Source organism: Cryptomeria japonica, chromosome 9, assembly GCF_030272615.1.
Source record: "Cryptomeria japonica chromosome 9, Sugi_1.0, whole genome shotgun sequence".
In the NCBI taxonomy this organism is placed as follows: domain Eukaryota; kingdom Viridiplantae; phylum Streptophyta; class Pinopsida; order Cupressales; family Cupressaceae; genus Cryptomeria; species Cryptomeria japonica.
Genome location: NC_081413.1, coordinates 124,702,147 through 124,846,325, shown reverse-complemented (window position 1 = coordinate 124,846,325; position 144,179 = coordinate 124,702,147). Strand labels below are relative to the sequence as shown.

Genomic DNA, 144,179 nt, shown 5'->3' with positions numbered 1-144,179 from the left:
CATGAAGGTTTTTAATGCCAATTCCTCTTTCTTCTTTAGGTTTGTATATCTTGTCCCAGGATATGAGTGATATTTTACGATTGTCATTAGCACCTTGCCAAAAGAAAGTCCTGAGATGCTTATTGATCTCTGCAAGTTTAGAAGAAGATAAATGTTGACAGGAGAGCCGGTAAATGGGCATAGCTGACAAGACCGATCTAACCAAGGTTGCTCTACCTGCAGATGAGAGCCATTTTCCTTTCCAAGTGTTAATCCTAGACTTGATTTTATCCACCAAGTTGTCCCATAATTTTGAGGGTCTTCAACCCTTGTCAAGGGGAATGCCTAGGTATTTGCGAGGAAGAGTTCCTTCACTAATCTCCAGGACATTGCTAATCACTTTCCCTAAGGAGGGGTCTATGTTGAACATAAAAACTGCAGACTTGGCCAGATTCACCTCTTGACCCGAGGCTAGCATATAGGAATTAAGGATGCCTTTGAAGGCGCTCGCTTCCCTTACACTTCCCTACCCAAAAAGCATTGTGTCATCGACAAATTGCTGGTGGGTAAAGGGAGGGAGGCCACTGGTAATGGGGATTCCTTGGATGCCTCCTTCCTCTTTGGCCTTAGAGATGGATCTACCTAGGGCTTCAACCATGATGATGAAGAGGAAGGGGGACATAGGATCTCCTTGCCTGAGCCCTCTTAAGCTGCTGAAGAAACCTTCCGGGGAACCATTAACCAAGACCGAGAATTTGGGGGTGGATATACATTCAAAGATTAGGTTGATCCAGGATTTGGAAAATCCAAAGGCCTCCAAACATTTGTATAGGAAGCACCAATCAACTTTGTCGTAAGCTTTGCTTATGTCTAATTTGACTAGCATACTTGGGGCCCTGTTGAGCTGGACTGAATGAATGGCCTCTTGGGCTATAATAACCTCATCATAGATTGATCTATCTACTACGAATCCAGTTTGTTCTTCACTAATGATAATGGGGAGAAGATTCTGGAGTCTAGCTGCTAGGGTTTTGGTTAAGAGTTTGTACAGAGTGTTGCAAAGGGCTATTGGTCTGAAGTCATTAAAGCTTTTAGGATTCTCTTTTTTGGGGATGAGAGCTAAGAAGGTATTGTTGATTTCTTTGAGAATATTACCAGAGTTCCTAATACCTTCTAAGGCGTCCGTGATCTCTATCCCCATAAAACCCCAACATTTTTGGAAAAAGCTAGTGGGAAAGCCATTCGGGCCCGGGGCTTTGTTGGGATTCATCTTCATAAGGACAGATTTAACCTCCTCCTCAGAGAATTTCTTTGATAGGATTTTGTTGTGGTCATTGTTAATGAGTTTTGGAAGATTCTTGATAATATTGAGTTGGCCTCTGAGGTTGGAGCCTTCAATATTGTTTAAGATTTTATCAAAAAACCTTGCTGCCTCGGAGGCAACATCATCTGGTTCAGACAGGATGGAACACTGGCAATTATTAATTTTAGAAATCCGATTGACCCATTGCCTCTGCTTAGTACTATTGTGGAAAAACTTAGTATTTTAGTCCCCATCACTCAACCAAGTCTCCCTCGATTTTTGTTTCCAAAAGATCTCTTCATTTGAGAGTGTCTTTTCATACTCATAGAGTAGATCCTTTTCTTTGAGGAAGAGATGTTCATTCATCCCCTTCTCAAGAACCTCAATGTTAACATTCTTAAGATCATTTTCTATTAGGATGTTTTTATCGAAAATATTTCCAAAATTAGTCTTGTTCCATTCTAAGAGCTTCCTTTTGATAAGCTTTAATTTGCTTGTGATAATAAACATCTTCGAACCAGAGAAAACAGAGCTTCTCCACTAGTTCTCAATTAAGTTAAAAAAGTTATCATCTCTGAACCACATGCTCTCAAATTTGAAGGGACATTTTTTAGGGGAGTGGTTAGATAATAAGATTAGTTGGAGTGGGAAATGGTCAGATCCTGCTAAAGGGAGAGGTTTTGCATTCAAGGTGAAGTTAAGCTCTGAGAGCCCTCCATGGATAAAGAACCTATCTAGTTTCTTAGCAATATTACAGAAACCAACTCTTATGTTGTTCCAGGTGAAGGCATTATCTGCCGTCTAGATTTCCAACAAGGAGTTCCTATTGATCTAGTGATTGCAATCTACAGCCACTGGAGGAAGTTTGTTGCTACCTCCTCTTTTGTCTGCTACCTTAGTGATAGCATTGAAATCTCCCCCAATGATGCATACATCATTTGGGAACTTCTGAGGAAAGACTCCAATTCCACCCACACACTAGCCTTATCCCTATTTTGGATAGGACCGTAAACGTTAATCAATTTGAATCTTAGGTTATTTTTATAACTTACTACTTCTCCTCCCATCCAATTTTGCTTAATCTCTAAAGGTGTAAACGAGATGAATCTAGAGTCCCAAATGATGGCTAAGCCCCCTGAGGCCCCTGTTGCAGGGGAGTGCTATAGCTATCTAATGCCTAGTTTTTTCTCAAAAAGGACTATCTCAGAGGAGTTCATTTTGCTTTCTTGGATTAACATAATATCTGGTTTAGAATCAGAGATGCAACGCTTTAAGATGCGTTGTTTGTTAGGGGCATTCAGACCCCTAACATTCCAAGTTATGTTTTCATGGCTCTGTGGGGAGGAACTTCCCCTCCCCTGCATTAAAAAGGGTAGATATTTTAGACTGACCCTTGGCTTCTCCATCCTTTGATCTTAGTTCAGCAAGGGATCTCCTACCTCTTCTCTTACTGTGTTTAGCATAGTCAGGAGAGTCTTTGCTTCTATCAAAGCTGAGAATGCCTAGAATATTTGGGTTATCATTTTCTAAGTTATCTAATGCTACAAAGAGTTCATCTGTTTCTAAGTCGACTCTAGTAACATCCACTAGATTTTTGACAAGGAGATCCCTTTGTCTTTCCAACTCCTCATCATCACAGATTTCATCAACCAATAGGTCCATGAGGTCATTTACTACTTCTTCCCCTACAAATTTTTTAATGATTTTAACTTCCCTAGCCACTCGATCATGCTCAGATTCTACAATTGGACCAGCCTTCAGAGATGGAGGGCAAACCTCTGCCTCCTCAAAGCCATCCATACTTGATACTAGAGAGATTGGTTGACCCTGTAAGGATGCCAATCCTGGATCCGGGGAAAGCCTATCCAACTCTGCTGATTTCTCAGAGGCAATTAGTTTTATTAAGGGGGAGACCCCAAGGGACTCAGGCTCTCTGGTGGAATGAGAGACCTAGATGATGACATATTTGTCAGGCCGAGCTGCTCTTTCTGGGGGATAACCTCATTGATTTCACCATCTTCCAGATCTCGATCCCCCATAAGAGAGTCAGCTATAGGTGAATTTATAGTTAGTAGTGAAGGAAGAGGGGAGTGAAAGGGCTTGAGAAGGGAGCTATGAGGATATAAGTTTGAGGTAAGATGATTAGGGTTAAGATCAATCTTATAGCTCTCTAGGGTAAAACCCCCTCCTTCCACGAATCTGAATGGAGCGCCATTAGACTTGAGCAACGATACAGGGAAAGGTTTCTCAGAGAGGATCTTCCTTGGCATAGAATCTTCGAAAGGACCATTATAAAAGGGTAATTCTAGGGTTAAACAAGATTTGTCACATTTCAGAGTTATAGGCTCTAAAGATTTAATGTTAATATTCACATTAACGATTAAGAGCTAGTTGAAGAAGCTTAGGGCTGATTTTTTTACTTCTACAAATTTACCTATTTTGTTGCCTATTATTCTTAAAAAGTCATTATTGTGCAATTCTCCAGGGAATTTATCAAGTGAAATTGCTCTATTAACCATGCAAGAATTGAATTGAGATGGAAGAAAGAGAGGTTGCCATTTCCAGCAAACAAACCCTAGACCTTTAAATTTTAATATATCCTCATTAAGTAATGAATTTCTAAGATTCTAATTACCACATTCAATAGCTAAGAAATTATCAGGAAGGATGTCAATTTTTACCTGTTTATTGAAGGAAGATGACACACAGTTAGCAATTTGTTCCAACAGGATTCCCCAGCCTTTCCATCGAGCAAAGATCATTCTATCGCTGCAGTGCATTTGATACCTAACCTAGGTATAATTATCAATTTCAATGACCAACCTGTTAGGAGAAGCTGGGGAATTTGAAGGTAGATCTGACATAGGGTGCTTAATTTTCTTAGAATTGTGACAGCCAGAGGTTTCCATATCCTCTGATAATTTGCCCAGGGATTTTCATGGAGGAATGTAGCGAGCAGAGGAACTCTTTGGTTGGTTAGGTTTTACAAAACCCTCCTCCCGATAATGATTGGAAATCCTTTTGAGGTTGTTTGGTTGCCCTAATGCCCTTTTGCGGCTAACCAAATGCCAATCCTGATCCCAGCCCTTGTAAAGAGGAGGGGGAGCCCTAATCGCATTAACCAAAGAGTATTTTGTTTTTGCAAAGAAGGCCTCTTGATCGCGAGTCCATGAAATGACCCTACCAAGATCTTCAGTCCCAGAGTTATTAGCCAAAACAACGAATCGATTAGCATAACCTCTATAATTTCCCCGTGGCAGATAACAACACTCAAAAGAAGATGTTGATGCATTGCATCTCTTTTTTCGCACGCAGAGACATATTTTTTCGCACGCAATCCTCAATAGTATTTTCATATCGGTAATGGACCGAAGCCAACAAGGTGTACATACCCTACCCCCTTGTGGGATTTGAACTTGTGACCTCTCTTTTAAGAGCACAAGTTCTCCACCACTAGGTCAACTCAGGTTGTACCCACTATTCTTGAATATTAAATAGCTTAATAGTCAATGATAAATTTTTACAATGAAAATATGACAACTATTTATTAATTTTAAATTAGATGAGATGTCAAATTGTCTATAGATATTTGATTGTTAAATAACTCGATGTTTAAGTAGAGTTAGCATTTTCAATCCATAACAAATTATTTGCATGTGAGAAAACGCATTATACATAGCCAATTAAAATACCAATTTTACATGCAAGTAAAATTATAAATTTCATGTAATTAAAGACATAAAGTGCAATCAATGATAATTATAATGCTAATCAAGATAATTTATAAAATGGGGTGAAGAAGAAACATGATATAACCAATAACATTTATAAATTAACTAAAAATAAATAAATACCTTTAACCAACAAGATCATTAAGATAAATTTAATAGAAACATGAATTGTAATAATATTTAAACTATAATTATTAGCTAACAAAAGATATAAAATGAAGTAGAGCAAAAAGCTATTCCACTATTTATGATACTGTGTGATGAAATTTTATTCAATTTTGTATGACTCATATAATCCTTGAAATTTCCAGAATTAAATTCATTGAAATTGTCATATTGCAAATATGGTTTTCACTTGGTTGTGTTTCTCGTTCAATCATACAACAAAAGAATGGTGAGATGGGGAAACTTTAAGTTTTATATTTTCTTGTAAATATGTGTCATTTGTTTAATATCCACTTTAGGTTGTTGGCATTTTTGATGATGTTGTGATTGTCATTGATGGACACGCACCTGTTTTGTGATCACTTTCTTTATGTATGAGTTATGTTCAACTGGTAATTGTTCCAACCGGTATTATGTATTATAGTCTTTTGACTATCAATGTTTTGCAGAAGGTGTTCACCAGTCACAAACTGACTGAAGACCCAAAGCGGTATGAAGACCTCAAGCGGTTCGAGGATCTCAAAGCGGTACGAAGGAACAAAGTGGTAGTTAACATTTTTCTAGTCTTCATTTTGACAACCGGTAATCAATAAAATGTATGAACCAGTATTACTCTGTGATGAGTTGCCAACTGATATTTTTGTCATGAGTTATCATCCACCGACACTTTGGTGGTGATTTTGTGTCGTGTTACCAAATGTGTCTAGATGCATTGAACCTAGGAACTTGTAATGTAATCCTATTGGACCGACATGAAATCAGACTCCTTTATAAGGACATCATGTCTAGGGTTTTAGAGATGGATGAGGGTTCTGTATGTGCGATTATAGAAGAGAAGATTAGGTTTGTGTGAAGAAATAGAGTGTGGAGATATTGAAGATTGAAGTAATGCTAAATGTGCATTAACAACGAGCTATCAAGGATCTAACCAAGCATACTGTGCTAGTATCTAGATCATCTACTTATTGATTACTCATATCTTCGACAAGTCTGAAACACTTAATCGGGTAGGCCCATCAAAGCCTTTGTAAATCCTCTAACAAGGTGGCTCACAACTTTGAATCTGAAATCCTCTCACAAGGTAGTCTTTAACAGGACTTATCTCCTAATAGAGATCTAGATTCCTATCAAGATCTGTTCTAGTGAAGAACATTGTATGACCTTAACCGGTCTGGTTTCTATTCTGCAGATAGTTACTTGTGAGTTTCTACTCACCGTGGTTTTTCCCATTTGGGTTTCCATGTCAAAACATCTTGTGTTATGGTGATTATGCTCTTGTGGGTGAATGCTTTATTTGTTGTTTGGTTTGCATTTGTCTTAACCGGTTTGTTAGTAAATTTGTTATACTGGTTAAGTGCCAAACTGTTTAAGAGTTTGAGTTCAATATTTTTTGGTGTTCACCCCCCTCTTAGTATTCATCAGTTGGTATCAGAGCCAACCTTTCTATAAGTCTAACCACTTGGAAGGAGATATGGGGGAATACACTATGAGGGAAATTACTCATCGACTCACTCAAACTGAGAAAGCCTATGATGAACTCAAAGTCAAATATAAAAGCCTCTTTGGAAAAAAGAAGAGAGCATGCTGAGAAACTGATGGAGCTCACTGAAAATAGTTCTTCTGATGAAGCAGACATGGAGGCCCTAGTTGAAGAAGTTGAAAAACTGAATGAATCTAATGCTAACCTGAGAAGGGAACTGGAAGGACTAACTATCAGAATGTGTTAAGAGCTTGAGAACCAAAGGAAAGGTGAAGATCTGGTAAAAGACAAATATCATGAGATCTCCAAGCTGAAGCAAGAAATCAGTGCCCTTACCACTCATCTCCAAGAGAGTAAAGTGGAAAAAGAAGAAATGCAAGGTGAACTAAACATGGCTATTTCTGAGAATGCAACCTTGAAGGAATCCAATGCTTCTATTACCAAAGAACTCACTGAGACAAAGGAGATACTTGCCAAATTCAATAAGAGTACTGCTAAGCTAGAGACAAAGCTTGAATCAACAAAACCTGTAAAGAATACTACTGGACTTGGTTTCTCCAGTTATGAGGAAGGTGAGACCTCTAGAACAAAAGATGTAGCATCAAAAAAGAAACCGACATCAAAGGATAAAGGTAAGCAAAAGTTTAAACCTATTTTCTCTAATTGTCTCAAAGAAGGACATACTGCTAATGTGTGTAGAAATAAGGCCTACAATAACTTTCCTTGTTTTCTAAACAATAAGCCTAGATCCAATAGATTCAATGGAAACTGTTATGCATGCAACAAGTTTGGGCATAGAGCATTTGAATGCAGGTATGTTATGCACAACACTGGGAGATATCCTCAAAGGACTCAAGGAGTTTTTCCTGAATCCTCTGTGATCCAGAATCCAAACCGGTATAATGCCTATGACCATCAGTCAGGTAATGGTGGCTATCAAGCGACAACCGGTTGGAGAGCAGCCTGTTTGATCTGTCATGGTAGCGGTCACACTGTTGCAACATGCAGAAGGAAGAATGGTAGAATGAACAATGGATCATAGAGAACACCTTGAATGGTATGCTATCATTGCAACAAAACGGGACACCCTTGTTGGCATATGCGCACTCCAATGAGACATTGTAGGTGATTGAAGGTTTTGTCATTGATGGCAACCTTATAATCCTATGGCACCGGCAAGGCATTATACCGACAAGGCATTACACCGGCAAGATAGTTCACTGGCATCAACGATCAGACTCTACACCGGCATTCAGACCACCGGCTTCGGCACAGAGAAAGGAAGTATACCGACATAAAGGCCGACATGATTTTGTTATATTATATTTTGTTTATTATTGTAAAAACTTTGTAAGCCAACTTGGCATGTTGTAAAATGACTCTTATATATAAGAGAGATCATTGTAGACATTTTGTAAGTTAAGAAAGTGATGTAAGCGAAAGGGAAAAATATTAAGGCAGACCTATTATGCGAAATATAGGTTAAAGGGTTTATGTAAGAAGCAGAGCAGCAACGGGTACTGGATCGGGCATTATATATGCTATTGTAAAGCAGTACAAGATATTGGATTTGTATAATCTACATTGTAAGTCAGTGAGACTTCCCATTGAGCAGTGAGCTCTAGGCAATTGGCCTTCCTGCATGTGCATGCCCCTCTTGTAAGTAATATTCTCTTATTGGCCAGTAAGTGGATATTGTGGGTCACAAATCCCACCAAGGTTTTTCCCACACCGGGTTTCCTCGTTAAATCCTTGTGTTATGGTGTGCTTTTCATGTGGATGTTTTAAATTCTGTTTGTTGCATTATTTCTTGCATATCGGTACACTATTATAATATGTTCTGCATGTTTTAAGATAAGAAATTATACTCACTGGTTAGATACTGATTCACCCCCCCTCTCAATATCTGTGGGATTCCTAACAATTGGTATCAGAGCTTGGTCCTCTATTTTCAGAAGCCTAACAGCTTGAGGAAGATCTTGACACCGGTAAAGATGGAAAATCTGATGAAGCAACTAGAAGGAGCTCTCTCAGACTATGATACAGAAAAATTAAAAAATATCAAACTAGAAGATGATCTAAAGGCAGCTCAGGATATCATTCAGGCACTTCAAGAGAATCTTACTATTGCAAGAAATAAGAGAAGAGAACTTTGTGAAAAAATGCAAAATGAGAATGATGAAAAAGAATCACTTAATGATCAGATAAGCAAGTTGAAACTGGAGAACATGACAACAAAGAATGAGATGCAGGATATGACTATGAGATTTTGTAAAGAAATTGAGGATAGGAAGAAAAATGAAGAAGAATTGACCAGAAGACTAAGTGATGTAGCAAATGAGAACACAAGACTTAGCTATGAAAATGATCTATTAAAGATAGATATGATGCACACTTAGAATGACTCTAATGAACTGATGAGACAGAAAGAAGTCTTAGAAAGAGAACTAGAAACTGCAAATCAACATAAAGAAAAATTCAAGAAAAGCTCAGAGGAACTTGGCACCTTGCTGAAGAATCAAAAACCTAAGGGTGACACTTCTGGAATTGGCTTTGAAGTTGGTGAAAGCTTCAGTACTGCAAATACTCAGGATCACAACAAACCAGTAAGACAATCTAATACTTATAAATTCAATGGAAAATGCTTTAACTGTAATAAGTATGGTCATAGAGCAAATGAATGTAGATCTAGAAATTATTAGAATATCAACACACCCACCAGTCAATGTTCAAAATGCAACAAATTTGGTCACAACTCTGAAAATTGCAGAATGAATGTGAGATGTTATGTTTGTGGAAGATTTGGACATTTATCTAATCAATGCAGAACACAAACCAGCATAGGTTATGGGAAAGCTATTCAGAAGAATAATGTGACTTGTTATGCATGTAACAAGATTGGACATATTGCAAAATTCTGTAGAAGTAAAGGATCACTGGCAGGCAACAAAAGTTCTAGCTTGAAAGGTAAAGAAAAAGTTGAAGAGGTTAAACAAGAATTCTCAAAACAATGGATTAGAAAAGCTGATCTAAATATTGGGAATACTCCTCCACCGATAGAACCAGTCAATGCTTCACCGGCAGGACAGAGTGATGCTTCACCAGCAGGACAAAGCAGTGCTCCACTGGCAAGAAGTTCTTCATCTAATTGAAGAAAGTTTCCTTGAGGGTTTGGCAATCTAATGACACATGTGCTATTATTCCCTTGGTTAGAGATGAGAAGTTGGAAATTACTTCTTACCGGCATACAATGTTAAGTGAATACTTAACCGACATGCATTTAATATGGTATATGGCAAAGTAACACTATAAATTTATGGTTTTGGCTCCATTTCATTTCATCGAGATTTCAAACCTACGAAGAGCGTGAAGATTCCGAGCTAAGGCATTTCGAGCAAGAGGCAAGAACACTTCAAGCAATCATCTATCCTAAAGATAGAAAAAAGGTATTTATGATCATGGCATCCACCTCTGCACTTGAATATATAGAAAACCCTACTATTGTCGAAGTTGTAAATAGACCTAGGCCCGTATTTCAATTAGTTCCCGAGGTAGCAAAGAAAGATGATACTTTAGGTGATTTTTCTCAAATTCCTAAGGGAGTTTTTTATGCTGAAGACCCCAGAATTTACATTCACTGCAACATTGAGGAACTAGGAGATGAAGAGATTAAAACCATGTTTAAATCTGTCATATGTGATGAATCCGATAATGTAAAAGATGAACATAAGATCATTGAAACCCTAGGATTTACAAAGATCCTTATCATTCCTGAATTCCCCAAGGATGTGATTAGGATAGTCTTGAGCAGGGTACATGGTGAATTTTTCTGGTTAGATGCAATTCACAAAATCACCAAGGAAGCTGTGAAAGCTGTCATAGGGTTACCAACCACCGGTAAAAGGCCAGACAAGACTAAAAAGGTCTCCAATGACCTAGTTATAAACCTAACTGGTGCAACATTCGATAGAAGGTCCTTAAGAGTCAATGATGTACAAGATACTAATGTAAGATTAATCAACATGACATTAGGATATAAAGCTACTCATGCAAATAGACTCAATTCAATTTCAAGTTTATGCATTAAGAGTGCTTATGATATGGTCATGGATAATGTGAAGATTGATATATGTGAGTGGTTGAAGGACGAATTAATTGACAACTTAGGCAAGATTAAGAAGGACAAGAAAGGAACTTTTAGGTTTGGAAATCTGCTAGTATGTCTGATGCTACATATAACCAAACAGGTTCTCGGTATAGGCTACAAAGAACTTGGATATGATATACCGGTAGGTAAATAGCTAACAGAACTATTCAACAATATGGGAGAAGATAAGGAAAACAATATCCATGATTTCTTTCAAGCACTTAAGGCCAAAATGAAGAAAAGAATCAAATTATCATAAAAGATTGTTGACAAATATAAGGATGAAATATGCTTTGTAATCAAGAAGGATGAGATCTAGATGGAAGCAGTCATCCCTAGAACAGTTTGGGTAACAGAGATGGACTACGGAACAGATGATCATATCATTGAAACTTATGCTAAAGCACTTTTGGAAGCCCCTAAAGAACCTAAGGAAGAAGTATTTGGTAGTGCATAAACTATTGAAAGCCAAATACAATCTAAGAAAAGAGTGAAAAAGGTTGAGGCAGTTGTAAGAAAAGGTTTTAGGCAAGCAAAGGAAATCAAGGATAAAGTAATGGAACAAACCAATATAACAGAGGATGAGTTAACAGCTCCACAACCTGAAACTCACCTAACACCGGTAGGCACATCTTCAGAGAATGACATGCCTACAACTTTCAAGAGAGTTTTAAGGAAAAGAGATCCCTCACCAGCAACCACACCCTCACCTAGGAGGACAAGACAAAAACAACAAGCAGTGAGATCTCCGGTAAGAAAGGCTACACCAAAGAAAAAGTTGACACCCAAAAAGAAGAGGAGAACAAAACAAAACTTGGCTCCTCTTGACATACTATTGAATGAAATTACAGAGGAAGGAAAACTAAAGAATATAGAGAAATTATATGACACTCTGACAGCTGATGAAAAAGAACAAGTAGAAAACAATGTTATATTGCATATGGACATGTATAAGAAATTTTTGATGGAAGTTGTAGATGAAGTACCAGATGAACTATTAAAAAGGCTAGAAGCAAGGAGACAAGCAGTAATAGAACTTGACAAGAAAATAAAGGTAGAAAAGCTACTTGTTGTATACCCGGTGAATTCACCCAAAGAAATTGATGATTTAATTGCTGAAGCCAATTGGTCAGTATTTTCTATTGCACACTGGCACATTGCTTTAATTGTTGGAAGAGTTAATGAGGTGACTGAGGAGACAAAAAATGCATGGGACATTTTCCTAGTGGAAAAAGAAAAACAAGAAGAATACATGAGCCACAAACCTATAAAGGTATATTAGAAAGAAAGAGACAAGGGTAAAGGTAAAGTTGGTGGACCACCCAGTATCAGGGTTAAAGACAACTTACCCCCACCTCCTTTGATTACTCCACCGGTAACAACAACAACTACAAAAGATAAACCGACAGTTCAAAGTACGGATGTAGAGGATATCAATCCTAATCCTGAAGTCTTATATACAATAGATGTTGATACACAAAAGATCAACATTGTGGTAGACAAAGATACAACTGATAAGACTGACATGGCTGGTGAGCCTCCGGTAGATGAGCAAACTGAAAACACACAAGAGAAACCGACAGATGTCAAAGAGCAACAAGTAGAAACTCAGACTCAAATTGAGACAATGCAAAAAACAGAGAAACAAACAGAGCAAAAAAGGCTCCAGAACAGGAACAACAACAGAAACAGGAACAGGTTCATGAGGAAACAGTGCCACCGACAATTGGAGAAGTAGAAAAACCATTGCTTAAGGAAATGCAAACACAAACAGACCTACCAGAGGTCAATACAAGGTTGGTTACTTCCACTGGCGGTACTCAGAATGTAGGTTCCTCATCATCAGGCTACAAATCAACTAATGTGACTGAAGTACTTTTGGATTCAATCAAAAGGATAACAGATTGTAGTTCACAGGCTTATAAAGCCATAGATGACACAATCCCAATTTTGAAGGTAATTGCTCCTAACTGTAATATAGACAATAAAGATTCTTTAGGACAACTTGATACCTTGTGTAAATATATCATAGAGAACATTGAGAAAATAAAGGAAGAGACATTGAAGGACAAAGTAGAAATTGAAAAGCAAAAATTCTTTGAAGATCAAATAAAAAAGTGTACCAGGGATTTTGACACATTTCTATCGGAACTGTGTAACTTATTGAAGGAATACAAAACTCTGTACAAAGACACCTGCAAAACAAAATTTTTGACAGTAGACATAGATAAGAAGATGAGCAAGGTACAAGATGAAATCAATAAACTTGCAGATAATTTTGTTAACTCACCTGATACATTATCAGTTTTTGAGCAAAAGATAACAAATTTTGAGGAAGAATTAATTAAATTAGAAAGAGAAAAGGAGAGAATAGTGAATAAGGCAAAGCATCTGAGATTAAAACTGAGTCCAAGATTGGACTATCTAGCATCATTGCGGAAGGAAATATCTGAGGCACTGATACAGGGACAGAAAACACCGGCAGAGCATATGCAGCATCTCACCGATACAGTTAAAAGAACAGAGACAACAATAAGAGACTGTAAAAAGTTTATGGAGAGTATAAACTTGATTTTGGCATATCTATTTCAAATTGTAACTACCCAGTTACAAGGTTGAAACTACAAACTCTACTAACATCTTGACAACCTTTGTCATTGATGCCAAAGGGGGAGTAGTGGTATGAGAAAATTCAAATATCACAGGAATCATATGCTCGGGGGGAGCACACATTTTTGGTAACATTTTTGGACTTCATATTTTTGGATACACTTTTGAAATTTCTCATGAGTGTTGCCATCAATGCCAAAGGGGGAGATTGTTGGCTTATGCACACTCCAATGAGACATTGTAGGTGATTGAAGGTTTTGTCATTGATGGCAACCTTACAATCCTATGGCACCGGTAAGGCATTATACCAGCAAGGCATTACACCGGCAAGATAGTTCACCGACATCAATGATCAGACTCTACATCGACATTCAAACCACCGACACCGGCACAGAGAAAGGAAGTATACCGGCACAAAGGCCGACAGGATTTTGTTATATTATATTTTGTTTATTATTGTAAAAACTTTGTAAGCCGATTTGGCATGTTGTAAAATGATTCTTATATATAAGAGAGATCATTGTAGACATTTTGTAAGTTAAGAAAGTGATGTAAGCGAAAGGGAAAAAATATTAAGGCAGGCCTATTATGCGAAATATAGGTTAAAGGGTTTATGTAAGAAGCAGAGCAGCAACGGGTACTGGATCAGGCATTATAGATGCTATTGTAAAGTAGTACAAGATATTGGATTTGTATAATCCACATTGTAAGTCAGTGAGACTTCCCATTGAGTAGTGAGCTCTAGGCAATTGGCCTTCCTGCATGTGCAGGCCCCTCTTGTAAGTAATATTCACTTATTGGCCAGTAAGTGGATATTGTGGGTCACAAATCTCACCGAGGTTTTTCCCACGCCGGGTTTCCTAGTTAAATCCTTGTGTTATGGTGTGCTTTTCATGTGGATGTTTTAAATTCTGTTTATTGCATTATTTCTTGCATACCAGTACACTGTTATAATATGTTCTGCATGTTTTAAGATAAGAAATTCTACTCACCGGTTAGATACTGATTCACCCCCCCTCTCAGTATCTGTGGGATTTCTAACAACCTTGCCAGAACCTGCTGAATGAGAAAGAACCTATCAGATGATATATCGGTCACTCCAAAAGGGAAGATTGATGTTGAAACCGTTCAAGTAGGAATGAATAAAACATGGAAGAAGAAATTTGAAGAAGTGTCACAGGGTGAACTAGTTTCTACACCTAGTGTGGAAGTCTTTGAACCAACAAACTGAGCTTTAGAAAATCTTAGGGGGAACAAATCGGTGAAATGTTTCAAACCCTCGATTTATATCAGTAAAAGACCTTAACTGGTATATGTTACCTGTCAATCAACAGAAGATTGGAAGTGGTAAAAGGCAAAATTAGGGTTTATGCCCTAATGGTGATGCATTTATTATGGTAGGTGAGAACTTGTTTAAAAGGATTTTTTCAACGTCAATTTCACTTATCAGTTTTTGAGCGAAGAATTTTTTCAAGTGTAGAGCGACAAAAGGCGATTCGACTTGCGATTCAGAGAGATTTCAAATCTTGCAGAAGAATCCAGAGATATTGTCAATCAATCAAGTGAAAAACACCAAGCAATAATCCAACAACCAAAGTGGTGTGTTGCGAAGCTGCTTTAGCAAACCCTAAATTTCAAAATTTTGAAGGTATTTCTCAAAATTCTTGTTTATCAGTTAATCATGGCTTCTGCATTGCACTCCAGTTCTAGTGTACCTATGGACTTAGCTGAATTCATTCAAAGAAAAATGAAATACAATGCCCTGTCCCAAATACCCACCGGAGTCATTGTCGAAGGAGATATTTCAGGGTACATCGACTGCAAATTAGAAGACCTAGGATCCCTAGCGATTCATTCCCGGCTAGATCTGTTCTATGGGGATGACAAGAAGATCAAACTAGAATTCAGCATCCTGGAAAGGAAGAAACTTCACAATGTGGTTTACTTTCTTGAAGAGTTCACGGAAGAGCACATCCGCATCATCCTGAGTAGAGTGCATGGTGACAAGATGTATCTCGAGAGGATGCATGACATTACGCCTGAAGCAATTCACATCGTCACCGGTTTCTGCAACAGTGGTTAGGTGCTAGCCCTAAGGAAGGTCATCAAGAATGAAATGACTAAGCTCACCGGTTCTCTGAGCGACCAATGGGGAATGACCGTCAACACCATAAAAAATCATTTGGTCAAGTATTCTTGTATGGTGATTGGATACCGGACGTTTTATGCCAGTAGAATAAACTTTGTCTCTACTTCTGCGGTAAATGCAGCCTACAGAATGATCAAGGAGGACGCCTCATCTGATCTATGCACTTATTTGCAAAAGCAAATTCTATTAAACTTAAAGTCCATCAAACAGGACAGTGCTCTAAGGTTCAAATTTGGACAACTTTTGGTAGGTCTATTTTTCTACTTTCAAGGCCATTTCCTGGGAGTCGGTGATATTCAATGGTCTACTGACCAACCGGTCACCAAACAAATTAGGGAAAGTCTCAAAGCGGTTGGAACCGGATAGCCTGAGGTCTTGAATAAATATTTTGATGAATTCAAGAGGAAGATGAGTCAAAGGATGAGGATATATGGGGATATTGTTAAGAAATATGAAGAGGACATCTGGTTTACCATTAAAGTAGATGAGTGCATAATGGAAGCAGTAGAACCCAGAAAGGAAGAGGTAGAACCAATGGGATATGAGGTGATGTGTGACATGTTGGATGGGTATGCTTCCACCCTAATTGCCTCTCCTTTAAATGCAAAGAAAAAGAGAACCGACACCTACTTGGAAAGGGTAACATTGGTTGAAGAACCTTTAGTGAAAAGGGAAAGGCAGTGTCGTTAGTATCAGTACCGGTTACCTCAGCTAACCCAAAAGTGACCAAGTGGTCACCTACCAAGAAGAAACCAAAAGTTGCACCCGCTAAAGTATTTGAAAGGAAGCGAAAGACCAAAAGCAACTCACTGGAGTCTGAGGATACAGAACCAGAAATGTAGCCTAAGAAGACCAGGCAAACAAGGAAGAAGGTAAAAACTACCGACAATGCACCTGCATCATCTGCACTGGTAAATATTGACGTCTCTTCTTATAAGCTAATGACACACTGTCAGAGGACTATTAAGAATATTAAAAGAAAATTGTTTAGTGATTTGAAGGAGTGTTTTGATGATTTTACCGATAGTGAGAAAGAGGAAGCAGAGCGGGAAATCATTAATTATTTGTGTGTTTATGACCGGTCACCATCAAAAATTAGATCTGAGACACCTGATTCTTTGTACAATTCTTTAGATAATAAATGGCGCATTGCCGTCGAGAGAGAACAAAAGATTAGAGAAAAGATTTTTGTAGAATACTTCCTTAATGCTTCGAACTCTGAATTGTTTGAAATCATGGACCGATACAAAGGTCTCTTCTTCATGAGAAGAAGAAGACTCTTGCTACTGGAAGGCAAAGCCTCTAAAGTGGTGAAAGACACACACTTCCATACTAAAGCCGCTGTGAAAGTGCATAAAGTTGCTCAAGAAAATAGAGAAGTTGAATAGGAAACGGAAACCGAAAAACTGGATGAGGCATTTGATGGCGAAGGAGAACCAACTACATAATAGATTGACACTATTGATGTGGATGCGTTAGATGGTGAAGATGTCACTCCGGACAAAGAGAAGGAGAAATGGGATAAAGAAAAAGTAGAGAAGCAGACGCTGGACAAGGAAAAGGCTAACAAAGAGAAAGCGGAGAAAGAGGAAGAGAAAAAGAGAAAGGAAGAGAAAAAGAAAGAGGAAGAGAAGAGGAAACAATAAGAAGAGAAGAGGAAAGAAGAGGAGAAGAGGAAAGAAAAGGAGGAAAAGAAAGAAGAGGAGAAGAGGGAAGAAGAAGAGGAAAAGAAAGAAGAGGAGAAGCGGAAAGAAGAAGAAAGAAAGAAGGAGGAAGAGAGGAAAAAGGATGAAGCAGAGCAAAGGGAGAAAGAAGAGGAAAAGAAAAGAGTGGAAGAGAAGAAGGAAGCAGAAAAGAATAAACAAGCGGAGACTCCAAAGGCAACCCGTGGTCAAGCCAAACTGGCTGACATCACCAGTCCTATTGACCTCCAATTTGCAGATGAATCGGAGCTGCTGCAAGGCATAAAGCTAGCACAAGAAAGATTGGAAACATTGAGGAGGAAAAAGGAGCAAGATGTCATTCACACTATGATTGACACCCTTACCGGTTTGATTTCGGGTACCAACCTCCCCGATACCGATTCCTCTCTGGCCAAACTAAAACTTTTATGTACAGTTGGAGAAGACCAGGTACAATGCCTGGAAGAAGTTGTTGAAGCTAATGCACAAAAGAAGCATCAAAAGGCACTAAACACTGCCTTAGTAAAGAAATTGAATGAGCTTCGGTCTCAACTTCAGAAACAACAGAAGGATATAAGAGATGCTATGGATGAGGGAAAACTACTGTTGAGCAAAATAAGCCAACCCCATCTATTTTGTGATGGTGTGCTTGCACAAAAGGATAAACTGCAATCTGATTTGCAGGCATACATGAGCAACTTTAAGATGCCATATGATTATTTCACTACATATGGGCAAACTGTTCACCGGTATCAGCTTCAGTCTGCCAGGATAGAATTGGAGATTAGCAACCGGACAAGAGATTTGCAGGAGCTTGAACTGGTTTTATTACCCAGACTGCAAATTCTTCAGAAGTGCTTTCTCAATCTAGAAGCTTTAATGGTAACTCAAGAGATGAGTACAATTGATACCATGGAAGAACAACTATCACAGATGCAGACGAAAAGTGAGGTTGCTACCTCATTACTTGAGTCATGGTCATTAGCCATGAAGACTTTTATGCAGGATTTTAAATCTGTTTTTGATAAGTTTCACTCATTATTGTCATAAACATTTACTTATTTTAATGTTAATGAGAAACAGGGGTTATTCTGCATTACTTTGTCATTGTTGGCAAAGGGGGAGTAGTATTCAAAATTTTGATGCATGTTATGTATACTTTCATGTTACCTCTTTAAGGGAGTAGTATACATTGTATTGTCTGCAAAAAGGGATAATGTATATGCGTAGGGGGAGTAATTTTGATTATGGCATATTTTTTGTAAAACACCTAGATGTAAAAAATTTCCTACGTGTTGCCATCAATGCCAAAGGGGGAGATTGTTGGCATTTTTGATGATGTTGTGATTGTCATTGATGGACACACACTTGTTTTGAGATCACTTTCTTTATGTATGAGTTATGCTCAATCGGTAATTGTTCCAACCGGTATTGTGTATTATAGTCTTTAGACTATTGGCGTTTTGCAGAAGGTGTTCACTGGTCACAAACTGACTGAAGACCCAAAGCGGTATGAAGACCTCAAGCGGTTCAAGGATCTCAAAGCGGTACGAAGGAACAAAGCGGTAGTTAACATTTTTCCAGTCTTCATTTTGACAACCGGTAATCGGTAAAATGTATGAACCTGTATTACTCTGTGATAAGTTACCAACCGGTATTTCTGTGATGAGTTATCATCCACCGACACTTTGGTGGTGATTTTGTGTCGTGTTACCAAATGTGTCTAGATGCACTGAACCTAGGAACTTGCAATGTATTCCTATTGGACCGATATGAAATCAAACTCCTTTATAAGGACATCATGTCTAGGGTTTAAAGATGGATGAGGGTTCTGTATGTGCGATTATAGAAGAGAAGATTAGGTCTATGTGAAGAAACAGAGTGTGGAGATATTGAAGACTGAAGTAATGCTAAATGTGCATTAACAATGAGCTATCAAGGATCTAACCAAGCATATTGTGCTAGTATCTAGATCATCTACTTGTTGATTAGTCATATCTTCGACAAGTTTGAAACCCTTAACCGGGTAGGCCCAACAAAGCCTTTGTAAATCCTCTAACAAGGTGGTTCACAACTATGAATCTGAAATCCTCTCACAAGGTAGTCTTTAACAAGACTTATCTCCTAACAAAGATCTAGATTCCTAACAGGATCTGTTCTGGTGAAGAACATTGTATGACCTTAACCGGTCTGGTTTCTATTATGCAGATAGTTACTTGTGAGTTTCTGCTCACCGTGGTTTTTCCCATTTGGGTTTCCATGTCAAAACATCTTGTGTTATGGTGATTATGCTCTTGTGGGTGAATGCTTTATTTGTTGTTTGGTTTGCATTTGTCTGAACTGGTTTGTTAGTAAATCTATTATACCGGTTAAGTGCTAAACTGTTTAAGAGTTTGAGTTCAGTATTTTTTGGTATACTAATTCCCCCCCCCCCTCTTAGTATTCATCATAGGTTGTCAACTAAAACTAAATATAGTGAAGAATTAGAAAAATATTTGAATTTTGTGTAATGGTGGTAAAATTAGGGTTTCACCGATTAAGATAATAAAAGTCACTAATCTTACCTAATTTACCATACATTAAAAAGAGGGAGGAAATTCAATAAATCTATCCACAATTTAATTAGGGAAAAGGGCTAAGATGTCTATTATATTTACCTATAGACTTTTTGCCCTTTTTGAGTTGAAATTGGATTTGAATTGTGAAGTTTTAGGGTGAAACAATGGATCAATGAGGCAAAACAACAATAACAAAGTGTTACAAACACAACCACATACAGAGATTTAAGAAGAAGAATAGGATTGAAACCTGATACAAAAAGTTTGGGCTAAATTGTTGGGACTGAGGTGGTAGGTCACCTTGGTCTTGTAACTCTTGGATAGGCAAGAGGGATCTTTTTCAGATCAGGAAGACGCACGAGATCCACTATCATAAGATCATGAAAAATTCTTAGGACTAGGGTGGTAGGTCACCTTGGTCCTCCGCTTTTCACTCTTGTAAAAGCTAAACATGTTCATCATCATATATTCTATTAGAATCTTCGATTGCAACTCCTAAATCAATTTCCTACACATAGAAAGTGAGGAAAAGGGTTGTGGATAGGGGTTTGCCTTGGGTCAAACCCTAGTTTAGGAATTAACCTTGAATTCAATTGAAGCATAAAATGTAAATACTGAAGTAATTGCTGGAAGATATACTTCAAATCTATAATGGTAGATAGAAGATTGATGATGCAATTCTCTTTAGATGTGGTCATGGATGTTGAATGCAATAACATGACAAACACATGGATATTAGTGACCTAATCAAACACACATGATTGCATAAAGATTGATGTTGAATTTGGTCCATGATGCTTGAAGGATATGGTGGGATGAAATTTTGCCTTGAATGCTCAAAAATGCTTGATGATGAATATTTGAAAGATGCACAAACGATGGAGTATGAGAGTGATGTTCAAATGAATTGATAGGATGTCCTTATATAGGGTCCCTAGGTAAATTACCAATTAGGCCAACCTCCAACGATCAAGTATAGCCATGGGGACCAAAATCCATCAGGGTGAGGGAATGCCTACACGTGCATTTAAAATGGGCATTGTTTAAGAACCATGGCATCATGGTACCATGGTCTAGAAAGGGGTGACACAACACCCTTGTCCTCCAAAAGAAGGACAAAAATGCACCTAAAGATGGCCTAGCCCTAGGATAGGGTCCACTCAGCAGTGTACACAAGTGACATCGGGTATGGAGCAAAAGGGGCCAAACTGGGCCTAGGGGGAATGGAGACAAGATACACTAAAGTAGGAGCACAAATAATATGAGGTATGAATTGTACTGGTTACAATTTATGACACTACATTTTTTAACACAAAAAATAATTTATAAATACAAACAAACATAAATATGTTAATATAGTTTGATTTACTGTAGTGAAGATTGTGCTGGCAAGATAATACTAATTGTACAAAAAGTAATATCAGAAAGGGAAATCAAGTTTTTTTGTCAAAACAATGAAGTAATGAATGGTGGTAACAAACAAACTATTTGAAATATTTTAGTAATGTTAGTAGATAAATTAATTCAAACAATAAACAATATATTTCATAGTTACCTTTAGACAATGAATTTCTTCCGTTGTGGAAACTTGCTTACTAGAAAAAAATATGCATATGGTGTGAAGAATGAGTAGATAAGGGGTAACATTTCTACCTTGGTCATGTGATTGATTTTTTATTCTATTTATAGTAATTCAATTGGATTTGGGTCCAAGATGGTTGTTACATGTCAACTTTTTGGCCCAAGATAGTTAAATTCACGAGTCTCATTAAGTACATATTTTCCTACCTAGTAAATTTATGATATTTCCTCCATTTCCCATGACACAAATCCTTCTTATTGTTTCTTTGATTGCAAGGTGTGAAAATATTGAATTGGGACTCGGGAAGCCATTCATTATTGTTGGGCAAGAAAAAACTAGCTAATCATATCTTTAATGTATTAAGTCCTAATTAATGTTGGGGTTAAAGGAAGTAACTTATAATATATTATCACACAATCTCAAAATATAGAAATTTAATATAAACAATAATCTATTTTTAGAAAATTAGTCCTTTAAAATTCCTAGTTGTTTAATGTGCATATGAGCATGTAGTGCTTCCCTTAGTTTGTGACACATTACAATTAGCAATCAACACTTGGTGAAATATATACTTGATGGTTTTTAGTGAGCGAGAGAAGCTGGTTTGTTTTGATGCTTATTTCTCTTATTTTTTCTATTCGGTAATATTTCTTTACTTTAGTCTAGTGGCATATATATATATATATATATATATATATATATATATATATATATATCCTAAATTTATTACCTAATATTTTAGGGGCTCTCACTCTTCGAGTGTTTATATATATATATATATATATATATATATATATATATATATATCCTAAATTTATTACCTAATATTTTAGGGGCTCTCACTCTTCGAGTGTTTATATATATATATATATATATATATATATATATATATATATATATATATATATATATATATATATATATATATATATATATATATATATATATATATATATATATATATATATATATATATATATATATATATATATATATATATATATATATATATATATATATATATATATATATATATATATATATATTGCCTAAATTTATTACCTAATATTTTAGGGGCTCTCACTCTTCGAGTGTTTATATTACTTTACAGTAGTGGTTTAGGTAATATAGAACTTGGATGAAAAAGAGGCCAATGTGGATGGTGGTGTTGCTCTCACTAGGGTTTGGCTCATTTCTCTCACCAAGGTTCAACTCAACTCATTGCTCTCACTAGGGTTCAACTTGACTCGTTGCTATAAAAAATGACAAAAGAAACTATCATTTTTGACAATTATAAAATCTTTATAAAAACAATAAATAGTGGGTTCGTTTGAAGGGGGCCTTCGAATGAATCCTTTATTTTATTAATAAAAAACTCGTTCGATAGGCCTTCGAGCAAACCCTACGTGGAGAGGGGGTTCACTCAAAGAGGAATGTTCGAGCAAACACCCAAAGGGTGTTCGAACGAAGGGTACCCTTCGAGCGAACACATTAACAATTTTTTGGGGGCAGTGAACAATTCTTACTCGTTAGAAGAATTGTAACCCACCATTGTTGGATTTTGTCACCTTCTCTTGGTGATAGACCACCACATGATAGTAACATACATATAAAGTTATTATAGAAAATTCAAAATAACTAGTACTTTAGATAATGTTTTAGATAGAAATATGAAATGAAAGTGTGGACCATAAATTTTTCATCAAATACTGACAAATATCGGAAACACACATCCTACTCGATTGATGATTGAGAATTACTAATGAGAAGAACTAATGCTGCATTAGATCGAATAGCAAGGGAAGAGTTTGACAATAATATTCATCTACTTGCAACAAATGTTAATACACATAACCAAAATAGAAGAAAAGTGTGTTCATTGAAAATATCAAATAGTTTGTAGCATTATAACAAAAAAAAAACATGAATTAAGAGGTTAGAATGATGAACTTAATGTTGAGTTATTAATTTCTGAAGATGTGAGGGTCATGTTAACCTCTAATTTATGGATAGAAGTTGATCTTGTAAATAGAGTTATATGTTATATTAAAAAATATAATAAACAAGTTTAAAAGTGCCCCATCATAACTACTCACATATGCTATGGTGAAATCTGATAATTACTTTCGAATGTCATTTGAAGATGCATCTCCAAATATGCTTCCAATTACACCAACATAAAGGGGACGTGCATCTTAACTACTTTTATGATTAGTTGCTACACTAACAATAAAAATGATTAAAGGATCAATTGTTCCCAAAATAATGATTAGAATAGGACAACGAGAAAAGGTATAATTAACATTTGTGACTATATTGTGTGTTAAATTTAGGGATGGACAGAGAATTTCGCCACTATATTCATATAATTGCTATGAAAAATGAAAACAAGAAAACAACTCTTGAAAATGAAAGTTGAGGAAGAGACACTCAATAAACTGGAACTAGAATAATGTTAGGTAAATTTGACATAATTTTTCAATCTCACACTTATTACATCTTCAATGTACTGTACATGTTGGTTTTGTATAAATACGAAATGCCTTATTACTTGTCTTTTAATATATTGTATGTTGCACATTTAAATGAGTATGAAAAGCTTCAATATTGCTCAATACATGTCGTGTGTATGCATTTCATTGAGTATGCTATGCTTTTTTATTTGTTTAAATCATTTGTTTTAGAGAAACATGAAATACAAATAGATGTTAAATTATCATTTACACATCGCACACGTGGGCAACTAAAAATGATATCTTAAATACATGTATCTAAAATATGCTAACAAAATATAAACACTTTAAAACTGATATCTCTCAACATCTTTTAAATAAACACATCTTTTAAAGAGCTACAATTCAATTAGTTGAACACAATTGATGACGATGATGGTATGTTCATAGATTATGCCATCCACCGAAGTTTATACCTTTAGAGGTATGACAGATTGGATCCCCCTTTTTATGACCGTTTAGTTGAAATACTACTATTGATTTAAATATATACCAACTCATCATATTGCATTTGTGTCACGTGGCTTCCACAATCCATGAGACTAGTGCTATTGTTTCTAGATTTGTGAGCATCAAAATTTCAAGATCACACTCTGTGATCCATCATTGTAATGTAAAAAAGCTTAAGAAGATGGACTTTGGCCTCTCTAGGGGGGATTCTATATTCTCCTATAAAAGTAGGAGTAAAATCAAGGGATCCCTTGGTGAGAGATGGTAGATAGACCCTGGTAGGGCTTCAGACCCCATGAGGGTTTCAACTATAGTGGAGGGCTCAATGGAAAATGGCCTAGGAATAGGAATGGATACTGTGGCCACTTCAGAGATACCCGCTCAGCGTTTAGAGACCATTCTTGGCCATGAAAGGGTCCAGAGACTGTGCAGCAAAGGAGGACGACAACGAGAGGATATAAATGAAATGACAAGTTTAGGAACAACGCTAGTTTCAGAGGGTATGAGGCTTTGAGCAACCAAGAGGAGGTGGATTTCAAGACGATGCAGGAGAAATTTTGGAAGCCGAACCCTTTGAGGGAAGCTGCAAAAGTTTTAGAGGTATGCCCAAACTCAACCTATAATAGAATCTTGAACATTGAAATCTCAAATGTTGAATGGGGTGAAAACATCAGCTTTCTTAATGCACACACTCTCTTCCTGAAATGGGCGGGCTCATGGTCGTCTTTGTCAAAAATCAGGGCATGGTGTGACTCTATTTGGGGGGAGGGTGTAGAACTAAAAACAATAGAAAATGGATTTTTCCTAGTGATATGCCCATCTAGTATGGATAGGGATTGGATTCTTGACAATGGACCTTTCTTTATGGATGGAAAAGGCTTTAGCATTCTCAAATGGAAGCCAAATTTCAACCCAAACGCAGAAACCATCAATAGAGTGCCATTATGGATTAAATTTCCAAGGTTGCCTCATGAATACGAGAACACACAAACCCTAAGAAAAATAGGGGAAAAACTAGGTTTTTTCATAAAAGTTGAGGAATTTATAGACCCTACGGATTTCAGTATGGTCTCACGGATATGCATTGATTGGGATTTAGTGCATCACTTACCGGACACAATAGAAATCAAATCTGGTTCAGGGATCTGGGCGTAGAAGGCGGTCCTTAAAGAAAGGATGGCATCATGCTTAGACTGCAATTCCTTTGCTCATGCTAAAGGGGATTGCAAAATTGGAGATAAAAGGAATTCTAAAGTTCATGATGGATTGGTATAGGATATAATTAGGCTTTCAGAATCCAAGGATTGGGAACAACATGGGAAACCTCGGATTGGGATGTACTGCAACAATCTAAGAAGAGTTATGGGTCCGATCTGAACACAATAGTCTCTCTTTGTTCTAGAAAAGGGTTGATTGATGATCTATTTGCATCCAAGTCATCTACAGAGCATCTAGAAACCCTAATAAACACAGTTGGATCAGTGCTCCGGATAAGGTGAAGGTTGTAGTGGGGAACAACTGGGTCCCTGCTACTCGTTTAAGTGCTCCAGATATAACCCCATCGAAGAATCATAAGCAAAATCCTGGCCATCTTGAAGAAAGGCAATGTGTCCCCACAAGATTATCAAGTTGTTACCATAGCAGATGAGGAAGAGACAATAGTCCCAAAGACTCAGATGGAGGATATGCCTATTGAACATAATGAGGTGCCTCAAGAACGGACACACTTACAAGATAACAAGCTTTCTTCTACACCTCCAATAGTTGATCAGATAGTGGAGGAAATGGTCTAAAAGGACATCCAAATCTCTCCCATCCAAAACCTAGATGCATCCTTTGAATGGGTGAAAGATAGTGGAGGTGACCTGGTTTCGTTAAACTCCAAGGGAGATCTATCTGATAATCCGGAGGGAGAGGATGACATAGGGCTTCTTGCTATAGGAGGGGTTTCAGATAGGAGAACTCTGGAAATGACTTTGGCTCAAAATGCTAAAGTAAAAAAAGAGGACCTAAATCCAACAGAGTTAGACTGGAGATTGCAGGTAATGTTGCTGGCCAAAGCAAACTCAGACTTAGATCGGGAAGGGGCGTGGTCTCTTCCCAGAAGCAATGAGGTTCCTTTTGTGGAATATCTAGGGCTGCAATGCCCTTGACAAGGTTAGACTGATTAAGAGATGCCTTGATCAATTTCGTCCGGATCTTGTTTGCTTAAAGGAAACCAAAATTAAGTCTGAAGATTTTGAAACCTTTTATAGTAGATTCAAAAAATGGAAATGTGGCTTAGTTGAAGCTCAAGGAGCCTCAGGTGGTTTAGCCATTTTATGGAATGAGTCTCTAGTGGAAGTCAACAATATGAACCAGGGACACTGGTGGAAATTGGTGCGAATTTACTCGAAGAAACTTCAGCTGCAATTGTTTTTAATCAATGTCTATGACCCAAATAGCCCCTCTTTAAAAAAACAACTGTGGAATGATATCTCAGAATGCCTCAAACGGGACACTGAAATGCCTTTCCTTATAGATGGAGACTTCAATGCCTTGATTAGACCATTTGACAAAATGGGTGGCAATGGTTGGATGAGGAAAAGTAACTTAGATTTTAGCTCTTTCATCATAGAGTCAGGATTAATAGAAATCCCTTTCAAAACTGGGGAATTCACGTGGACAAAGAGAAGAAGTGGCTTCTTAAACATCGTAGAAAGACTTGACAATTTTTTTGTAGCTGGTGACTGGACTTCTAATCCATGGACGTGTAGTGCTGATGTTCTACCATTCACAAGATCAAATCATTACCCCATTGCATCCGAATTTAGGATAAAAGAGCCCCTGATAGATGCCCCTTCAAATTTGAAGCTATGTGGCTAAGGGATAACAATTTAAGATCATTGGTGGAGATATGGTGGAAACAATCCCCCGAAAGTCCTGGTAATAAAGCTTTTATGTTCTTCAAAAAGCTTCAATTTATAAAAGAACAACTCAAAAAGTGGAATAAAGAGTCTTTCAGAAACATTTTCAATGGGAAATTGAGTTTAGAGGAAGAGTTAAAAACTCTACATGAACAAATTATTCTATAAGGCATAGATGAATCGTCCTTCTTGAAAGAGAAACAACTTAATAAGGTGTACTCTGAAGTCTTAGCAAGAGAAGAAACCTTTTGGAGACAGAAATCCCGTGAAACGTGGTTGAAGGAGGGTGATAGGAATACCAAAGTTTTCCATAACTCTACAAAGGTAAGGAGAAATTATAACAAAATCTTCTCAATACACAATATGGCGGGGGAGCTGCTAACAGACCAGGATTCCATTAACAGAGAGGCGGTGAACTTCTTCTTGAGTGCTTTCAACGAAGAGGCAATTGCAGACCAGGATCTGCATTATATCATGGACATCTTACCCACCTATGTGAAGGAGCAACATAACAAAATGTTACTCAGGGTTGTGTCGATGGAGGAAGTAAAGGCTGCAGTTTTTGACATGGGAGCAGACAAATCCCCAGGGCCAAATGGGTTCCCAACTCTTTTCTTTTAATATTTCTGGGACTTTCTGGCAAATGACCTATGGGAAGTGGTGGAGGAGTCTAGAATAGGTGGTTTCATCCTTAAGGATTTTAACAATACATTCATAGCATTGATTTCGAAAAAGGAAAACATATCTACTTTCTATGATTTTAGGCCCATCTATTTGTGCAACATGATCTATAAAGTGATCTCTAAAGTGATAGCAAATAGGCTAAAATGTATTATGGAAGAGGTTATCTCCTCGGAACAGAGTGGTTTTGCCCCCAGAAGATTGATACATGAAGGTATTATTTTGGCACATGAGGCAATTCACTCCATCTGTTTATCTAAGAAGGAGAATATGATGATAAAAGTGGATATAAGGAAAGCCTATGATGAGGTTAATAGAGATTTCCTCTTAAAAGTCCAAGAAAAAATTGGCTTTGACCCGGATTGGATAGCCTGGATAGAAAGTTGTATTAAATCCCCTCGGTTCTCAGTTCTTATCAATGGGAGCCCTCAAGGTTTCTTCTCTTCTAACAAGGGTTTAAGACAGGGGGACCCACTATCTCCTTTTCTTTTCATTATTATGGCAGAGGTGTTGGGGCATATGATCTCGAAAGATTATAGAGTTGGCCGGTGGAAGGGTATAAGGATTGCTGCAAGGGTGGATCCTCTGACTCATCTGCAATTCGCTAATGATACTTTTCTGGCTGGAGAGACCTTGTCAAGGGAGCCTCGAGTAGTAAAACATGTGATAGATAAATATGAACAAGTGTCAGGTCAAAAAGTGAACTGGCTCAAATCTGAGATTTTTTTCTTCAATACTCCACCTCTTAAACATAGGGAAGTTAGCAATATACTTGGCATGAAGCTAGGAACTTTACCAAGTAAATTTTTAGGTGTTCCCTTATTTGGAGGCGCCAATGAGTCAACAATTTGGAAAAAATTGGTAGAAAGCTGCTTCAACATATTGGAGGGATGGAAGAGTAAATGGCTGACTTTGGTAGGCATAATTTTGATGTTGAAAACAATTGTCTCTGCCATTCCCATATTCTCAATGACATGTCTAAAAATTCTCAGTAAAATCATCAATGTGATCAAACAGAAAATGAGAAAATTCTTTTGGAATGGAGTTAATGAACAAGATAAAATCCCTGTGTTGGCCTGGGAAAAAGTTTGCAGCTCGAAAGTGAAGGGTGGTGCTGGGCTTAGGAATTGGCAAATCACGAACGAGGCTTTGGGAGCTAAACTCTCTTGGAGCATTTATGCTAACCCAAATCAATTATGGGTTAAGGTTATGAGGGCCAAATATCTCGACTCAATGGAGAACCGCATAATATTCACAATCAAAAACCCTCCCAGGGGATCTGCAATTTGGAACTTCATAGTGAGTAGCAGGAAAGTTCTTACAAAACATCTTTCATGGCATATTGGTAACAGAAAATCAGCTAAATTTTGGGATGACTCTTGGGCGGCGTACCCAATTATAAAACACATGGCTGATTTTTTTGAAACAAAATTACATCTATGCAGGATCTGGGGTGACAAGGTCAGTGATTATTTGGTGACCAAACAAAGTCACCTGGGAGAAGTATGGTGTTAGAAAGACCTCTCAGACATAAGTCTATCAGATCAACAACAAGTGCTGCTAAATCAAGTTTTGGATCAGAGAAAGATTTACCTCACAAAAGGTCAGGACAGAGTAATTTGGTGTGGTTCTAAAGATGGGAACTACTCGGTTAAATTGGGCTATAGGCTTCTGAAAGGCATGGTGGGGGACAACATAACAACTAATGATTTAATTTGGCATAAGCATTGTTTACCCAAAGCAGGGGCGTTTGCATGGATGGCTCTAAAAGGGATAATTCTTACAGGTGAGAGTTGGAAAAGGCTTGGTTTGGTAGGACCGACCAAGTGCTTAATGTGTGGGGAAACTGAAGAGGATCTTGATCACCTTCTGTTACAATGCAAGATAGCACATAAATGCTGGTATATGGCGAAAGGCAAATTGTAGTGGCAAAGCCCATTGCCAAATTCACTCAAAGATGTGTTTGATAGTTGGCCAAGACAAAACAAGAAATCAACTTTCTCAAGCATATGGAACATATGCCCATCACTTTGTGATATGGGAAATCTGGAAGGAAAGAAATCATAGGATCTTCCAAGACAAGGCTGCGGATGTTAGGAGGTTGTGTAGTAGGCTTTATCAGGCAGTTGACAAAACTCTAGGGGCTGCAGCTTCTCAGATGGATTCTACGAAACACCCATTCACCATAGAGGATATAAAAATACAAAAAGCATGGCCTAATGTCAAAATAAGACATGGGGCTTGGCCTCCTAGGCTGATGAGTAAGAAATGTAACTCACCTACAAAATGGATTCCACCTTAGAAGGGGTGGATCAAAGCCAATTTTGAAGGGGCAACTCAACGTGGAGGGGGCCTGTCAGGGGTGGGAGTGGTTTTTTGAGATCACAGTGGCGACTTTGTAAAATTGGGAGCTCAACGTATCAAACATGGCACCAACAATGAGGCAAAAGCTTATGCAGCTTGGCTGGCAACTCGATGTGCTCAAAATATGGGGATTAAAAAACTACATCTGGAAGGGGACTCATTGATCATAATCCAGACCATAAAAAATGGTCAAATTAAAGCATGGTACTTGCAAAATTTTATCTCACTAATTTTAGAGGATTTGAATCACTTTGAAGAAGTCATTGTTAGCCACATTAGAGGGGAGGGTAATACAGAAGCAGACAAATTGTCTAAATGGGCTCTGTCCTTTAATCAGATTGAGGATACTTTTTTTGAAGATTTTGACAGCAAGTTGGATTTAGAATAAAATTGGCTATAATTCGAAATCTAAATGTTGACAAGACAATGTCATCTCATGCTTATAGACAACATAAGATAATCTTTGTTTCTAGAGTACATATGTGATTTGTGTGAATCACAATTTGATGGTCATTATTTCTTGCTTTGTAATGATTGGCAGTTTAAGTGTGTTACTCCTCGACTTTTTTATTTTGGTGTGCATGAATGATGGCAACGGTGGCAATGATGTGAATTTTAACGTGTGGTTCCTTACAACAAGCTCCCGATTATAATGTTTCCATCTATGGGAGCGGGTGATATCGTGATATTCATAGCGTCAAGTATTAACTATCAAGAGCCGTGACAGTAATGTGATTGATTACTCGCACGAACCGACTTTCTTTTTAAAGAAGCCAAACTTGATGCATTTCATCATTCTCTTGTTAGCTGTCTTGTGTGTTTTTTAATGTGCAGGTGTTGTTTGGCGAGAGGATGGAGGCCACGGTCACCTTCCAAACGAAGAAGCAACATAAAGCGCTATATGGGCCAGTGGAAAATCGAAGACTCAAACTATTGCTCAAATGCCCATCAGAGGAGGTGATAAGTGCGGTGCAGGGGACGCTGGGCTTCTTCTTCCAGCAAGCTACTCATCGGTGGAAATGCAATGTGGATATAGCTGTTATGATTTTGGCTTGGGGCCTGGAATTAGGGTTTGTCGAGGAGGATATTTGTTGGGTCATGAACTCTCTTTTTGAGCAAGAGCTAATATCTGGAATGGATTCCATTCTTGAATGGACAGACTCGGGATATGGTTTTGATTATGGCGAGTGCTTCGAGAGTCAAATCGCAGTGGAAGAGTTGGGGTTTGTTCCTTTTGTGCGATGGCCGAATATGGTAAACCAAAGACTATTTAAGTCATATCAGGGCGGAATGGAATTCGTTAATGGAAGCTATCAGAACATATCAGCATGCGCAGGAGAGGCAGAGGCCATGGTTTTTGAGTTTCATTCCGAGGAAACGACGAAGTGCAAGACAAAGACCAGCTCAGGTTTGATGTTTGAGCGTGTAAGGTTTTTTCTCCTCCGACTTGAATAGGAGAGATTTTACCTGCAAGTTTTTGTGTTTCTAACTCGGTCTCAAATGCAGCTTCCAGTCCTTCATGGTGTGAATCGTTAAATGTCGATATGAATATACTATTTTAGCAAGACAATTCAGTAGTTTAGGATGGTAAGCCATGGTTTTTTGCGGCCCAAGCCCTTTCAAGGGTTTAAGATATAGTCCCTTTTTACAGTATCTTTGTAATGTATAGGGGTAGGCATATCTCTTTAAAGTATGCATGTAATACTCTGGCTTAAGATAGGCCCCTTTTGTATTGTAATCTTATATTTTCATATATTAATACAAAAAATCTATATTATCGACCAAAAAAAAAAAAAGCTTAAGAAGATAAATTAGAGTGTGATCGGAAATGTTGATGCTAAAATATCTTACACAATCAAATCCAGAAACAATGACATCAGTCATCATATTACAATCTACTTATTCAAATAAAACATAGATACATATATCTATATAATCCATTTTTTTTAATTTCTTTATCCATATAATTTTTCTCTTTTCATTTCAAGAATGAAAAAAATCTAAAATTTCCCTAAATTAATTCCACATCCAATATCTACTTCGTGAGCAAAGAGTAGCCCAGTAAAGCGATGACAAATCTAACCACATCTGCCAGGAAATCGTCTGGCCTTCCACAAAAATCCCATCAAAACAGATATTTTTTTGGTGGCCAAACGTAATGAGATAGTGTGAGCAAGCAAAATCAGAAATTCGCTGGGCATGGCGAAATTGAACTGTCTGTTATGGGAAAGAGCATGCTGTCTAGGTGGAAGTGGACAACATAATAACCCCAAAATATGGGCCTGCAGGAAATTGAACCAGGTACCCACAGGCCAAAATCATCGTTCAAATCTCCTAAAACTTACGGTGGTTGCAGCGACCGAGGGCTCTGCCAAATCGAAAGAGACGGCAGACGAAAAAATCCCGTCGTGGGCGAGGCCCGATTCAGGCGAAACTCCCCCCTGGGCTCGCAATGAATTTCAGAAGGACAATGAAGCCGAGAAGCCATTTCAGATTCCCTTTTATGTCTACTTGCTTTCCTCTGCCATTGTCGCCATTGCCGCGGTAATGTAATGTAATACTCTCTCTTGAGATAACTTCCACCATTTTAAAAACAAACAAAAACTTTTAGCTACCAATTTGTTGATTATATATTCCGCTCCTTTTTAAAACCCTGCACTGAAATTTTTGGGCTTTTTCTATTCTTTACGTATGGGATGTTCATCATTGCATTTGACTGGAGCTTTAAATTGGGTGTACAATCTGGTCTGAAGGTATATGAAGGTAAATTCATTTATCAGCTATAGTAAGCCAGCCCCTAATTTGGTGTATGAGAAGCCCACAAGGGGATTGCCTTCTATTTGCCTTGTAAATAATTTGTACTCTTAGGAATAGTAGCATTCCTATTTCAAGATATTTAAGTTCGAAGTTTAAATGGAATTCAACGATATGTATCTAACTATATGATATTAAAATGTATTTAAGTGGATGAAGATGGTCACTTGTGATACACATCTCTTTAATTAGTTATATTGGATTATGTGGATAACCTCTATAATTTTTTGATGAATAGTTGCGCCTGTTTCTATTGATATTTAAAAATACATATATTTATAAAAAAATATTGGGTGGATACAAGATCACACCCTAGAGAGAAATAACAACATAATTAGCTGCATGGCAGCATGAGCAACACTAGTAGGGGGAGGCGGAGGATCCCGGTCATCCGGTTTACCCCATATGTCAGCGAGGCCAAGGGTGACATCAGGAATGAACCACCCCTCACCAACTTTATCTTCTTCAATTTGCTTATCTTTGTCTTCATTCTGTTATGGAGAAATCGCCAAGGACAACCGAGGGAACCACTTAGAAGAATTAGGTGCCGACCAATCACCACCACTAGTAGTTGACAGCCTCACTTGCACCTCCCAAAGGCCACCCAAAAGTGGCACCCGCTGGAGGAGGCAAGGCAGAGCAGTGTGTAGCTGAGCTGCTTCTATTGCCAGAGCAGCAACAAGGAGCCTGGGATTTGGGAGATCGAGAGTGCTGAGCAAAGAAACTTCAGCCTTGATAGTGGTCGCAAGGTAGATAACGACCATGAGAGGCAGAATTGTTTGGGGGCACCTTGGCAATAGTACATGGGGCATTGCCCCAATGATCAAGTAGCTTCTGAAGGTGAGCCTCCTCCAAGGCCACTTTGTTGGCCTGAACTTGAATTTGTAACAGAACATTAGAGCAAATGGTAGCTTTAGCAAAAAGCAAAACATTTGTATCAATAGATTAGTGAGCAGAAATTGCAGAATTTCTATTTTTCCACAACGAAAATAGAATCTCCACCCTGAAAGCATGCCAAATTTGAGTGGACTTGAAAGGGATGCGAGGCCAATCCCTCAAAAGGGCCATATGCTAGGAGAAAGGCTTTTGTCGAAAGGGGTGCGAAAAATCATGAATCAAATTCCAAAGGTGCTGGGCATGATGACAAATCAGAAGAGATGTTTAAATGACTCCGGTTGCCCACAAAATGGGCAATGGGGGTTTTGAATGCCCATGTGTCGGAGACGAGACCCCACAAGCAAGCCTTGGAAAAGAACACACTAGGCAAAGTGGGTGAGCTTAGGCTCAATGATCGTTGACCAGATATTATGAAGTTTGCATTGCCAAACGACAAAGGTGACTTCAAGTGCCATTGTAAATTCAAAGCAAGCACCATGGGAAGGTGCAGAGAAAGCCAACGATAACCCAAATGTGGCCTGTAATTACAAAAAACAGTATTGGGGGTCAAATGCCAATCTTTCCACTAGGGTTTGGTAGAATAAACACTAATTTTATGAATCATATCCACTGGTAAAGTTGACATAACCACATCAAATGTCTCTCGATCTGGTTAAAGTTGTTACTGAATCCGTAGGTCCTTCTAGAAATGGAGGTTCATAGTGGATCTAGAGAATAAATCTCAAGGGGTGCAAATACCTTGTGAAACTGCAAGGCAACCTAGCCACAAGGAGCCCTTGGAATTGAATAAGCGGAGACCACCAAAGGTTGTGCTATTTGAAGGAGAGTCCTTCTTTGAAACTAGAACCGATCCAAAAAAGCCAAGGCTTAACGACTTCCCAAGCCCGCCAAATGCTTTTGACAACAAAGGTGCCCTTGATCTGTATTGCTTCTTTCATAAGTAGAATGGTTTGAAAACCAATTCCCTTCCAAGTAGGCCGATTGGTCAGAAAACCAAAAGAAATGCAATGCATGAGAAGAATTTTCTAGGCTTCATTGCTAGAAATGGCTCACACAATTCATTTAACATAAAGAGCCAACCCTTGCCGCTAGGTCGAAAGGAGCCCAAGACCTCCAAAATCCTGTGGGAGACAACAAAATTACCAAGCCATGTGGTGGAAACCTTTATGGTCTTTAGAAAAGGCCTAAAGAAAATCATGGAGAAGTTTCTCAAGCTTTAGATATGAAGCCTTATAAGGAGCCCAATAGGAGGAATAGTAAACATGGGTGGCCGCAAGAATTTTGGAGCATACCTGGAATTTACCAGCCAACAAAAGCAGCTTGGTGATCCAATAGGAGAGTTTTTTCTCAATTCTTGTGAGGAACATGCTCCAAAGATCAATCAAAGAAACTTGAAAGGTGAAGGGAATGCCCAAAAATCTGAATATCTCCCCATGATCAATCCACTTCCAGCCGTAGCTGAGAAGCCAAGCAGTGTAGGAAGAATGTATTAATGGTAGCATTGGGTCTTATGCTACTGAATTGCCAAGCTAGAAGCTAGGCAAAAGGTGTCGAGGCACTTGAGAGCTTCTTTGATATTTTTCTCCTCTTCAAGAAGAGTGAGAAACAAATCATCTGCAAAGTGGCCATTAACAAGTTGATTAGATGACTTAGGGAGGGCAATTCCTCTAACCCTCCTGAAGGAGATAAAGGCCAATAAATATCCAAACCCTTCAGCAACAAGCACATACAAATACGGGACAATGGGGCATCCCTACCAGATGGAATGGTGAAGGCCAAAAGCCCGAGACAGGTGATTATTAATGGTCTTGCATGTAGAGGCATCTACAAACAACATTTTGATCGATTGAATGAAGTTGGGGCCAAATCCTAAAGCGCCAAGCATTGCAAGAATAAAAGGACACTCAATGTGGTCGTAAGCTTTGGCAAAATCAATTTAAAAAAAAATGGCTTGTTCTTTAGAGCACCTGGCCCATTCCATTCCTTTCCAGACAACAAGGATGTTATCTAGGATGAACTTGGACTTGCTAAAACCAATTTGTTTAGGGTGAACAATTTGAGGAAGCATGTGGTGGATCTTTAGAGCCAAAGCCTTGGTGATAATCTTGTAGGAGAGATTGACCAACGTGATCGACCAACAATTACATGTCTTCAAGGTCTCCTAGTTTAAGTATGAACTTAATGTTTCCTTTATTTATCAACTTGTGTAAGGATTGGTTATGAAAAGCCTAAAGATAAACCTAATGAAGATTGGAATCCACACAAGGACAAAAAGATTTGTAAAGTTTGTAGGGGAATCCATCAGACTTTGGCGCTTTGTCATCAGCCATAGATTTGACAGCGTCCTTCGTGCAATCACTCCTCCCTAGGAGTCAAGAAATATCAAGGAAGTCCAAGAAGTGCTCTTTGAGCTCCCTGATATTCTCCAAGCTTTTGTTCAGTAGGAGGAGGTCTTCATTGCTTAGGACTCTTCCACTGCATGAGAGCATGCTCTTCAAGATTGCCTCCAGGTTTTTTCATGGAGGCTCTCTGAAGCTCAAAAGTCCTTTTGTGATAACCTCTATAATTAATTATATGAGATGATGAGTAGGGTTTCATTGGGATTATGGTACCCCTCCATTATGTTGAGGTGAATATCATTGTAAGAATATGTGATGATTATGATATTATGTTTGGGTTCTTTTGGAGATATAGGGTCGAGTGGCTTTTTCTATAATGAGTATTTTACGGTTTCACCATATCTCAAGGGTTTATTCTATTTTTGCATATATTGGATGTTGGGGAATCTTGGCCATCAAACATTTCTTGTGTTGCATGAGATGTATATTTTCTTATTACAATTATTATGTGTGGATCTTTCAAGTGGCATTAGAGTTACAACTTGGGCAAAAGTGAGGACAAAACCCTAATTTTTGAATATTTGCTTATATTTTTCAAGCAGTTACAATTCTTTTTTTGGTAATTTTTCATTGAAGTTCGAAAATCATCTAAGCTACAACTCAAAAATAAAGTTTATATCATCAACATTAAGTGAGTTATTGCAATTATATGATTTTTTAATAAATTTTCTATGCCACAAAGCAATAATTTTTTTTAGATATATTTTTTACGTTTTAAGAAAGCTCATCAAATTTAGTAGAGATTTGTTATTTGCATTTTTTTTAAGGTCAATAAAAAACAAAATAATGCAATCAAAATTAGGTAAGGTAAAAATTTAGAAACCCTAGTCTCAATGGGGATTCCTAATTTCGATGGAAGTGGATATGCATTGGAATAGTGGAAGAAATATAAAAGATTTCATAACTAATTTATAATATGGACATTAGGTTTTTATTTATTCTCAGTAGGTAAAGCTAAGAGTTTGTATGAGCCATTGTGAAATGACATTTCTTTATTGGACAAACTAGAACAATTTTTATTGGTAATGAGGATATGTACAACAAGAAAAAAGAAGAAGATCAAGGACTAGAACAAGAAGATGAAGAATTGGATGACAAAGAAGAAAAAAAGAGAGGAAGGAAAAGAGGATATGAAGGATATAGGTGCACACACTTTAGCTTTAAGGAAGGAAGATTCAATCCTTTGATTTTGTGGATGCATTCAAATGGAGAAGGTTATTACTTTATAAACCCTAGCATGATCAACATGGAATTAGTCAAGAAACTACATGTACAAGCGAAGTACAACAATACTAGTTAATAGTGGGTAAGGATATTCAAAAATTTGAAAATTTGAAGCTCTTTCTATATAAACATGTTTGGCATGTAAAATTTTATGTTCTGGATATGGATGGATTGGGTATCTGTGATGTCCCCTTCTAGCTAGACATCAGATAGTCAGCAGGATTAGCCTATCAGTTGACCCTCGTAGGCTAATGGGGTTGGATAGAGGGTCCTTTGAGGCAAAGACCAAGTCAGTGAATGGGTTATTCTTCTTCTCCGGAGTTCAGTAGATTCACTTTTGGCATTGGTATGGGTTTCAGAGCTCAATTCCTCATAATTACTATTTATAGTAAGTCATGGGATGCTTGAGAGGGACCCTTACTATTTTTAGTAAGGCAATCAGATGTGCAGTGGATGCAGTTATTGACCCCCCGGTTCAGACGGGATTGAAAATTAATGAAAATTAAAGCAGTTATTAATTCTTAAATGGCCTTAATGATATTAATTATTAAAAAAGAGATATTAATTAGTCATAACTTAATGTTATAACTTGACAGTCTAGTCATCATTAAAAGGGGGCCAAATGTTTAGTTAATTGAAGGCACCAAAACCCAAGGTGGAGAAGTAATAATTATTAAAGTGAAATGTTATAACATTTTAATGAGCATTTAATGTACTTTTTGAGGAAAATCGAACTCTTCTTGGAGAGTTAAATACTTTGCCTTGGGAATTGAACAATTTATTCTATTGTGCATCTTTCAATGAATTTTCTTTGCAAGAAGAAGCCAAGGGTTTCTATCTTCAGGCAGGCATTGGAGATCGAGAATTCTTCAGTGTCGCAGCCATTCTGAGGTGGTGAAATATCTACTGAAAGTGGCCTTCAGGAGGACTTCATTCAGAGGTTCTATTTGAGCTAATTGTAAAAAAAACCAAGGGGTTTCAGGCAAATTTGAAGAAGTTTAATGTTCAGATTGGAGAGCCGAGCTAGAGCGGCTATTTGCATATTACTAGTGATATCCTTCTGGCTTTGCAGCTGTTGTCATTCAGGCCGTACTTCCCTGTGTGCTGTGCATGCTAGGGTTAGTATGATTTTGAGAAAAGAAGCAATTAAAAATCTGAAAGTTGAAATATAAGTTCGTTGGGCATCAAGGAAGAAGGGTGCTATAGTCTTGGAGGTCTATGACAGCTTGTTTAGGAGGATCGAACTAATCTCAGCTTTCTGGTCCAGTCTATTAGGTTCATCCTTAGCATTGTGATTGCTTTTTAAGACAATTTCCTTAGTAGGAGTTTCAGAATTGCTTTGGCAATCTTAGTAATGTAATTTCAGTTTTATGAAAGCATTCAAATTGAGTTTTATAGTTCCAGTATTGTGCGATTTTTCCTTTGCATTTAATATTCAATCCAAAATAAAAAAAAGCATATAATCTCCAAAACCAAAAAAAATGCAAAAACAAACAAAATAATCAGTCTTCAGCAGTTGGAGGAACTTGGGATCCTCACAGTGGTATCAGAGCGGTTTCCTGCCATCCTTTGGGTTTGAATCAGATTGTTAATGCAACCAAGTGACAGGGAAAGAAGGTATTATCAGAGGGAAGCTCGAAAAACTTGGCAACCACTGCAGGTACTTGAAGGGAAAACAGTGTCAGGATTAATTGGGACTCATCAGGAGTCATCTTCTAGGGGATATTGAACAGGTTGCAGGTATGGGTGACAGAAGAGAGAATAGTCCACCACGAGATGAAGCCAGAGAAGTGAGGGAAACCATGAGAGGGTTACAAGATGGACAACAACGTATAGTAGATACATTGCAGCAGCTCACCGCAACCATACAACAGTTGGCTAATCCTAGAAGACAAAATCATGAGTAGGAGGATAATAGGAGTGCGGTTGGGACTCCTAGAGCTCATAGGATGCCTACACACACCATTGATTGGCCTATTGCGACCCACTTTCTTGAGGAATGAACTAGAAGGAGGTGTTGGGGAAGATGATGATGCTATATTTGCTGATAATGTCATGGCAGTGCACGATAAGTGGGGTTCACTTCCCCCAGATGTAAGGGTACACATGAATTTTGACCGGTTTATGAGCCAGAGGAGAGAGCATCAGAGGGCAAGGCAAGACAGGAGACCAAGAAATCAGAACAAGGATTTGAAATATGCTACCAGTAAACTTACCCTATCACTGTTTGATGGAAGTGGGAAGGTCACAACACGGTCATGGATACATAAGTTGGACACTTCAACTTACAACCTATGACATAGGGGGATGCGATTAAAATTGCTACCTTGCATTTAGATGGAGTGGCTCATGATTGGTGGCATAATGGAATGGTTACCTTGGAGCATAACCTTATCACTTCATATCGGGAGTTTGCTGATCGGTTGGTTGATCGTTTTGATAAGAAGGATCCAAAGTCTTATTTCAGAGAACTTGCTCAGCTAAAACAAGTGGGGAGTTTGGAGAGTTATATTGGAGATTTTTAGAGGCTATCAGTTATGATTTCCAATTTTTTTGAGCAGAGATTAGTAGTGCTGTTCGTTGAGGGTCTATTGGAACCCTTGAGAGGATGGGTAAAGGATTTTGATCCACCATCACCGCAGGAAGCGATGAAGAAGGCTAGAAGCATGGAACTTGCAGCCCCGCAAAGCAAGTTCTCATCAAAGGGATCCTCTTCATCCAGGGACAGCAAGTTCTTTCCTAAGAAGAAAGGAAAATCAGATTTTAAGGGGGATCAAAAAGGGAAATCAGCAACACCATTTGACAGAGGAACCCTCAATGATTTGCGTAAGAAAAAGTTGTGTTTCTATTGCAAGGGCCCCTATGATGCAAACCATGACTGTCCTTTGAGGCCTAAGGGCAAGGCTAACCAAGTCATGGGGGCATTTTATGAGGATTCCTAATCTGAAAATTCAAACCAGCAAACTGATCACGAGGAATCCAAGCCATAAAGGTTTGAAGATGAGACTGAAAAGTTAGAAAAAATAGGTGTGTATGAAGAGGAAGTAAAATTACAGGAGGCACATCTCACTAGTGTTCAGCAGGAAGGTTCATTCAGGATGCGTGGGGTGTTAGCTGGACAAAGGGTTATAACCTTGTTCGATACAGGTTCCACGCATGATTTTATTGACGCTAGATTGGATGAGAGGCGTGGGATTCAAACTGAAGAATTTGAAGGTATAAGGGTAAGAGTAGCAGATGGTTACACTTTTAAGTGTGATAGAATGATTTCGGGACTCCCTTTGTGTGTGAATAATTATGAATTTAAGGCAGATTTTTATGTTGCAACTATGGGTGACACTGATGTGGTTTTGGGAATGAGATGGCTTCATGACTTAGGAGAGTTTACTCTTAATCTTCGAGAGATGGAGATGAAATTTAAAATAGATGGGAAGACACGTGTTGAAATCCATTAGAGACAACAGTTTCAGGATGATATCATTCAAGAGGATGGAGAGACTTATGCGCCATGACATGGTTGAGTGGGCAATAGAGTGTATGTTGATGCCGTCATAGGAGGGACAACAAAAACCAGTTTATCATCTAGATATACAGGAGTTGAGAATTGAGCATGCTTAGGTGTTCAATGAGTTACCGCTAGGTAGACCTCCAGACAGAGGGATTAAGCACATCATTGAATTGGAGGAGGGTGCAAAACCCGTGATGATTACTCCCTACAGACACCCAAAGCGGCTGAAAGATGAAATTGGAAAGACAATTAAGGAGTTGCTTGCTATGGGGCACATCAGGCCTAGCAAATCTCCTTTTGCCTCTTCGGTGGTTTTAGTGAAGAAAAAGGATGGTACCCTTCGGATGTGCATTGATTACAAGGTCCCAAATAAGAGCACAATTAAGAATAGATATCCCATCCCACGGATTGACAAGTTGATTGATGAGCTACATGGAGCTTGCTTCTTTTCGAAGATAGATTTGAGATCAAGATATCATCAGATTAGAGTCAGAGAGCAAGACATTGAGAAGACAACATTCAAGTGCCATTGTGGCCATTTCGAGTTCGTGGTTATGCCATTTGGGCTAACCAATGCTCTTGCTACATTTTAGGCTACTATGAATAGGGTATTTCAGCCTCCATTGAGGAAATTTGTACTTGTTTTCTTTGATGATATCTTGGTGTACATCAAAACATGGGAGGAGCACCTTGGCCATTTGGATACAGTGTTAGGAATTCCTGATAGGGAATCCTTGTATGCAAAAGAATCCAAATGTGACTTGGGTATGGCGAAGTTACTGTATTTAGGCCACATTATCAGTGCAGAGGGTGTGCGGATGGATCCTGATAAAACTCGCGCTATTATTGAGTGGCCTACTCTAGAAAATCTCACCCAATTCCGCAGATATTTAGGTTTGTGTGGCTTCTACCGCAGATTTGTTAGTGGATATTCATGGCATGCAACACCACTTACTGATCTGATGAAGAAAGGGGTGTTTGTTTGTACTCCTGAGGCATAGGAGTGTTTTGAGAAATTCAAACAATTGATGACTACATGTCCAGTTCTCGCATTACTTGATTTCACTAAGCCCTTTGAGCTATAGTGTGATGCCTCAGGTGAGGGCATTGGTGCAGTGCTTATGCAGGATAGGCACCCTATTGCGTTTGAATGTAGGAAGCTTAGAGGACCTGAGAGGAGCTTCAGTATCTATGACAAGGAGATGTTGGCCATCATGCATGCTTTGGCCAAGTTCAGGCAGTACCTTGTTGGCAGCAAATTCAGTATTAAAACTGATCATAACAGCCTGAGACATTTCCTAAGACAGCGAGATCTCAATGATTGTCAACAAAAGTTGGTTAGTAAGCTGTAGTCATATGATTTTGACATTGTTTATGTCAAAGGGACACAAAATGTTGTTGCTGATGCTTTATCTCGCTGCCCACATTTGAGCTCCATGGTTGAGATTTCAGAGTATTGGAGGCATTTGATTATAGCAGAGTATGCCAAAGACACTTGGGCTTCAGGCATAGTTGAGGGTTCAGTTCAGGACAACAGGTATATAGTTGTAAATGATCAAATCATTTACAAGGGAAGAATTTTCTTGACCTCAGGATCAGAGATGAAGAGTAGAGTGTTGAGGACCTTTCGCGATGTGCCTATGGCAGGACATCCTAGATATTTTAAGACTTATAAACAAGTACGAGAACGTTTCACTTGGAAAGGTCTTAAGTTAGATGTTCTGCGATATGTGAGAGAATGCCCTGTCTGTCAGCAGAACAAACAAGAGCATACCTATCTTGCAGGGTTACTTCAGCCACTTCCAATTCTTGATAGGAAGTGGGAATGTTTGTCTATGGATTTCATTACGGGCTTGCCGAAGGCCCAAGGTAGAGATTGCATATATGTCATCGTTGATCGACTCACTAAGTATGGCCATTTGTTTCCGATCACAACTACATACACAACTGCACAGGTAGCAGAGTTGTTCTTTCGTGAGATATTCAGATTACATTGCTTACCTCAGAGCATTGTCAGTGATAGGGATAGTCGGTTCATGAGTCATTTCTAGCAGGAATTATTCAGACTTTGTGGAACCGAGCTTACTTCGAGCACCAGTTACCACCTGCAGACAGATGGTCAGACGAAGATTGTAAATAAATGGGTGGAAGGATACCTCAGGAATTATATAGCTGGACAACAAAAAGCTTGGGTGAAATGGATTTATTTCTACGAGTATTGTTATAACACTACTCACCACATGTTGATTCAGATGACACCATTCATTGCGTTGTACGGATATGAGCCACCCATTTTTATTGACTTACTGCTGAGTGACAATTGAGTGCCTAGTGCTGGGAATTTGCTACTAGAGAATCAGGACATTATGAGAGCCCTTAAAGAGAATATTCAGAAGGCACAAAATTACCAGAAGCAGTATGCAGATCAGAAGAGAGTTGAGCGATCCTTTGAGGTAGGGGATAGGGTGTATCTGATACTACAACCCTATCGCCAGTCCACTCTCAGGATGAGTGTTGCAGAGAAACTAAAGCCATGCTACTATGGTCCCTTCTGGATTGTCAGACAAGCGGGTGAAGTGGCTTATGAGTTAGATTTACCGGCTGACAACAAAGTGCACAATGTTTTCCACGTGTCGCGCCTCAAGAAGGCGTTAGGACGACATGTTGTCCCTTATGCAGTTTTACCACCCTTGGATGATGAGGGGAAGTTGATTTTAGTACCTGAGGCCATCTTGGATGTTAGAGATATACAGTTACAGAGGCGAGTCATCAGGGAATATTTGATTAAGTGGAAGGATTTGCCAGTAGAGGATGCCACCTGGGAGAGTGAGGATATCTTGCAGCATCCGGAGTTGAGATTGCTTGGGGACAAGCAATTTCGGGGAGGGCGGACTGTGATGTCCCCTTCTAGCTAGACATCAAATAGTCAATAGGATTAGCCTATCAGTTGACCCTCGTAGGCTAACGGGGTTGGATAGAGGGTCCTTTTGAGGAAGAGACCAAGTCAGTGAATTGGTTATTCTTCTTCTCTAGAGTTCAGTAGATTCAGTTTTGGAATTGGTATGGGTTTCAAAGCTTAGTTCCTCATAATTACTATTTATAGGAAGTCAGGGGATGCTTGAGAGGGACCCTTACTATTTTAAGGTAGTCAGATGCGTAGTGGATGCAGTTATTGACCCCCTGGTTCAGACGGGATTGAAAAATAATGAAAATTAAAGGAGTTATTAATGTTTAAATGGCCTTAATGATATTAATTATTAAAAAAGAGATATTAATTAGTTATAACTTGAGGGTCTAGCCATCATTAAAAGGGGGCCAAATATTTAATTAATTAAAGGCCTCAAAACCTAAGGTGGAGAAGTAATAATTATTAAAGTGAAATGTTATAACATTTTAATGAGCATTTAATGTGCTTTTGAAGGAAAATCGAACTCTTCTTGGAGAGTTAAATACTTTGCCTTGGGAATTGAACAATTCATTCTATTGTGCATCTTTTCATGAATTTTCTCTGTGAGAAGAAGCCAAGGGTTTCTGTCTTATTGTCTGAAGCCAGCCATTGGAGAGCGAGAATTCTTCAGTGTCGCAGCCATTCTTAGGTGTTGAAATCTCTACTGAAAGTGGCCTTCAGGAGGACTTCATTCAGAGGTTCTATTCGAGCTAATTGTAAAAGAAACCAAGGGGTTTCAGGCAAATTTGAAGAAGTTTAATGTTCAGATTGGAGAGCCGAGTTAGAGCGGCTATTTGCATATTACTGGCGATATCCTTCTAGCTTTGCAGCTGCTGTCATTCAGGCCGTACTTCCCTGTGTGCTGTGCATGCTAGGGTTAGTACGATTTTGGGAAAAGAAGCAATTACAAATCTGAAAGTTGAAATATAAGTTCGCTGGGCATCAAGGAAGAAGGGCGCTATAGTCTTGGAGGTCTATGACAGCATATTTAGGAGGATTGAACTAATCTCAGCTTGCTGCTCCAGTCTATCAAGTTCATCCTTAGCATTGTGATTGCTTTTTAAGACCATTTCCTCAGTAGGAGTTTCAGAATTGCTTTGGCAATCTTGGTAATTTAATTTCAGTTATATGAAAGCATTCAAATTGAGTTTTATAGTTCCAGTATTGTGCAATTTTTCCTTTGCATTTAATATTCAATCCAAAATTAAAAAAAGCATATAATCTCCAAAACCAAAAATATTGCAAAAACAAACAAAATAATCAGTCTTCAGCTGTTGGAGGAACTTGGGATCCTCACAGTATCGCTCTTGGTTATCCTTGTTTAAAATCATTGGGAATAGTAAACATCAATGTGTAAAAGAAGTTCATGAAGCTTTGCTATAGGAGGAAAAAAGTTACATTACAAGATATTACACACGATTAAGTCCAAAGTAAAGTCAGGAAAGAGCAAGCTTGATAATCTATAGAAGATTGTGCTAATGAATGAGAAGAAAAACACAAGGTTAAGATGTAGAGAAAAACAACGAGACAAGCAGTTCTTCTCGCGAGCCAACAAAACTAGTGGCAAAAAAGGTGAAGAATCAGAGAAGGCTCTAGTGATAGCAAAAGGTGTAATATGTAGGCATCCACATCAATGTGAGGGGAAAGAATTATGGAGGCATGATAATATAGAGAATTGACTAGACAATCACTACAGATCTACATAGAATCAAAAGGAACAACTACAACAATCATTGACATCATAGAAGTAATGGCTATTCTTGTCAGAAAAGGCAAACTTACTCTGATAAGGAAAAACTACAACAATCAATAGCCATCACAATAGTATTGGCTATTGATGGTAAAACAAAACGTGAATCAAGAATGGGATCTAGGTACCATCAAGCTAAATCATTGTGAAGATTGATTATCGATGGTTGGATGATTGGTTAAGACATCATATTTATAATAATTTAAGATAGTCATATTATTTGGCTTCTTCTCAAATTTCAAGGATGAAACATGTTGAGGAGGAATGCCATGTTATGCACCTAAGGATATAATATATAGGAGGTGAAAATCATTGTAAGAATATTTTTTGATCATGGTATTGTGTTTGAGATCTTTTGGAGATATAGTGTGGAATGGCTTCTTCCATAAGGAGTAGTGTACGGTGTTACCCTTGTTGGCATTTGTCATTGATGTCCTTGCAGTTAGATATGTACCTGTACGAATCGAATGTTCAGTAACAAATTGTATTTAGTTGGACATTTTCAGTTAATCAAATGTTCTATCAAGAATATATTTGGAAGCAACTCTATATTCTTTGCAGAGATAATTCTTACGTTTTATCAGAGATGTATTTGGAAACAACTTTATGCTATCATACAGCACGTCATAGACAGGTCTCTGACGAAGGTGTTACAACATGGTTTATAGCAACAGAAAATCTTACACTAATATACCCTATAACTGTGTCTATATATATATATGTGATAGCATTCGGTTTTTGTCAATTACTAAACCACCTTAGTAATGGTGTTTTGTGAACATGTGTTTAGTATGGAGTTGAGAATCAAACTAACTACAATGGTTTTGATCTAAGGAAATAAATTATGTTTCTCATTTACGTGTATTACATGTATCGAGTATCAAAGTTCGAACTTGAAGTAGTTGAAAGGTAGTGTAGTATAGTTGAGAAGCAGTTGGAACTTCCTCAACTAAATACTTTGATTCGATATTCTAAGAAAGAGTTATATATGCTTGCTGAGTATTGAGACAGGATGATGAGAGATGAAACGAATATAGGTTCAGTAAAAAGAGAAAAAAAAAACGAAGTTGTTGGGAATGATATATGTCTGAAATATAATATTTGCAGACATTCTACAGACTATTGTCAAAGCGTTGATGCTGAATGAAGAGTGAGATTGGTGGCGGTTTATATGGATATACATTTTATTTGATAGTTTCTGATTTTGATAATTCTCTGTGATATTTTTAATATCAATCAAGAGGTGATTATACATGCTGGAAAAAGTCTTGTTTGCCTGCAGATCTTCTTAATCAGTATTTAGTGCAGGTCTATTGTAGAATTTGAACATCTCCTTATATAGATTTGTATCGATTATACAGTGGCAGAGGCATCTTGATTGTTTTCTGTTTGCAGCATTGCAGAGATTCAGAATTTAGATTGTCTCTGAATGTGTTTTGCAGTGACATAAAGGTTTTTGACTGTTATTCTCAGAAAATATACTCATAAATATACAGAGGCATTTTAAGATGTTTGAATCTCAGTGTTCCACGGATGTTGGGGACAGGGAGATGGGGGGACGCGGAGACGGGCTTCGGGGACGGGGGGACAAAGGGAAAACGTTTCGGGGACGTGTTTCGGGGACGGGGGGACTTGGGCCTGGGAGGGGGAAATGCGTTTCCGTGGAACATTGTGTTTGATCTATAACTCAGTTTTTGTGCTCACAAGTTCCAGATCATTCTATGTAAAAGTGTAATATTTGTCTCCAAACATGAAAGTTAGTGCTATGAACTAGAGTTGGTGCTCTTAGTTAATTGGGTTGGTGCTCAATAGAGAAGGGATTTGGTGATTCGTTGGGTTGGTGCCCTAAAAGGTTGTAAAGCATTTCAATTGTGAGGCCGGATTAGGACAGTAGATCCTCGCGGCATTTCTCACTGTGGTTTTCCCTCATAGGGTTTCCACGTAAAATCTTGTGCTTCGTGTTCTTGTTGTTGCATCTTTCTCAATTTTAGTTGTTGCATTTTAATATCTTTCAGCTTTCAGATTAAAGTTTGGTAAAAGTTTAAAAGTTGCAAAGAAAGATTAAAGCTTTTATACTACTGATTCATCCCAACCCCCCCACTCCCCCCCTCTCAGTAGTACTTCTGTGTTCTACAACCCTACCTCAAGGGTTTATTATATTTTTGCACATATTGGATGTTAGGGCATCTTGGCCCACAAACATATCTTGTGTTTTGTGAGATTTATAGTCTGCATTTTCTTATTATATTTAATACATGTGTATCATTCAATCACAGATTCAAAATCCAAAAAAACAAAAACAACAAATTAAAAATTAAAAATATAAAAAAATGGATATTAATGGTAGAGCTATACTAAAAAAATGGGAAAAGGATGTTGATTATTAAATAACTCATGATCTTTTCTGTCTTTTCCAAAAATTCGAGCAGTCTTGACTTAAAAACCCAATCGAATGTAGCAATAATGTGCTAGTTTGACTTGATATGACCTGAATACTAGTTGCTATTTACTTGTGAGTAATCTTATTCTTTTTTCTTTTTTGCTACTATGTAACCTTATTCTTTTTTCTTTTTTCTTTTTTGCTACCATGTTCCTAAATAGTTGTTATTTTGTGCACGTCACATTGGATTACTATTTATAATTAGGAAAAATTAGTACAAAATATTTAATTAGAGGGTCATGATTTAGTAAGCTCATGGTTTTGAGGTACATGATTTATGTAATACCAACTAGTGATGTCATGCAAGTTTGTCTTATAAAAGCAAGCATATGAGTAGTTGTTGAGGTTGACTTGTTGAACCTTTGGCTTTTTGGCAAAGGTTGGTGTTGTCATTTTATGACACCCTTGGTCCATCAGTGAGAACCGATCAGAGATACGATCCATGGATCATCGCTGCTCTAGTTGATCAAGGAGAAAAGTAGTGGATTTACGAAGTGTGAAGTGTTGTCTTGTCTGGAGGGAATTCCTTTCCTTTGCTTCTCTTTCCTCTTCCCCGGAACTCCGGAACCCCAAGGTTCCAAAATTCCTTTCCTCTGCTTTCTCTTTCCTCTTCCCCAGAACTTCGGAACCTCAAGGTTCCGAAGTTCCTTCCTTAGCCTCTTTTTAGTTCTCCGGAACTCCGGAACCCGAGGTTCCAAAGTTCCTTCCTTGCCTTTTCTCTTCTCCCAGGGTTCCGGAGTTCCTTCGTTAGCTTCTCCTCCTCTTCCTCTGGAATTCCGGAAGCTCGAGGTTCCAAAGTTCCTTCCTTGCCTTCTTCTCTTCTCCGGAACTTCGGAACCCGAAGGTTCAAAAGTTCCTTTCCCTTGCCTTCTTCTCTTCTCCGGAACTCTGAAGTTCCTTTTCTTTGCCTCTTTCTCTCTTCCCTGGAACCTCAAGCCTTCCTTAGTCTTCCCAACTTCCTTCTGGCTTACAACACTTCTAGATGGTGTATCAACACTCAAGGTTTTTAATGCTTCAACAACTCTTGCAACCAGTTTTCTATATAAGGTTGTTAGGCCTCATTGTAAAGGGTTCTCTCTCTGCTGGCTTGAGCTATTCTATGCTCTTTCACTTCTCTTAAATACTTGTATATTTTGCATTTCTGCAACTGTAAGTTTGGCCATTGGCCTTTGAAAGAATGAATTGAAATTATCGTTCTTGCCTTCCTTCACCTTATGCATGCTGTGTATGTTTCCTTACCTTCATCATAGGTGTATATTTTGTGGCTCTTCTTTCATATATGCTGTGTTAATTTATTTCTAAGTGTGACTTGTGGGAAATCTTCTCCCCTTTGACATTTAGCAAATTCTAACCTCCATACATGCATTGGGGTCATTCATGCAACTGAAGTTTGTGCATTTCCTGGGTATTTTGATTGATTCTTTGTGTCATCTCTGTTTGGGGAGAGAAACATTTCTTATCTTGGTGCATCACCTCCTTTCATTTTAAGCATTTCCTTCTTCCCTTATTCTCTGCAAGTTGTTAGGATAGGCTTAGGAGTAAGATTTGAAGTGTCGAGTTGGTTCAACACCTGCACTTGGATTGAGAAGGAAGCTGGCCTTCTCCGGAGATTCAACCCCCTTGCGCAAGGTCCCACACTTCGGGGTTGTTTCCATGTTTCACAAGGTTGTTGAGTTGATAGCTCAGCAAGGGTGCAAGCTTTTGTGATAACAGTTTTTGGCACGCCCGATGGGACTTACTTTTGATGTATATGCTAAGGATTCAATGCTGTTCTTAGTGTCTCAGCCTTTAGAGGCAGTCATCTTTCAAGCACTTGGCGACTTTGTTGACAAGTCCAGTTCTTGTTCATGCCACGTTCCTAACTTTGGAACCTCGAAACCCCCAGGTTCCCAAGTCATCAATTCCGGAACTTCGGAACCCCCAGGTTCCCAAGTCATCAATTCCGGAACTCCGGAACCCCTAGGTTCCAAAGTGCCTAGGTCCTCAACTCTCGAACCCTGAGGTTCCAAAGTCTCTGCTCACAAGTCCGCCCTTGTTCATGACCTGTTACAACTTTGGATTTCATGCCCAGAATTCATACAAGTGCGTCTTCTAGAGGTAGTTTCTAGTTTGAAGAACTCTCATCTTTAGGCTCTAGAAGGCGGAGAGGTAGACCTCCATTGTCACTAGTCAGGGGGGTCAGGGTTGTAAACACTCCATCTCCCAGGTCTCGTTCTACCCCTCTATTTACAAGACCATTACTGTCTAGGGCTCCCACCACTCATATCAATAGACCATTGTTTCACATGGCCAAAAATCAAGTTTTTGTTACCTTCAATGGGGGGAGTCCTCTTATTTTGATTCAATGGAATGATATACCAGTGGCTGCATTAAAGAGTATACCATACTTCATTGGTGAAACATCTACTACCCCCATTGAGCACATTCAAGACATTGCGAACATCTGCTCCGTCCATAATGTCACTCAAGATGATGTTGCTGTCAGACTCTTAGCCACATCTTTGAAAGGAAAAGCTTCGAAGTTGTATAGAGGATTGTGGTCTAGCTCCATTGACAATTGGGATGAATTGGGGGAGAGGTTGTGCAACCATTTCGAAGACAAAAGTGATCATCTATCACTTGTGGAGCAATTGACTACAATTAAGAGGGCGCCTCATGAGTTCATGGGAGATTTCAATTTCAGATTCCATAAGACATGGAATAGAACTCCTGCTTTAGTGAAGCCATCTCCAAATCATGCCTTCTTGTATTATCTTAGAGCTCTCAACAACGATATAGTTGTTATGATACAATCAATGGGTGGAGCCTCTCTATCGGGTGCATATGACATAGCCATAAGGGCAAAAAATTGTTTGATACAGGCTGGGAAGATAGCTCCAAGGCCTCCAATGCCCCTCTTCCCAGAAGCTCCTACTCAACAACCCACCTTGGTCCCTATCCCCATGGCGCCCGCAAGTTAGCTATCCACATCCTCTACATCCTCTAATGAGCTCCATGAGGTCAAGACTCTATTGCAAAGTTTTGGCAATGAGTTGGTGACACTAAAGTGGCAACAAGGCCAGCATAGCAGACCTTATCAAGCACAAAATGAGAACTATCAGCAAGGTAGGCCACCCTTTCCAGGGCAACACCAATGGTGCAACGCCAGGCCTTTGAATAGTGTAAACCCCATAGCTGCAAGCAACTCAAAAGCAATGGTTCCAATGCAAAACAACCTCACCCAAGAGCAAGATTGGTGTCAACCATGCAATCAACCACACAACCAAGGTGCATGCCAAAGTGGAGTGTTTGTCCAAGCTTTAGTGGTGCAAGATGAGCCAACCACCTCTGGCTAGCAACATAACCCAAATCAGCCTAGTGTTGGCACTCAAGCTTACTTGCAAGGAGATTCTACCTTTGTCAATTGGCAGGAGGCAGAATTCTGTAGTATGAACCAAACAAATGGCGAGTCTATGCTACAATATACAAGGTCAAAGAAGAGAGCCATGGAGGCTGCCTCACCTTCAACATCAGCCCAAGCTCCAACGCCCAATATAGCTGTCCAAGATACAAGCCAAAATACCATGCAAGGGAGCAAGAGGCAGTAGGAGGCCCAAGTCGTCCAAAGAGCAAAGGTAGACCTTGTAGCCTTAAAGGGGCCTCTAAAATCAGCTGGTGTTCCTTTCAATATAGTAGATCAGATGAAGAAGGCCAACCTCAATGTCACTATGTGGGAGGCCCTTTCCATCCCATCTCAAAGGGATTTGCTCAAGGAGGCATTGAAGGACATCAACCAGTTAGGTGATGAGGCAGCAGTCAGCAGGAAGGCAATTTCCACTAGTTTGGTACAACCCATGGAGGAGGAAGATTCAAGCAAGATCAGCAAGCCTCCCCCCTTCTATCTCTCTTTAATCATAGGAGATAATTTAGTTCACAATTGCATGATAGATTCAGGAGCTAGTAGCTCAGTCATGCCTAAGAAGGTAGCTGATCTTCTTAGCATAGAATATGAACCTGTGACTAAAGGGGTGGTCCAATTGGATGGCACTTCTATTAAGACAGTGGGGGTTGTTAAAAAATTGAAGTTAACCTTGCATGCATGCCCTGGTTGCACTGTCTTGCAAGACGTATCAATCATCGACCTCCCTGCCTTCTTTGCCATTCGCCTGTCTAGAGACTTCACCACCAAGATAGGTGGATACCTGTCTTCTGATTGGTCCCACATGCTATTTCGAACAAGGTATGGTACCAAGGTTACCATAAGGGCAGAGCCCATTGTGCAAAACCACATTGAGCCCTACACCCCCAACCCTATAAACATGAATTGCACTTTGCATGAAGAGGGGGAGGAGTGTATTGTCCGTGAGCCTGCTACTCTTTTGCAAGAGGTCCTTGATTGTTTGCTGGATGAATGGGCCAATGCTTGTTAGTTTGCTCCATTAGCTGAGACTGAAGAGACTGGGCTTGGCACCTATTGTATCCATGAAGAGGATACTCCTATCCCTAACCTCATCAAGACACAAGGAGATTCAGAGGGGTTATGGAGCATGTTTTTTGATGGTTCAAGAAACAAGAACGGTGCAGGCGCTGGTGTGATGCTTGTTTCTCCTGAGCAAGAGAAATATTTCTTCTCTTTTAGGCTTTAGTTTGGTTGCACCAATAATGTCGCTGAGTATGAAGCCTTGATCCAAGGTCTCCAACTTGCACAAAACAAAAAGATCAAATCCTTGCAAGTATTTGGAGATAGCGAATTGGTTGTTAATCATATCCAAGCTCAAAGTATAACAAAGAACAACCTACTCAAATCATACAAACACAGAGTTTGGGACTTGATTGAAGGATTCGAGGCCTTCAACATCCAGACTATTCCTAGAAGTCAAAACAAGCATGTTGATAGGCTTGCAGCGGTTGGTGCTCAGTTCAACATACCAACGCAAGTTGCAAGCGAGAAGGAACAACACATCAGGCTTGTTGTGAGGCTTGTTGTCCTAGACAATCAGGCAAATTGGCAAGTGTTCGAAAGTGATCAGCAGATTGTTAATTTTTTGCAAAATGAAGCAAAATTTTCTGCTAAAAATCAGTCTAAGCTGCAAGACCAATATGGAGATCAAATCATGTAGCTCAACTCCAACAAGTTGCCTAAAGGTCTAGTTACCTTGGAAGGCATTTTCAACTCGAATGATCAATTGAAGAAGAGGATGAACCTGACTGCAAAGAAGGGTGATTACAAGCTAGTTGTTGTTGCCAAGAGTAGGTCTCAAAACTTGGGCAAGGTATGTTCCTCAATTGAACAAGAGGCCTTTGTTGAGCTTTGTCAAAAATATGATGACATAGTTGCTTGGACCTATGAAGATTTGAAGGGTTTTGACCCTAGCTTAGCCTAGCATACTATAGAGCTAAATCCGGATGCCAAGCCAGTTAAACAAAAGCAAAGGCCAATAAACCCCAAGATTGAGCCACTAATGAGGAAGGAGTTGACCAAGCTCGTAGAAGCCAATATCATCTTCCCTATCAAGCACTCCTCCTGGGTGGCCAACCTTGTCCCTGTAAGGAAGAAGAATGGGGAAACCAGTCTATGTGTAGACTTTAGGGACGTCAATAGAGCCTCCCTCAAGGATCATTATCCCATTACCTCCATGGAGCAGATTCTCCAAAAGGTTAGTGGCTTGGAAAGATTTTCATTCTTGGATGGGTATTCAGGCTACAATCAAATTTTAGTCCAAGAATTAGACCAATACAAGACTGCATTTACTACTAAGTGGGGGACCTATGCTTATTGCAAAACGCCTTTTGGGCTAACCAATGCTGGCGCCGCATTTCAAAGAGCAATGGACATGGCTTTCAGGTGTGTATTAGCAAAGTTTGTGCTTATATACCTTGACAACATAACTGTTTATTCAAAGCATGCAGTTGACCATCTTGGTCATCTTGAGCAGGTGTTCATGAAATGCAGGGAGTATGGTGTGTCCTTGAACCCTAGCAAGTTTGTATTTGCTACTGATCAAGGAAGATTGCTAGGACACATTGTATCCAAGGAGGGATTGACCATTGATCCAGAGCGAGTGGAAGCTATTCTTTCTCTCCCACTCCCCAATCACAAGAAAGGATTGCAAAGTTTGAGGAGGTTCATTCCCAACCTTGCCACCATGGTAAAACCCCTCACCTCCATGTTGAAGAAAAAATTGGTTTTTAGTTGGGCCAAGGAGGGAAGGGCCGGTTTTGAAGAGATTAAACAAGCAATTGCTCAAGCCCCTACTCTTGTCAATCCTAACTATGAAAGGGATTTTATCCTCTATACCTTAAGAGGAGAGTCCAACATCTTTGTTGTCCTAACACAGCTGATCGATGATAATTTGGAGCAACCTATTGCTTTCTTTAGTGAGGGGTTAAAGGAATATGAGGTTAAGTATAGCTATGTAGAGAAGCAGGTCCTCACTGTTGTAAGGGCATTAAAAAAGTCCAAACACATGTTGTCTAACAACAGGATCCAACTCTTAGTTCCACATGCAAGTGTCAAGGACTTCCTTCTAAACAAGGACATCAGTGAGAGGAGGGCTGGGTGGATAACCAAGGTCATGGAATACGACATCAACATCAAGATCAAGATCACCAAGCTTGTAAGAGGCAGGGGCCTATGTGAACAACTTGTCTCATCTTCTGAGACTACTTCAAAGGTTGCCCTTGTGTTACAAGAGGATCAACCAACTAGCAACGACACTTAATTCAATTGGGTAAGTGACATGACCACCTTCTTAATGGAAGGTAGATACCTCAAGGTGCATCACCTCCTTCCATTTTAAGCATTTCTCTCTTCCCTTTTCCTCTGCAAGCTGTTAGGATAGGCCTAGGAGTAAGATTTGAAGTGTTGAGTTGGTTCAACACCTGCACTTGGATTGAGAAGGAAGCCGACCTTCTCCAGAGATTCAACCCCCTTGCGCAAGGTCCCACACTTCGGGGTTGTTTCCATGTTTCACGAGGTTATTGAGTTAATAGCTCAGCAAGGGTGCAAGCTTTTGTGATAACTTGGTTCAACACCTGCACTTGGATTGAGAAGGAAGCCGACCTTCTCCGGAGATTCAACCCCCTTGCGCAAGGTCTCACACTTCGGGGTTGTTTCTATGTTTCACGAGGTTGTTGAGTTGATAGCTCAACAAGGGTGCAAGCTTTTGTGATAACAGTTGGATTGAACATCTTTTGTAGGTTGCATATGTGGAAGCATGGATTGGGATGTGTAGCTATTTGGTTCTTATTTACTTATTTAGATGGAGGAATACAACTAGGGTGCTTGATGCTTTAGAGGTCCTTCATGGAGACTTTGTAAGTGTATTGCACTGTTGTTCTTGAGATAATACATTGAGTTGTGTGGGTGCTTTTAGAGGTTGCATTTTTCTTTTAAGAGGATTTTCCCATAGTACATTTGGTGTCATTTTGTGGTATATTTATTATTCTTTTGCATTGTGGATTTTGACTACTTGTTTTGCATTTGTTTCATTCATAAGTATTATGTGGAATTGGTACATTATTGTTGTAATTTTTTATGTAGTATTAGAGTCTGGTTGTTAGGTTGTAGGTGGAGACATCTTCTTGGTTGTTAACCCCTGCTTCGAATAGATTTTGTGCATAGTTGAATCCATAACTTTGCAAGAAAGATTGAAGGCATTTACAAGGTTTCAGATGTGCTGCAGATTTTAGGATTTCTAGCCATCCATTGAATTTGCCTCTGCTCAATGATAAATTGGCCCTATGCAATTACTACAAAAGAGATATTAGGTTGGGTATTCACCAAATACATGAGGGAGCCTATCAACCACCTATACATTGAATTCTAAAGGATCCACCAAACTTGAATATGAATCCATAGTCAACTTAAGATATAAAACCATGAAAGTAGATAGGGGCTTATAATGCATAATTTGAAATCCCTTAATAATCTTTATTGTGTACTTCCCTTGACTAAGGAAGACCTCTCTTGTACCCTACAATCCCTACCACACCTCAAGACCCAAAAAATAGTGCTTACGGGTAATGTCCTTAAATATCAAACTTAGATGCCAACTCTTCCTTGCACCATGCAATGAGCTTCACACTGCTACCTGTAAATACCAGGTTATTCACATATAGTACCAAAACTAACAAGTCAAGTTTATCAAACAAATAATAAAGGTTAGAATATGTAGTAGTTTGGTGAATCTCAAATTTAAGTACTCATCAATCTGTGAGCACTAAGAACATGGTGCTCTCTTTAGCTCGTATAAGGCCTTCCTCAACTTGCATACATGAATCTCTCAATGCACCTCAAGTACCTTAGGTTGATTGATAATTTGATACACATTTCTTACTCTATCTTGCCATTACATCTATTTCATATAAAGACAAATCAATAAGATGCACAAGACATGATTGCCTTGACAGAAGTATATCTTGCAATTGGTGCAAAGCTCTCTTTGTTGTGAACTCCCTCTCTTTGGGAGAAGCCTCGTGCAATGAAATCTAGCCTTGTACTTTACTATGCTCTCATTTGCTACATGATTCACCTTGTACAATTGCTTGGAATCATTCATCGATTTTCCTTAGGGTCTCAACACAATTTGCGAAACATTGTTTTGCATAATGGAGTGATACTCCTTTGCCATGGCATGTTATCACATTGCTTTGAATTTGCCTTCTCAAAATTGGAAGGCTTTTCGACAATGATAGAAGGCATCAATGCAACATAACTTAGAGACTTATTAGGGGGATGACTCATGTGGAAGAAGGCCTCGGTGCTCTTGTGCCTCGTGTAATGTCTAAGTAAGCCATCTAGCCTTCTGGCTATACTAGAAGGTAATGAGGTATTTGCATCTGCATTTTAAATTGGTCGAGCTGCATCTTGTATAGGTGTACTCTGTAGATTAGCACCCGGGATAGCAATCTGTTCACCCTCAACCTCCGATAGAGACTCTTGAGTTTTAGAGGATCAAGCTGTCATGTCCCCTTTCTAGAGTGGACATCGGAGACGGAGGAGTTGGCCTATCATTGGAGTCTCGTAGGCTAGCAGAGGTTGATTGGGACTCATTCAGTGCATATAGTGATTGGATTTTGGCTTTACAGGCAGTTTGGAGCCAGTTTGGAGCAGTTCCTAGATTTTAGGGGGTATCCCTAAATTTTAGGAGGTCGTGACAGTTGCCAGTCGTGAGGTTATTCATGACCTTTTAGATGGTTTCAGTTTCAAAGAGATTGGGCTTGTTTCCTAAATTTTAGGAACATCCCTAGATTTTAGGGATGAGACTACCAGTGAATCCTTGATTTCCGACTTCAGTCACAGACAGGTGACAGGATGATTTTAGGGTTTGTAATGTCAGTTGGGCATTTTGTGGCTATTTGGGTTATATTTTTAATATTTCCTAAGTTAGCGTTTAATAATTAAATAAGGCTAAGTTGTTAGCCATTTTGGAGTAATAAGGGGATTTTTGGTCTCATCTGGATGCGCATCCTATTGTGTGATAGCTCGTTGGAAAGATCTTGAAATTCTTTAAATCTTTCTCTTTGGTCTCAGGGCAATTCAGTGAGCGGATTTCTGTCTATGGGGAAAAAGGTCATTTTCTAGTAACATGACCACTTTAAAATAAGAAATTATAACATTTCCACTAGACCACGCCACTTGGAGACAATTAGGGTTCGATTTGCAATTGAGAGGGGTTATAAGGGGATAGGAGCTTCATTCTATGATTATCTTTTACACATTTTACATCTTGGATTTGAGATTTGGCTCTGGAAGAGCTTTTCAGCATCTGGGACGCCAACCCCAATGCCTTGCCTGTTTGGGACGTAGCCCCCAATACAGTGGTTTGGATTTGTTTGCAGCTATTAGCATCTTGGAGATTGTACGGCATTCTTTCTGGAGGTTCAGCAATTCTGACAGAGTTCAGCGTGGGGTTTGGGGTTTCTAACCAGTTGGGTGTACTTGGCAGCCGTACGGCTGTACCTGGCAGCCACTTTCCTTCCCACGTGCAGCACTTGGAGGGTTGGAATCTTGCCACGACTTCATTCCTAGTTATGTTACTCTTTCAGCGTCCAGGTTGGAATTATTCCTGATTGTAATCTTCCTGAAATTATTGGAAATCTTCATCTGGTCAAATATTTGATTTTATATTCAGAAATCTGCCTTGAATCGAATTTGTTTTGGCTGTATATGAACTTCATTTTCAGTACTTTGTTCATGTACTTGTACTTCATTATTTACTTGTTGAAAAATCATCAAAATACAAAAAGAATTCAACCCTTCTGCAACTTCTGTCTATTTCTGAAAGAAAATATTAATAAGCAGGAAAAATCAATTTAAATAAATAAAAATTACAGCAGATTGGTAAAAGAGATCCATTAGGGATCTTTCAGTGGTATCAGAGCTTTGATCTTGCCAGCCTGTTGGGTGAAGATCAAGAGTTCTAATTAAGATTTGAGTTTAGTTTGGTTGAAAATCAAATTGGACATCATGACAGGGTTGTTTAGAAATAAACAAGCAGGAAAAGAATTTGAACAAACACCTTCAAGGAGTTCCAGACAGTCTAAGGGTACAACTCCTTCAACAAGTACAAGGAGAAGGTCTCCTGCCAAGACATTCAATGATATAGTTATGAACAACTATGATAAGTATTGCTCTCTTCCTAAAAAGATACGTGACCACCTTTCCTTCACACAATTCATGGGTGTACCAGTTGAAGATGACTTGATGTTTTCAAGTCCACGTCATCAACCAAGAACAAAACAAGAGTCAATTGAGAGCAAGGGAAGCAAAGGAAGAGGAGCAGATATGATGTTTACCAGTGAGATTGGTAGGAAACTATTTGAAGATTTTGAGAGACATGTAGATCCAATTGGTGCCTCTTTGGTTGGTTACAACGCTGTCCCATCATTTTTGGTGGAAGATGTGAAGGAAGAGTTTGTAACTTCAAGCAATACACAAGACATTCATGAGAGGTTTGATGAGTTGTCAGATTGCCCAAAGACTGATTTTGAATCAGCAATTGATGAAGAACATGAGGTTGAAATGGACAGCGTAAGTTTGGATTCATTTGTCACACTACTTCCTCTTCTCAATTGGGAAGACCATGAGGAAAGTCGAAATTTAATGGTGTGTAGTGAATCCAAAGATTTGTCACCACAGTATGATCATAATTCTGAAGTCCATAACAGCAGTGACATAACTTATCTCCCTCAAGATATGACAGCCTTTGGTCATGAAGAGAATAGAGATTTGCATTCTACATTTGCGGGTGCTTATGGTACAAGCATGGGTTATGCTGATGCAAATAATACAACTCACCATAAGTCTGATTTTGTGTACTTTGGGGCAGCTGATATAAAACATTGCCAAAAGTTGAACGAAGATTGGTTACATAGAGCTGCCCAAGCAAAAACGCTTGCTGCCCAAGCAAGACACCACCTCCAAAGAGTCAAAGAGCGTCACAATCGGTTAGATGATGCAAGGATACAAAGAGAATCATCCATTAGATCTTTATTTCTTCCAAGGGAAGAAAAGGACAGCGAAGATATATTGAATGGAAATAGAAATCAGTTTGATTTTCTGAGTTTGATCAGCAATTTTCCTTCATCTAATGAGTCAAATTTGAAACCTTGCATTGAGAACATTCAAGTTGGGAAGACTAGGTGTGAAGTTTATGAGTTGTTAGGTGGCATTCATAGTGGACCAGCCACTGAAGGTTTATCCATGTTGCAGAACAAAAACATCTACTATTCATTTGTGGACTTGTCACCTCTTTCATATGATAGGGCAGCGATGTACTTATTAATTGGTGACTCAGTTTTCTTAGATGTGATAGTGGGCTATGAAGATCAGCGTGTAAGAGACTATATTTGGTGCATGGCTAAACAATATATTTATTTGGCATCCTCCAATGAAGACATACTAACTTGTGGAGAAATTGGGCAAGTTGCAGCCGCTGATCAAAGGTTTTGGAGAGGTTTCCATCACACTTTGCTTGTTGGAAATTGTCTTATTGATGGGTCCATTTCAACATTGAAGATTGGTGGTATTTATGGTTTCACAGTGGCTATAGAGAGACACGGTATCGACGATGCCTCTTACTATCATTGTCTCTTCATGACAGATGGATGTGGATTTAGTTTTATTTGGGATCCAGGTGTTGATTCATTTGATACAGCGTCTTATAGGGATTATAGTATGTTGCTCCAGATATTAAGATTATATGGCACTTATATCAGAGGAGAGCAGCAGGAGCAGTTTATGTCCTACAGGTGGTTTGTGTGGGATCATGGTATAGACATGTGTAGTACCTTCCTTTCGTGGATCCTACATGGGTTGCTTCACTTCAGATGTATAGATGTAGTCGTGGGTGTACAATGGTTGTTGACACTTGGACGGTATGTTCGGAATATCACGAGGATGGAGCTGGAGTTTACCCACTATCCATCTCAGTTTATCGAGCAGAGTGGGACGACAGTTGATCCACAGGTTGATTGTCATTAGATAGCTGGCGTGGATGAGTTATGTGATGTTACTCCTAGTGAGTACTTTGAGCCAGTTGATGTGGCAATTTCACCTGATTCTCTAGACAGGGTGATTGTTTCATTGCTAGTTGGTGATTACATATTTTTAGATGCCAGCTTGGACAGTGATGATTTTAGTCAGTATTATATATTGTCTAGTGAGTTGGCATTAGATCTTCCGGCACATCAGCAGCAGTGTGTGGCAGTTGTGTGTCACTTGTGTCAGATGGGGTCAGATCACAGAGGGTCTTCCATGGATTGGCATTCATTGGATATTATGACGGATGTTATGCATGTTGGTGATCACAGACACACTAGTGGTCTTGGCATTTATGGATATTTGATCTATGGAGATGATATAGTTTTCCATTGCTCACTTGAGGTATTCAGCGGGAGCTATGCTTCGCTCTGGGACCCAGACAGTGTTGATTTGACAGCACAGGTGCTTCAGCATTTTGAGGAGCCATTCCAAACCGGGGCATTGCATGTTGTTTATATCAGAGATGAGCAGCAGTTACATGCAATGATTTGTTTACATCTTATTTGGGATGGTGGAGGATTGGTGTTTCAGTTGCTTGTGGGCAAGCAACTCCGAGAGGGGAGGCTTGTCATGTCCCCTTTCTAGAGTGGACATCGGAGACGGAGGAGTTGGCCTATCATTGGAGTCTCGTAGGCTAGCAGAGGTTGATTGGGACTCATTCAGTGCATATAGTGATTGGATTTTGGCTTTACAGGCAGTTTGGAGCCAGTTTGGAGCAGTTCCTAGATTTTAGGGGGTATCCCTAAATTTTAGGAGGTCGTGACAGTTGCCAGTCGTGAGGTTATTCATGACCTTTTAGATGGTTTCAGTTTCAAAGAGATTGGGCTTGTTTCCTAAATTTTAGGAACATCCCTAGATTTTAGGGATGAGACTACCAGTGAATCCTTGATTTCCGACTTCAGTCACAGACAGGTGACAGGATGATTTTAGGGTTTGTAATGTCAGTTGGGCATTTTGTGGCTATTTGGGTTATATTTTTAATATTTCCTAAGTTAGCGTTTAATAATTAAATAAGGCTAAGTTGTTAGCCATTTTGGAGTAATAAGGGGATTTTTGGTCTCATCTGGATGCGCATCCTATTGTGTGATAGCTCGTTGGAAAGATCTTGAAATTCTTTAAATCTTTCTCTTTGGTCTCAGGGCAATTCAGTGAGCGGATTTCTGTCTATGGGGAAAAAGGTCATTTTCTAGTAACATGACCACTTTAAAATAAGAAATTATAACATTTCCACTAGACCACGCCACTTGGAGACAATTAGGGTTCGATTTGCAATTGAGAGGGGTTATAAGGGGATAGGAGCTTCATTCTATGATTATCTTTTACACATTTTACATCTTGGATTTGAGATTTGGCTCTGGAAGAGCTTTTCAGCATCTGGGACGCCAACCCCAATGCCTTGCCTGTTTGGGACGTAGCCCCCAATACAGTGGTTTGGATTTGTTTGCAGCTATTAGCATCTTGGAGATTGTACGGCATTCTTTCTGGAGGTTCAGCAATTCTGACAGAGTTCAGCGTGGGGTTTGGGGTTTCTAACCAGTTGGGTGTACTTGGCAGCCGTACGGCTGTACCTGGCAGCCACTTTCCTTCCCACGTGCAGCACTTGGAGGGTTGGAATCTTGCCACGACTTCATTCCTAGTTATGTTACTCTTTCAGCGTCCAGGTTGGAATTATTCCTGATTGTAATCTTCCTGAAATTATTGGAAATCTTCATCTGGTCAAATATTTGATTTTATATTCAGAAATCTGCCTTGAATCGAATTTGTTTTGGCTGTATATGAACTTCATTTTCAGTACTTTGTTCATGTACTTGTACTTCATTATTTACTTGTTGAAAAATCATCAAAATACAAAAAGAATTCAACCCTTCTGCAACTTCTGTCTATTTCTGAAAGAAAATATTAATAAGCAGGAAAAATCAATTTAAATAAATAAAAATTACAGCAGATTGGTAAAAGAGATCCATTAGGGATCTTTCACAAGCATCCTCATCAAACTTCAGGTCTCAACTCATTACTATCTTCCAATGTGATGAATCATAGACTTTTTAAGCTTTGGAGGACTCCTTGTATCCCTAAAACACACCCTTCAAGCTAGAGGGTTCAAGCTTTGTTCTCTTTTCATTTGGCACATGAATGTAAACATGACCCCCAAACACCTGAAAATGAGACACATTAGGTGTCCGTCAAGTGAAAGCTTCCTCTAGATTCTTGTTCCTCAACACCTTATGAGGACACCTGTTCAAATTGTAAATAAAATTGCATGCTTCTACCCAAAGAAACATGGGTAAATCTAGGTCATGGATTATGGCCTTTGCTATCTTTTAATAAATTTCCTCCTCTCTGCAATCCCATTCTATTAAGGATTGTGAGGCATAGTTAGCTCCTTCTTGATCCTTGCATCCTTGCAAGAGGCATCAAAGTCCCTGGAGCTATACATGCCTCCATTGTAAGACTTTAAATATTTTATTCTCCTACTTGTTTGATTCTGTTGGAAATGTGCCTCGAATTAACTTGACTTGTGTTCAGACTGATCGGAGTAACCTATCCCGATGGAACCCTCTTCTTGTGATCGGCTATCGGGTGAGCAAGTCCGAGATGATCCAACGACAGATTTGAGGAAGATCAACGGTGGAGTAAAATTCTAGGACTATTAGCGGCTGTCGCTATACCGAGGTTGTGAGGTGCCCGAAATGTTATCCCTTGCGACATGGCGACCAAGTGGTGGGACCTGGCAGGAGAGCGGCTAAGGCGAGTTAAAGGCCGAGCAGATCGCAGATGATCGGACGACGATCGCAGAAGATCCGACGGTGGTCGCTAGGTTGCGATGGGAAATTGCTTGTTAGACTTTCCATTGTGACCCAACGACAAAGAAGAGTTTCATTCCAGGCGGTTAGTGAGGCCGTGCTAAGGTGCAGGACATGGACTCTAGAGCCAATCAGGGGGTGCCACGTAGCGGAGCCGCATTAGTGGAGTCGCTGGTTCATCGGGAGAGAGCAATGCTTTTGTGGTCTTTCCGATGGCCGATGGAGTAGAGACTGACTACGGGTGTGCGCTCGAACTGGAGTCCAAAAGGTAAACACTTGGACACTGAAGATGGTCTTGTCGGTGTATATGAATACGAACCGACTTCCTGGTGCATGTGGGATATTGTGTTTCTCATGAATGCAGACCGACGCAGACGATTAGACTTCAAACCGTTGGTGCAGTTGCTCAGATGAATTGTCGACAATCTGATATATGAAGCCATTGAATAACTATGGTGAATGTAACTGATATTCGGGATCTGATTGTAGTGTCCAGTTCGTGAGAATCTGAGAACGAATACCTGTAGTTGCAGATTGAAACTTTATTGTAAATTCATTTACTAGAAATAAAGTGTTTCAACTGTTGGTGGTGGGTTTTTTCCCGAAAGGATTTTCCCACGTAATTCTTGGTGTTTTGTCTTTGTGTTGATTCTATGTGTTTTGTCTATGTTATTCTTAACGTTCTGTAAAAGTTTTAAACTGCATTCTTGCATGATCTTCCCTGTTAATTGACATTAGGAAGGCATTTCCGCACTGTGCTTTCCTTACAGATTCTCCACGAGCTTTTAACTCTTGGAACTTCCCAAATATCTCATCTTTGGTCTTCATGAAGTAAATCCAAGTTTTCCTAGAGGAATCATCAATAAATGAAACATAGTAAATGTTACGAGCCAATGAATATGTTAACATAGATCCACACACATTTGAATGAATCTAATCAATAATCCTTCTTGATTTGTGCCCACTACTAGGAAAAACAATCTTGGCATGCTTGCCAAGTGCACAACCCTTGTACACGCTTGTCTTCTCTATCTTGAAGTTTGGCAATCCTTGCATGATTTCCTTTAAGAGAGGTGATGCTCCATCGTGAAGGTGACCAATGTCCTAGTGTCAAAGCTTGTATAGGTGGTCACTTTTGTGCACCAAGATTCCTTGTTTAATCGGATTAACAAGCAACCTATGAAGGCATATGTCTGGCCAAAACTCAACTAGGGTCCTTGCTGCAATCTTTGATAATGACTCTTTGATTGTCAAAATTAACCATCCACCCAAGATCAGTCATGGTTTAAATCGAAAGCAATTTCTCAGTTAACCTAGGAACATATCTTCATCATGAAGCTCAAGAACATCACTTTAGGGCATGTTGAAGATGATTGGTAGAAGAGCATCACCTTCAACTGTTTCCACCAACACTTGGAGTGACGTCCTCTATTTTGCTACTTTTCATTAGAATCCCTCCATTGGAACTGGATATGTGGCATCATCTCCAAAATCCACTCATATATCTGTCTAATATCTTGAATTTTGTTTGAAGTCTTCTTATTGAAGGTCATGTGTTTTGATTCTCCATTGTCCTCATCTTGCACTACAATAGGAACGGAATTAATGAATAGGCATGACATGATGGTGAAGGTCATCTCAAGCTTTGATGAAAGCTCTTCTATTTTTGAAGCTTTTGCACTCTTTACAAACTGCTTTTGTTGCTGCTTGCCCTTCCCCTACTTCTCAAGACACCAAGAAACATTGTGGCCATTCTTGTGGCATTCGAAACAATTGATATGAGTCAAGTCTTTCTTCCCTTGTTGAGAAGAATCAAAATCATCTTCTTCTCCTTTTGATCCTTCTTGGGTCCCGTTGGTGTACTTTTTATCATATACCGAACATTAGAATAAAATGTCCCATGAAACTATCGTCTCTTGAAAAACCACTGCTCATGTTAAGATTGCGAGAAGATCATATGGGGATTACAAGGTTTCTTTTGTTAGGTCTTGATGTGTGGATAAGCTCAATGGGCGTTGTGATATGCTGGTAATACACAAAGGGACTTACACTTGGCTCATTCAATTCACAATGGAGATTTATCGTTTGGGTTTGGATCATGGACTTCAAGAAAATTAAAAGGAGATAAGGTTTAGAAATTCTAATCTATTCCTAAGAATTCAAGAGACGGTATTGAGTAGGTGACTTCAATAACAACTTTTGCTTCGCCACGCTTAGGACAACTACACAAAGTGAGTGCGATCTTCAAGGGATGTGCTTATGATTTTCATACTTATGAATAATACCAACAATTGAACAATATTACTCAAAGTTGAAGTTAAATCCTTCACAAAATAAGCTCAAACTAACTTTACACAATGAACAAAAATCATCTGTTCATCAAAAGTATGAGCGGAAATTCACCATAAATCGATACTTATCAGATCTTGCATTCTTCTAACATACATGAAATAAAATCTAAACTATGATGAGGGATAAGAACCATGTCAACTCCAAAATAAAAGAGGTAATCACCTTCAATTCGAACAATGCATTACTAATTACTTTGACAATTGTATGCAACAATTTACTTACCTCAACATGTTTTGCAACATGCTCTCATTATTTACAAATGAGGGGTGAGCTCAATTTATAATCAATGGTCAATGGCCAAGATTGATTTCCAATCGATGGTCGAGATTTAAACAACCTAACCCTTGTTAATGCATTAGTAGCTTCTGCAAGATAAGACTTTCCTAACCCTTTAATCTCCTCTATTCTGTTTTGGTTTACTCATCTATGTTATTAGATTATCTGATTTATGCTTTCCGAACTGAATATGTTTATCAGATTATAACATTGATCATGATTATGATATTGACATTGGATAAAGATTGAAGACTTGCTTAACATAGTTAAGCGTTGATCTAAATGCTATCGGGCTAGTAACCCGATAGCATATTAATGTTGATTCATTTATGAATCGGCATTAATATGCTATCGGGGTATTAACCCGATAGCATATGTAATGCTTATTGTTATTGGGATAAACATTTATTCGGGCCATTAACAAAGCATCATAACTTACACCGTTTCAACCGAGTGTTAAGTATTAAATGTTAGTTAACAAACATAACCGAAATCGGGATGTGCACCGATCAATAGGTGCCTTGATCGGTCATGTCTAAAAGACATGACCGGTCAAGACATCTATTGACTAGTCTTCTAAACATATAAAGGCCGACATGAATCATTTGGAGAAGACATATAAAAAATATTAATGATCTCTCTCCTTCTGCCCGCAACAAAACAATCAGATTATTAGACAATATAATCATATAAAATTCTCACATATATAATATGTTCTTTTATTGCAATTGAATAAAACTTTACATGGTATCAGAGCCAAGTTGATCGAACTTGAGGCTATTCAATTTTGTGAATAATTTAAGAACAAGGTTATATACTACATCACATTTCTCCAATGGCCAGCGCTATCAGATTCAAAGACAGACTCGGAGGTGGCGATGATTTTTCAGCCTGGAAGTTCAGAATCCAGATGATCTTAAAGGAGAACAAAGTGGATTCATTTGTTCAAACTAAAAATGATCAACCTGAAAATGAACCTGACAAAACAGCATGGATTGAGGGAAATGAAAAGGCCATCAAAATAATAGTTGATGGGGTGAGAAACAACATAATGCCCATCATAAGAAAACATCAGACAGCCTATAAAATGTTCAAAGCACTTGAAAGCACATTTGAGATATCAAATGCAAGTCGAACTCTGGCATTAAAACGAGAAATAAATCATATCACCATGAACAAGGGGGAGACAATCAACGCCTACTTTATGCGGATATCAATTCTATGAGATGAACTAGCAACTCTGGATTACGAGATCCAAAGCAAAGAGTTAGCACTCATTGCTCTAGATGGGTTGCTTAGTGGATGGAGTACATTCGTCCAAGGCATTAGTGCCAGGGCCAAGTATCCTAAGTTTGAAAGATTAAGGGACGATTGTCTCCAAGAAGAATCAAGATTGAACAAGATGGGAATAAAACAAAAGAACATAGACAAAGATCTTCAAGTTCTAAATGCTAACACAAATAAGACAACCAAGAAGAAGCAATTTAAGAAGAGGAAGGGTCATCAAGGCAAGAACACTTCAAAGAGAGACCTATCACATATTCAATGCTATAGGTGCGATAAGTTTAGACACTTTGTTGCAAAATGTCCAGAGAGAGCCAAACAAACCACATTTGCCAGAGTAGGAAAATCTAAAAGAGAAGATGACTCCCAGAACTATGTCCTCTACTCAACACTTACAAGCCATGCATCAAATAAGTCTAACTCCTGGGTGGTTGATAGTGGCTCATCCAGACACATTACAGGGTTTAGAGAAGTGCTAGACTCCATGACAGAGGATAATGATGAGGAAGTAACCATTGGAGATGATTCCTCACATCCAATTAGAGGAATTGGTTCCTGCACCATCAAACTGAAGACAGGCATATCATTGCAACTCGAAGGAGTGCTATATGTCCATGGCATCAAGAGAAATCTAGTCTCCATATCAGCCCTAGAAGATAACGGATACAGAGTAACCTTCATGGAGAACAAGGTGTTGGCATGGCCAAGAAATTCTTCCATCAAGAAAGCTAAAGTCATTGGTCAAAGACAAGGCTATTTGTATGAGCTGTGCATAAAGCCCAACCTAGCCCTAATTCATGAAACAACAAATGCAAATGAGGTCTGGCATAGAAGACTAGGCCACCTGAATTATAGAGCTTTATCATCTATGGGAAACCTTGTCACAGGTTTACCTAAGTTGCAGCAGTATCATTCAGAGGCATGCAATGGATGTGCCCTAGGTAAAAATATCAAGGGTGCCTTCCATAATAGTACTAGGAAGACAAGCAAAGTTTTAGAGTTAGTTCATTCTGATATATGTGGACCCATGTCCATTCCCTCTCTAAGAGGATGTTTGTATTATGTAATATTTGTTGATGACTACTCTAGGAAAACTTGGATCTACTTTCTGAAGTGTAAAGAATCAAAAGAGATCCTTAGTAGGTTTAAAGAGTTTAAATCACTGACGGAGAACTACTCAGGAAATAAAATTAAAATCTTAAGGACTGATAATGGGGTGGAATACACATCAGAATTATTTAGAGATTTTTGTAAAAACTCAGGGATTAAGAGGGAGCTAACAATACCTTATAATCCTCAACAAAATGGGGTAGCTGAGAGGAAAAATAGGACAATTGTAGAAACTGCCAAAGCCATGATTCTTGATCAGAATCTAAATATCAATCTTTGGGTAGAAGCAACTAACACTGCTGTGTATATGCAAAACAGATGTCCTCACTCACATCTTGAAAATAAAACTCCTGAGGAAGTATTTACCAAACTAAAGCCAGATATCAGCCACCTTAGGATATTTGGGTGTCCTGTCTATATACATGTACCTAAAGAGAAAAGACTAAAACTAGAACCTTCTGGAAAAAGGGGAATACTTGTAGGATATAGTGAAACATCCAAGGCCTATAGAATATATATACATGGTCAGAGAAATATTGAACTTAGTAGGGATGTAATCTTTGAAGAAGATTTAGCTTTCAAAAGAGCCCTAAGTTCAATAGAGCCTGAAATCTATATCCCCACTCCTAACATAGAAGAAGATCCTACTCCTGAGCTTCAGAGGGAGAATCTTGAGGAAACTATAGGTGAAACTCCAATCCCACCTAGAGAAAACCTCAAGAAAAGACCTCTATGGGCCACCAAGACTGTAGCAGAAGCTCAGAAATTTGTCGCTCCTTCAGGGAAAGCAAAAGACCTAATAAATTCACTAGCTATGTTGCTCTTATGAATGATCTCTCTAAAGCTGAACCAAACAATGTATCAAATGCACTTCAACATCAAGTATGGAAGGATGCCATGTCTGAAGAGTATTAGTCCATTATGAAGAATGATGTTTGGGAGATCGTTCCTAGGCCTACTAAGAAATCTGTTGTTTCATTTAAATGGCTTATTAAAATCAAACATGCTGCAGATGGCAGTATTGAAAAGCACAAGGCCAGATTTGTAGCTAGAGGGTTCTCTCAAAGGGAAGGAATAGATTATGAAGAAACCTTTGCACCTGTAGCCAGATATACCTCAGTAAGAACAGTACTAGCCATTGCAGTAGCAAAAGAGTGGAAGGCGCACCAGATGGATGTTAAGACAACATTTCTTAATGGTGAGATCTTAGAAGAAGTCTACCTAGAGCAACCTGAAGGATTTGAAATTCAGGGTGCAGAGTCTCATGTGTGTAGACTCAAGAAAGCTCTCTATGGGCTTAAACAGGCTCCCAGGGCCTGGTATGAAAGAATTGACACCTCTCTCTCTAAACTAGGCTTCTCTAAAAATGATGCAGATCCAAATCTCTACTACAAACAAAATAAAGGTGATATGTTAATATTGATTCTATATGTTGATGACTTACTAATCACAGGAGAAGATCACCTCATAGATAAATGTAAGAAAGATTTATCTAAAGAATTTGATATGAAGGACTTGGGACTCCTTCATTACTTCCTAGGTTTGAAAATATGGCAAAATTCTAAAAATATTATACTAAACCAAGGAAAGTATACCTTGGATATTTTAAAGAGATTTGGAATGCATAACTGCAGACCTATGACCTCTCCCATGGAAACAAATTTACATAAACTTAAGGAAGCATCAGCAGAGTCACAATCCACCGACCCTACTCTCTACAGACAGATGATTGGGTCCCTGATGTATCTGGTGAATACAAGGCCAGATATCTGTTATGCGGTCAATGCCTTAAGTCAGTTTATGTGTGAGCCTAAGGAAATTCACTTGATTGCAGTAAAACACATTATGAGATATTTACAAGGTACTCTAAACCTTGGTCTCAAATATGAGAAAGTCGATCTAGACCTACACGGATTTACAGACTCAGATTGGGCTGGGAGTGTGACTGACATGAAAAACACTTCAGGGTGCTGCTTCAGTTTAGGATCAACCATAATATCTTGGATCAGCAGAAAACAGTCTTCTGTAGCACAAAGTTTCACCGAGGCCGAGTACATTGCAGCTTCCATGGCTGCTCGAGAGGTAGTATGGCTTAGGAAGTTGCTTCCACTGTGACAACCAGAGCTGCATAAAACTTTCTATAAATCCAGTATTTCATGACAGATCTAAGCATATCGAGATTCCATACCATTATGTATGAGACATGGTAGACAAAAATGTGATCAAATTGGAATATGTTAGTACAGGAGATCAGACTGCAGATATTTTGACCAAACCACTTTTCAGAGTGAAGGTTGATCACTTTAGAAAAGGTTTTGGTATGATAGAAAGGTAATTTGCTTTGTAAATAAGATGTTTAATGTGTAAACTTCTTTTGTCATGTTGGGATATTCTGGGTTTCACCCCCTGTGTTCATATCTAAGAGGTGACGATCTCTTAGATTATGAACACTTGTATGCAGACATCATAAGGTGACGATCTTATGATTCTCTAAACCAGTTATCATGTTGGATCTCTGGTATGTCATGGATGTGCCATGATGGTGTTGTGATAAAACATTTGTATAAATTGTTTGTGCACATATCACAACCTGGATAAGATGAGAATCTAACCATCCTCATATGTTTATCCTTAGTATTGCGTGTTTAGGCAATACTGATATCATGTGTTCAGGTGATATCTTGTCATAATAAAATGATGAATCTTTTATATCACATGGTTAGGTGATACTCTATGTCACATGCTTAGAGTGGTGTTTTATATTTGTATCTTATGTCCTGATGGTACTTCATATCATATGTATAGATGATATATATTCTTGGAGACTGACATTATGGAAAAGAAATGTGATGCAGGGTCCTTTATCTATCTTCCAAAGCTAAGAGGGAGTGTTAATGCATTAGTAGCTTCTGCAAGGTAAGACTTTACTAACCCTTTAATCTCCTCTATTCTATTTTGGTTTACTCATCTATGTTATTAGATTATCTGATTTATGCTTTCCAAACTGAATATGTTTATCAGATTATAACATTGATCATGATTATGATATTGACATTGGATAAAGATTGACGACTTGCTTAACATAGTTAAGCGTCGATCTAAATGCTATCGAGCTAGTAACCCAATAGCATATGAAATGCTTATTGTTATCGGGATAAACATTTATTCGGGCCATTAACAAAGCATCATAACTAACACCGTTTCAACCGAGTGTTAAGTATTAAATGTTAGTTAACAAACATAACCGAAATCGGGATGTGCACCGATCAATAGGTGCCTTGATTGGTCATGTCTAAAAGACATGACCGGTCAAGACATCTATTGACCGGTCTTCTAAACATATAAAGCCCGACATGAATCATTTGGAGAAGACATATAAAAAATATTAATGATCTCTTTCCTTCTGTCTGCAACAAAACAATCAGATTATTAGATAATATAATCATATAAAATTCTCACATATATAATATGTTCTTTTATTGCAATTGAATAAAACTTTACAACCCTAATTAGGGTTTCCCAAAATAGATCAAATATCCGTTGGATGAGAGACAAGTGGCACAAGATGCTATCTTTTAGGATTGCACCCCCTTCTTTTGCTGAGAGGTAGTGTGTTCAATGAACCTGGACATGTTGACTTGAATTCCCCAATTTGTGCCGAAAAATTGCTTAAGTATGGAAATTTGTTTGGAATACTCTTCTTGCGCCTCTTTGATCTTGATTGGGAGCTTGTCTTCAATTCTTCAGGAGATGAAATCCTTCAAGAAGTCTGGAATTTCTTTCTATACTTTCGCCAAGCCTGAAGACTTCCTTTCTTGATGCCTGGAAACTCTTTCAGGTGCCTTGAATTTGGAGAAGAATTTGATTCAAGTGCTTGTGTCGTCAAATTTATTTCTTCCTGGCATGGCAGACTTGGATGAAGTCCAGCCAACCTTTGTTTATGCTTTAATCTTTCTTCCATGCCTTGGCATGCTTCGTGTCAATTTGTTTGCCCTTGGACTTGGAATGTTCTTGGACAATCATCCTTCAATTTACCTTAATCTGTTTTATGCCTTGGAAAGAGTTCGGACAATCATCTCCTTGTGTTTGGTGGATTTGGAAAAAGTTTGGACAGTCATGAGCCTTCTTGTCTTTGGCAGATTTAGAAATATGATCAGACAATTTGTTTTCCAATTTTCCTTGATCTTGATTTATGGCGATCTTGGAAGAATACATGCTATCCTTATGCTTGCTTAGCAAATTTCCTCTTGGCAAGGCGGAATTTACACATCCTTGGACATGTTTCAATTTGTGTCTTATTTAATTGGACAAGACCTTGGACATGTCTTATTCTTCAGAGAATTTTGGATGATCTTCTTTCTTGAACATGGAAGGATGGACTTTCCACATTTTTGGACAGATTTCAATTTGTGCTTTATTTGACTGGACAAATTTGGATAATTTTCTCCTTGATCACGACAAACTTGGAAGGCTTGGAATATTCTAAGACATATTGTCTTGTCTCTGTGCTTATCAAATTTGGAGGTCTGATCACCAAGCTTTACTCATTCTTTCCATGTCAAGCACTTAGAAGATCATTCTCCAAGCCTTCTTTCCTTATTATCATGCGAACCTTATTATGTTTCCCTTCAAATTTTGGCGGTCTTGAGAGAAATTACTCAGGGCAATCTACTGTTCTGTGTTCATCTTTAACTGCTGTTCTTGACTTGTTTGGACAGAATTCAAACAGTCTTGCTTAGCTTTCTCACGAATTCAAACATTTTTCTCCATGCCACAAGCAAATTTGCTCTATGCCAATCTGATTTCTGAACTTGGAGAATTCAATTTACTTGTCCTGATCGCTGTTGATGACAGAATTTGCACAGAGTTTCCTTGGCTTTCACACAAACATCTTTCTCATGCCTTAAGTGAATTTATTGTGAACATGGCGAACTTCTGAGTTTGATATGCTTGGTTTCTTATCTTCATGGCAAATTTTACTGTCTCTGATCATGTTCTGATTGCTTCTCCATGTTCTTCATGTTTGGAAGCTGCTTACTTTAGCTCATCCTTGGCGAATTCTGGGCATAGGCTTATGCTCCAACTTTGGCGGACTTGGATGATGTCTTGACGTGTATCATCTTGCAGATTTGAAAGATTTCTGAGGAGTTTATGTGCAGATTTGGATTCTTTCTCCCAAGGTAGATCCAAGGATGATTAATGGTGAACTCAAAATTTCATCAGCAAATCTTGGTGATGGCGAACTTGAACCTTTTGAATGTCCCTTTTCAAACCCTTGGACCTGCTTTATTCCTCCTTTTGAAAATGATCGAGGCAGAATTTACACCTTCAAACTGTTATCAATGGCGATTTTTGAGGAGAATATCGAACTTATTCCCTTTAAACCCTTGAATTTACTTCACTTCTGCAAAGGTAATCTGATAATATGATCAGATTTTGGCATGAATCTGATAATCTTTATGCCTGAGAGCTGCTTATTTTGATCTCCAAACCCGTAGACATGCTTGATTTCTCATTCTCATGGCAGATTCTGAAGTTGGATAATCTGATCATGCATTGAAGCTGCTGGCTTTTCTCAACTTTGGCGAATTTCGACAGAGTTTTGATGCTTCCTTCTTTGCTATACGAACTTCTCCTTGGCAAACAAAGTATTAATGAATGGGCATATTGTCTTTATAGCTTCTTAGTGATTTCTAGAAGCTTTGTGTTTTATTCTATCTTTAGGAAATTGAAACCCTTTGCCTTCTTCTAGAAGTTCGAATTTCATTACTTGGCAAATAATGATGTTTTAAATGAAATAAAACCTTGTTTTATAATTTTCTTGGAGACTTCTAGAAGCTTTATCTTATCCTCTTGCTTGCCACACAAGGAAATAAATTTAGGAAGTTTTAATGCTTTCTTCTAGAAGTTCGAATTTCTCCTTGGAGGCTTCCATCAAATTTTAGAAAGTTTTGTTTGCTTTAAATCTCCTTCTAGAAGTTCGAATTTTAGGAAGACATGTCACATTGCTTTATCGCTTTCTTTGCCAAGTCATCATCTTCAATCCTTTTGGAATGCCATGTCATCTTTCTTTGCTATGTCATCTTTCTTTGCCATGTCATATTCAATTTTGCCTAAGTGGGCCCTTTATTCTTTCTCAAACTTTAGCAAACTTTGCACATCTTCCTTGTGCCATGATTAACCTTTGCCTAGGCGTATTTGGAATGTATGATGGGCTTTGAAAATTCCTTGACATGTTTTGTTTGTGCCCTGGATGAATCTTTGCCATCTTTATTTCATGCCATAATTTTAAGGCGGACTTTGAAAGTGTTGGACATGGTGAAAATTGCATATACTTAACCATTTTCACGCCTTAGCTTCTTATTTGCTTAACCTTGAGAAGGAGTTAGTTAACTGTTGCCATGAGTTAGTTGACCCTTGGTAGGAGTTTGCCATTCGTCAGACAATTTTAGCTTGGCTATGAGGTACACTTGGAAAATTTGTTAGACAATCTTGTGTACGAATAAGCTTAACCCTAGGTAGGAGTTTGAATAACTCTTGCCATGGATATGTTAACCTTTGGTAGGAGTTTAACATTTGTCAGACAATTTTACTTGGACTATTCTCCAATGCCTTGGCAAACATTGATTATGCTAAAACATCTACCATGCTTGACATCCTTGGACGATTTTGGCTGATCATCTGCCATTCCACTTGCCTTCCTTTTGACTTGGTCGTCAGTGTTCATGCCATGTTCATACCTTGCTGGTCCATCTGAACAAAAACCCTAATCTGGATTTCCATTTTGCTTTTTGCACTTGGAGACCTTATTTTCGAAATCTGAGAACATGGGTACTGATATTATAGTTGATCTTCTAGAATAAAACCCTAATTTGGGTTTGCATTCTGCTTTTTACCCTTAAAAGATATAATTTCAAAATTTGAGAGCATGGGTAGGAATAATTTGGCATGAGGATTGAAACCCTAATTTCGGAAAAAGCAAAATTTTCAAACCCTTGCTTTTTACACTTAGAAGCAAAATTTTTCGAATCTGAAGACATGGGTAGGATCAAAACGACCTAAAGAATAAAACCCTAATCTCAGAAAAAAACAAAATTTTCGAAGCCCTGCTTTTTTATATCTAGAGGCGAGATTTTCAAATTCCGACAAAATGGGTAATAATGAAATATCTCGAGGAACAAAACCAAACCCATATGCCACTTTCAAATAAGTAGAAAAAGCAAAAAATTCTAAAAATAGGAGGTTGTCAGAAATGACCCAAAGCAATTGCGATCTTCGTCTTTCAGACCTTCTGAAAACTTTGACAACACTTAAATTCAATTCGGAGCATAAATTCTTAGTCTGGTCCAGAATGACCCCAAAACTCTAACTCCTCATTTGCAAAGAGATTGGTGATTAGTAGTTGTGACGCCAAAGCAAAACCTTAAAAAACAAAAACAAAGGGGTCCCCATTTGCAATGGGGCGATGTATGAAAAAGGTCACAATAGGTCCTCCTTGCTACCACAACAGGTCATCTTCTCAGTGAGTGCTAGGTTTGGACTCACTTTTGCTCTAGCTGAAATGGTCTCTAGTCTAGTTTCCTCTTGGATGAAATCATCCCAAAGATTCTTAAAAGTTGGAAGTTTCTCATGAGTGTAGGCTCCTTGAACAAATAGATCCAAGGATGGAGCAAATTCATTTATAGCAATGGACACCAGATCATCATTTGCCAACTTCACCTTGATAGTAGCAAGATGATCTCAAAGCTTAGTGAACTTCATAAGATAACTGGCCGTTGTGTTTGTATCACTTATGCTTGTGCCATTGTGTTTGTATAACTCATGCATGTTGCACTAAGCTTGTAGCCTAGTAACCTTGTGCCATGCTTGTGCCATTCTCTTTTACCAAATTTTACTCAACCTCATCCATTGTAACCTCGGGCTTACTTACCATGACTCAAGGGTATCACTTCCCTCAATTTTACTTAACCTCATCCATTTTGTAACCTCGGGCTTATTTGCCATTGGTCAAGGGTATCTCTTCTTTTAAATTTACTTGGTGTCATCTATTGTGTAACCTTGGGTTTACTTGTTGTGACTCAAGGGTATCTCCTTTTTTCAAATTCACATGGCCTTATTTATTTAATAACCTTGGGTGTACTTGCCACAACCTGAGGGTATCTCTTCCATTCAGTTCAGTTGACCTTATCCATTGCCCAACCTTGGGCTTACTTTCTGTGACCTAAGGGAGTCTCTTCCCTTAAATCAGCTCTTCCATTTTGTAACCTTGGTTTTGCTGGACATGACTTGTGCTTACCATTACCTGCCATGATTTGAGGGTATCTTGTCCCTTAATTATAACTTAGCATCATCTATTGTGTAACCTTGTTCATGTACCTTCATGATTCAAGGGTATCTCTTACCTTAAATTCAGTGAGCTTCATCCATTGTATAACCTTGGGCTTACTGGCCATGGCTCAAGAGTATCGCTACCACTAAAAACACAGAGTCTTATCCACCAAATAAACCTGGGATCATATATCATGTTTCAAGGATATCCCATCTCTTAAATTCACTCAGCCTCATCCATTGTGTAACCTTGGGCTCATCTCTCATGACTCAAGGGTATTTCTCTCCTTAAATTCATGTGGTTTCATCCATTAGGTACACCATGCCTTACTAGTTGTATGCAATATTTTATACAATTTCACCATTTATCATAACTATTAGGATTCAAACCTTGAGCTTTATTATGAAAGGCCTGATGCTTTTTCTACTTGATCTCATGCCATTGGAGAAAGCAATACTCTTCTTTTGTACATGATTTTTTTTTTCTGTAGGGAGTTGGAACTTAGGATTTTGTCTTAGCTTCCACACATCTGCAGTGGTGCTGAAAAATAACCATACTACAATGCGTGAGAGAAGAATTTTGACTGGGCTCATGCAGTTGGGTTCATTGGTCATTGACATGGGCAAGGGTATGTTTAATTTATGTTTTCTTCTACTTCACTTTGACTGGTTTAAAATAAATATGGCATACCTCTTAGCTTTGGGAGAGGCCCGTGCCACACAAAGTTTTGTTGCAAAGGCCTATTTATGGTGCTGTGTAGTATGAATATAAGATGAGATGACTTTTAACGTCTTTTAGATGAAGGATGTGTAGTATGAGCTCATCAAAATATGTTTTCTTTTTGCACATAATTGTTTTATGGGTGTCCTGTTTTGAGTGATTATCATGGTGTATTACTTGATGATTGCAAATATTTGCATAATCATGTCTAATATCAATGTATATTATTTTTTTTTTCATTTATCAATTTTACTGTTTAGTTCGTTTGAATTTGTTCTTAGTATCACAGCTCTTGTGAATTGAGTTGGTTCTTACTTTGGCAAGATTTATTTCTTTAGTGTTATGTGTTGTATGTGAGCTGGCTCTTTGTTTGCTTGGTTTGGTCAAACTGGTTCTTACATGTTTCTGGTTTGGTGCTGCCATGTTTATGAATGATATAAGAATTGAAGCTGTGATGACCTCTTTGCGAAAATGAGGGAAAGCTTTTGAGTACCATTTTTTTAAACAAGTAAAAATAAAAAAGGAACCTTCAGCTCCATGGACAAAGCATAAAAAACATCATCCCCAAGGACTTAGCTGAAAATCTAAAAACACCTACCTATCAGACCAGGAGTTCAAGAGGCAGGCATTTCAGAATTCTGACACAAAAAGCAAATAAGTTCATCCTTTTCATTATGGAATAACAGTTCATACATAAATTTTCCATGTCTACATATTCTAGATATCTGTAGCTATGAAAACATCTCATCTTTTGATAAGCCCTAGTATTAGGAATGGAATGGCAGAGCAATATACAGTAAAATGAATGCAAAATTAAAACCTGAAGATAACACAAAACATTGAGACACAGTTATACGTTGTTCACCCAATATGGGCTTCCCAGGGAGAATCAACCAGTCCTTCCTTTCATTTGTCCAGCAAAACAAAGGGATACAACCTAGCACATCCGCTGCAAATTCCTCTTCTTTCCATCACAATCTCCACACACAATACACAACCATAATACAATGCCATCATAAAAAGAGGATTTCCTTCTAGGGCAAGAAAAGCCAACATAACCTCTACTGTCAGATCCACGACCTAATGATGATCTATTGCCAACTTGAAAACCTGCTTTCTACTGTGGGATGTTACAAACTTACAATTACTAACTCTATATAAGGAAATATCTTGAAGGAAGACATTCAAGACACTGCCCAAATGCATCTTGATCTGTGTCACAGCTTCTTGCAAAACATCTCTGACCATAATTGCACTTGGGCCTCCAGCTAGCCAAATTGGGGCTCTCAATCTACCTGCTCTGCACTCAAGTGTTTGCTCTCTCATTATCCACTGTGCTTGTATTAAGTTACAGTTAACTGCTCACCCATCAGATCCTACTGCACCAAAACTGCTCAGCTACTATATTTGTTGGTGTTGGAAATAAGCCACACCCGGACTGACGATGGACTGGTCCAAGAGGGGCCAGTAGCTCAGTGGTAGAGCACTCCAGCAGCGTATGGAAGGTCCTAGGTTCGAGTCCTAGCTGGTCCATGTCTCAACATGGTATTAGAGCCAGGTCCAGGCTAGGAGCCCCAAGCACACGAGAGGTGTGGCTTAAGGGGGGGTGTTGGTGTTGGAAATAAGCCACACCCGGACCAACGATGGATTGGTCCAAGAGGGGCTAGTAGCTCAGTGGTAGAGCACTCCAGCAGTATATGGAAGGTCCTAGGTTCGAGTCCTAGTGTCTCAATTTGGTATCAGAGCCAGGTCCAGGCTAGGAGCCCCAAGCACACGAGAGGTGTGGCTTAAGGGGGGGTGTTGGTGTTGGAAATAAGCCACACCCGGACCGACGATGGACTGGTCCAAGAGGGGCCAGTAGCTCAGTGGTAGAGCACTCTAGCAGCGTATGGAAGGTCCTAGGTTTGAGTCCTAGCTGGTCCATGTCTCAACATGGTATCAGAGCCAGGTCCAGGCTAGGAGCCCCAAGCACACAAGAGGTATGGCTTAAGGGGGGGTGCTGGTGTTGGAAATAAGCCACACCCGGACCGACGATGGATTGGTCAGAGGGGCTAGTAGCTCAGTGGTAGAGCACTCCAGCAGCGTATGAAAGGTCCTAGGTTCGAGTCCTAGCTGGTCCATGTCTCAACAATATTCACCCCGGATTCACTTTCTAAATGGGATTTTGTCCGGAAGAACCTGTGCAGGTTCCTTTTGCCTTGGCTGCACTCAAGGTAATCTTGGGGTTCCAAGGCTCATCATTGTGTATAAACAGAATTTAAAACAGAGATATAATATTTTGTGGTGCCCTAAAAAAAATTAGACTGATTTAACAAACACTAACAATATTAAACACAAAACAAAAGAACTCCTATTACCTGTCATTCACACTCACCTAAAACTCCATTGCTATTTTTTGCTCAGGGCTGTGACTTTAGTTAGTGTTGGAACATTGCTATCTTACCATTCCTATGCCTCTACAAGTGTTAGATAGCTGCCAAGAGGATCTTCCATTTAAGGTAGATTTATTATATATTTTTAATTTTTATTTTGATCTCCACTATAGCTTTTTTTTCTTTTTCTTATATGGCTTATTAATTGTTTTTATTATTGATAGAAATTATTATAAATTTTTTAGGTAAATTTGTCTAAAATGTCAGGAATTTCTATCTCAGAGGGCCAAGGGTTGACTAGGACTGCAAAAATTGCTGCTTTAGAGATGCATTACAAATTTACAATGATTAAGGCACTTCTTCAAGGTAGGGGTGATGCTTGGTAATGGGTACTAAATGAATATAGGAGTTGGTATAATTGGGTGAAAGTCCTTTTGTTTGCGTCCCTGGTCAAGGAATCAAATTTAGTGGTGGGATGACCAAATAAGCTTTGTGATATATTCTTGCATATATCAAAGTGCGAGAATAAGTAGACAAAGTGGCTGGAATTATTTTTATCGTGGTTGCATTCATCAAAGAATCCGATTGAGCAAGTCACTTACAGGGCCATCCATTTCTTCAGTGCTGGCTACCACATATCTATTTTTAGTAACATTGTCTTTGGAAGAAAGTGATACCCCTGTTACATGCAAAAGGACAAAGGTAGCAGTCCCATTAGAATATAAATTTTAGATTGAGGCAACAGACAATGCCAATAGCTCACTGTGAGTTGTATTTATAATTTATACCAATAAAGTTTCCTAACGGTCACTTCACTATCTCTTGATCAAAGTGCAATTGCATGCTAAGATTGCAAGAAGTTCAAACAATCGACTCCAAGGTTCCTTTATGCTACGAACGTGACTCAGTTGGCTGATGTGATTGCTGGTAATCCAAGGGGCCTTACGTTTGCATCATTCTTTCACTTCTTTGTTGTGGCTGGAACTCCATCATCGGATATAGAGAATCTGTGATGCTTCTGCTTCAAATAGACTAAAATGAATTGAAAGAAAAGGGAAAAGGTTCAGAAGGATCTAAATCTATTCCTAAGGGCAGTGATAACAATGAATAGTGCTTTGGTGGACAAATTCCAAATAAACCAAGCTCTGCTTCGCCAAGATCAACTACAACTCCACAAGAACTAGTGCAATCTTCTGGGGATGCTAGAGGATTTTCAAATCGAGAAAGTACATTTGAATACCCAAAAACGGCACAATCCAAACGACTATCCACAATCGAACTTAGCACAAATTTAAGGGGCTCAGGCTAACTTTACACTGCAACTTACAATCAGCAAGATGCAAAAAGTATGAACCATGAAAATTCATTAGACACCATTACATTCTCCATTGAAATCAAAGCACTTCACTATTTCTAATCTAAGTGAGGAAGGTTAAACCATGCAAGCTTTGAAAAAATAATTTAAGTGGACACCATTAGAGAACAATGTTTCACTGTTATTATCTCAAAACTTATCGCAACAATTTCATACAAGGCTCCCTCCTCTACAAATGAGGGGGGTCACCCCTTTATATAGGCTTCAAGCTATGATAACATGCAAAACCCTAATTAGGGTTTGCCCAAAAGATTCTCCACTCAGGATGCAACAAGGTGGGAATCAACATTAAATACCCCATAAAGCCCATATACAATTAATTACAATCTTGCCGAAAATGGCACCCATAAAGCATTAATTAACCATTACATTTGAAAAGTGCCCACTATGCAATGAATGTACCCTCATGCAAAAATCGCCCATGATGCCATAAATGCACCATCATCTCCTAAACGTGATGACTGTATGCATGCAGAAGGAATCTGCCATAAATTCAACATGCAATGACTGGGTTGCCATTTGGTCAAATATTCCGGTTTTGAATACGCCACTCTGCTGCCACGTGTTCAATAGATCCTCACCATGCAAGTGGACCCCGCCGTCGTACATCCACTCCTGCACATCTAGAATTGTTGGAGAGAGAGAATTTGATTCAGGAAGAATTTTCTTGAAGTCTCTTCAACTTTCCTTGCTTGGAGAAGGGTTTCCATCAATTTTCACCATCTCCTGTTTTTTAGGAATTTTCCACAAATTAGGGTTTCAAGTTCAGGAGGGAGAGAATTCTCCTACGAATCCAAATCTATGAAAATTTTGAAATTTGGATGTGATTTGATGCCTGAGAATGGATTTTTCAAAAAATTTCTCAAGGGGAAATTTCTTATTTAGTTCAACCCTGATTCCTTCCTTGACCCTTGAAATTCTCCTTTGCCTTGGAAATTTCCATCCCGGACTTTCAAACTTAGGTGTGGAATGTGGAATTCAGCTTGGTGAAGGAATTTCATTATTTCCATGCCTTAGAAAATTTTCAACTTCCTAACTGGGTCTGAAATTTTGACTTTGATAGAGGAAATTCATCCTTCCCATGTCTTTCCTTGATACCTGGATTTTCGCTTGCCTCAGACAAATTTTCAGTTTTCCAACTTAGGCGTGGAATTCACCATGTCTTGGAATTTGATCAGTTTCCATGATTCTCCTTGACTTAGCTACTTTGGTGCTTTCCATCAGGCTGGGGCAGAAATTCCTCTTGAGGAAGGAATTCATTGTTTTGTGAATTGTCCATGGGCACACCATTTTAGCGCCTTCCCTCATGATAGGGCGCAAATTTGTCTCAGGGAAGGAATTCCTACACTTTCATAAATTTCTTGTATCTCCCATTTTGGCGCTCCTTACCTCTTTTGGGCGCTATTCTTCATGAGGCGTGGAATTTTCATTTTTTTAATCCTCTCCGTGCACACCTCATTTTGGCGCCCTCCACACTACTAGGGCGGAATTTTGCCTAGGTGATGGATTCTTGCAATTTGTCCATTTCTCCTTGCATTCCCCATTCTGGCGCCCATCCTTGGTCTAGGGCGCAAATTCGACTAGAGGAAGGATTCTTGCAATTTCTCCTTCCTTCCACCTCCATGTGAGTTTAGCGCTTTCCTTGGTTCAAGAGTGGAATTTTGACTATGTGGAGGAATTCACAACTTTTTTGTGAATCCTTGAGACCTTCCTTTTAGCACCCAAGTCCACAGTTGGCCGGAATTTCACTATGTGGAGGAATTCACAACTTTTTGTGAATCCTTGAGACCTTCTTTTTAGCGCCCAAGTCCACAGTTGGGCGGAATTTCACCACTGTGGAGGATTCATGAATTTCTAAACATTTCCTGACCTGCCTCATCTAGCACCCAATCATTTCCTTGGGCGGAATTCTTCATGCATGGAGGATTTTGATGCTTTTCACAAGTTCCAGGCTTTAAGTTATATGTCATATATATTGTCAGGATGTTTGAGAGTGGTTTCAGGTCCATAGGAATCATAATGCAAATTCTGGATTTTGGAAGATCTTTCAAATTTTCAGACTTAGTCAAATTTCAGGCCATTTTCGGATCAGGATGACATTGGTGGATTGATGTGAATTTCCAGACTTATATGATTTTGCATGCTTTCTTCTTCTGGAATAGGAGTTCCATACTTAACCATTTTTTTGATCCAACTTGTCTGCCTTCTGACTCTTTCGGATTTAGAAAAATGGTCTTCAGGAACGTTCAATCTTCAGCATCTTCAGAGATATTCAACTTTTAGTGTTTTCCTGTGAAGAATCTGCCAAAAATAGATTTTCCCAAATAGTAAGTGTTTCAAAATGTCAAGGTTTGGGCAAAATAGGTCAGGAAAGCACTTAAAATAGAAACTAAAAATAGAAATTACTAAAAATAGTAAGTTTGATTTTTGGCAAAATGACGACATTCCGGGACTCAGTAAAATCCCTAAAAAATAGGAAAGTTGCTCCGTTTTGGCTCAAATTTTACTGGGAGGTTTCTTGAAGGGTCCCAATTCCAGTCGTATGTTTAGTTTTTCCAAAACCCTAAAATCTAGGATTGAATGCAGAAACCATAAAATTGATGAAACTAATAGAATATTAAAATAATGTTAATTTTAGTATTAATGCTCAATAGTGTATATTCTATTTTAGTTAGATCGTCTTTGATCTTCTCAACAATTTCTTATTAGAAACTTGCTATTCTTGTATTATTTATGAGCGTCTTGGTCATTCTGTTAATGAATCAATTCTTTGAAATCCATTGCGTGTCTCGCACTGTTTTATGGTATCAGAGCCTGGTTCCTAAAAAATTCAAAATTTTTTCAAAGCAAAAAAAATTCAGTGTGAATTTTTTTTTTTTTTTTTTTGTTCTATTGTTTTGAAAAACAAAATCGAAGTTTTTTTTCCCTGTTCGATTTTTTTTTTGGAATTTTCTTCCACAAAATCGCGGATTTGTTTCAGCCTATTCAGATTTTTTTTTAAAACCGCGGATTTTTCGGTTAGCGCGTTTTCCAGGCGCAAGCATTTGCTGTGTATGATTTTCATCCTTGACCGCGTGACTTCGTTTCTTGTGCTTGTGCGTGCGGGTTTATTTGTGATTGCGTTTTTTTCCCGCCTGCAGATTTTTTCTGCCATTTTTGGACGGAAATCTGCATTTTCAGCTAGGGTTTTGACCCTCCAGATTCTGTCGAAATTTTTTTCTGATTGTAGATTCTTGGTGGGTTTTTCGAGGTCTCATCTGGGTCGTCGTCAAAATTTTTTGGGTGCCTCGATTTTTGAGCCCGCGGATCCAGATTTTGACAGTAGATTCCTTTTGGGTTTTTTCGCACGAATTTTTGGGTTGTCTTTGGATTTTTCTGGGTCAGCCGGGATTTTTTTTGGGAAACGTGCAAATGGCTTCTCTCACCAATTTGATGTTAGAAGGCAGTCAACGCTTTAATGGCCACAATTACAACATCTGGAAACAGCGTATGTTGACCATTTTTGAATATAGGCGTCTTGACCAGCTTGTTTTGGGAAAAGAGCTCAGTCCTGGTACACCTGGTGCAGATCAAGATAAGTTTGATGAACGCAATCGGGAGGCAGTTATGCTTCTCAAACTCTCAATGACTGATGATCAGTTACTGCAGATTCCTTCCGGCAAGACAGCTTCCGACATCTGGAAGCATCTGAAGGAATTGCATGAGACATCCGACAAGAGACGAGCATTCTTTCTAAAGAATCAGCTGTTCTCCATTATGATGGACGAACGTATGTCCTTACAGGAACACCTCATGAGGATTAAGGACATTCGAGATCAGCTCGAAGCTATTGGTCGGACTATGGAGGAAGAAGACATAGTAGTAATCACTCTGAAAAGTCTTCCGAAATCGTATGAACACTTCATTGAGACCCTCAATATTACTTCCACTAATGTTGATCTGAAGTTTTCAGAATTGTGCACCAAACTTCTACAGCAGGATCGTTGGAAACAACAGTTTGGTAGTGGTACTACATCAGCCTCCTCGGAAAATGCTTTCACAGCCCAATCCTTTCACAAGGATAAAGGCAAATTTCAGTCCTCTCAGTCTTCTCAGCAGAAAGGCTCTTCTCAGACACAGGATGGAGCTAAGAAGAAGAATGTGCAGTGCAATTACTGTCACAAGTACGGCCATATGAAGAAAGATTGCCGTCAGAGGCTTGCTTCTGAACAAAAGAAGCAGGGAGGGTCACACCAGAAGGCGCATGTTGCTGAACATTCCGAGCAGAAGGAGTCTGCCTTTTATGCCTTTATGGCTAAGAGGTCTTCAGATCATGCCTGGTCTTCTGCTTGGTACATCGACTCTGGTGCATCACGTCACTTTTCTCATCGGCGTGACTGGTTTACAGACTTCTCACCTTTCAGTGATTCCGTTGTATTTGGAGGAGGTGAGGAGTATACAGTTGTTGGCAGAGGCACTGTTCAGATTCAGTCTGGTGGCAGGACTCTCCTTTTTCTGAATGTGTACTATGTTCCTGGAATGGAACTCAATCTGCTCTCTGTCAGTCAGATTATGAGGAATTCTCCTCAGCTAGATGTGGTGTTCAGTGCTCACAAGTGTTCCACTATTGATTGGGAGACTCGTCTTACTGTTGCTGTTGGTCTAGAGGATCATGGCCTATATAGGCTTCTTGACACTGGTGATTCTCCTGAAGTGGCTCTGGTAGCTCGTGTTTCTCCTCTTAGCACTTTGTGGCATCAGAGATATGGACATCTCAACATTCAGTATCTCTCTCAGCTATCTCGGGAGGGACTTGTTTCAGGGTTACCTGATATTCAGACTCAGCATCTTGGAGTATGTGGCGCCTGTCAAGCTGGCAAACAGCATAGGGCTTCATTCACACATGGAAAGTCTTGGCACGCATCTAAGGTACTTCAATTACTTCATGCTGATATTTGTGGTCCTATGAATACATCTTCTGTTACTGGTTGCAAATACTTTTTGCTTATTGTAGATGATTTTAGTAGAAAGATGTGGGTGTACTTTCTTAAACATAAATCAGATGTATTTAGTATCTTTCAGAAGTTTAAGTCCTTTGTTGAAAAAGAGTCTGGACATAGTATCATTACTCTTAGGACAGATAACGGGGGGGAATTTTGTTCTTCTACATTCTCCAACTTCTGTGATACCCATGGCATCAAACGCCAATTGACTACACCCTACACTCCTCAGCAAAACAGTGTTGTCGAGCGTCGCAATCGTACAGTTGTTGAGATGGCTCGCTCTATGTTACAACACAGGAGTGTTCCGAATAAGTATTGGGCTGAAGCAGTGTTTACTGTTGTCTACCTACTTAACCGTTCTCCTACTCAGGCTGTTAAGGGGAAGACTCCAGAAGAGGTTTGGTCTGGTCGGAAGCCTAAGATCAGCCACTTGAAGGTTTTTGGCTTTGTTGCCTATGTTTGGATTCCAGATGCTAAGTGCTCCAAGTTGGATTCCAAAAGTCAGAAACTCATGATGACAGGATACAGTGATCACCATAAGGCCTACAGACTGATAGATATAGACATTGAACGTCTTATCTTCAGTCGTGATGTTGTATTTGATGAAGACAGAGGATTCTTTCAGTCCCCTTCTTCTGAGCAGAGTTCTGAGGATCAGCCTCACAGTGTTCTTATTCCATTAGGTTCGCCTGATGGGAGGGATGATGCAGAATCTATTTTCGATGATGCACTACTTGAGTTCCCTCCGGAGAATAATCCTCCTCCTGCTGCTCCTGTTCCTGATCCTGAGCCTCTTCCAGCTCCTCCAGATGTTCGCACTTCTACTCTCCGGCCTAAATGGTGGGCCAAGACCATTGGTGATCTCAGGGATACTGAGCTCATTGAGGGTAGAACCTCCCGTAATAAGAGCAAACAACAACATACAGTCAATTTTGCTCTCATGGCTAACATACACAGTGTTTTTGAGCCTCAGACATACTCAGAGGCTAAAGGTATACCTGAGTGGGAACAGGCTATGGAAGCTGAGTTCCAGAGTCTTCAGAAGAATCACACTTGGGCCCTTTCTGATCTTCCTTCAGGGAAGAAGCCCATTAGCTGCAAATGGGTGTACAAAGTAAAATACAAAGCTGATGGAACCCTGGACAAGTATAATGCTCGTCTTGTTGCTCGTGGGTTCTCACAGAAAGAAGGCATTGACTACGAGGAGACTTTTGCTCCTACAGCCAAAATGAGTACCATACGGCTCGTTCTTGCCTTGGCAGCCCAGTTCAGTTGGAAAGTCCATCAGATGGACGTCAAGAGTGCTTTTTTGAATGGTGACTTACAGGGAGAAGTCTACATGACGCAACCCCCAGGATTCAAGGTTGCTGGTCAAGAACAGAAGGTCTGTAGACTAGTCAAAGCACTCTATGGTCTGAAACAAGCTCCTCAGGCTTGGTACATGAAAATTGATAAGTATCTGACAGATCATGGTTTTCAACGGAGTCCATCTGATGCAAACCTATATATCAAGCATACTAGTAATGATATTCTGTTTGTGGTTGTCCATGTGGATGGCTTAATCATTACTGGCAGTTCAACACATTTGATCACTGGGATCAAACAGGATTTGTGCCGCACCTTTGATATGACAGATTTGGGACTTCTACATTATTGCTTAGGAGTTGAAGTCTGGCAGACTGAGAACAGTATCTTTCTCTCTCAGTCCAAGTATTCTAGAAGTCTTGTGGACAGGTTCAGAATGCAGGATTGCAAACCTGCCTCTACTCCTATGGAACCCGGGCTCAAACTTTCAGCTCAGTCATCTTCACCAGTTGTGGATGAATCTCTGTTCAGGCAACTAGTGGGCAGCCTCATCTATCTTACTGCCACTAGACCTGACATCAGTTTTGCAGTGAGCTACATTTCATGCTTCATGACAGCTCCCAAGGCTGATCATTGGATAGCAGCGAAGCGTGTGCTGCGTTATATGAGTGGCACTCCTGATTATGGACTTCTGTACACTCAGAGTTCTGATCCTATACTCAGTGGCTACACAGATTCTGACTGGGCAGGTTCGGTTGATGACCGTAAGTCTACAGTAGGGTATGTGTTTAGTTTGGGATCTGGTGCTGTCACATGGACTAGTATTGTTTCTAATAGATTAAAAAATTTGTATTGTTTCTAATAGATGAAAAAATTGTAATAACATGCCCCTAATTAATGTCATTGTTGTGTGCCTTAAAGGGTCAATGGTTTTTAGGGCAGTTGATTGTGAGGGGCAGGTGAAGGATGCAGAGCTTATCACCGACATTCTTGTAGTGTTCATTGAGTTCAGGGCACAAAACGTTGTTTCATAGAGTTCATCGAGTTGCCAGCTCACATTTACTCACAAGTAATCATGTTCTTTTGGCATTTTTTGCTTCCATGGGTGGAAGTTTTCAAGGTTAATTGGAGTCTCTTGATGTTCCTTCTACCTTTCTATTTCCTGTCCTATTCTACGCAGTTTTGAACTTTAACTTTCACTCTCTTACTAAAGTAAATTCACAGCGAATCTGACCTAGCATTCATAAATTGAGCCTAATCAATATCCTTATTAGTTATTACTATGAAGATCATCAAGCAAATGCATTTCTCAGTGCTTGATATGTTTGGTTGAGTGCTGTAAAAAGAGAAGTAGCATTGGTTTTTTATTGTTTACTACAGCATATCAGGACAAGTCAAATTTGGTATGGCATATTGTATTAATATCTGGTGGGTGTCAACAGAAATGTTTCTATTTATGAACCGTCGTTGCCATAAATGATTTAAATATATTTCATATTTTTCAAAGCTGGCAGAAATTCGTTTGTCTACTTAAGACACTTTTTCATTGATTGATAAATAGGCTGGAAGCTGGCAACTGTGTTTGAGTTGTAGCATCACGCTATGTCTATCTTATATTTGAACATTGCACACATATCTTTATATGTGAACATTGAACATGTGCATGGTATAGATTGAATTGCAATGATATCAGATAAGCTGTTCTGCTGAAAAGGTTGATGGAAGTTACCCGTCAGTGGCAACAGATTCAGTCTCTGTCATAGCATGCAAGACAATTGAAATTTTTTAATGCTAAGGGCTGGCTTGTTAAAGCAAGCTCGCAGTTGGCTAGAGACTAGGAAACCTGATTATGATTGATCCTTCTGATGGAGACACCTTTGTTATTTTATATTTTCTATTGACTGGGCAGGGAAGTGGATGTGCAGGCATGTGCCCTTGAAGATAGGCATATGCACAGTTGACTAGATTGCTGTTCTTGGAGGGCTTTTCTGTGCCCAATAGAAAGATCAATTAAATATTTTCTGTAGTGGCTGGTAGGGTGTCATTTACTACTATTTGCCATTGTTGAGGGACAATCTATTTTCGTAGATGGGTTGTATGCAGGTGTTATTTCTTAGCTATTCGTTTTGGGAATGCAGTTTTGTATGATTCCCCTCACCTTTTAAAAGGAGACATTTTGAGAATAACTTCTTATTCATTTTAGATGAGATTTCTAATGACTTACCCTTATCTGTGCAGGTTGGTTCTATTTTTGAATATGTGAATCAAAACCCTATATTTGGAGTTGTGAATCCTGATAGTGTTTTCTATGCTCCTGTGCTTGGGTTCTTTGCCTTAACTGGTTTACCTACCTCTGTAAGTTGATAAATGCTATTTTTATTGGACGTGCTAGAATTCTTTGCTTCCATATATTGTTCAGTGGTTGTGGGTTGCTTAACACAGAAATTTCTTCCTGGGCCTGCAGGGCTTCCTGTGGTACAAGTCTATTCAAGCTGCAAATAAAGCAGCAGAGGAACAGGATAGAAAAGATGGTTATTGATGACAGTTTACTGTTCAGTTAGATACATCGATGACAGTTTACTGTTCAGTTAGATACTTTTCTTTTATACTTGTGGCCTTCCAATATTCACAAGGTATATACAGACTAAATGTAAAGAAGCAATTGCATATTCTTGATGTTCATTCTTTTTGTATGTTAATTATTAACTTTATTTTATTTCGTAGAGGTCAAAGAATAGCTGCGTCCATAAAAATATTTGATATTTAATTTAATAAAAAAATGTGCATTTATCCATGATTTTTGAGCATTGAATAAGATAGTTGATATGCAAGGAATCCCTATCTTACAGTCTTTGAGGATTGCTTACAAGGATGATTGCAGTCATGTTTTAAAATTATTCAGTTCTGAAATTCTTGTTAATTTTTGAGGGCTATGTTTTTGATTAGATAAGCAGCGAAACAAGGGTGCTATGTTTTTGAGGGCTATGTTATTATAAACCACTATTATATTTTTTCAGTAGGTGATAACAATTTAAATTAATGTCCGCCATTCAAGGGGTAGGAGATAAGCACTTAGGTAACCTGCAACAAGATGTGAGAAGGAAATGTAGGCAGGAAGAGCAAGAGCTTTGGAACCCTCCAGAGGATTTTGTGAAACGAAAATTCAATGGGACTTCTAAAGGAATCCAAGGAAGAGCAGGCCGAGGAATCATTCTTGTATAGGGGTTCTTTATTTTTTGGCAATGTAACGAACAATGAGGCTGAATGGAAGGAAATATTAGCAGGAATGGAAGCATCTGTATCTTTCAATTCCAAGCAATTGATAATGGAAAGCAAATTTTTAAAAGAAATTTTTCAGAGCTAAGTTTTAAGCACTATAAGCAAAGAGTGAATGCAGCAGCTGATTATTTAGCAAATATGGATGTACAACAAGATCCTCTAATGACATGCTGTAATAATTTTGCTAGCATTTGGCCTAATTTAGATAATTATATACCATGCCACCCTCCTTGATTTCCTCTCACCTTTTAAAATTTTGGAGGCTTTCGAAGCCTCCATCATCTATCAAGTTGATGAAAATTGCTGGTGGGGAGTGTATTATAGCATTCATTACATAAGATATTTGGAAATGTTTTGCTTAGTGCTTGAGAGCATCTAATTTATAAGGTTTGTGTTTCCATTTTTGATTGGGGCTTTGTTCAGCATTGGCATGCACATGATTGTTTATGGATTGTGTGGAAGTTATGGAGGGAGTTTGGGTTGTTCCTTTGTTTATAGAGTGCCTAGTAGTTTAGCTTTGCGATGTGGCTTTGGTGTGTACTTTCTTGGGTGGCTGTTTTGGATGTTGTGTGCTTCTTGCAAGAATGTGGCGAAAAATAGATGTGTTACAAAGGGTTAAGGCATTAAGCATAATGGTTGTGTGGTGGTGTGTTGTCTCCCTTGTAATTTTCATTGTGATAATAATGGGGCTTTAGGGTTTGTACATTGAGTATTAGGTGATGTGGGCCTTGAGCATGGTAACAAACTAAATTGGCCTCATTGCCAATTTGGCCCCTTTCATCCCAAATATGGAGTTAAGGATGTGCATATTGAAGATGTTCTTGGTGGTGCAATTTGATGATATAGAGCCAATCAAGATGGTTAAAGAACCAAGGGAGCAAAAATGAAAGAAGTTTTAGGGTTAGGGGCAGAGGAGTGTGAATTCGACAGTGGAAAAATGCATTGATAGGAAGGGTTAGATGATCTTTGATGTATAGTTGGTGCATGGAAGGCCTTATTACATAGCAGAAGTGTTGTTGTCATTGCACATTATTCTCCACAATAGTAATGCTAAAGTGGATAGTGACTATTCAATGCTTGTCTTTTGTGGGAAGTCTTACATAGGGCAAGGTGTTCAAGGTTTCTACCACTTTTGGGCACATCTCAAGGTAATTTACATGTGGGTGAGTCTCCTTGTCCAATTGTGTGGGTTAAGACTTTTGTTATGGATTGTGATGATGCTTTTGTACATAGAGAAAGGTGGGTTATAGTTTGTAGGTGTTGTTGCTTATGGGGTTAGTTGTTTTGTTGATGCTCATTTTGTCGTGTGAGCTCTGTTTTCTTTTTCACCCTTGGTCTTGTTAGCATATATGCTTTATAGTTCTTTGTAGTATAGGTTTGGTTTAAGTGTATAGATATTTTACTTGTTAATGATGATATTATATGCAACTTGCTTATTTTCAAGGGTGAGGACCTTATAGAAATCCTAGTTATTGAATCCTTTTTTTTAACTCTTTATAATTTCCATTGCTTTTGTTTTGTTTGAGTTATTTTAGTAACCATTTTCTTGCCATTCTCTTGATATACCCAAACCTTGGAAAACTTTTTGCCATTTTCAAAATTTCATTTCCATGACCCTAAAAAATTGAAGAAGTATTGGTTTAATGTTCTTATTTTGTACTCATGGCTACTGCCAAGAGTGTATTGAAACTGACATTTGGGATTGTAAAAAGTTGAAGGTTGATCTTGCTATGCAATATTGAGCCTTGGAACATGCTCTCTTCTTCATTTGAACTTTGACATTATTAGTTTTATTAGTGGTTCTCCTATCTATTTTGAATGTGCCCTTTATCTTGGACATCTTTGGGGAGTAATTCATACAAGATCAATTTGCCTTTAATGAAAGGTGATGGGCTCCACAATTTGCTTGTTTTTATTGCAATAACTTTCTCTTTTATAAGCATTTCCTTAAACATTTTCATTGGATACTTTATATCAATATTTGAAGTAAAAGAACTAAAACTAATGTATAGTATTTTGGTAAATGATTGCGTGTTTAGTCAATTGTTTTTAAAATATGACAATATATTATGTTATTTACAGTGATCTTAGAATATAAGTATTTTAGGAAGCTAACCCATAATGTAGCAAGAAGGCAAACAACCTGTAGACAAAGCTACCAAGTACATGTAGCTAAAAGATCAAGCACCTACAGTTTGAGGAATGAGTACCCACAATTGAAGGAAAGAGTGCATGCAACTTGTGATCTCAACCATCGACAACTCATTAGCAATAATAATTTCTTCCATGTAGAAAAAGAAGGAACTTTAGTAAGCAAAAGATAGTGGTTAGGCATAACAACAATTCATTAGCAATAATCAAACAAAGATTGCATAAGTTATGCCATTTGTCTCCATGTTTCAAACAAACCCATTCTTTCCATTCAACGATCTTAACCATCGACAACTCATTAGCAATAATAATTTCTTCCATGTAGAAAAAGAAGGAACTTTAGTAAGCAAAAGATAATGGTAGACATAACAAAAATTCATTAGCAACAATCAAACAAAGATTGCATAAGTTATGCCATTTGTCTCCATGTTTTTGTAGCGTCATAAATTGTACACCCTTAGTTGGGTGGTACAATTCCACGCTTAGGTTAGCACCCACCTTAGTGTGTTTGCATCTTGCATTTCAATTTTCCTTTATGATGAACTTATAAGGCACTAAGAGGCGAGGGTTGAATTAGTGCAAGCAAAAACAATATAAATCTGATGACCAACTTAAAATTTATCAAGCATATAAGAAATATCACCACATAAGCTAATTCCCAATAAAGCAAATTCCACATAACACAAGAAATTATACGTGGAAAACCCAAAAGGGAAAAACCACGGTGAGAGTTGGTACCCACAAGATTCACTATCCGCAGAATAGAAATCTTGACCGGTTAAGGTCTTACAACTATGCTTTGTTAGGAGCACACTCGGTTAAGGGATTTGAATGATAAGCCCTATTAGGAGAAATGACCTATTAGGATCAACCTCGCAAGAGGATTTGAGACTCTGATTCAAAGCTACCCTATTAGGGGATTTACTGATTAAGGCCTGTTAGGACCTACTCGGTTAGGGGATTTTGCTGCTACAAACTGTTAGGAAAACAACAGTGAAAAGATCTTCATGTAACACCTTCTGTGTCTGATAAGATCCGCTCCTGATTCCTAAAGCTTCAACAACACTTCATTACAGAACTTCCCTAATCACCGCACAATCTCATTCACAATATTCGCTTATGAATTCTCTCTTTTCACACATACCGACTTTATACCTCATCACACTTTTTATAAACATTTACATTTAGTCGGCTACAACCTTGGAACAATTTCCTAGGTTCAATGAATCTAGACAAACTTACATCGCACGCTTTACATATGTCGGCCATCGACATAACAAATTAAAATTGTGTCGTTTTACCGATTTAAGTGACTCTATCACTACCGGTTAAGTGTTCTACTAGTTTGTCTGTTTTGTACATCAAATCTCGCTCATCTAGTTGAATCTGCCAATGCGGTTGAGAACATAGCTCCAAATACCTGTCACCAACATCGTTGTTAAACCGCATCATCCAACTCTTCATGAATCGCCTGTACCGGTTGTCAGAATGCAACTCTGTCTCAGTTTACTGGTTGAGATCCTAATTACCGGTTCTTTGTAAAACTGTCATCTGTATTGGTTATACCTTACCGGTTGGCTACCAAGACTTAGATGATTACAAAAACATTGTTGCCATCAATGACAACACAAAACTTAGTCATCAAAGATGAATCTTGATCTCTTCATCACATTCACTAATCAATCATATATTGGTTCAGCCGAATGCCAACAATCTCCCCCTTTGGCATTGATGACAACACTTAGGAAAAAAATTTGTCAACTAAGTGTGCAAAACAAAATTTGACTACATTACACATACTCCCCCTTAGCAATTGTATGCTATAACAAACAAATACAATACTCATACTTATTACATACAAAATTTTGACTCAACTCTTACTCCCCCTTTGACAACAATGCCAAATAAAAATACACGTGATATCAAAATTTGCATCAGAGCATATATATATATATAGATATAGGAGTCATAAAATCTTTACACAGGAATTCTGGAAAAAACATCACTAAATCGAGACTTCAAATTTTTAAAGTCAATGTGCCATGTCTCTAAAATTATGCCTACGATTTCCACATGAGTCTTGATTTGTCCAGCTAGCTCCTCCATTGGATCAACATTGCTTATTTAAAGTGTAGCAAGAATGGCTTCAGATTCCTTGTATGCTCTCTGTAAGACTTCAACCTTCGGTATAAGCCGTGTTTGAAGTTCCTACAGAGACCTGACCCTCTTCACCTGTTCCTGCTCATATACTTTCAACTTGTGCTGAACTTATACAACTGATCTTCCAAAATGAATAGCAGAGTCATTAAGGGGCTTAAATGACTCACTTACAACCTCAAGTTCATGCTCAACTTCTTCTCTTTTCTTCTTCAAATCAACACAAAACAAGGAAAATGTTGAAACAATAGAGAGGATTTTACCTCCGGTTTCTAGTGCTTCCTTCAAATAATCCTTATTAATAGTAAGAGCCACTTTACCTTTATCAATTTCAGACATTAAGTGCTCTGTTCTTTTCTTCTTGTAGTTTATCTCCACATTGACATAAGCTGCACACTAGGTGTAAAAGAAGGGGAAGGATCAACTAGCATAGGTTAGTGCCCTCTTCATGTTGTAAGGGTAGGAGGAGCAACAAAAACAACCATCAAATGTCAATAGCCATAGGTAGTATAGATTCAATTTAGGGTATGAGAGAAAAAGTTCAACTCACTTTGTGTTTTTTTATAAATTTTAAATAATATGTCAACACAAGGCTAAAGGGGGCAAAAGGGGGTAGGCCAAAAAGAAATCAAGAAAAAGTTATCCCTAAGAGTAAGTGGTTGATATCCACTATGTACCATAGTATGTCCCTCACCACTACGGGAATACTTCAGGTGTTTGTGCATAATAAATGGAACAACTCACATCATTATGAGTCATGAATGGCCCAACATGATGTAGAAGTGAACTAATATGGGAATGAAGGAGGTGTCCGATCTCTTTGGTCTTGCTTGGATGGAAAGGGTGAGTACTCATAGATGGAATAAGCTACGTGTCATTTTGAAGATATAATCTCTTATCATGTCTCTTCCTCTACAATGATCCTTATACTTCTTCAAAAACTTATCTTTCATTGTTCGCCAATCAGCTATAGCATCTCTTCCTAGACCCATAAACCACCTCAATGTAGCATTCTTGAGTGTTGTTGGGAACAATTTTAGTCAATATGCATCAATAGTATAATCATAGCTTTTGTAAAAGACATCAAATTCAAACAACATATTTGGGTCCTCTATAATGAGATCATGAAAATTAGGAAGGACGGAAGGAGGAATATTCTTCATGGTAGCATTCTCTACCTAATCAAAGATGGGAAATTGAAAGGTTGTCGATTCTATGGGTTCTTTTGTTTTTACGTTTCTCAATATAGTATTAAAGCTTTGGCTAGGGGTTGAGGGAATCACTTGGGAGTGAGGGTTGATGGACCCCTCACTTGAAACAACTAATGGAATGGCTTCAAGAAGTTGTATTTTGGGTATTAAGGGTTTATTGAACTATCCTCCCTTTATGTTTTTGCCTAGTGTTGATATCTCGTTTTGATTGTTGTTAATTAGAAAAAATCTCCCTAAGGAATCTCCTTTTTGTCACGTGTAATGGTTCTAGAACTAATGTTCACCCTTCATGCACAATGTTAGTGGATAGTTCAATATTCGCACTAATAGCTACAATCGCTAATGTTAGAAATATAATTCTACACTAGGAAATCAAGGAGAGGTATTTTAATCTCAGAAACACTGAAGTTGGCACTATCCATGGCAACACCAAAAATGTCAACAACCATTATTGATAAGTAAATCTAGTGTAGTAGGACCATGTGCTCAACTCAATGGATCCCCATCCCTTATCAAGTGATGTACTGATTACAATGTGCTAAATTTACAATATGAAGTTAGGGATGTAGTTTTATTATATGCTACAAGTATTGTATATATGGCTTAAAGTATTCCCGAGTTATCCTAGATAGTTGTGTATAAAAAATAAACTTGAAACTCAAATAAATTTATGCTATGAATTTTAATCAAACAAAAAATATATAGCAGTGGTTGTGGGATATTTCTAATGTTGTAGATTACATTAATAACAACAATTTGTGCTAGGGATAAAGCTACTTCATTAATGATTGCAAATTATTTGCATAAAATATATCTAAGACTATTACAAACATCGAACTAACAACATTAACATGAGTTAGAGTTTTACCTCAAGTGAGCCATCGAGGCTAACTGTAATCTTCTACTCAGAATATTAATCAAATCTTTCTATCATTCATCCATGCAAATAACAATTGATAAGAAAATTTGTCTTGAGTTACTTGCTTAAAAAATAATACAAACTACTAGGAAAAATATATTTGTTATCTCAATACACAGTCTTCAAAATATATCTAGGTCAACTTTAACTATCCCAAACTAATTGGACTCTGAACAATTTAAGCTACACTCGTCAATTTAATCCTAAGACACAGGAAGAGAACGATTTATTCTAATACAAATGCAAATTGGAAACTAAATATGATCAAACTGAAGAATAATTCTAGTGGAACATTCCAATTATTGAATGGAAAGAATGAGTTTGTTTGAAACTGTGTAGGATGGAAATGGAACCAAGTAAACTAAGACTTAATCCCACTCATGCACACATTGGAATATGAAAGAGCCTAAGGAGATGATTCACTTTGACTACTTCTTGCAAAAGAGAGTAAAGGAATATCTTTAGGGTTTCTATTCCTTTGTTGCTACGAAGAGGAGATATGCAAAATGTAAAGAAATGATCAACTAGGCTAGGGAGATAAGCAAAAGTGCAAATGTAAACTGAAATATTGAAAATTGTAAATCTGAAATTGAAACACAGGGTACAAGACAAGAAATGGAATTCAGAAATGTGCACCTGTCACCAAAATCTATGGTTGACTGGGTAGGACCAGGGCACCACACCTTGGTCTCTGATACTGTACAGAGCTATACTTTTGGAAATCAGATCCTGAAACTCTGCACTATTGAACTGCCACAAAAAAATGAAAAATAGAGGACCAGGGCGCCACGCCCTAATCCCAAAAAACTGAGATCTACTTTTGGCCTTGAGTTTGCACCTGTATGTTCTGTCGATTCCGAAGATCGCTCGTCCGTTGGATTTCTATACCTACACCTGCAACTTGAAAAATGGTGTTTGGGTGGCTATATAGGGTTTTGACTTAGTCAAACCCCTTGTTTTGGTGATTTCCACCTCCACAAATAGTCAACAATGTACTGAAAATGTGTGTGCAAGAACCTTGTGTGTATGCAAGATCCTAAATGAACAAAAACTAAATCTAGAGTTCTACCCTACACTTGTAGAATAAACCCTAAATGAATGTAAATGTAAATGTGAATGCTTCAAATCACAAATGCAATAATGGATCTAAAACATGAATATAAATTTGAAAATAAGTGTTAGAAAGCTCATACAAAGATATGAAAATAATATGAAACCATACCAAACCCAAGGAGAGGTACAAGCCAATCAACTATCGGTGATCTCCTATTATTCTTCAATATCTTCAAAGCTTCAATTGATGATGAAAATGGTTGATGTAGACTTATAGATTCCTAATTTGCTGATTGAAGACTCCACATAACTTCAATTGCTTGTAGATGAATCCTTCAAATGAGGAAAGGAAAGGCTATATGTAGGAAATCCTAACTATGTTTTTGATCATAGGTCGACCTAGAATCGATATAATTTCACAATCCTTTGGATTTAAACATAAAAATACCGCCGAAACAAGCTTCCGAAATTAGGGGATAAAAAATAGAGACCAAGAGGCATCACATCGGTCCGACCACCTTTTTCCCAATTTTTTTAGGGAAGCAAGGTATCATGATTCTAAAGTCAATTCCAAAAGGATGCGATGATTTAAGGTGTTTAGGTATGCAAAATTGGGCCTTGATGGTCGAAATAAGACATAATTAAGGCTTTTGATGAATGAATTAATTGAAAGAATAAAATTAAAACGGGCACATTTAGGGTTAAGGGGCCAATTTTTGATGTGTGAAGTGATGAAAGAAGACTTTTAGATTTCATTAAATTAATTAATTAAATGCTTAAAGTGTTGGCATTTGACTGAACCGATATATGATTGATTAGTGAATGTGATGAATATATTGAGATTCATGTTTGATGACTAAGTTTTGTGTTGTCATTGATGGCAACAATGTTTTTGTAGTCATCTAAGTCTTGGTAATCAACCGATAAGGTATAACCGGTACATATGACAGTTTTACAGAGAACCGGTAATTAGGATCTCAACCGGTAAACTAAGATAGAGTTGCATTTCGACAACCGGTTCAGGCGATTCGTGAAGAGTTGGATGATGCGGTTTTACAACGATGTTGGTGACAGGTATTTGGAGCTATGTTCTCAACCGCATTGGTAGAATATTCAACTGGATGAGCGAGATTTGATGTACAAAATAGACAAACTGGTAGAACACTTAACCGGTAGTGATATAGTCACTTAAATCGGTAAAATGACCCAAGTTTTAATTTGTTATGTCGATGGCCGACATATGTAAAGCGTGCGATGTAAGTTTGTCTAGATTCATTGAACATAGGAAATTGTTCCAAGGTTGTAGCCGACTAAATATAAATGTTTAGAAAAAATGTGATGAGGTATAAAGTCGGTATGTGTTAAAAGAGAGAATTCACGAGCGAATATTGTAAAAGAGATTGTGCTGTGATTAGGGAAGTTCTGTAATGAAGTGTTGAATTTTTAAGGGCCAGGAGCAGATCTTATCAGACACAGAAGGTTTTACATGAAAATCTTTTCACTGTTGTTTTCCTAATAGTTTGTAGCAACAAAATCCCCTAACTGGGTAGGTCCGAACATGCCTTAATCTGTAAATCCCCTAACAGGGTAGCTCTAAATCAGAGTCTCAAATCTTCTCGCGAGGTTGATCCTAACATGGCTTATCATTCAAATCCTTTAACTGGGTGAATCTTAACCAGGTCTGCTCCTAACAAGGCATAGTTGTAAGACCTTAACCAGTCAAGATTTCTATTCTGCAGATAGTGAATCTTGTGAGTACCAACTCCCACCGTGGTTTTTCCCTTTTGGGTTTTTTACGTATAATTTCTTGTGTTATGTGGAATTTGTTTTATTGGGCATTAGCTTATGTGGTGATATTTCTTATATGCTTGCCAAGTTTTAAGTTGTTAAAGTTGGTGATTAGGTTTATATTGTTTTTGCTTGCACTGATTCACCCCCCTCTCAGTGCCTTATAAGTTCATCAATTGGTATCAAAGCCAATCTTCTTTGAGGCTTAACCAGTTGGGAAGGATCCCTAAGGCAAACATTGGGGATATGAGTTATAGAGAGGTGTCTCATAAACTTGCTGAAACTGAGGATGCCCTAGAAACATTGAGAGGCAAGTATAAAAATTCACTTGCTAAAAGGAAAGAGCTTACTGAACAACTGTTGGAAGTCTCTGAAAGAAACTCTTCTCATGAAGCAAACATAGATGCATTGGTTGAAGAAGTGGATAAATTGAATGGTGAGAAAACTAATTTGAGGAGAGAGCTTGAAGCCCTAAATATCCAGATGAGTCAAGAACTTGAAGCAAGGAGGGCAGGTGAAGACAAGATCAAAGAGAAAGATCATGAGATCTTTAAGATAAATCAGGAAAATGACACTCTATATGCACACTGGCATGAGGAAAAAGAAGAAAAAGAAGAGATAAAGGTAGAACTGGATATGGCAATGTCTCTTAGAGAGACTCTAATGAAAAGGAATGAAGATCTTTCAAAAGAACTTGCTGATGCTAATGAGAAGCTTGCAAAGTTTAACAAAAGTTCTACCATGCTTGATGAACATATCCAATCTCAAAGGATGAACGGTGATACAACTGGATTGGGTTACAATACATTTGAGAAAGGTGAGCCTTTCGGTACAAAGAACAACATGCATGAAGGTAAATCTGCTCCTAAGATTCAGAAACCCACCAGTAAGAAATCCTATAAGCCTGTTTGTTTCAATTGTCATAAACTTGGACACACTGCTAATGTTTGTAGAAACAGATTTGATGTTGCTAGCGGTTATAGACCCAATACTAATCAAGGATATAAGCCTAGAACCTTTAATGGTTATTGTTTCACTTGCAACATGCATGGACATGGAGCTGTTGAGTGCAGGTATGGAGCAAATAATCCTAGTCCTCACATGAGTCAGAGGTCTGGTGGTGGTTGGCAGAGAACCTTTGATGACCGGAGAAGTCCTAACTGGCAGAGACCCTATGCTAACCGGTCTAGTCCCTATGAGATGGAGAAAAGAATGAATGTGTTGTGCACAATCTGTCATAACTATGGTCATGTAGCTTTGAACTACAAAAGAAGGACTGGTAGAGGCAATGCTAGACCTTGGAGAGCTTCTGGTATGGCTTGTTATCATTGTCATAAACCAGGACATATGGCAAAGTTTTGCAGTGCTATATTGAACAAACCGGTGAATCAATCTGTTGACCGGAAAGGGAAGATGAAAGTTGATGTGGAGGAGACCAAAGCTGAAATATATAGAATCAGGAAAAAGAAGGATAATGAGATAACTGAAGTCAAATCATCTAAAGATCCTATTTCTTCACCTAGTGTGGAGAACCCTTCATCGACAAATCGACAAACTAAGCTATTTAAAAGCTTAGGGGGAACTTAATGTTAGATCTATTTCAGAACCCCCTGAAGGAACAAGAGGTATGTGAAATATGCATACTTTGATGTAATATGGTGTTAAGAAGTGATTCTGTTATCAAACCGGTAGGTTTGATGTGTTATGTGAACCGGTATTATGTTGTAAGATATTTTAGGGTTTTACCAGTAATGACATTTAATGCGGTAGTTAATGGGCAAATAAAAGGAACTTTTTGAATTCTATTTGTCACATTGCATTGGTATGAGGATTTGGAGAACGAATAGAGAATAACAGAACTTGTGCTTGCAACATCTAACATGTTTGACAGAGATTCAAAATGATCTAGTGTGATTTGTGATCGACAATCGGTTTAGAGAACTTCGTCGGTGTCTGAAACCCTAGTGCAGAAGTGGGAAAAGGTATTTATCAGGAATCTTGTTATCTGTTTTTGAAGATTGATTTGTTGAAAATGAATACACCACATCTAGTTGATGTTACCGATAGGCCACAACCTGAATTCAAAAGACATCCATTTAAATCCGAAGAAATTGATCCCGTCAGAGCCCTATCCGGAGTTCCGTACGGTGTATTACATGTTGAAGATGTTAAATCATTTTACCATTGCAAATTGGAAGATTTGGGTATGGTTGCTATTTTTGATCAATATAGAGCACTGTGTGATGAGAATGGTATTTTGAAGGATCAATACAAGAAGGTTACTGACAAAGGCTTTCATTATGCACTTAATTTCATTGATGACTTTGTTGATGAACATGTTAGGTACATGCTTAGTATGATACATGATCAGTTTATGTGGCTCGACCGACCACATAAAATTTCTAAGGAAGCCATTCACATAGTGATCGGACTTTGTGCCACCAGTGAGGTCCCTTTACTCAGATCCGTTCCAAAGAATGATGTAGAAAAGCTAACAAGATCAAAACAAGATTGCAGAGCAATGACAGTGAACAATATCAGTGATCCGATAGTGAAATATGCTTCAATGGTGATTGGTTATAGGATTTACTACTCAAGCAGGATGAACAGTGTATCAGTAGCTGCTATTCATACTGCTTAGCGGATGATCAAAGAAGATGTTGATTATGATCAATTTGAATCATTGAGAAGTCAATTGATGCTGAACTTGGAGGCCATTAAGAAGGACAAAAGATTGAGGTTCAAATTTGGTCAACTCATTCTTGGTCTATTCTTTTATTTTCAAAATTCTTTTCCTGGTATTGGTGATATTCAATGGATTGCAGGCACACCTTATTTGATGCAAATGAAGAATAGCATTAGGATGCTTGGTAATGATTTTGATAAGATTGCATGGAGATACTTCAAGGATTTTTTAGAAGAAAATGCATGCAAGAGAAAGGATACCGACATAGGTAGTTAATCGGTATGTAAACACAATTTGCTTTATGGTGGACACATATAATTGCTTGATGGAGGCAGTTGAGCCCCGAACTACATGGGTGATGCCCATGGGATATGAAGTAGATAAATATCTTTTGGTTGCATATGCTGATCATTTGCTTTGCCAATTGGTAGATACAACAACAAAATGTTTTGGCACTTACAAGGAGAAATCCCTTCAAGTGCACTCAGAAATTAACCAATCGATAATCGCTAAGAAGGTTAGAAAGGAAGTTGAAGCCTTTGTCGAGCAAGCAGGATTCACAAAGGAAGCCATTGCTGAAGCTAGAGCAAAGCATGCTGCTCAACAGGATGGAACATCCAGTACTCCAATCGACACCTCCACCGGTATGCAAACAAGAGCTGGAAAAGGGAAAGCTGCAGAAAAAGAAAAACCAGTAGCTGTTAAGAAAGGAAAACCAACAGAAAAATCATCAAAGAGGAAAGGTTGTTGATCCTCCATCTGCAACGATTAAAACTGGTAAAAGAAAGAATCAACAAGCACAGAAACCAACACCGACAGATGTAGATGATGAAGACACTGAATTTGAGAAAGAGAAGAAAGTCCTAAGGACCAACCGTAAGAAATCTAAGGTTGTTGGAACCTCCACTGTGAAATGTGTGGAGAAACTGATAAATAAACCTACTTCTCTTAATAAATTGAGGAATATAGTGTTCTTAAGGGATTGAATAAATTGTATGATAATCTTGGTGAAAATGAACAAAGGTTAATAGAATATGCGGTTGTGTATATGATGAATAAATATAGTAAAGCCCTTATTGAGCTGCAAGGGCAAATTTCAAACTCATTAGACAACAAAATTGATACAAGGTGGCAGGCTGCAATGAAGAAGGATAAAGAATTTGTTGAGTATACACTCAAAAATCTTCAACCGGAAGCCACAAAGCAAGAATTAGATGATATTTTGTTGAAAGAAAAATATTCCTTTAGATCTAAGAAAAGACTGACAAGGATGTTAATCGGTGAGACCCAATCAGTCCAGTAAGAGACTGAAATTTTGTTAAAGAAGTCTTTGGGTCTAATTCCTACTGAAGAGGAATATGATAAGGATGATGAACCTGTAAAGTTTAAGGGTGAAGATTTTACATAAGGTATTAAACCTACTGATTTTAAGTCCGATGACATTGTGTTAGATGACCAACCGGTGAACACATATACAAAACCAGTGTTTATTCCTGATGATGATAATGGTGATAATGTTGACAATATTGCTGATAATATACATGCGTGTGATGTAGATGTTTAGATGTCTGAACAACATGAGAAGAATTAGGAATAGGAAGGAAAGACAGACGAAGAAGAAAAGAAGGATGAGGAGCCACCGGTAGATAATCATACTGTAGATCATAGGTTATCCATTGTTGTCATTGATGAAAACCCAAGTTAGTGCAGTCATCCACATTGCTGTATGCGATCCTACTGGAAGTTAGATTCAAGATTGGTTCAAGTTAGACAAACTAGAACAAGGCATCTGACAGTGTTGTGCATTTTGGTTGGTACATCTTTTCTCGTTATCATCTTGTCTTGTGGATTTGGTTGAAGGTTGATGGATATCTGAACAATTTTATTCCAAAGTTTTAGCCCATGGTGATGATTAGTGTTCGAGTTAAAAGCTCTGGTGTTTCGGTTTTCAGTTTATAAGTGCAGGGCAACTGACTTGTGTGGATAATCCTTATGTGGATTATGTGGATTGATTTTGGTGATTATTTTTGTGGTCCAGGTGTTTATTCCGATGGTTGTGGTAGTGTGTGGACAATTGTTTTGGTCCGCATTGGTATTTTGATTTCAGATTTAGCCTACAGTATGTACACGTTTCATAATATGCTAAGTGTTCTTGAAGCCAACATGTGGTTGATCTAATATCTATTTGCAGATATATATATATATATATATATATATATATATATAAGAGACGCATTTGATCATTTTAATGTCTGTGGTGAATGCGAAATGTGTTGGTAATCTATTGTGTGCAGTTGCACGTGCGCAAATTAGATCTATGCTCTAAATTAGAGCAGAACAGTGGAACGAAGCAGTATAAGGCAAACTATGAAAATTTTGTGTAATGTGCTTAATCATAACTATAGTCAGGCATTTGTAGATGCTATTATTTAGTTCATGTACTTAAATAATCTTATATAAATCTTTTGTAGGACAATGAGTCTTCATAGGGTTGTAGCCCTTCTTTGTTTGAGTTGTGAGCCCTAGGCAGTGTGCTTGAATGCACGTGCATTGCATCGTAAAACTTTATATTTGAGTATACTCATTTGTGGGTCTCATCCCCACTGTGGTTTTCCCCTTGATCGAGTTTTCCATGTATAAAATCTTTGTGTTATGGTGATGTGGTTGATTGCTTTGTGTTCTTGCATATTTCTTTTGGTTCAATGTATTAGGTGATTGAAAGAACAGATTAATAAAGTGAAAATTTGTAGAACAATGATTCACCCCCCCTCTCAGTGTTCCTCGATTCCAACAATTGGTATTAGAGCCTAGTTCGTCAAAAGAAGTCTAACATCTTGAGGAGGATCCGAGAAGGTGGTGCAATGGATTCCAGTGGTCTTCAATATCAACTTCTTGTTGCACTTGATGATCTTGATCAGTCTAAAGTTGAAGTCCGAGAATTGAAAGCGAATCTTAAGGATGCTGAGAATTTCATTTAGTCATTGAAGGAGTAACTGAATAAATCTAGGGAAAAGAGAAAGGAACTTGTTGATCATCTAAAGTAGAAACAAAGACAAAGCATAGATGGTCCCTTGAATGAAGCTTTGAAGGAGAAAACAAAAGAACGTGAAAAACTTTCTAGTCATAATGCTGTTAGAGTAATTGGGTATTTACTTGATTAATTAAACAATATTTGTTTAATTCTTTAAGCTCCCTATTATCTTTTTACACTTAAGCTAACTTTAGGTGTATAATAATTAATTCTTTTATTAATTATTATGTTCAAGCCTAGGTTTTCTCTTTTAGGGTTTCTTGACGTATTAGAGGTTATTTTTCTTTTCTTTGTATCATTATGTCATTACATATTTTGGTGAATATTGATCTCTCCTCTTTTGAGCATATTTTTCTTGTGTTTTGTTCTTCAGATTGTTTTGCTTCATTGCTTCTCCTTGTGACAGATTGTTTTAGCTTGCAGAAGATCTTTAGACTCCTGTGGTGTTGTGTTTCTCAACTCCAACATGGTATCAGAGCTCAGATCTGCAGCTATTTGTTCCTGTTTTTGAGAATTTTTGCATTGGAAGCAGATCTGGGGTTTCAGGCAATTTTTTTGTATGCTTAGGGATAGGCTTTTTTTTTTTTAAAGCACTTTGGGCCTAAATGGACCTCACCATTGTGCTCAGAAGGCCCAAAAACCCTTATAGTCATATAAAATTTGTCTATTTTTGCTTCCTGAGCATCTAGATGATTTTTTCTCCAAAACTAGGCCATACAACTCTGGCACGCAAATCGAAAAAAATATTCAAAATATTTTTTGCCTTTTTACGGCATGCAGGCCGGATTTTTGATTTAAAAAAAAAATCACAAAAAAACAAAAAAAAACAGTGCAAAAAGCAAGTTTTGTTTTAAATTTTTGTTTTGGGTTTTTGAGGCTGCGCAGGGTACCAGATTGATAGTCCAGCTGGCCCACCAGCACCCCCGCCGCTCACCCCGCCCGACCGCAGTGCCGCCTTCTGCCCCGCTCGCCGCGCAGCCATCAGTACCTCTCGTCGTGCAGCCACCAGCACCGCTCAGCCAGCAGCGCCACTCCACCTCCGCTTGGCCTCCTCCTCTACCGCTCGTCGCTCCGCCGCTCCTCGGAGCGCCATCGGAGCCTGGCTCCTCCACCGGACCACCACCCTCTAGCCTTTTTGAGGGGGGGTTCATTTTTTGGCATCTTGAGCATCCAGAGTCAGTTTTTGGCAAACCAATAGGTGTCGGAAAGCTGGATCTGAGCCGGACGTCGTCGAGTTAGATTTTTTTTTTGAATCTGTTGTTTGACTATACTTTTTTCTAGTCAAAGTCGGGCTTCTTTTCTGCACTTCTAGGGCCGTAGAATGGGCAAACAGACTCCGTTTTTCAAAAACGAATAGGCGTTGGAAATCTCTTAGCATGCTCTATTAAGATTTGTGATCTTTTTTCTCAGAATTTTCATCAGGTACATGAGATCTCAGTTTGAAGTTTTTTTGCTTATGCACTACTTCCTTCTCATCAGTATATACTAGGGTCTGGGTTTATCTATTGTGGGGGGGGGGGGGGGGTGTTTTTTCTTGCTTTTTGTCATTTATATCAGAAATCCAGAACACCAAAACTCTCAAAAACAAACAAACCCTTATGCATCTTCTGTCTATTCTGAAAGACCACATAATAAAAAAAAACCAACAAGCAGGTGCAGGTGCAAAGTTTTGTTTTCATGACAGATCCTTCAGTTGAGTTGTTGACTTCACACAACTATCACACCTGGAAGCCCCGCATCACGAGGCTTCTCAGGGCACGAGGGTTGTGGTTTTGTTTGGATGAGGTTCAGCCTGTATTGCAGCGTCTTTATGAGCTTCTTCAGCACAAGAACAAGATGGATGAGGCCATGGGTTTGCTCTTCTTGCATGTCTCAGACAGTCTTCTATTTCACCTTGATGAGTTGCTCACTCATCGGGCTATGTGGTTGAAGTTTGATTCTCTCTTTGGGAGGGTTAATGAGATTCAGACATTATAGATTGAGGCAGAGTTGGTTTCTTTGTCCCTTGATTCCTTTCCCACCATTGAGGATTTTTTGAACAAGTTCAAGACTACCCAATCTGTTCTTCAGGGATGTGGCAAGATCAAGACAGACACAGAGTGCATTCATTTGATTCTTTCGAAGCTTCAGAGTCATTTTCAGTTTTTTGCCTTTGCTTTCTACTCCACCATGGATGGCTTGGGTGCTCATTTCACCATGCCTACCTTTGATGTCTTTTGTGAGCATTTGTCTCGTGAGCAGTCTCATCTTTCTCAACTTGATATGCTTTCAAGATCCAAGAACAAAGCATTGGTTGCTCAGTCCTCTAAGGAGAAACAAAAGCAGAAACCGAAGCCGAAGAAGCCTTCTGTAGGTAGTGAGAATCCCTCCAAGCCTGCTCCTAAGTCTGAATCTAAACCACCATTTCCTCCCAAGCATGGGAAATCTTCACAGTTTGGTGAGTCTTCCTCCAAGACTAAGAAGAAATTAGGAGATACTTGCAGTTTTTGTGGCAAGGAAGGACATCCCATTTCCAGGTGTTGGAAACGTTTAGAGGCTTTAGAGGAAGCCATGCAACAACATCACATCTCCTCACCTCAAGCATCTTCTCCTTCCATAGGGAAAGGTCATGCTCTCACTGCTCGAGATTTGACCTATGGGTCCATATGGATACTTGATTCTGGTGCTTCTCACCATATGACTCACACTCAACAGTTGGTTACTTCTCTTGCCTCGTGTGGTACTTCACAGATTGCAATGGGTGACTCAGTTCAACTTTCAGTCTTGGGTTCAGGTTCTGTCTCATTGGATGGGGGTACTCTGCAGGATGTTCTGGTTGTTCTTGACATCTTGACGAACCTCCTGTCCATTTATCAGATTTGCCACTCTGGCTCTGGAAAGACAGTTGAGTTCTCACCACATGATGTGGTTATTCGGGACCTCCATGATTCTGCTTTAGTTGTTGCTACTGGGAGTGTTGATACTGCTTCTCGTCTGTACCGATTTGATGGGTTTGAGCCCTCTGTGGGTGTTGATTCGTCTCTTATAGCACATGTAGATTCAGTGAGTAAGCTTTGGCATGAGCGCTTGGGCCATGTCAATTACAAATATCTTCAACAGATGAGTACACAGGCACTTGTTCTTGGGCTCCCACAGATTTCCTGCATTGATGGTGTTTGTCATGGTTGTGTGCTTGGCAAACATCACCGATATCCCTTTTCGAAGGGAAGAGCCCCTCGTGCTTTGACACCCTTAGAGTTGATTCACAGTGATCTCATGTCATTTTCCACTCCTTTTTCTAGGGCCAAGTATGTGCTCAGTTTTATTGATGACTTCTCCAGATGCACATGGTTGTACTTTCTTAAGTACAAGTATGATGTCTTTGATTCACTTCGAATCTTCAAGACATTTGTTGAGAAGCAGTCAGGTTGTTCTATTCGGCGGATACGTACAGATGATGGGGGGAGTATGTGAATCAGCCTTTTAGAGATTTTTGCACTGAGCATGGTTTGCAGCATTAGTTTACTCTTCCCTACACCCCTCACCAGAATGGTGTCGCTGAGTGCAAGAACAAAATTTTACGAGAGATGGAGAATTGTATGATTCAATCCAGGTCCATGGATTCATTTTTTTGGGTTGAGGTAGTCAGTTGTGCCAACTATATTCAGAATTGGATGCCTCACAAGGCTATTCGACATATGACTCCTGAGGAGGCTTGGTCTCATAACAAGCCTGATGTTTCTTTTTTCCGAGTGTTTGGCAGTGAGGCATGGGATTTTATTCCTGATGCTCAGAGGAAAGCCATGGAGCGGAAGAGCCGACCTCTCATTTTTGTTGTCTACTATGAGGATGTTAAGGCATACATGTTGTTTGATCTTGATTCCAGAGAGGTCTTGTTTCGATGGGATGTTCAGTTTGATGAGTGCCTTCCCACAGTGGATACCCCGACTCCTGTGTCTACTCCTCTGCCTACTCCTTCCACTGCATCTCTTCAGGATCTTTTTGAGGATGATTCTGATGATAGTGCCGATGATCCACCATCCCCACCTCCACCTGCTCCACCTCTGATGCCCAAGTGGGCTTGCTTTACTGTTGAGGCGGTAGGTCCTCTGGCCGGTGATCCTTCAGATACTCGTCGGACCCGTTCTCATACTGTGGGTTCTAGTCTTTTGATTCATGCTATTTTAGACGATCCTCAAAATTTTTCAAAGGCTACTGGTAGTCTTTTGATGAGGAATCATACTTGGGATCTCTGTCCTCTTCCTAAGGGTAGAAAGATGGTTAGGTGCTGCTGGTTGTATCGCACCAAGTATGCTACTAATGGTTCCATTGATAAGTAAAAAGAACGTCTTGTTGCAAAGGGTTTCTCACAGGTTGAAGGTATTGATTACTCTGAGACCTTTGCCCCTGTTGCCAAGATGAACTCCATTCGCTTTGTACTATCTCTTGCAGCTTCTCGGGGTTGGCCTATTTTTTAGATGGATGTGAAGAGTGCCTTCTTACATGGGGATCTACAAGAGGAAATCTACATGGAGCAACCTCAGGGACTTGTGCAGGACAGTTCTTTGGTTTGCAGACTTTGACGTTCATCGGGGTTGGCCTGTTTTTCAGATGGATGTGAAGAGTGCCTTCTTACATGGGGATCTACAGGAGAAAATCTACATGGAGCAACCTCAGGGACTTGTGTAGGACAGTTCTTTGGTTTGCAGACTTTGACGTTCATTGTATGGTCTCAAACAGGCCCCTTGGGCTTGGTATGAGAAGATGGATTATTTCTTGCTCTCCACTGGGTTCACCCGCAGTCATTCTGATCACACAGTGTACATTCAACTTCTTGAGGGTGAGATCCTGATTCTTGTGCTATATGTTGATGATCTCCTCACCACTGGTAGCTCATCCTCTATGATTCAGCATATTCAGTGAGCCTTGATGGCTCAGTTTGAGATAACAGATCTTGGTCTTCTGCACTATTTCCTTGGTCTTCAGGTGATTCAGTCTTCTGATGAGATCTCTATTTACCAGCAGAAGTATGCTCTTGATATGCTTTGGCACTTTGGCATGCTTGATTGCAAGGCTGCTCCCACTCCAATTCAGTTAGGGGTTGTTTTGATCACCACTTGTCCCACTCCTTCAGTAGATTCTACACTTTGCAGGCAGTTGGTTGGCAGTTTGTTGTACCTAACTCACACCCGTCCTGATATTTCCTTTGCAGTTGCCCTTGTCTCTAGGTTCTCCCATGATCCTCATGAGAGTCATTGGCAAGCAACCAAACGTATTTTGCGGTACATTTAGGGCTCTAGTTCTCATGGCATTCACTATACATCAGGGGACCCTCACATTGTTGGCTACACTGACTCAGATTGGGCTGGTGATGTCACTGATTGAAAGTCTACTTCTGGCTTTGTTTTCTGTCTTGGCTTTGGTCCTATCACATGGTCTTGCAAGAAGCAGACTGCTCATGCATTATCATCTATAGAGGCTGAGTACCAAGCTGCTGTGCTCGCCAGTCAGGAGATCTTATGGCTTCGGCAGTTGATGACTGAGTTTGGTTTTCCTCCTGATAGCCCCACTATTCTTTGGTGTGACAATTAAAGTGCTATTCATATTTCCCGCAACCCGGTAGACCATCAGTGGACAAAGCACATTGAGCTTCACATGCATTTCATCCGCCAGTTGATTCAGGATGGTGTTCTCATTCTGGAGTACATTCCCACTGCCGAGCAAGTTGCAGACATTTTCATGAAACCTTTTGCATCACCATGCTATCTTCAGTTGCGCTATATGCTTGGGGTGAAGGAAGTTGTCCTTGAGGGGTCTTTATGAGGCCTTCCTTCCTTCTTCTTTCAACATGTTCTTTTATCTCTTTTTGGAGAGGAGTTTTTTCCCATTGGGTTTTCTCCTTTGTCTCTGTTTCGTAGATATTTCATTGTATTTGGGTACTTGATCAGGCCTTGTTGCCGGGACCCATCTTTCCTGCTTTTAGTAGCTGTTCTAGGTTTTAGCTTCTCCCTAAGTCTAGCTTAAGGAGGGGTGTTAGAGTAATTGGGTATTTACTTGATTAATTAAACAATATTTGTTTAATTCTTTAAGTTCCCTATTATCATTTTACACTTAAGCTAACTTTAGGTGCATAATAATTAATTCTTTTATTAATTATTATGTGCAAGCCTAAGTTTTCCCTTTTAGGGTTTCTTGACCTATTAGAGGTTATTTTTCTTTTCTTTGTGTCATTATGTCATTACACATTTTGGTGAATATTGAGCTCTCCTCTTTTGAGCATATTTTTCCCGTGTTTTGTTCTTTAGATTGTTTTGCTTCATTGCTTCTCCTTGTGACAGATTGTTTTAGCTTGCAGAAGATCTTTAGGCTCCTATGGTGTTGTGTTTCTCAACTCCAACAAACGCAGTCCAGAAAAATGAGATGGAATCTATAGTAATGAGGTTGACAAAGGAGATTGAAGGAAGAAAGAAGAATGAAGAAAACATTAATCAGTCTCTGAAAGAAAGATCTGATGAATGTTGCAGAATCAATTGTAAAAATGATCAGCTGAATGTTTAATTAAAACAATCTAAAAACAATGAGGAAGAGTTTGAAAGACAAATTGTCATTCTTAGAAATGAACTTTCTATTGCAAATGAGTACAAGAAAAAGTTCAAGATTAGCTCAGCTAAACTTGATATGTTGCTGCAAAGTCAGAAGAATGAAGATGAAAAGAGAGGTCTTGGATGTGAGAAAGGGGAAAGCTCTAGATCTCGTCAAACTCCAAAGGGTATGCTAGATAGAGCACCCATCAGATCATTCTCAATCGATTTGTTTAGGTATGTTTTGAAGCTTGGTCAATACTGAGTGCTAGTATCAACAATAGTAGGAGTGGCCATTGATGTAGATGCTGAAAATAATAAATTTGTAAGAAAAATACCTTTCATAGATCGTTGGGAAACCCTAACGCTTGAATCACCTTTTTTCTCTTTTTGCTTTATTTTTCTTCTAGTGAGAAAATAACTTATCGAATTCTTCTTTTAACCTTTTTCATCCCACTTGCTCACATTAAATGTAGAGAGAGAAAGTAGTACCACTTTGATGTCTATTCACTTTGTTCGAGTCCACAGAGACCTTTTGGATTACCACATTCTACCGTAGTTCAATGTTTTCCACCATAATCTTCATTACTATGCATGAATCAACATGTTGTAACTACAACCTCACACTCTTTTGTGGGGGAAAGATATTTCTTGATTTTCTCCCCCTGGGCCAAAGGCTCTTGATCTTAATTGCCAGAATAGGTGTTCGCACCAGAGCCAGGTGAAACCTTGACTTCCTTCTTCCTCCAAATCTTCTTCATCTTAACCTTCACATCATCCTTATTTTTCTTTACCGGAATACTTGTTTTAACTTCTCCACTTCTGTAATTTCTTACAATGTGTCCAAGCTTCTTGCAGTTGTCACATTTGTCATTTCCTTGACTTTGCCTTGACCTGCACTAGTTAGCCTTATGTCCAAACATATTGCATGTACAACAACCACCTTCAAAATAACTATTTCTATTTCGATCTATTATAGCAGGATTTTTATATTGAATAGCTTTATGACCATAACTACTACAAGTATAACATCTACCAGAGAAAGATTTAAAATTTTGATTTATTCTATTTCTACATTCAAATTCTTTGTGACCTAGTTTATTATAATTAAATAATAGTTGTTAAAAGAAGTGTTTCTTTTACTTACTCATTGCTCGACCAATGACTCACCTTTGTCATCCTTAGCAGACTTATCAAGTTTTTCTTCTTCTATCGGAGGTGGACCTTCTTTTCTTTCTATCTTACATTGTTAGATTTCACCAGTTTCAAATCCTAAACTATTTTTGTTTTCCGCACACCTTTGCACAACTAACATCTTATCAAGCTTTTCTGAACTCATTTTAAGTTTGTCCTCTTGTTTCCTTGATATATCTAGATCTAATTTTAGTGTAGTAACTTCCCGTTTAAGATTGTTACATTGGTTTGATTTGCAATCGACCATGTTGTTTAAATACTCTTTAGTTCTTTCATCTTCTTCACTCTTGGTCCTATTATTTGCTTGCTTGAGCTCTTCACTAACTTCCTTATGTCTCTTTCTGAATTTTCTGATGCATTCATTTGCCAACTAAACATTTTCCTTCATATCTCTATTTTTCATTTTCAATATTCTCAAGGCCTTGAAGAGCAGTTATAAGTTCTCCATTAGCATCGAAGTATCTCTCCCAATCAATGGTAAATCTAGGCACAATATGTTCAATTTTCCAGATCTCCTTCGAGTTATTAGACTTTTGTAAAGGACCTTGCTCTGATACCAATTGTTGAACATCCAGAATACTGAGAGGGGAGGAGTGAACTTGTATTCCCTTGAATTTATTAAAAATTTTAAACAATCATCCACATGACATAACTTAGTTTGCAGAATTGAAATGAACAAATAAGCAAAATATAGTACACTGCATAACACTAGATTTTATACATGGAAACCCAAAACGGGAAAAACCACAAAGAGGATCAACTCTCAATATTATGTAACCAGCTACTGAATATAGGGGTGGCTCACTGCTTAGAGGGGTCATTGCCAAAAATATGACGGCTCATTGTCGGAGGATGGCTTACACCCAATATTAATTTTTTTTTGAATTGTTAGGATTGCATCATATGCATGAGATACAGTTCCACTGAAGTGCATAATCACTTTCACATTCATTATACATAAGTACTTCCACATTCACTATACATAACGACTTTCACATTCACTATAGATCACCTGATATGATCGAAAGATCATGATACTATCCTTCACAAAGTAACTGTATATATACCAATCCAAGTCTTCTTCAAGTCAGCTCAAGTGGAGGAAGCGTTAGACCAAAAACCCTTTACACGCTTCTGCTTAATTGGTCTTACCATACCATAGAAGTCGACTAAAACAAAAAAGAACTTCTCCACGATCCACATAATAAGTGAAAACACCAAAACTATCATATAGTTGACGATTCCAGAGAAGACTAGATCAAAACCTTCACACTGCATAATGTTGGTAAGTAGGGTACACTATTACCGGACCCATAACTGTGCTGCAACAAAACATTATTATCTAAAATCTCGTATATAGACATTATACCAAATATAAAACAAGTTCTCAAATCTTATGGGAATATCTGGCAGCACAGAGCAATGCAGACCCAAAATGATATATGTTGGATTCAATTGTATGTCGAAGCTTGTCAGATTCACACCAGACTTATGTTGTCATATCACAAAACATCAATAAAATCAATGAAAATATTATAAATTTCCATATTTAAGACACTTTTAAGCATGTTTGACCTAGGCTGGAAAGAGGATACTAGCTGCTAAGGCCCTTCGCTATAAATAACAATACCTCAAATAAAACAGACACATAAAGACTTGGTGACACTGACTCCCCCACCATGACAAAGGCACACCAATCTCTCACCCCAAAGGTCTAGAGATCTTTTGACTATGGAATTTTTTGTCTTAGAATGAAGGGTACAATAAGGGTTAAGTTCAGGGTATGATCCACATCCCTTGTATTAGCAAGTATACAGATTTTGGCCACTACAACAAAGGTGCCTATCAGAGTAATACTGATGTCTATACATGTGTCATTTTTCTCAATTAAGAGGCCTCCCAAACCTTAGAACAAGGGTTTTGATGCATTACAAGGATACTGAGTGAGACTTTTCATCGATTTAGAACGGCATCGGACTGGGTGGTTGATGACTTTAGTCACACCGACGATTATTTTTTATAGTGAACCAAAAGAAAGTACTGCTTGGGTATTTCCCTCTCACTTGCATGAATGCTTTGAGAGACATGCCCTCTAAATAAACACAATGTTTTATCCTTACCCACCGAGGAGGGAAGGATACACCAAAGTGTTTCGGGTTCTAATCTATAACAAAAATGAGGGTAGTTCTATTTGTTTGGTCACCCAAGATTTCTCAAGGGGAGAGAATATACCTACTATCCCACACAAGCACACAAACAAGATTTAACTAATTACTTATGCGATAAAAAATGTCCTAATCAAGCACTTAGTGAGAAAATTAATCTTGGACAAATGAACCAGCAAGAAGCCAGTTAGTAGTTTGCAAAAAGTAGGTCTTGGATAATTGAAACAAGCTACAAACACAAACTTGTTAGCAAACACTCAAAATTTGTTATTCTAGGTTGGAGATGTCGATAGGCAAGTGGAGAAAATGCTTCGTCTTTGCAAACATTGAAACAAAGATGCTGATGCAGAAGCATAGACCTCATTTTAACCCTCTATGCAAAATAATTAGTTAACGAAATCTAAAAATTGGAAATTATCATATATATATATATATATATATATATAAACAAAAAACATAACTTGTTAAAATTTGCAAGCAAAAACAAAAAAATAGAAAACTATAAATACTCTCCTTTTTTTTAGTTTTAATTTTTTTCTAAAATATTAGAATGTGTTAGTGAAAATTCTGCACAAAACTAATTAGCACAGAGACAATATTTTATAGACACAAAACTTATAAGGCATTGAGAGAGGGGCGGGGGGGGGGGGGGGGAATCAATGCAATCAAAAACAATAAGACAAATCTGATCACCACTTTAAATAACTTAAAGCTTAATAAACATAAGAGAAATATCACCACATAAGCTAACACCCAATATATCAAGCTCCACATAACACAAAGATTTATACGTGGAAACCCAAAAGGGAAAAACCACAGTGGGAGTTAATACCCACAAGATTCACTATCTGCAGAATAGAAATCTTTGACCAGTTAAGGTCTTACAAATATGCCCGGTTAGGAGCAGACCCTGTTAGGAGTTACCCGATTAAGGGATTTACCTCAACCCTATTGAAAGATTTTCCCTGTTAGGAGAAACCTCGCAAAAGGATTTAGACTCAAGTTAATGAGCTACCCTGGTAGGGGATTTACAATTTCAAGCCTATTAGGACCTACCTGGTTAGGGGATTTGGCTGCTGCAACTGTTAAGAAAACAACAGTAAAATAATCTGCATGTAGCACCTCTGTGCTTGATAAGATCCGCTTCAGTTTTGCTCAATACATCAACACCACATCCATATAGAGCTTCTCAGATTACCGCACAATCAAACTCACAATATTTGCTCACGATCTCATCCTTCATCTCATAACTCATCACACTTTTTATAAGAATCAACTTAGTCAGATAACAACCTTGGAACAATTTCCTAGGTTCAATGAATCTTGATAATCTTGCACTACACGCCTTACTTATGTTGGCCACCGACATAACAACTTAAAAATAAAACTTTATGTGTACCGGTTTACCGATCTTAGTGACTTTGTTCTATCGGTTAGCTGTTCTTCATGATTGACTGCTCTTTACATCATAACTTGCTCATCCTATTGAATCTGCCACTACGGTGTGAAATATAGCTACCTGATACAATCTCCAACACTCCTGCAAAACTGCATCACCTAACTCTTCATTGATCGCTCATACCAGTTGCTCGATACAACTCTGTTCCTATTTACTAGTCGAAGTCCTATTTGCCGATTCACTGGTAAATTGTCTCCTCTACCAGTTGGCCTAAAAGACTTAGATGGCTATCAAAACATAGTTTTCATCAATGACAGCATACAACAAATCATCATTCAACCTATTACATTAAAACATCATCATCAAGCCAACAATCTCCCCCTTTGGCATTGATGGCAACACTTAGGAATTTTTTTGTCTAAGTGTGCAGTACAAAAATTGACTCAACTCATGACACATACTCCCCCTTAGCAATTGCATGCTATTACAAAATTTACAAACATATATACTACTACTCCCCATTACAATTCAAAATTTTGACTTCACTACTACTCCCCCTTTGACAACAATGGCAAAGGTAAGAAAATACATGAAAGATAAATGCAATATACATCAAAATTTGCATTATTATATATAAATATAAAAGTTCAAAATGTTTTACAATGCCATCTTAGAAAATGCATCTCCAAAATGAGACTGTAATTGCTTCAAATCATTGTGCCAGGTTTCCAAAAGAGTGCCGATTATCTCAACATGTGTTTTTATTTGGCAAGCCAACTCCTCCATGACATCAATTGTAGTCATCTCAGGTGTAGCTAGAATAGCTTTAGCTTCCTTGTAGCCTCTCTGCAAAATTTCAACCTTAGGGATCAAAAGTGTTTGTAGGTCTTGCAGTGACTTAAGTCCTTTTAACCTGTTCATTCTCAAAAGCTTTTCTTCTCCTCTCCTCGGTTCTTGTTCCTGTTGTTCAGTCATCTGCACACCTTCATCCTATATAACTTTAGTGCCGGTTGTATCAATTTTTGTATCATCATCAGGAATTTCAACTGTCTCAATTTGTACATAACACAAAGATTTATACGTGGAAACCCAAAAGGGAAAAACCATAGTGGGAGTTAATACCCACAAGATTCACTATCTGCAGAATAGAAATCTTTGACCAGTTAAGGTCTTACAAATATGCCCGGTTAGGAGCAGACCCTGTTAGGAGTTACCCGATTAAGGGATTTACCCCAACCCTATTGAAAGATTTTCCCTATTAGGAGAAACCTCGCAAAAGGATTTAGACTCAAGTTAATGAGCTACCCTGGTAGGGGATTTACAATTTCAAGCCTATTAGGACCTACCTGGTTAGGGGATTTGGCTGCTGCAACTGTTAAGAAAACAACAGTAAAATAATCTGCATGTAGCACCTCTGTGCTTGATAAGATCCGCTTCAGTTTTGCTCAATACATCAACACCACATCCATATAGAGCTTCTCAGATTACCGCACAATCAAACTCACAATATTTGCTCACGATCTCATCCTTCATCTCATAACTCATCACACTTTTTATAAGAATCAACTTAGTCGGATAACAACCTTGGAACAATTTCCTAGGTTCAATGAATCTTGATAATCTTGCATTACACGCCTTACTTATGTTGGCCACCGACATAACAACTTAAAAATAAAACTTTATGTGTACCGGTTTACCGATCTTAGTGACTTTGTTCTATCGGTTAGCTGTTCTTCATGATTGACTGCTCTTTACATCATAACTTGCTCATCCTATTGAATCTGCCACTACGGTGTGAAATATAGCTACCTGATACAATCTCCAACACTCCTGCAAAACTGCATCACCTAACTCTTCATTGATCGCTCATACCAGTTGCTCGATACAACTCTGTTCCTGTTTACTAGTCGAAGTCCTATTTGCCGATTCACTGGTAAATTGTCTCCTCTACCAGTTGGCCTAAAAGACTTAGATGGCTATCAAAACATAGTTTCCATCAATGACAACATACAACAAATCATCATTCAACCTATTATATTAAAACATCATCATCAAGCCAACAATCTCCCCCTTTGGCATTGATGGCAACACTTAGGAATTTTTTTGTCTAAGTGTGCAATACAAAAATTGACTCAACTCATGACACATACTCCCTCTTAGCAATTGCATGCTATTACAAAATTTACAAACATATATACTACTACTCCCCATTACAATTCAAAATTTTGACTTCACTACTACTCCCCCTTTGACAACAATGGCAAAGGTAAGAAAATACATGAAAGATAAATGCAATATACATCAAAATTTGCATTATTATATATAAATATAAAAGTTCAAAATGTTTTACAATGCCATCTTAGAAAATGCATCTCCAAAATGAGACTGTAACTGCTTCAAATCATTGTGCCAGGTTTCCAAAAGAGTGCCGATTATCTCAACATGTGTTTTTATTTGGCAAGCCAACTCCTCCATGACATCAATTGTAGTCATCTCAGGTGTAGCTAGAATAGCTTTAGCTTCCTTGTAGCCTCTCTGCAAAATTTCAACCTTAGGGATCAAAAGTGTTTGTAGGTCTTGCAGTGACTTAAGTCCTTTTAACCTGTTCATTCTCAAAAGATTTTCTTCTCCTCTCCTCGGTTCTTGTTCCTGTTGTTCAGTCATCTGCACACCTTCATCCTATATAATTTTGGTGCCGGTTGTATCAATTTTTGTATCATCATCAGGAATTTCAACAGTCTCAATTTGTACATTTACCGCTTTTGTATTTCCTTCTTCATCTACCGGTTGGTTTCCCATAACAAACTCTTCAGGTGTAAAATCATCAATATCTACATCATCTGGGAGATCTTATGCCTTTAACTTCTCCGGTTTCTCTTCCTCATTAGGTATCAAACCCAATAACTTCTTCAATATCTGCTTAGTTTCCAGATGAACTGATTGGGCCTCACCAATTAACAGTCTTGTCAACCTTTTCTTGGATCTGAAAGATGATTTATCCTTTGCAAGAATTTCATCTATCTCCTCCTTTGTGGCTTCAGGTTGCAAGTTTTTAAGAATAAATTCAATAAATTCTCTATCTTGTTTCATGGCTACCTGTCATCTAGCATGAAGTTTATCATACAAATAATTTTGAATCTGCCCTCGCAATTCAATCAGGGCTTTACTATATTTATTCACCATAAAAACAACTGCATCCTCTATCTGCCTTTATTCATCCTCACTCAACTTATCATACAATTTATCCAAACCCTTAAGAACTCCATATTCCTTAATATGCATTAACATCTTTTCAAAAATTGTAAATTTAGTTACCGGTTTCTTGACGGATTTGATAATAGATGCACCTACAACCTTTGAATTTTTTCTATTATCTCTCAAAGATTTCTTTTCACCCTCAGATTCAGTTTCTTCTTCATCATCAGCTGTCGGTGTCCTTTGTGCTTGTTGTTTCTTTCTTTTGCTGTAAACTTCTTTCACCTTGGGTGCTTTAGGTGCAGGGGGCTCAATGAGTTTACCTTTTTCTTGAATTGTATCTTGGAAGGCTTCTCCTTCTTTACCTTTGTAGGTGTCTCCTTCTTAACCTCAACACTTTGTCTTCATACCAGTGCTGGTACTGGTTGGGGCATTAGATGCTCCTGCTTGTTTAGCTTCATATTTTGCTCCAGCCTTTGCTATTGCCTCCTTAGTAAATCCTTGTTGCTAAGAAAACTGCTCAACTTCCTTTATCACTTTCTTAGCAATTGTTGATCTGGCAAGCTCATAATGCACCTCAATAGATTTCTCCTTATAGGTTCCAAACCTCTCACCAGTAGTATCTACTGGTTGTGCTAGCAAGTGTTCTATATATGCGACCAAAAGATCTTCTTCAACTTCATAGCCCATAGGCATCACCCAAATTGTCCTAGGATCAACTGCCTCCATCTGACATGTGTCAGTATCAACCAAAAAACAGATGGTATCCTCATATCTCTTGACAACCTGTGCTGGTATCCTCTGTCTTGCATGCATGTTTTTATGAAAATATTTGAAATAACCCCAAGCAATCATACCAATATGATTACCCAACATCCTGATGCTATTATTCATCTGTAACAATGCCAGTGTGTCCTTAGACCACTGAACATCACCGATACCAAGAAAGTAATTCTGATAGAAGACCAATCCAACAATCGGTTGTCCAAATTTAAACTTTAGTCTTTTGTCTTTTTTGATGGATTCAAGATTAAGCACCAATTGACTTCTCAATGCCTCAGACAAATCATAATCAACATTTTCTTTGATCATTTGGTAAGCAGTATGGATGGTTGCAGCAAGGATGTTGTTCATCCTGCTAGAATGATATACCCGGTATCCTATGACCATTGAAGCAAATTTTACTGCAGGATTATCAATCTCATTGGCAGTCATAGCTCTTCCATCCCATCGTGACTTGGTTAGGTTGGCAACATCATTTTTTAGGAACTGATCTCAGTACTGGAACTTCACTGGTGGAACACAAACCAGTTACTACATGAATCACTTCCTTAGTGATCTTATGTGGTTGATTAAGCCACATAAACTGGTCATGCACACGACTAAAAACATATGTCACAAGATCATCATCAAAATCATCAATACAATTCAATGCATGGTGAAAACCTTTATCGGTAACCCTCCTATATTGTTCTTTCAATACTCCATCCTTGCCACACATTACCCTATATTGATCAAATATAGAAAAAATTCCAAGATCTTCCAACTTACAATGAATGTATGATCTAATATCCTCTACATGTAAAACTCCATGTGTGACTCCGGATAGGGCTCCAATGAGATCGATTTCAATGGATTTAAAAGGGTGCCTCTTAAACTTTGGATGAGGCCTAACTGTAATATCTACTAGATGTGGTGCATCCATCTTCAGATATTCAGACTTAGAAACAGATAACAGGATTTGTCTGATAAATACCTTTCAACTCTTCCACAACTAGGGTTTCAACACTGAGAATGCACTTTCACTGATTACTGATCATAGATCACTCCAAATGTTTTGTTAATCTTTTCAAATGCTACTCACACAAGCTCTTCTCTTCTCTTTTCGCTCCCCAAGTGCTCTCAAGAATGTAAAGTGATAAATGATATTCAAAAAAGTCCTTTTATTTGCTCAATACCTACTACATTAAATGCTATTCCCAGTTGTATAAAAAACACACCCTAAAACACCATTCAACATACTACAGGTTCTCATATCACATCAAATCTACCGGTTTGATCAGAAAATCACTTCAAAACATAAAGCATCAAGATATGCAAATTTATCTTATTGCACACCATATAAGGGGGTCTAGAAATGGGTATGACATTAAGCTCCCCCTAAGCCTTTTAACAACTTAGTTTGCTAGTGATGAGTTCTCCACACTAGGTGAAGAATTAGGATCTTTTGATGGTTTGTCTTTAGTTTTCTCATCACTTTTATTTTTCTAGATCTTGTTCATCTTTGCTCTGGTCTCTTCCACATCAACTTCTTTTTCCCTTTCTGGTCAACATATTGATTTACCAGTTGACTCATTTTAGCTTTGTAAAACTTTGCAAGGTGTCTCGGTTGGTGACAATGAAAACATGCCATACCAGATGCTCTCCAGGGTCTAGCTTTGGCTCTATCAGTCCTTCTTCTGCAATTCAAAGCTACATGACCGTAGTTATGATAGATTGTACAAATCACATTCATTCTCTTTTCCATCTCATAGGGACTAGACCGGTTAGCATAGGGTCTCTTCCAATTTGCATTTTTTCGGTCATTAAAAGTTCTTTGCCAATCTCCACCAGACCTTTGATTCATATGGGGTGTCCGATTATTTGCTCCATACCTGCATTCAATAACTCTATGCCCATACATGTTGCAAGTGTAACAATATCCATTAAAGGTTATAGGTTTGTATCCTTGATAGGCATTAGGTCTATAACCATTAACAACATTAGATCTACAAAAAATAGCAGTATGTCCTGGCTTATGATAATTAAAGCTTATTGGTTTGTAGGGTTTCTTACCGATGAATTTCTTGCTCTTAGGTGCATATTTACCTTCTTCAATGTTGTCCTTTGTACTAGAAGGCTCACCTTTCTCAAAAGTAGTATATCCCAAGCCATGTGTATCTCCATTCTGCCTTTGTGACTGGATTTTCTCATCAAGCAAAGTAGAGCTCTTGTTAAACTTTGCATGTGTTTAATTAGCATCAACAAGTTCCTTTGTAAGATCTTCATTCTTTTTCATCAGACTTTCTCTTAGAGACATTGCCATGTCTAGATCAACCTTTATTTCTTCTTTTTCTTCTTGTTCCTCATGAAGATGAGCATACAGGGTTCCAACCTCTTGGTTCAACTTAAAGATCTCATATTCTTTTTCTCTGATCTTGTCTCCAACTATCCTCCTTGCTTGAAGCTCTTGACTCATCCTGATGGTTGGGGCTTCTAGCTCTCTCCTCGGGATTGCCTTCTCATCTTTCAATTTTTCAACTTCAGTAACCAATGCATCCATGTTAGCTTCATCAGAAGAACCTTTTTCAGTAAAATCCATCAATTGTTCTACAAGCTCTTTTCTCTTAGCAAGTGAGGCTTTATACTTTCCTTTCAATGTATATAGGGCTTCTTTAGATTCTGCAAGTCGGTTAGACAACTCTCTATAACTCATATCCCCCATGATAGCCTTAGGGATCTTTCCCAAGTGGTTAAGCCTTAAGGGAATTGGGCTCTGATACCAATTGATAAACTTATAAGGCACCAAGAGGGGGGGGTGAATTAGTGCAAGAAACAAACAATAACACAAATCTGATCACAACTTTAAATAACTTAAAGCTTAATAAACATAAGAGAAATATCACCACATAAGCTAACACCCAATATATCAAGCTCCGCATAACACAAATATTTATACGTGGAAACCCAAAAGGAGAAAACTACGGTGGGAGTTAATACCCACAATATTCACTATTTGTAAAATATAAATTTTTGACCGATTAAGGTCTTACAAATATGTCCAATTAGGAGCAAACCTTGTTAGGAGTCACCCAATTAAGGGATTTGCCTCATCCCTATTAAAAGATGTCTTGTTAGGAGCAACCTCGCAAGAGGATTTAGACTCAAGTTAATGAGCTACCCTATTAGGGTATTTACAATTTCAGGTCTGTTACGACCTACCCGTTAGGGGATTTGACTGTTGCAATTGTTAGGAAAACAATAGTAAAATGATCTACATGTAGCACCTTTGTGCTTGATAAGATCCGCTTCAATTCTTCTCAATACATCAACAACACATCCATATAAAGCTTCTCAGATTACCGCACAATCAAATTCACAATATTTGCTCATGATCTTATCCTTCATCTCATAACTCATCACACTTTTTATAAGCATCAACTTAGTCGGCTAACAACCTTGGAACAATTTCCTAGGTTCAATGAATCTAGACAATCTTGCACTACACGCCTTACTTATGTCAGCCACCGACATAATAACTTAAAAATAAAACATTATGTGTACCAGTTTACCGATCTTAGTGACTTTGTTCTACCGGTTAGTTGTTCTTCATGATTGACTACTCTGTACATCATTACTTGCTCATCCTGTTGAATTTGCCTCTGCGGTGTGAAACATATTTACCTGATACAATCTCCAACAGTCCTGCGAAATTGCATCAGCTAACTCTTCATTGATCGCTCATACTGGTTGCTTGAATACAACTCTATTCCTGTTTACTAGTTGAAGTCCTATTTGCCGGTTCACTAGTAAACTGTCTCCTCTACCGATTATGCTTTACCGGTTGGCCTAAAAGACTTAGATGACTATCAAAACATAGTTTCCATCAATGACAACATAAAACAAGTCATCAATCAACCTATTACATCAAAACATCTTCATCAAGCCAACACACTAGGAAGAGGAGAAAGGAATTACATATTCCTTGGGAAGGAGAAAGGGAATTAAAAATTCCTTGAAAACAAGGGGCATTGGAAGAGTAAAGAGTTTAGGAATTAAAAATTCCTTGGGAGGAGGAACATGAGGAAGATAGAAGGAATTAAAAGTTCCTTGAGAAGACTTAAGAAGGAAAGTATTTAAGGTGGGATAGAAAGGCTATTTATTGCAAGAAGTTGGTCACTTGCTAATCATGAGGATTAGGAATGTGGAAGTGATTAGGGAGGTGATTAGATGAGATAATGAGGGATTAAGAGAGAAAGAAGGTGAGTTAGGAGGATGTGACAGGAGGAGAGAGAATGAGTGGGGGAATTTAAAATTAGAAGAAATGATGATCATGATTAGGCTTTGATTAATTAGGCTAAATGACAGGGATTAAGAAGAGGATTTGTAGGAATCAAAATATTAGTTAATTAATTAGGATTAGAGGGAAATATTAAAGAAATTGGCTAAGGTTGGGAATTTATATAATTAATTAACAAATTAATTATATGGCTAAAGCGAAAAAATTTGCACAACACAATTTGCAAAAAAATGGCGCTGTGTCCATTTCTTCACACTATTGTTCTTATCTGGGCTTCTTTCTGCACCGGTTTTCATCCTCACAGGGGTGCAAACAGCTGGGCGTCTGTGTTGAGGAGGGGAGCTAGACAGTTTGGCTTGGTGGTTGCCCCCAAAAGGGTATGGCATGGTGAAGATCGAAGCCGAGGATTTTTTGGTGAAGGTGACAGTGAAGGCAGTGTTCTATGTGCAAAGGGCGAACGATCCCGACCCTGGTCTTTTACAAAGAATGGGCGAACTTTGGATGCTACATATGGTGATGGGTTGGAGAGGAGAACCCATCTCTTGATTCCTATTGATGATTTAGTGCCTCATGGGTTGGATTTTTTGGGGTTTGCTGCAACAGCCTCGACAACAGAGGTTAAGTGGGTTATTGTTAAGTTGACAGGGGAGATTGAGAAGGAGATAGATCATATTGAAAAGGTTTTTGGTGGCTTCGGGTTGATTGGGAGGTTTAGAGGACTTTGGTCGAGCCTTGGTGATCTACACAAGTGGATTTCCGAGCATTGGGAATCCGTTGTTGAGGATTTTGTGCAGATTTACCTTCATACTCGAGGGTTTTTCATTGAGGTTTTCCAAAATGAGGCAGACAAAAACAAAATCCTTGGATGCAGTCAATGGTGTTGGGAGGCCAATCGTCCATTGATGCTAAAACCCTAGCACCCTGCTTTCAATCCTTTGACAACATCTTTTATTCATTCCCCTCTTTGGATCGGGCTTCCGAATCTTCCAATGCAGTTTTGGTTTGACTCTTGTTTCGAAGTTGTTGGGAATTCTTTAGGTAAGTTTTTAATGTCTGATGAAGGTTACTTGTATTTATTGCATACTACTTTTGCTCATATTTTGGTTGAAATGGATGTATCTAAGGATCTTCCTTCAGAGATTTCTATTTCAACTTCAAAAGGAAGTTGGGTTCAACCAGTGGATTATGAGGGGGTTCCCTTTAGGTGTAGGAGATGTTTCAAAACTGGACATAATGTGGCTTCTTGCGATTGACGCAAGGTGGAATGACCCGCGTCATGGTGGAAGGGGTTCACTCCTCAATTCTATACGGTGGATAAGGTGGATGTGGAGGTGAATTAGATACCACCCTAGGGCTTAGGGGGTTTGATGAAAGATGCTAATGTCTTGGTATCTGAAACTAATTTAAATTCAGGTCTAGGAAATATTAATGGTGGTTTACTTGGGTTTTCAGATGGAGGGGTGAAATATGATACCCATTTGGTATGTAGTTCAAATAAATCTGGTAGAGAGACTGCTGCGAAGTTGAGAGCTTGTTCTGGTGTTTCGGGGGGAGGTGTTACAAGGAGGACTAAGGAGATTCAAATTGAGTAGAAAAATCAAAGGGGGTTGGATGGTGAAGGGGTTTCAAATTTGAAATTATTGGAGGATGCAAGCGCCTAAGGTTGGATAGAGGTTAAACGGAAAAAGGATAAGAAGGGGAAGGGGGGGTAATATTATCTTTGTCCCTTATTCAATTGAAGGAGGTGATTCTTCTTGGGAGGTGGCTCCCTAATTGTAGCCCCACCCGGTTCGGGCCAGTTCAAATCCCAGTTTATTAATAAAATATTCACTATTACTGAGCAAAAAAAAATTATATGGCTAAAGTGACAAAATTAATATAATTTAATAAATTTTGGGAAGAATGAGGACTAACATAATTAATATGATTAATTATACAAGAAGGGATAAATTAATTAAATATTAATTTAATTAATTTTAGACGTCTACACTACAATATCATCCCCTCAAGCTCTCTCACACAACTTGTCTTAACAAACCTAACATATCTCTTCTCTCAAGACAACCTCAACAAGAAACCATTCTTTGATACCATTTGATGTAGATCAAGGTTAGGCTATTTTGTCAAACAACCCATATAGGCATCTATAACTCCACATGAATCCTCATAACACACTTTTCAAGCATATACAATTGAAATTTATAAGAACATCTCAAATTTCTTTTAATATTTTTTGAAAACCCACATTATTTAAATTGAAAAACCATTAGAAATTTATTTTTTGGAAAAATAATAAAAAATAACTCAAAACAACCTCAAACACCTACAAATGTACGTCAAAATCCTTTGCAACCCTCATTTTTGGTGTTGGGATCTTCCTTTGTATAATGGTGAAAAATTAGGGTTTCCACCAGTAGAGGGATGAAAACCACTAATTTGCCATTACATTCAAAAGAGGGAGGAATCCAATAGATCCAATCCAAAATCAAGAATGACAAGGATTGAATACCAAATGGATTTTAGGGTGGTGTGAATGAATTAACCCTCTTTTGTGAGTTGAAATGTTGAATTAAGATAAAGTGCTGAAAAGTGAAGGCAAAAATGCGAAAACATCAAGCTACAAATGTAGGATTTTTGCGTGCACCTAGATCTGAGTAGTACATGCAGATTCAGATCTAATCCCCAAAAAAGCTCCAAAAATGTTTGGACTGGTGTACCCGTCACCCTGGTCCTCCTACTTTTTCACAAGCCGAAAAAGGTTGATTCGTCTTTGCAAATAGTGCCTATTCTGAAGAGTACAACTCCGTACCTATTTCCTACACACATAAAGAAAGGGAAATAGGTTGGGAATAGGGGCTTGCCTTAGGTCAAACCCCTGTTTTGAAATTAACCATGAAATTGAGATAAAGATAATTGAAATTGATGTAATGGAAGGTTCTCCTTTTGAGGGAGATGTCGAATAATGACTCAAAAATCAAGTGATATACATCCTTGTGAAGTTTTGTTTGTCTCCACACAAAATTAGAGATTGATTAAGTCTTCAACAAAATAGAATGAAGATGTCTACTTCAATGCTTGAATCTTGAATTTATTGCTGCTCCATGGCTTGAAGGAAGACTGATTAATGCTCAATTGCTTGATCTCATATGTGATTGTTGGATGCTTGATAGATGTCTTGGATGCTTGTGGATGTTCAAATGAGAGGGGAAATCCTCCTTTTATAGTTGCCCACCGGATAAATTGCTAATTTCCCGACATGAGCCGACACAGAGCTAGAAAGCCCGCTCAAATTTGAAATAGGACCAAGGGTTAAAAGAGGGCCAAAAATAGGGGGGACTAGAGCGTGGCACCCTGGTCCCACCCCTATTTAGGGCTAGGATAAGGTGCCATGTGCATATGAAAAATAAAAAATGGTGCAATTCATGAGGGGATTGAACATAATCAGGTCCCAATCAGGCCAAGGGGTGCAAATGCTAAGGTAGAGACCCAATGCGGTCAAAATTGTACAAGGGTGCAATTTTAGGACACTAGACTTTTCAATCTCTTCCTATGACCTCACTGCTGAAACCATTCATTAGATTTTCTCCTCTTCCACTCTTAGGTGTTAGATTTATCATGCTTAAGATGTTATTTTATCTGTTAAAAAACTACAATACGCATTTTTTGATTTCCTCAATGCATTTTTTAAAATATGAAAGAGGCAATTAATTTTTGTAACCACTGCCTTTGTAGCTCCTCTTGCAATAACTTCCAACATGTCTAACATCCAAAATTGGCTCCTTGTTGTACATGGGTATTTAAATCCTCTTCAAAGGTATTATTAAATATCTCAACATTCAATTTTTCCAACTTGGGCATTGGATTTTCAAACTTTATCATTTTGTCTTTTTCGACATCTAAAAATTTGAGTTTTACAAATCATTAAATTACAACGTTTGAGCCAATAAAAAAATTCCAGTTATAACAATTTAGCCCCATTTTTCACCTTAGGATAACATTAATAGATTAAAATACCCAACCAACTAAATAAATAAATTTTATCATGCTTCAAGGGTGGCCGGATTAGGTGCCCCAAAACTACGTACAAATGAAAATCATAACGAAAAAGAAACAAAGTAAAATAATTTTTGGTGATGCAAGATTTCCATATGCCCCTAGATGCTCCCGCATCACTATTATTGAACCATGCTGAGTATATGATTCATCAAAATATAGCTGTCAATAGGTATGTTCATTGATGGAAAGGGTAGATTGATTTAAGAATTTAGTAATTAGCAGATGATCATCTATTAAGAGCAATGGATTTGGCATTACTATAATGCCACATATTAGGGTTTCATGTCTAACAATTATTAAAGAAACTCTTGAGTATTTTTAGAGATGTTGATTCTTTGGTGGTGGTTAGAGATTATACAATTGCAAGATTTATCTAGGTCTTCAATCACACCATGCCTAGCTACATAAGTGTAATGAAATCATGCAGCATACAAAGGATATAATAATATGGGTATTGTTTACAAGGTGTCTCCACATTGTTTATATCTCATTAGGGAAATTTTTACCATTTTAAGGGATTTATCTTGTCACCCTTGCTAACATGATTGTATTGGGAATTTGAGAGTATGAAAATATTTAAAATTTTACAAGTATTATAATTATCCTTTGTTTGATCTGTATCGATGAATGTAGTTTAGTTAAGAAATTGCTAAGCCTGTTCTTTATATAATGCTTGCAATTTGATGGCATATGTGTCTAGATTGAATCTTCAATATTTCCTTTTGTTATTTTTTTTCTTGTTATATGTGAGTTTTTAGTCAATTTGGATAAGGACTAGTCTTTGATCCACCTTAAAAATCTCACATCAAACAAATCTACAATGTAAATCATGATTTTAGTGGTAAGTAATCCTTTTTGCACATCCATGATTGTTGGTATAAATACAAAATTATTGTAAGTGAACATTCAATACATATATTTTATGTCGGTCATGTTTGTTAGATATTATCTCATAATGGTATTAGAGTTGTGTTATGTACAAGTCAAAAAGACACTACTAGATATTTAGTTAGCTGTCAATAAGTAATAGTTTGTTGGCAATAGTTATAGTTTGTTGTCAATGTAATTTGCATAATTATAAGAAGTCATTAGAGTCATTTAAATCTATAAATATATAATCTATTGATGAATAAAAATATAGCCTTTTTATTGTTGTTTTTTATGTTTTTCTTAATGTTTTCATGGACTTATTAACTATATAGGGGTTATATGCAACCGATTTCCTTGACCCAATGATAATATTTGGGGTCAAGAGTGCTATTGAATTTGGATATATATATTTTTTGTTTTTTATTTTTCTTGATTTAAATAACTATTAAGGTGTACCCCTACGAATATCCTCCCAAGTCTAAGATGAGGTCCAAGCATAGGAGAGATAACCCACGCTTGTAGAGTTGATTTTTAACCATTTGTGTTCTATTGGTGAGTTGATTTCACTTGTATGTTAACAACCCTAGCCTTGTGAGAGGAATTTTGTTCTAGAAATTGAAGTAGTATTTTTGAAACCTAATATAATGACACCATTTCTGAAGATGTGTTAGTTGTTTCAAAATATTTGGTGAAAAATATTTTTTAGTCCTCAAAAATATAATATTTAAAGATTTTGTGTTTTGTTATGGCATCAAGTTTGAAAAGGGTTTTTGGATTGAATATACATTGAAGATTATAGTGTTGGTTGTAACCCAAGATTAGAATTATTTCTTGAAAGATTGTATTACTTCGAGGATGAGCTCACTTTCATGAGGTGGAAACTCTTCTATTAAAAGAGAAGGTTGTTGCTACTGTTGTTCATTTTCATGAACCAAGGTGACTACAACTAGATATAAGTTGCACCATCTTCTTTTCATAATTTGAAGCATGGTTCTTTCGTAGTAAAGAAACAAAAATTTTCTCCTCTCTTTTTTTCACATAAAAATTTGTAACCATCTATGGATGCATTTACAACATGAGTAATTTAACAAATGTGACATACAATTCAAGCCCTATCTGTTACAATAGTGTTGCATATAGGAATATCATGACTATTAACCTTCATGTTGTTCATCTAGTCCAATAGAAAATATAAATTCACACTCAAACCCATAAGCATCCATACTTGAAAGAAAGTTGAGGATAAATGAGATAAATGAACTTGAAAAATAATTTAAAGAAACAATTAAGCCCTACAATCAAAGAGGTACCCTAATATTATAGAAAAATAGGTTTCTCCATCCCATATTGTCCAACTCTCTCCCATTTACAAGTAGCTTGACCTTTCTTAGTGTAGAATCATAAATTGTCACCGAGCCAATCTACACCTCATGTTTGTGCCCCTACTTTAGCATGTCCCCTCCTCATCTCCGATTTAGGTCCATTTAGTGCCTTATCTCCAGTTTTGATGTCATGTACACCCACTATTTGATTTCCTAAAGGGATATCCTTCTCCTTGGGGATAAATTAAAGTCCCTAACTGAGAAGGACCAGGGTGCTAGTACCCTAGTCCTAGGGCCAGAGTTCCCAACACTCTGGCCCCTCTTAGTTGGGCCCTATTTTTAAATGGGAGAAGGGCCATATCTCTTTGACGAGAATTTAATTTTGTGGCTCTGCATGACTACTAATGGAGGTCGGCCTAATTGGTAAATGACCTAGATACCCCTATATAAAGAAATTTGATCAACCTAATGTCATATCTCCAAGCATCACAAGTATTCATCTACAAGCGCTCTTGCATCCATGAAGCATTCATCATCAAACATTTTCAAAGATCTTCAAGGCTGCATATTCTTTATTCAACCACTGTGGAGAAAATTTAAATCATTCATATGTAATCATTTGTGTGTGATTAGGGTTTTACCATGTTCATGCCATTTCATACAATATATGTGATTAAATTCAAGAAGCAATTCATCATCATCAACAATTATAGATTTGAGGTATACCTTTCCATTATTTATTTTAGTATTTGCAGTTAACCAATAAAGGTTAATTCCTAAATTGAGGTTTGACTTAGGAAAACCCTTATTCCCAACTATTTTCCCTTCTCTATTATGCCTAGTAATAGGTGCAAAGCTATAACTTTTAGGATCAACATAATTCATAGAGACAAACTGATTTCTCTTTAGACAATGAAAAGTGCAGAGGACCAGAGAGACGAGCATTTTGGTCCCGATAATTCAGGACAACCTTTTGGGAATAGATTGTTGAACACACATCAGATATTGAGAGGGGATCGAGTCATAATAAATTAAAATTCCAGACTGCAAACTTTTATCAACCAATTAATTCCAAATATGCACATCAAAGAGATTTAAACAAGACCATCATAAATCATCCACACAAGAACACCAATATTTTATACATGAAAAAACCCAATTGGGAAAAAACATGGTGAGTGATAACTCACAAGATAATTCACTATATAAAAATGATTACAAAAGAGAGAGCTCACTACTTCGGAATTGCAAACCAAGGCTAACTGCTCATGGCACAAGATATATAAAAGGACTTAAAAACTTGAAGCTAATTGACACAAGACAAGATACAGATTTACAACTTTCAAGAAAAGAACTGTATGAATAAAATCATCTCGATATGCTATTACAATCACTATTTAAGCACAATCTTTGACCTTACTGAAATATCTGAACTACTAGATCTTCCGGATTGCATCTACATCCACTGCCACTTCCGTATTGTAATATCATCTAACACAACAACTCAAATCACATTGACATCCTTATATCAAGTCGCACATCATCATCATCCAAGTCACTCGCATCTCACTCATGTTTCTCTATATACTTTTCAATAAATCATCATGTATATATATATTATGGAGAATAAAAAATGGAACCAAGTAGCTAGGACCTAATTCCACTCTCATGTACACACAGTGGAATACAAAAGAGCTTAGGGAGATAGTTCACTTTGGCTACTTCTTGTGAGGAAGAGAGATCCATGAAATATCTCTTAGGGTTTCTATTCCTTTGCTATAAATGAGGAGTAGATATGCAAAATGCAATGCAATAATTGACTAAACTAGGAGATAAAAAATAAAGCACACTTAAATTGAAAATGCATATTCTATGCAAACTAAAACTGAAAGATAGAAAGAAGGGCTGGAAAATGAGTTTAGATGTGCACCTGCTGTTGAAACTGGTGCAAAACTGGTAGATCCTAGGGCGCTGGGTGCCCATGTCCCTGTACTGGTAGAAAGCTAAACTTCTAATTCTGAGATCTTGAGGGTTTGGTATGCAGATTCGACACCTGAAAAACCCTAGGGACTAGGGCATCATGCCCTGGTCCTATCCCAGGGTGCCACACCCCTAGCTCTGAGATCTAAGATCAGATTTTGGCCCTAAGACTGTCTCAGTGTCTTTCGTCAGTCCCAAAATTCGTTCGTTTGTCAGATTCATGTACCTGCACCTGCAACTTGAAAAATGGTGTCTAGGTGGCTATATAGGGTTTTGCCTTAGTCAAACCCCTTGTTTTGGTTATTTCCACCTCCACAAATAGCTGATAATGTATTAAAAATGTGTGTGCAAGAATCTTGTTTGTATGCAAGATCTTAAATGAACAAAAAAGTAGATCTAGAGTTCTACCCTACACTTTGGAGAGCAAACCCTAAATGAGTAAATGTAAATGTAAATGCTTCAAATCACAAATGCAATAATGGATATAAAGCATCCAATTACAAGGGAGACCCAATGAATTGGTGCGGTAAACATATGTGAATCCCATATGTATGTTAGACACCTTTGCAATTTCAAGTGAAACTGTTGAGTGGGCGGTGAGGACTGTCATTGGGGAAGAGTGTGTAAGGAAGTTAAGTAGTGGAACAACTTCCTTCACTAACCTTGAGAGGAGGGTAATGCAAAAACTTTTACAGATCATCACAACAGTCACATAAAAGAAAAAATAGATATAATAACATTCAAACCATAACACAGTGATTTAGGTTTGTAAAACCCTTTTGGGAGAAAAACCCCACACTCCAAAAGCCGCCCAATATATTATTATGCAATCAAAAATATATTACAATATACTTGCAGAGAAATCTCTTCGCAGGAGTACCACTAATCAGAGATTCAGAGGTAACTCAATAGCTACAAGACTCTTATGCACAACCTCTATCTTACGCACCTCATATATAGGAGATACAATACAAGAAATCGTCAAACGGTATTACAAAACCATGGGCTAAAACCACCCAATAAGGTGTAGCCAAACTTATCTCCCTTCTAGATGCCCTATAACATGTCCTCCCTTTTTATAGCTCATTTGTGTGTCCGATGTATTTTATAGTTCCTATTTCAGGAGTACAAACTTCCAGAGGCCATAATTGGAGAACCGTGCATCCTATTGACAAACCGTTTGAAGCACCAGAAAGCTCTCAAAGTGCTCTATTGCCTTGCAAACCACTATGCCATTTATGCCCACTTTTTTGGGCATTTTGGGGCCTCTAAAGTCATCAAAATCAAATTTAAACCTTTCATTGGACCGCTCCAAAGTGGAAAATTTAATATCTTTAAAACTAGTTGTGATCTTGTGATGTAACTTTACTGAAATGCTTATTTAGCCAGCCAGAAGCTTTGGGGAGAATTTCGCACCATTTAGTGCTCAAATGGAAACTTACTATAAATATTAACTTCATGTAAATGCAAGGTTGAGACACCATTTTCCCAACAAATCTCCCACTTGTCGAACACCTTGCAAGAGAAAAGGGTGTATTAACACAATAAATCAATTGCTAGGGGCCATGAGGCCCATAGACTCCGAGAACCATCTGAAATTTTCTGTGCTCACAACCTTAGTTAAAGCATCTGCAACATTCATCAAAGTTTCTACCTTGACCAGCTTCACCCTGCCATCTTCAACCACATCTCTTACAAAATGATGTTGAACATCAATGTGCTTGGTTCTGGCATGAAATGTTGGGTTCTTAGCTAGGCAAACTGCACTTAGACTGTCACAATAAACTTTCATGGCTCCTTGTTTTATTCCAATGTCTGAACACAATCTCTTAAGCCAAATGGCATCTTTACAAGCATGAGTAGCTACCATATACTCTGCTTCAGTAGTGGACAAAGCAACCACAACTTGTCACTAACTCATCCAGCTAATTGCATCACCAAATAAAGTAAACACATAATCACTGGTGGATCTTCTACTATCAATATCACTTGCCCATTCCAAATCCACATAACCATGAATATCAAGGGAAATCACATCTCTAGCTGAATTACCATGGTAACACAAAGAATACTCTGAGGTACCCTTCAAATATTTGAAGATTCTTTTGATTGCATCCCAATGAACTCTTCCAAGATTAGACATATATTTGGACAAAACTCTCACTTCTTGGGCAATGTCTGGTCTAGTACAAACCATAGCATACATCAAACTTCAAAATGCAATTTGGTAAGGCACTCTAATCATGTCTTCCATCTCCGATGGGGATGTAGGACAATCCACAACAAATAATTTTGTTCCAATTGTAAAAGGAACATACAATGGTCTAAAATCTTGCATGTCGAACCTCTGTAATAGTGAATTCACATACTTACTCTGGCCTAGCCATAGCTTTCTGTTCACTCTATCTCTTCTAATTTCCATCCCAAGAATGTCTTTCCTTGCACTGAGATCTTTCATTTCAAATTTAGCAGTGAGCTGAGGCATTAATTCTGAAATCATACCTTTCCCTTTACTAATGAATAATATATCATCATCATACAATGCAAAGTACAGGAAATGATCACCATCATATTTATAATAAACACAGTGATATGATTTAGAATGCTCAAATCCCAAACTCAACACATATGTAACAAATTTTTGGTACCACATCCTAGGACTCTGTTTGAGGCCATACATGGATTTCTTTAATTTAGAGACCAAATTACTTTTACCTTTCACCATATAGTGATCTGACTATGTCATATAAATATCCTCCTCCAAATCACCATGAAGGAAAGTAGTTTTCACATCCATTTGCTCAACCTCTAAATCATAAGCAACAACAATATAAACCAAAAATCTAATGGATGCCATTTTTGCAATAGGAGAAAATATCTCACCATAATCAACACCCTCAACGTGAGAGTAACCTTTTGCAACCAACCTTGCTTTACACTTCTCAATGCTTCCATCTGAACCAATCTTTTTCTTGAGCACCCATTTGCAACCAACAAAGTTTTGTCCTTCAGGCAATGATACAAGATCCCATGTATCATTCTTTTTCAAAGTTGCCATTTCTTCTTCCATAGCAATCTTCCAGGATTCTACATCATTCATACCTAATGCCTCTTCTACATATTTCGATTCATCCATATTAGTATTCAAATAAAAAATACATCTCCAATCATCAGGTGAATACCTTTCAGGTGGTTGTCTATGTCTTGTAGACCTTCAAACAAGCTTAGTTGGAGGTTATTCCTCCTCTTCTGGAGATTCAGAGCTTGACGAGCTCTCCTCAACTTCTTGCCTATGTAGGGGTCTCTATTCAACTCTTTTAGGTGTAGAAGGAAATTGAATCACATATTCCTTTTTAGTCTATTCTAGCTGCAATGTAACAAAAGGAGACTTAATTTCTCTAAAAATAACACTTTTACTATGAATTACCTTTTGTGCAACAAGGTCCCAAAGATTGTATCCTATCACACCATAACTATAGTCGACGAAGATACATTTCACAACCTTGTTCTCCAACTTCGTCCGCTTCTCCTTTGGTACATGTGCATATGCCTCACAACCAAAAACTCTAAGATGTCTCAATGAAGGCTTGTGACCCAACCATGCTTCCATAGGCATTTTATCAACAAGGACTGATGTAAGAGACCTGTTAATCAGGTAGCAAGCAATGGCAACAAGTTCAACCCAAAACTTTTTTTCTAGACCAACACCACTCAACATACTCCTAGCCTTCTCTATTAGTGTTCTATTCATTCTTTCTGCAAGTCCATTATGATGTGGAGAATACAAAGTTGTCTTTTGTCTGTTAATGCCCGAGTCTTTAGATAATCTATAAAAATCATTAGAGCAAAATTCACTGCCATTATCAATCCTCAAACAATTAATTTTATTTCCATGTTTGCAACTCAACCATTGCTTTAAATTATTTAAATTAACTGAAAACTTCAGATTTACTCTTTAGAAATTATACCCATGTCCTTCTACTAAAATCATCAATAAATGAAACATAATATATAAATTTTCCAATCAAAGGAACATCTACATGACCAAACACATCAGAATGAATAAGATCCAAAACACCACAAGTTTTATGAGAACTCAAGTAAAATTGAACGTGGTTTTGTTTTCCATAAATGCAATGCTCACAGAAATCAAAGTCAAGATTACAATCATTCAAACCTTCAACAAGGTTTTTATTTTTCAAGGTCCTTAGACCATTTTGTCCAATGTGGCCAAGCCTCTGGTGCCATAACATAGTCTTCTCTGCAGGTAACTTTTCTTCAGAAGAAAGAGCATCCTTAGGTACCCAAAAGCCGTTGGCATTGCATGAAGATTGCATTGATGAAGTATATTGTTGTCATTGATGTCAATAGTAACTGGTAATGGAGTTGTATTGCAACCGGTAGTGATGCAGTAATGCAACCGGTAGTAAAGCAGTGATGGAAACCAGTATTGGTATGTGAAGCAGAGTGATCAACCGATAACCCTAACCAGTTGATATGCCAAACCCTAACCAATGAAGCTTGGTGAAACAGTTATGATGATCTATGATCGAATGGTGATCGAAGATGAAGATGCCACGTATGCATGATGCACGTGATGAGTTTCAAAGTGATTTTGGTGCGTGGAAATAACAATTTATCTTGGGAATGAGAAAATGCATAGCATGAAGTGGAAACTGCGTGATGAGCTAGAGGATTTGATGTGCAGTGATCCAGGAGCAGTTGATGTTGTCTTGAACAATGTGTAGTTGATTGCTATGTAATCCAATAGTTATGATTGAACCGATATGTTTGTAATCTGTATGAGATTTGTAGGTTTTGTGATGTGTTACCGACCTATTGTATTGGTATTTAAGGTCAATGAATTGTTTGTAATTGTATTGGCAATTTGGTTAAGTGTGGTAGTGTGACTCTTGCCGAACCAAAAGGAGTGTCTGCAGAATATTGTGAAGGTAGATAGGAGCAGAAAAGGATATGACTAAGAAAGATAGTGCTATTACCAGATCAGATAAGACCCTGTTGTTCTCTAACCATTACAATAGTTAAATCCCTTAATCGAGTAATCTTTAATAGGCTTGGTGATGTCTAAATCCTCTAACCAGGTGATCCATTAGCTTGGATTTGAAATCCTCTACCTAGGTCACTCCTAACATGGTATTGCCTTTAACAAGGTATTGTAGTCAATCCCTTAATCGGGTGGTCCCTAACCAGATCTGTTCTTAACAAGACATTATTGTATAAGACTCTAATAAGACCTGGCTCCTAACAGGGTGAACTTCAGAAGAGTTCAAAATACTTATGGGTATTCATCCCCACCGTGGTTTTTCCCATTTGGGTTTCCATGTGAAAAATCATTGTGTCAAGTGGTGAATGATTTTGTGGATGTGTTTTGATATGGTTGATATGATTAACTGGTAAAGCTACTTAGATATGTTTTGATGACCAAAAGTGATATGAAATGAGATATTATTGATGTTAGTAAAGTGTTTTAATATTTTGGTTAAATGGTATGTGAGTTTCAGATTTGTTACATTGTATCATTGATGTTTTGGTCAATCAATAAAGTTTGACAGTGCAGTTGCAGTTTTGGATACAGTGTCTAAACTAGTTTAGTTTAACAAGTTCTTTATGAGTTGGGATTACGTTTGGTGAAAGTTTAATTTGTTTTATATCTACCGATTCACCCCCCCTCTTAGTAGTTGACCAGATCCTTATTGTTTCATCATATTATCAATTTGTATTAGAGCATTTCAGGTCCTCTTGTGTTTAAGCCTAATAGCTTGAGGAAAAGATCTAGGAGAACATGATGAAGAAAGAAGGTTTGAAATTCAATAGGGAAAACTACAGAATATGGAGTGATAGGATGAAGATATATATCAAGAGATTAGGAAGTCAATATTGGGAATATGTTGTTACTAAATATAACTTGCCTAGTGGGATTTTGTCAGATGATCAAAAGAAGGAGCAACAGGAGAACAATCAAGCACTGGAGGCCATTATTAGTTCCTTGTCCGATTCAGAGTATGTTGATGTCCATGGATTGGAGACTGCATATGAGGTGTGGAACAAACTAGAAGATATCTACAGCGGTGATGAGCATGTTAAGATAGCCAAAGAAGAGAGTCTGAGAGGTAAATTTGATGATATGTGGATGGTTGAAGGAGAAAACATTCAATAGTATGGTCAGAGGATCAAGGAGATAGTTAGAGAGATCAAAAGTGCTAGAGGTATAGTGGAGGATACCACAGTGGTTAACAAGGTGTTGAGAACCCTTCTACTGATCTATGCTATCTGAGTTGCAGCCATTCAGGAACTCAAGTCTATTGATAAAACAAAGGTAACTCTTGATTCCATCATTGGTAAATTAACTGCATTTGAATTAAATTGTTTTGATGGAAGTGTTCAGATATTAGAATCTGCATTTAGAGTGCCAGTTTCAACCCCACCGGTAAGGAAAAGTAGAGAAGTGAGCTACAGTCATGAGTCCAGATCTAGCAGAGAGGTTGATGACGAAGACAATCTGATTGAGCTTGAAGCATTGTTGGCCAAGTGGTTACCCAGAGGTACTGGTAAGTACATAGGTAAATTACCTTTGAATTGTTTTTCATGTAACCAGATTGGACATATTGCTGCTAACTATTCTAATGAAGATAATGGGCAAAAATGTGAGAAGTATAAGAAGCATAAAGGCAAAGGTAAAATAGATTGTCTCATTGCAGTGGATGGAGGAATTACAGATGAGGAATCTGAAGAAGATACAAATGAGGACATTATCTTTGTTGCTATTAAAGAAGAGACATCATATCATAAGGCATTAGTCTCTCGCATGGATAGTTCTGATGACTGGATTATAGATAGTGGTTATTTACACCACATGACCGATGACCGAAGTAAGTTTCTTACTTTGAGAGATTTTAATGGAGGTGTTGTGATATTTGGGAATGAATCACCCTGCATGGTGAAAGGAAAAGGATCCATCTCTTTGAATGGAAAAAATAGTGCAGATGATGTCTACTGGGTTGAAGGACTGAAACACAATCTTTTGAGTGTTGCTCAACTCAATGACAAAGGTTAACCACTAGAATTAAAGAATGGTGTCTGCAAGATTTATGGAAGCAAAGGTGAACTGATTGCAACCGACAAACATACTAGAGGTAACTTGTTTCATTTAAGTTCTAAAGTCAATAATTGTTTAATTGCAAAAGTAGAAGATAGTTGGCTTTGGCATCAAAGATTCTGTCATATAAATTTTGTTAACATTGTAAAAGTTAGTAAATCCAAATCGGTAAGAGGTTTTCCACAGTTGGACAAACCGGTGAATGATTTGTGCAAGGAATGTCAAATAGGGAAGATGACATCCTCAACCTTCAAGAGCAAATCTTTCTCAGCAGAACATTTGCTAGATTTGGTTCATACCAACCTATGTGGACCAATGAGGACTAGGAGTATTCAAGGTGATTGGTATTTCATCTTTTTTATTGATGATTGCTAAAGGATGATGTGGGTCACATTATTGAAAGACAAGACATAAGCATTGAGAAAGTTTAAGGCATTCAGAGCCTTAGTTGAGAATGAGAGTGGAATGAAGATAAAGTGCTTAAGAACTGATCAAGGTGGTGAATTTACTTCAGAGGAATTCACTAGTTACTGTGAAGATAATGGAATTAAGAGGTAGCTTTCTGCACCCAGGACACCACAACATAATGGTATAGCAGAAAGGTACAACTGGTCAGTTGTTGAAGCTTCTAGGACTATGCTAATACAAGGAGGTGTAGCTAAAACATTCTAGAGAGAAGCTGTTAGCATGACCGTTTATACAATGAACTAGATATTGGTTAAAAGAGACAAGGATAAAACTTCCTATGAATACTAGTATGGTAGATCATCTAATGTCAGTTACTTTAAGATTTTTGGTAGCAGATGTTTTATCAAGAGAGGTGATTATGTTGGTAAGTTTGATGCCAAGTGTGATGAAGGAATATTTCTTGGTTACTTCACCAAGAGAAAAGCTTACAAGTGTTACAACAACCAGACCAAGAAGATCATTGAAAGTGTTAATGTCTGAGTTGATGAGTTTCCTAAGAAATAAGGAGAAACCAGTGAGGAGAAGGAGGAAGAAGAACCTTACACACTGTTTTTGGAACCGGAACTGGTGAAGCCAGTTTTTAAAGAACAGAACAAAGAAGCCCCCACTCAATCGGAATAGGGAGGTCCAATAGAAGAAGAAGAAAGTGAAGAAGAAGAAGAACCTAGAAATCAAGATCATGTCATTCCAAGGTATGGTAGACTCAATCATAGTCCCGATTAGATTATTGGAGACATGAATGCAGGTGTGATAACAAGAACACGACTTAGAGAGAACTCTTGTATGATTTCTACCATTGAACCAAGAACTGCAAAGGAAACATTTGCAGATGAAGACTGGATCAATGTAATGGAAGAAGAACTTGACCAGATAGAGAAGAACAATACATGGTCATTGGTACCCAGACCGAAGAACAAGAATGTAATAGGTACAAAATGGGTATTCAGGAATAAACTAAATGAAGATGGAGTAGTAGTCAGAAATAAAGCTAGAGTGAAATGCAAAGGATATTCACAAGAAGAAGGTGAAGACTATGGTGAGACATTTGCAATAGTTGCAAGATTGGAAGGAATAAGGACTCTACTTGCATTTGCAGCATACAGAGGATTCAAAGTATATCAGATGGATCTGAAGTCAACATTCCTAAATAGAATATTGGAAGAGGAAGTCTACATTGAACAACCAGATGGTTATGCTTTAACTGTAGAAAAGGACATGGTGTGCAAATTACATAAGGCATTATATGGACTGAAGCAAGAACCTAGAGCATGGTATGAAAGATTGCACTCTCACTTGGTGAAGATAGGTTTTCAGAGAACCAGTGAAGACAGTAACATATATCTCAAGTTAGAAGGAGACAAGATACCGGTAAGTGAGGTATTTGTGGATGATATCATTTTTGGAGGAAATGATGATATGTGTCATGACTTTGCCAAGTTAATGACGAATGAGTTTGAGATGTCACTGGTAGGTGAAATGAAATTTTTCATAGGTTTGCAAATCCAACATATGAAGGATGGTATTTTCATCACATAGTCTAAATATGTGAAAGAAGTATTAAAGACTTTTGGAATGGGAGACTGTAAACTAGTTGGAACACCAATGGTTATAGGCTGTAAACTGTCCAAGGAGGATGATTCTGCATCAATGGATGAAAATGAGTACAGGTCAATGATAGGTTAACTACACTATGTTGTCCATAGCAGATCAAACATTGCTCATGCAGTAGGATTGGTTGCCAGATTTCAAATTTGCCCGAAGGAGACACACATGATAGCGACTAAAAGATTTTTCAGATATCTGAAAGGCGCAATTTATTATGGATTATGGAATCCATATGCAGGAGACTTTGATTCAAAAGTCTATATAGATGCAAACTGGGCAGGCAATCTTGATGACATGAAGAGTACAACCAGAGGAGAATTCTTTCTTGGAAGAAGACTAGTGTCTTGGAGCAGCAATAAGTAGAGTTGTATATCACAATCAAATGCAAAAGCTGAATATGTTGCAGCGTATATGAATTGTACCCAAGCAATCTAGATGAAACACATTTTGGAAGGTTTCAAGTTGAAAATTTTAGAACCTGTAAGCATTTTATGTGATAACACTAGTGCAATGAACATTTCTAAGAACTCGTTGTTGCATGCTAGTACAAAGCATATTGAGCTGAAGTTCATTTCTTGAGAGATAAAGTGCAAAGTAAAGATGTGTCACTGGAGCATGTATCTACTAAGGAACAACTAGCAGTTATCTTTACTAAACCTTTGCCTAAGACTACTTTTGAGTATCTTAGAGGTAAGTTAGGGGTTTTACCCCTACATGAAGTCAATTAAGCAGATGTGGAAGACATCGGTCCTAGAGCTTATTGAAAATCTTGAAGCAGGATTGGTGTAGAGTGGAGCTACTCCATAGGGGGAGCAGCTTGTTGCAGATCGGTGAAGCATAGAATGGTTAACCTTCACTTTGGTATTGCTATCAAAGGGGGAGAAGAACTGTATATGACTGGTAGCCAGTTACTAGCTGAAGACATGGAGATACAATTGAAGGAGAGTACATGGAAAAATCTAAACCAGGATTCCTATACCTGTGTATGTGCATTACTCTCAATCATCACAATAAAAGGGTATTGATATTTGTATTGCCATCAATGCCAAAGGGGGAGATTGTTGGCATTGCATGAAGATTGCATTGGTAAAGTATATTGTTGTCATTGATGTCAATAGTAACCAGTAATGGAGTTGTATTTCAACTGATAGTGATGCAGTAATGCAACCTGTAGTAAAGCGTTGATGGAAACTGGTATTG

General features: G+C 38.2%; 1 protein-coding gene across 1 annotated transcript; it reads left to right on the top strand.

Annotated features, from left to right (window-relative positions):
- Window positions 1-32,338: 32,338 nt before the first annotated feature.
- Window positions 32,339-90,508, top strand: LOC131047066 (uncharacterized). Its single transcript, XM_057980888.1, has 3 exons — window positions 32,339-32,844; window positions 89,953-90,069; window positions 90,179-90,508. Exons 1-3 carry the CDS (start codon window positions 32,500-32,502, stop codon window positions 90,251-90,253), a joined length of 537 nt encoding a protein of 178 aa, XP_057836871.1. The 5' UTR covers window positions 32,339-32,499; the 3' UTR covers window positions 90,254-90,508.
- Window positions 90,509-144,179: the final 53,671 nt, after the last annotated feature.

Excerpts from the sequence above, each read along its gene's own strand:
- LOC131047066 (XM_057980888.1), top strand. The coding sequence starts at position 32,500 with ATGGCGAAATTGAACTGTCTGTTATGGGAAAGAGCATGCTGTCTAGGT. Across the intron at positions 32,845-89,952 it reads CCATTGTCGCCATTGCCGCG|GTTGGTTCTATTTTTGAATA; the intron begins GTAATGTAATGT and ends TTATCTGTGCAG. Across the intron at positions 90,070-90,178 it reads TAACTGGTTTACCTACCTCT|GGCTTCCTGTGGTACAAGTC; the intron begins GTAAGTTGATAA and ends CTGGGCCTGCAG.